The following is a 109,634-nucleotide window of genomic DNA, read 5'->3' as shown; positions in this document are numbered from 1 at the left end:
CTGTATTAAAAGGGGCATAGGTTGGCAGGCGGAGGGAGTTATTCTTCCATTCTACGGAAGTGCTGGTAATGCCCCATCTAGACTATTCTCATCCCTCAAACTGGACATTATTGAATTAGAGAGGGTTTAGTGAAGGGCAATTAAGCTGGTAAAGGGTATGGAAAATCTTAGCTATGAGAAAAGACTGGACAAATTGGGGTTGTTCACGCTAGAGAAGAGGTGTTTGAGGGTTGATATGATAATTATGTATAAATATATAAGGGGACAGGGACGGAACTAGTAGGCAGCAGAGGCACGTGCCTAGGGCGCAAATGTGGAGGGGCCCCAGGCACCGTACCTCTTCTGCGGCTTGCCCCTATTTCGGCCGCCTCTTTCCCCACCTGTAGCAGCAATTGATGTCTTTTCCTAGGCGTGCACGGACGCGCACCCTTCCTAGACACGCACTATTCTGCGCCTGCTCGTGCGCACGATCGGCTTATGCGCTTGATCATGCTTCAAACACGTTTTTTTTTTTGTCTTCCTTAACATAATATGTTACCATTTAACTAAAGGCCACAATATGGCAGCTCCTACCCATATGCATAAATAAGAATCCTGTAAGGAAAACAGGACTTGTAACCTGATCAAGACATTCCCTAGCAGGGACATACCAGAAGTACGTAGCACATTGGTCCAGACAGCAGAACATGATCACTGGGACATTTCTGACACAAGCACATTGTAGCCGACATTCATCCCAGAGAGTTCAGGTATCACTGGTGCTTCTGTTCATAAAAATGTCACATATGGAAAAAAAGTTTTGGCCTGAAGAATGCTCACAATTGGAGCTAAAGTCCTGTGTTGTGCCACACTTTTTTCTGTTTGTGTGTGTCCTAAATTGCATTGAATTACTAATTTGCATATTCAAATGTTAAGAAAATGTCAGAGCTCAGGTAAACTACAAAACCCATCATCCTAAAATAGCCTGGGTTGGTAGGTGTAGTTCAAAGTGACTGAAGTTTGCATGGATGTTATCTGCCATTTCAAGGGAACCGAGACAGCTTTTATATATTCCAAAACAGAGAACTCAGGGCACCTAGTGGTGGTGACTTTACAATGACAGCATCTTACAGAGGCTTCTGGGAGAGAGAATGATCCAGTACTGGCATTTTTAAGGTTACAATTTAGTACAATGTAGGAGGGTGATCGGGAAGGGAGCCCAGACTGGATTATTATTATCAGTACCCTGCAGTGGGATACATTCTTTCTCTGTGTATTTGTTAGGGCCACACAAAGGTCCCCGCAGCCCCTCACTGTTTTTCTGTAGTTTTGAATAATTGAGCTGTGCCCAGTGAAAAATCTCAATTGAGATTCCAGATAAAAAAAAAATTAAAAAAGAAAAGCACAATAATACTGTATATATCTCCTTTCCCTGTAAAGAGACTTTCACTCACTGGAAAGGTTTATGCTTTGGACTCACTAGCCTATAAGCATCACTTTGAAGGGCAAGTTAAAATTAACTTTGTTTTTGATGGATGGACCTATTCTAAGCAATGCTTTAGCTGCTCATTATTTACTCCTCTTCTGCCTGCACTAGACTCTTATACACAGGTGGATTGCTATGAATGCCCATGCGTTCCTCTGCACTGGATCTTTCATATGTTTCACCACAAGGGAACGCAAGAGTTAACTCATTTAATTTTTAGAGGGAACTGCCCAGTTAAAACAGGACACGTATGAACTTTATACTTTCCATGTCTATTTAGCAGTTCGGCAGTTCCATGTCTGTTTAGCATGTCCTTGCTGCAGACTGTGCAGATGTCTGTAGTGTTGTGCACCAGGCAGCTAAATGAAGAGTGTGTGCTGATACACGGCAAGTATGTGTCCTTCCTTGACACTGTTTTTATCAGCACATGCCTGCGTGTCTGCCTATGGCTATGTTGTGTACGTGGCTGTGTTGCTTCTCTTGTGATGTTTCTCTGACGCCAGCAGCTTTGACACACTGACATCTGAGCCTGTGTTTGCTCCTCTATATATAGCACTACTTTTGACTGCACATATCTCCTCTGTTTATGCTTTTGCCAAACAACCTGCCTGGAAATAGGGAGGGAATTTATCAAAGAGTGAAACTAGAACTTCCCATCTGTATTCTTCGTTCTCTATGTTCAGGAGAATAATAATCACAAGTGTCCCTTGTTATTTTTTTAACTGTTAATGTTTTGTTCTACAGCTCTCCAGTTTGGAATTTCAGGGCCTATCTTGTTGCTAGGGTCCTGTATGACCTAGCAAACAGGCAGCAGTTTGGTAGTGTGGGTGGGTTGCACTGTTAATACGCTGAGGTGTACAAACTTTTGACAGCTGTCAAACCCCTTTATTAGTACTTCCAATTCCTGCCAATAAACATAATGTATGAATCTTACACATTTAGTATACTTTTCTAAACTCAGAAAAAACACCCATGCCATGTGTAAGAAGCCTAACCCATTCCTGCCCAATCAACTTGCTCCATGCCCATTCTTGGCCACAATATACCTGTCTTCCTATCAACATCTCTGCTAATTAATTCTCTAGTTCCTTATTTATCCATTATAGTGATTGCTTCATTCCCGTGCATTAGAAGAGATTGTTCCACATTCTGTTCCATTGATACATCATTTATTATTATTTATGTATGTATGTATTTATTAAAGCATACCTTTACCTACCAACATTTTGGAAATAAAAAGAGGGACAAACATTTTTTGACCACGCCCATTTTTGTGCCGCACTCTCTAATTAACATGTTTGTTTTACAAAATTTGGCAGGTTATGCAAGTTTGAACACATTTCTGTGTTTTGTTTTCCGTTATTATAGTTTTGCTAATGAAGTTGAAGTTGAAGCTGTGAGTCTAACTTTTCCCAAGGAACCTCCTTATCTAAATTGTTACAATTACTTATTTGCTTATCTCAAAAATTTTACAAACTATCTTAGCTGCACCTGGTACCTGTTCTGGGCTCTCTGCCAAAACGAAATTAAAGGGCACCTGTTGGGTAAAAATGTTATCCCCAACCAAAGGTGCGGGCTAATAGAGATTGCATTCCGGTTGGGTGAGCAGCCATGTCCGGTAACTCGCATGTGCATAATTAGAAACTTTGTTTCTTTTTCTGGCTGTTCAGTGCAGAGAGAGCCGGGACTTTCCAGTACAAATGCGGGACTGCGGCTTGAGCTGTCAAAAGGGGGACTGTCACGCTGAAAACCGGACTGTTGGGAGGTATGATTAAAGGAGCTATACTAGCTCTAAAGTGGCCCCATACTAGGCTTGCCACCTGTCCGTTAAAATGATGGTTGATCCCAATGTTATTAATAGGGAAAAAAGATAAATTTATAGGAAGGCCGGTATTTTTTTCTAGAAAAGGTGGCAACCCTACCCCACATTTTTTAAATGTTTATAATGTTATAGGCAAAAAAAACATACAGTATTTTGCATTTTTCAGTGGGACAGAAAAAATGGTGTAAAATACAGGAAAATGTAGAATCAGGGAACTGTATTATGCATAATATATAGGTGGGACTAGGGTTGCCACCTGTCCGGTTTTGAACCGGACAGCCCGGTATTTTGAAGGGCTGCCCGGTTCAATGCTTCCTGCCCGGTTTTCCAAATAAGGAAAACCGGGCGGGATTAGCTTGATTGACGCCGCGATCGGCCAATCGGCGATCATGACGTCATAGCTCCGCCCCGTGACGTCACGGGACCGCCCACTGACGTCACGGGAACACCCACTGACGTCACGGGAACGCCCACTGACGTCACGGGACCACCCCCTGTCCGGCTGGAGCCACAGGGAAAGGTGGCAACCCTAGGTGGGACCACAAAACAACATTGTAAAATGAGGGGAAACTTAAAATCAGGAATATAGGTTCCACTGTATATTGCGTTTATATGCATTTGTTAAATGCAGCTAAATGGGCTTTTGTCAGTTAAAATGCAACCCTGTGTTCTATTGGGATCTGAAAATCTGCCAAGCGCAAGAAAATGCTGTGTGCTATGTCTAAACAAACAGGATCAATTGCTAATGGAGTAAAACTCAACTTTGAACGTGAATACATTTAGGTGCTATAAAACCTGCATCTTAAACGCAAGTCAAACTCATAAACAGGGTCGGACTGGGGGGTCCGGGGCCCACCGGGACTGGTGTCCAGGGCCCCCCTCTGGCCCCCGCTACCTACTTGTTAGGCGAATCCCTGCTCGGCGCCCAGGCGGCGCATCGCGCATGCGCAAACGGCGCGCATGCGCAAATGGAAACGGCGCTCGGCGCACATGCGCAAACGGCGCTGCGATGCGCCGAAATTTTTTTTATTTTTTTTAAAACTGTTTGGGAGAGGGGCCGGGCCAGTCCGACACTGCTCATAAAAAAAAGCACATGTGTGAGCCTTCCTCCTGCCCCAGACCTTACTGATACACACTTCTTGTAGTGTCAGGTGCTGTAACTGGAGGACCCACTCCTGTCACTGGGTCATAATAACATGTAGAAAGGAACCAGCAGCACACTATGTTCAAGTTGCAAAAGTGTACCAAAATTTATTAAGCCCACATCATACAATTAGGCAACGTTTCGGGCCCACCTGGCCCTTTATCAAGCCATGTGTTACACCATGTCCATTCCTTTTAAAGTGAGAGCAAGGGGTGTGAGAGTCCATGCCCCGACCTTTCCTCGTGACATCACAGGGACGTTATATACAATCAGTGAGAATTTGTAATAGTCCAGTGAAAAAATACAAAGAATAAAAAAGGAAAAAAAGGAAAAAAGAAAAAAAGTCCATATAAATGTCCCAATTAATGTCCCAAATCAAAAGTTAATCTTGTGAACAAAATTGTATAGTTATATGATCTAGCATACCTGAGGGGCCAGTAAGACTCACTCTGCATACCGTACTCAGCACTTTTCTGAGACACTTAATGATATGTCAGATGCGTTGTCAGCACTCAGGGTGTTCTATGCCGATCTTTAATAACCTTAGATAAAAAAGAGAGTATTTGGTTAAAAGCATTTGATTAGACAAATATTATAACATGCAATATGTAACATCATTGTATTTATATACAGGATCAACGTAATTACCTAAAAAATAAAGCTTGCAGGGGTGTATTCCCTATTCAGACCTCATTTCCAGTTTCTTAAGCATTAGGAGTCTATCCCCCCCTCTCCTTGGTATTTCCACAGAGTCAATTACCTGAAATTTAAGTTGACTAACAGAATGTCGGGCTGTATATAACGTCCCTGTGATGTCACGAGGAAAGGGTGGGGCATGGACTCTCACACCCCTTGCTCTCACTTTAAAAGGAATGGACATGGTGTAACACATGGCTTGATAAAGGGCCAGGTGGGCCCGAAACTTGAACACAGTGTGCTGCTGGTTCCTTTCTATTAGCAAGCCTTCAGACACATATTGGCCCTTTAACCTATGGCATCCACTGCAGACTGCAGCTTGGAACCAACAAATATTCCTTATATATGTGCTAGGGTGGAATGACTTTGGCAGTAATACTGTATACCACATACTCTAGGCGTAACACCATTATATTGCTACTCTTTTTCTCAGCTGAGACTTTGACAAAGTATTTAGAGGATGGGTGATGCAGTTTACCTATAAATCCTAGTACTATGCCTGTGACACAAACTAGGCACCAATGGTTTTTAACCATGAACAGAAGATATATTAAACATCCAAATAAGTAAAACAAGGTACTTCCTTATAACAAAAATGATAAGGCATTTACATCCAGCATTTAGGCTCATAAACCACATAACATAACAAACACAAAGGTGTAGTCACATCAACCATATATGACACCACAGTGACCTGGATACTCAGTGACGTCTCATAAGTGACTTAAAGGGGACCCGTCAGTCGTCACCCAAACAAAATTATCCAAATCCTATTTTATCATATTAGTCAAGCAAAATTAAGGACTTTTATTATACAGATTTTTATGTCTGGGTGACGGGTCCACTTTAAGATGGCCATATATGGGCCAATAAAAGCTGCTGACAGTCAGTAAATTATTGGCCCGAATATGAGGCCCTCCGACAGGCTTCATTGATCAATATCAGGGTTTTTTTCAGCTAGTAGATGTGCTCAGTGCTCTGACCACCTGTATCTCCTTTGTTGTGATCTGATTGTTGGGCTCTAGGGTACAGTTATTGGATCAGCCCGATATTGTCCACCTCAAGGTAGCCAGATTTACTCTAATCTGAGCCCTATAAATTGAAACTCGTGTACTGGAAAGACATCACAGGTGAGGACTAATTACACACTATTTCTTCTCTTCAGAACACCAAACTGCCAAATAGTGTGCTATTATGATTGTAACCTTTCCCTGCCAATAGGTCCAGGCAGGTGGCAGAACCATCACAGGGGCAGAACTATGACATGGCAATCAGAGATTGGTGATTGAGCAGACAGACCTTCCACAAATCAGGCTGTCAAGTTCAAAACTGCACAGGTGGCAACCCTAGGGACTGTACTTTTACTTCTTGGGACACACACTGTTCTCTAATACTGAGATCTTCCTCAAAGTCTTTATCATAGTTTTCTCCTTCTTAGCCTTGAATGTTAGAATTTTAGAATCTCAACCTTCATCAACCTATGGCTCTGAGCATTTGCCTGTGATCAACTATCCTTAATTAGAACATTTGGGCAACCCCTGGCTACTTAAAGATGATGCTCCAAGTTATGATACATTTCAATCCATTCTTTTCTCAAGAGTACTTTAACCACTATAATTATCTTGAAGGTCAGGGAAGAGTTGGATAACCCAAATTGTAATACTGGTAATGCTGATGTTGAAAAGCAAAATTAAGGATTTGTTTATGTTCTGGAGCTACAGGGAGATGAAGGTAGGCAAATTGTAGATTTATGGGTGTTATCCTTGATATTCTTCCATCATAAATCTCATGCTTAAACAGTCTGCATAGATTAAGAATTAGGCAAAGTTGTCCCATTATCTTCTTCACTAAAACATATAAGAACATATCTTTCCTTTTCTGGACAAATAGCCTGTTTTTTTAAGTATCAAGTTATAGTTTATATATAACAAAAGATGGCTGTGGAAACATTCTTTGAAAATCAAATTTAGAAACTCTTTAGATAGAGATAACCCAGACATCAAGAGCAAGTTTTCCTCCCACAGGGAAGTACAGTAGTTGCAAGACACCATCAATGTTTTTTGGGCTGTTTCCTGGAGGAACATGATTCTTTAAGATCTGAAGACGGCAAATTATTCTGAGGAGTCAAAAAAACATTACGTCTGAAGAAGGAAACTGTAACCACCAAAACATTTAGTAATCAAATCATTAAAAATGTGTTTCCAAATTTTTTGCCCTCATAAAAGCACCTTACACCATTTTTTGAGGCTGTATCAGTAAACTAGGATGTCATCCAGAGCACTCTAACTGCTGCAATTGTAAAATCAATAGTATTGCTGACCAGACAGGTAACACTGCGTAATTGTCACTGACATTGCTTCTTTAATTCAAGAGAATATATATAGTTGGCCAGGATAGGAGATAGAAGTAGTAGATCTGCTGGCTGATAAAGTCTGGGAGCAGAAGACTCCATATCATTAGCCATATATTCATCAATGTAATCCTAATCTATCTTTTAGAGGTGCTTGTGACAAGCTTTACTGGGTCTCTCAGAGTCATATTTATCTCTCTGTTCCCTTGGTTTATCAGAACCACTAAAAGAACAAAAGTGAGATATGTATGTATATTAGGTATGAATGAAGGTGACAGTATAACCGCATAATGTGAGTCAGGAATGGGAGGACTTAAAGATTCTGACAATTAGATAATTGTTCAGGTAATTGGGGCCAATAATACTCATCAATGTTTTTCTTGATCATGTTGACAAAGTATGCAGTCAGCATCTCCAGCCCAAGAAAGATTCTTTTGAATATTACCTGTAGGCAGGCCTGGTCTGGTAATCTATGGATTCTGGTAAATGCTAGAGGGGCTGTGATAAGATGCCATAGACCAGGGATCCCCAACCTTTCTTTCTTGTGAGCCACAGTTAAGGTGGCCATGTCGCCAAACGAGCAGATCTTTCCCCGATATGCCACTAAACTGCGTGGCTATATCGGGGGTAATTCGAGCGTTCGGCCGTATGGCCGAACGATCGAATTACGATGCGCCAAGCGGCTCTGACGGGTCGGTCGGGTAAAAATCCAACCTTACCGATCGATATCGTCGCCAGATATCGATCGGGAAGACCCGTCGGAAGCCCCCATACACGGGCAGATAAGCTGTCAAATCGGTCCAAACGACCGATATCGGCAACTTTATCTGCCCGTGTATGGCCACCATTAAATGTAAAATGACTTGGAGAGCAACACAAGCATCATAAAAGTTGACGAGGTGCCAAATAACAGCTATGTTTGGCTAATCGGTAGCCTCTATGCAGACTATCAACTTACAGGAGGCTTTGTTTGGTAGCATATCTTGTTTTTATTCAACAACTACTTGCAGAAACGTAACTAGAGGGGGTGGGCCCTGGCGCGGGACGTGCAGCCACACCCCGCCCCCCTCTGTACGCCCGGAAAGGGGCGCATTTACGGCCACATTTACCTACGAGTAGTTACGCCACTGATTATTTGACACCAAGCCAATTCCAAAAAGAGCACATGCTTTTGGGACACTTGGAGCAAAATCCAAGAGCATCATGTTTCTCACAAGCCACTGATTGTGGACCCCTGCCATAGACAGTCTATTTATTGGGCCTGTGGGGGCTGTTTGAGCCTCTGTGTACCTGAAATGCAAGGCTATTTTGAATCTCAATCTGGACCTGCAATGCTCATCATGTCAAGGCCAGCAAAGGTTTTTTGTATACTAATCACCTGTGGCTCAGAACCAATAAGGGCTAAAATCCACGGGAGATTTTGTAGGAAGTTGTCGGATCGACAAAACACATCCTACAAGTTGGATTTAATCCCATGAGTTAAAATATAATGGTACTGATAGAAAAATGTGATGTGTAAACTATGCTGCTTCTTCATCTGACAAGATAAAAAACGTTTTTTTAATTCTCATTGCAATACATTGACTGTCAGATGTATACGCATGAACAAAGGACTCGAACTTTATCTGCTCCAACATTACGTTACAGCTGTGGGGAATCATATTTCATAGCATCCAACAAATCTCAAGCTGTTGTGTGTTGTTGCGCAGTGTTCCGTGGTGTTGGATGGCAAGATCAGACAAAATCTGACCCAGATCACCTCTGATCAAAATCTCCTGTGGAGTTTAGACCTTAAGGTTCTGTTTACTAATCACCTGTGGCTCAAAAACAGTTACGATTCTTCTGTATACTGGTTACATTCAGACAGTAACTGAGTGCCCTGAAAGGCTCTTTGTATACTTTGGCAGGTGGCACATCAGGCTTCCGGAATGGTTCTTCTGTCGACACAGGCCTGGACTGGGAGTCAAAATAGGCCCTGCCATTCCAAGTCCACAGAGGCCCAAACAGCCCCCTACCAGCCCAAACAGCCCCCTTCCAGCCCACTATATGGTAACTTTCTATGGAACCATACAGCAGCCCCTCTGGCATTTGCCAGAACCAACAGATTGCCAGTCCGGGCCTGTGTCGACAAGTCAGTGCCAGGACAGACACTATGTATACTTTATCAGTGCCAGGACAGACACTCTTATGTATTCTTTATCATTGCCAGGGCAGACACTCTATGTATACTTTTCACCCTAGCCACCAGCCAGCTCAGGGCCTGTTAGAATATGTTGAATGCTTGGCATTATACTTAAATAACTATACTTGTGGTCATATTGTACTTGGAGAGGCATCATTAAATGTAAATGGAGCCCAGTGGAATGTTGAGAAATTGGAAGTTGGTTTTATGGAGTAGTCACCTCACAGTTACACATTAACCCAGTTGGCTATTGCACTGCTATTGCATGTTATCCCTTATACGTGACAGGCATTGCTAACTCGTGACTACAATACACAGTACAAAACACAACAATAATAATTATTACATTGCTATTGCACTAGTCAGATACAAACTACAACTCCCATCAGGCGCCGCGTTATTCGCGCATGATGCAACAAGGCCCCTGCCTTATTTGTTTACGTTCTAGGTTGCTGGGGGCGGAGCCGCAAGGGTTTTTTTGGGCAGGCTAGAGGCGGGGGTAGTTGCCAATCTTTTGCTTTATTGGCGCGGCATTTCGATTATCTACACAATGGGCGGAGCTAACTACAGTTTGTTGTACAGACAGCCGGAATGTTGTTTTGAGGCGTGGTTAACAGCGGACATCGGATGCGGGTTGGTTGGTTTGTGACGGTAGGTGGGCGCGGTGAAAGGAAGGGGCGTGGATAGGCCTGTCCGCTGTGTCCGCTGCTCCGTGTCTTCTCAGTTTAATGGCCGGCTGGGGAGAGTTGGACAGCTTGGTGTGTATAGTGGCGGGTTCCTAAGTGGTACGCTCTGGAGCCTGATGCCCGCGCTGGGCATTCCGTGCCAGTCAGGGGGAACGGGCCGCAGGGCCGGTGGGATGGAGCCGCGGGTGTTCGAACTGTTTGGGCCGGCAGGAGGCAGCGGTGGGACTGGAGCCCGGGGGAAAACGAAAGGGAAGAAAGCGGGGAAGGGCCGAGGGCGGAGCAGCAAGAGCAACAACCCTCCTTACTTACCCCCTGAGGTGAGTTATTCCTCTTCGCCCCTTTCTGTGAGATAATGCCCCTGTGCCCCCTTTTTATAAGCTAATGTGCCCCTCTGCCCCCATTTCTGTGATGTAGTGCCCCTCTACCTCCCCTCTCTGTGAAATAGTGTCCTGCCAATTTGTGTTATTTTCCCTCTGTCTTCCTTTCTGTGAGTTATAAAGACCATCTTTTTCCCTGTTTCTGTGAGATATAAAGTCCCTCTTCTCCCCTTTCTGTGAGATATAAAGTTCCTCTTTCTGTGAGATATAAAATCTCTCTTCTTCCTGTTCTGTGAGATATAAAGTTCCTCTTTTCCTCCTTTCTGTGAGATATAAAGTCCCTCTTGTCCCCCTTTCTGTGAGACATAAAGCCCCTCTTCTCCCCCTTTCTGTGAGACATAAAGCCCCTCTTCTCCCCCTTTCTGTGAGACATAAAGCCCCTCTTCTCCCCTTTCTGTGAGATATAAAGTCCCTCTTCTCCCCTTTCTGTGAGATATAAAGTTCCTCTTTCTGTGAGATATAAAATCTCTCTTCTTCCTGTTCTGTGAGATATAAAGTTCCTCTTTTCCTCCTTTCTGTGAGATATAAAGTCCCTCTTGTCCCCCTTTCTGTGAGATATAAAGCCCCTCTTCTCCCCCTTTCTGTGAGACATAAAGTCCCTCTTCTCTCCCTTTCTGTGAGACATAAAGTCCCTCTTCTCCCCCTTTCTGTGAGACATAAAGCCCCTCTTCTCCCCCTTTCTGTGAGACATAAAGCCCCTCTTCTCCCCCTTTCTGTGAGACACAAAGTCCCTCTTCTCCCCCTTTCTGTGAGACATAAAGTCCCTCTTCTCCCCCTTTCTGTGAGACACAAAGTCCCTCTTCTCCCCCTTTCTGTGAGATATAAAGTCCCTTTTCTCCCCTTTCTGTGAGATATAAAGTCTCTCTTTCCCCCTTTCTGTGAGATATAAAGTCCCTCTTCTCCCCTTTCTGTGAGATATAAAGTCCCTCTTTCCCCCTTTCTGTGAGATATAAAGTCCCTCTTCTTCCCCTTTCTGTGAGATATAAAGTCCCTCTTCTTCCCCGTTCTGTGAGATGTAAAGTCCCTCTTCTTCCCCGTTCTGTGAGATGTAAAGTCCCTCTTCTTCCCCGTTCTGTGAGATGTAAAGTCCCTCTTCTTCCCCGTTCTGTGAGATATAAAGTCCCTCTTTCCCCCTTTCTGTGAGATATCACTGTGAATGCTTTGAGTGCAACAGCCGACAGGCAATACATAGTTACAGCCACACAGGAAATCTGTGAAGAGAGATGTGAGAGTGACAGCAAAACAGGGAATCCACAAGATGTGAACCAATAGGGACAGTCTAACTAAAGCAATGAATAGTGAGTGACCTTATGCACTAGTCACTATAGTCTGGGCTGCTGTGTGGCTGCTACTCACTGCCTGTATAGTGACAGTCACAAACTTGCCCAATGAATAATACAGTCTCACAGTAGTGATCCTGCTTCTCACACTCAACTAGCAGAGGCAGGTCTGGACATGTTCAGTTCAAAGGAGTAAAGGTGGCCATACACGGACCGATAAAAGCTGCCGACAGACTGTGTCGGCAGCTTATTGGCCCGTGTATGGGGGCCCCCGACGGGCTTCCCCGATCGAGATCTGGCCGAAAGTCGGCCAGATCTCGATCGGATGGGGTTAAAAATCCCGTCGGATCGCGGCCGCATCTGTTCGTTGATGCGGTACCGCGATCCGACCGCCCGTTTGCGAGCGCTAGGATCCGATCGTTGGGCCCTAGGGCCCACGATCGGATCAGCCCGATATTGCCCACCTCAAGGTGGGCATATCGGAGGGAGATCCGCTCGTTTGGCAACATCGCCAAACGAGCGGATCTATCCGTGTATGGCCACCTTAACTGTCTCTCTCTCGAGAGAGAGTAACATTAAACTGACACAATGGCAGGGAGAATATGACTTGTGTATATAACTTTGAGCTGAACTCTATAGAAACACCACCACGGGGCCACAGATTAACTCATCCTTATGGGGCCACATTACTTCTTTACAGCAACCTGCTCTTATCCACAAATATCCTGCAACCAGGCACTAACCCCCACCTGTGAATCACTCATTCCCCTCTTGGTAGGGAATCCAATAACTTGACTGACTTTTCAGTAAAGAAATCTCTTAACTAAGCTCATGATGATGATATCTGCTTTCCTCCCCAACAATTTATCCTTCATTCCCCTCTCTTGGTAGCGAATCCCATAACCTGACTGCCCTTATAGAAAAGAAACCCTTCCTATGCTAATTGTGGAATCTCCTTACCTCCCCCCCAACAAATCACTTATCCCCCTTCTCTTGGTAAGAAATTATAAAACCTTACTGCCCTTACAGTAAAGAACACAAAACTTGGATAGCAGGCAGGCATTACTTCGGAACACCCAAGGCTTTTATATTTTATACATAATGTAAAATAAAGACTTTTTTGTATTATTTAAAATTTGAGCTCCTGGATTCTACTGATATTTATGATTTGGGTGTTCAGAAGTAATGCCTGCCTGCAATCCAAGTTTTGTGTGTTTCTACCCTTTGCTGAAGGTCTGGGGCATGAGCACCTAGACCTACTGTGGAAAGCGGTAAGCTTGTCCCATATTCAATGAATTCTTGCTTCCTATGGTTTAGATTTATACAGTAAAGGACCCCTTACTATGCTGTTGGTGAGATCTCCTTTCCTTCCCACCAATGAATTGCTCATTCCCCCTCTATTGATAGGGAATCCCATAACCTGACTGTCCTTACAGTAAAGAAACCCTTCCTATGCTGATTCCTAGTTCCTTTTCCTATGGAAGGGTTTTTATGCAAATTACTTACATCACCCATTCCATTAATCCGGGACTTGGAAACCTGTGTCGTTGGATTCCTGTCACTTTGTGCAATGTAATCTCCATTCTGATAGAAGGCTCTTATGTTAACCCCTGCACTGCTGACTAGTTCCTGTAACAATGTATAGTTAACCCTCTAAAGTGACTTATGCCGTGATACTGTGTGTGATTAAATCCCCTAAACTACCAGTGAGCGGCCTGCCATTCTGTGCAGTTAATCCCTAAATTCCCATTGAGAGGCATGCCACTCTGTTCATTTAACCCTTAAACTCCCAGTGAGAGGCCTGCCATTCTGTGCAGTTAACTCCTAACTTCTCAGTAAGAGGCCTACCACGCTTTGAAGTTAACCCCTAACTTTCCAGTGAGAGGCTGCCACTCTGTTCAGTTAATCCTTAACTTCCCAGTGAGAGGCCTGCCGCTTGGTGCAGTTAACCCCTAAACTCCCAGTGAGAGGCCTGCCACGCTGTGCATTTAACCCTTAATCTCCCAGTGTGAGGCCCGCCACTCTGTGCAGTTAATCCTTAAATTCCCAGTGAGAGGCCCGCCAGTCACTGCAGTTTACTCCTCCCTGTAGTCATTTAGAATGAATGTTCATTTTTAAAAAAATGTAATGAATTTCAATGAATTAAGCAAATATGGAATTATTTATTATATATTGTTTATGGACTTTCTATTCCTACCAAGCATTGTACTGGTTATAAAACTATGGCAACTAGGGGTAAAATCTGACTAATCCCTGTTTCCCTTCAATATTTTTCCTTTGCAGTCTCACATTGGTATACTGAAGTGCTAATATGCTGTTGTGTGCTTTCTTACAGGCCGAGGAAGGGAATATTGAGTATAAGGTGGGTTGAAGATCATTTGGTCTTATTGGTTCTTTTCCCCTTCCTATTGCTCATTCAGTGTCTCCCCTCCCCCTCCTGTTCTCTACCATTCCCTGCTCCTACCCCTCAGGACCTTAACCTCACTCTAAACCCACTCCATCATACCTGCTCCCTTCAGACCCTCTTTCTTTCTATATATAGATACAGGGATTTCTCTCTCACTGAGAGCCTGGGTGTGACTTTGCCTTTATTTGTTCAGTTACTGATCACAGGGCTGTCTCTGTGTTGCCTTTTATCTTGGGTGTCCACACCACATGTCAGCATTCTGTAATGTATTTGTGTAATGTTTACTTGCATCAGTCCAAATATAACCCTGTATTTATATAAGAGTGGGAGCTGCCATTCACATAGCACATTACAGAGCTATTCTGTTCCTCACTCATCTCCCACTTTCCTTGCAGCTGAAACTGGTGAACCCGTCTCAGTATCGTTTTGAGCATTTGGTGACCCAGATGAAATGGAGACTCCAGGAGGGGCGCGGCGAGGCAGTGTACCAAATAGGGGTCGAGGATAACGGTTTGCTAGTAGGGTTGTCGGAGGAGGAGATGAAAGCTTCGCTGCACACCCTACACCGCATGGCAGAGAAGTACGGTTCTACCTGTGTTATACCCACCACTGCTCTTACATCTGCATGTTGCTGTACACATGGCACAGATAGAGCAGCAGTTCTGATGGCACAGAGTTGCCTGTTTGTTCTAGTTAGTATCATACTGTGCACTCATTCTATGGACTTTCTCTTGCAGGGTCGGTGCAGACATCACGGTTCTGCGTGAGCGAGAGGTGGATTATGATAGTGATTCCCCGAGGAAGATAACAGAGGTTCTTATCCGCAAGGTTCCTGACAACCAGCAGGTCAGTGTTATAGGGTCTATCAGTGAATACTGAGGGAGCATTCACCTATGCCAGTGCCTTTCAGAATTATTTCAACACTGCCCTGGAATCCTTACAGTCAGCACCCAGGTGTCGGTTAAATTATAGTGTTGCATACACTGACCACTGTCCTTTGTCTGTTCAGCCATGCCCCCCTTCTATCTTTTTGAAATGGGATTACTTACACAATAGAATCCCTCTGGAAGTTGTGAAAAACCCCATCCAATTGTATTATACCACAACCCTAGGTCCTGTTTGCATTGCTAAATGTGTAGGGGTTAGGGTTGGCACCCGCCCGGTAGAAATGATGGTTGATCCCAATGTTATTAATAGGTAAAAAAGATAAATATATAGGAAGGCCGGTATTTTTTTCTGGAAAAGGTGGCAACCCTAGTAGGGGGTTTCCTGCTTTGGTGCTATTCTCATATCTACCACTAGGTGAGGCTAAGCACTTTTAGCAATGCAAACAAATCCTTCAGCAGTGGTGTCAGGTAGCTACTATCTGGTTAGCTAACCATTGTTCTTTTGAGGGGCTGCTGTGGAGGGAACAATGGGGGTGATATCACACCAACTTGCAATGTGGCAGAAAAGAGTGACTGAAATTGATCAGTCACATGACCTGAGGGCATCTGGGAAACTGACAATATGTCTAGCCTTATGCCTAATTTCAAAATGAAATATGAAAAAATCTATTTGCTCTTTTTAAAAAAACAGATTTCAATGCAGAACTATTAACATGCGTTTTGAAACAGCATGTTTCCCATTACAGGATCCCTATAAGGATAATGTCACCTGGGGTGCTTTTTATATTTCCATATATTGTGCCTATGATCACCTCCTGCAGCTCATAATGAGAACACAGAATCTCCATTAGCATTTACCCCAAAGTGAAAATCTGTGAATTGAATTGGTTATGTGTTTGGCACTATCAAGTCTGCAAGAAATCCTAACCATTGGGGAAACACTGCACATTACATGCAGTTTAGCCAGATTGGCACTGTTGTATGTGTTGCGTGTGCTCCAGTCCTAACAGCTGTAGAACCTGTACTATTCCCTTCCCCACAGTTCCTTGATTTGCGAGTTGCCGTACTGGGGAATGTCGATTCAGGAAAGTCTACTCTGCTGGGGGTGCTAACGCAGGGAGAGTTGGACAATGGGCGGGGGAGGGCCAGACTCAACCTCTTCCGTCACCTCCATGAGATCCAGTCAGGTCGGACTTCCAGCATCAGCTTTGAGATTTTAGGTTTCAATAGCAAAGGGGAGGTATGTAGAATGTCATCATATATCCTTTATCTAATTTTTATTTCTGTTTGTCTTCTCCCTCTTCTGTTAGATTGTCCGCTTTTTGGGATAGAAAATGTGTTTCAACCTTGTTGTGAATTCGCAGAACTTTCTTCTGTGATTTATAACTGACTTCTCTCTGTCTCTGTGTATTTATAACTAGGTTTTCCCTGTCTCTGTGTATTTATAACTGACTTCTCCATGTCTCTGTGAATTTATAACTGGGTTCTCCCTGTCTCTGCCCCCCCCCAGGTGATAAATTACAGTGAATCTCGCACGGCTGAGCAGATCTGCGAGAGCGCTTCCAAGATGATCACTTTCATTGATCTTGCCGGCCACCATAAGTACCTGAAAACCACTATCTTTGGCCTGACAAGCTACTGCCCAGACTTTGCCATGCTGGTTGTAAGCGCCAACACAGGCATTGGTATGTAAGATGTTCTATGTCAGTCCCATAAATTCTCTGACTAAATATGGGGATCACTGGTGCACATTGTGCTGGTGTCGCACTGCTGACTTTCCCTCTCCCTGCAGCTGGCACAACACGGGAGCACCTGGGCCTTGCCATGGCACTGAAGGTACCCTTCTTTCTGGTGGTCAGTAAGGTGGACCTGTGTGCAGCAGCCACAGTAGAGCGCACCCTAAGACAGCTGGAACGCATCCTGAAACAGCCTGGGTGCAATAAGGTGCCATTTATGGTGCGCTCAGAGGATGATGCAGTTACAGCAGCACAGCAGTTTGCACAGTCACCAAAGTAAGGAAGGGGTCGTATTTTGACATAGCAAACCCTTATTCGTGCCAGGGTGCCATCTATGCCCTGGTCTTACAGTTGCTTTTTATTTTTCCAGCATCACCCCAATCTTTGCTATCTCCAGCGTTACTGGGGAGTCATTGGATCTCCTCAAAGTCTTCCTGAATATTCTGCCTCCCCTCACCAACAGCCATGAGCAGGAAGAGCTGATGCAGCAGCTGCCCGAGTTTCAGGTCCATAACAAAGGGCTGGGGAAAAGGGAGAAATAACATTTGGGTGGAAAATGAGGAAAGATGGTTTTGAGGAAGGATGGAGAATCGGGAAAGATTAGTATGGAGGATGTGAGGGAGACTGGGGGCAGGTGAGTTTGAGGAGAGAGGATGGATGCAAAATGGGGAGAGCTGATGAATGGCGAGAAGGGGAATGATAAATTATACTGAAGTTAAGAGAGAGGGGACCAAGATGAATAAGTGGGAGGCTGGCGAATGGGGAGTGATGATGTGTTGTGGCGACTGGAGAATGAGATGTTTGCCTTATGGGACAGTCACAGTCAGATGACCAACAGTGCCATCGCTAGGGTTACTGTTGTTAAAGGGGCTGTTCACCCTCCAAACACTTTTTTCAGTTCAGTTGTTTTCAGATTGTTCCCCAGAAATAAAGACTTTTTTCAACTACTTTCCATTATTTATTTTTTACTGTTTTTCTAAAATTTAAAGTTGAATGTTGTGTCTCTGGAGTTTTAGTCTGGCAGCTCAGTAATGCAGGTGCACTCTAAACTGTTACAATTTTGCAACATTTAGTTAATACATTTCTCAGCAGCATCTCTGTAGTATTAGTAACTATTGTATCAATTCTAACAGCTGCCTTTAATAAAACCCAGGGATTGTGTTCAGCAGGGAAAAAGATAAGAAATGTATCAATTTAGAACAGTTTACAGGGTCGGAGACCCCCCCTCCCAGAGCTGCTTTAGAAGGTGAAAAATGACACTGTTACAATATAAGAAAAACGATGACACATAGAAAGTAATTGGACAAAGTCGTTATTTCTGGTAATCTATTTGAAAACAACTAGTTGTTTGAAGGTGAACAACCCCTTCTTTAATGGTTTCTATTGGTTTTGTTTCTTCTCAGGTGGATGAAATCTACACTGTGCCGGAGGTGGGGACTGTGGTCGGTGGGACATTGTACAGGTAGGTTCCCACTATATGTAACCCTGGTTTAAAGGTATTCTGCTTTACCATCAGTCATAGGCAGCCATTTACTCTTCAATACCTTGGCTGCTATTTGGGCTGCCAAATTAGCACTAAGTAAGCTAAGTGTTAGGGCCTGTGTTCTCAGCCTTTGGCCCTTCGAGTTTCTGCAGTTTGTAGTGTTTTCAGGGGCTTTCTTGGCAATTTGCATTAGTGTTTGTGATAAATTGGGTGAAAGTGTTATATGGGGGGCAGAGTCACCAAGTTTTTGCTAATAATAATTAACATCCCCAGTGAATCAAACCTGTGTGCCTGAATAATGTTTCCCTTTCTCTCCTGTGGCAGTGGGGTTTGCAAGGAAGGGGAGCACTTGGTAGTCGGACCCACAGATGGGGGTGTTTTCTTGCCCCTAAAAGTTTGCAGTATTCAGAGGAACCGATCCACGTGCCGTGTGCTCCGTGCCGGTCAGGCAGCAACGCTGGCACTGGGAGACTTTGAACGCTCGCTGCTCCGGAAGGTAAGTACATGACCCCCTTAAGCTCATTCATACCCTTCTCCCTTAAAGCAGTGAACGTAATTGTGTGCCCTGGAAAAGACTTGCACAATATCACTCCATTTATTCCCTCAGGGGATGGTGTTGGTAAGCCCGGAAATGCTGCCCACAGTGTGCTGGGTGTTTGAGGCAGAGATTGTGCTGCTGTTTCATGCCACGTCCTGTCGGCAAGGGGTGCAAGTCACTGTGCATGTGGGAAATGTCAGACAAACTGCGGTGCTGGATCACATTCATGGCAAGGTTAGTGCCACCATATTCCTACTCTGTCATGCCCTTTCTTCCATCTCCTGCCACCCCAGCATACTATTCATGCAAAGCCCATGCTTCACACCCCTCCACTCCCTTTATAATGCCACACTGGCAATGTCATGTTCCCCAAATCTGCATATTGTCTCTTGGCGCATCCTCAGCTTCTCCCCCTATGTTTGTGCCCCTAGGATGAGCTGCGAACGGGTGAGAAGGCTGTTGTCCGATTTCGCTTCATTAAACACCCTGAGTACCTGAAGCCTGGTACCAAGCTCCTGTTCCGAGCAGGCATGACCAAGGGTATCGGACATGTTTGCAGCCTGCAGGTGATTGCTACTGAGATTGGTGACCCTTGATCTCCTCTAGTTGGACCCATGGGACACTTTGCCCCACATGCACCAAATCAGAAGCCAGGGAAAGATGTGCTGGCCCGAGGAGCCATGCTGATCTCTGAGCATATAGTCACCGGTCCCCAAGCTCACTCATTGGACAAAGCAGCTGATTTATAATTCCCTTCACCCTTGACGCTTTTATGATGAAAAATGACTTTTATATGAGAAAAAGAAACCGTTTTACATGTATTTTTATGACTCCCAGCAAAAACATAACAGCCACTTTGGTGTTGGCATGTTCAGAACTCTAGAGTATCTGGATTTCCAATGGAATATTTTTAGTGCACTTTTACAGGGGAATTTGCAATGCTAGTGCTCAACAAAGTAACTGTCCCTCATTGTTCCCCTTATAACCCACTATCTGTGCTTCTAAATAAGCACCTCAGAGCTGGTTCCTTTAAAGGGTAAGTTAAATTATTAGCCCTTCTGGGAACATGCCCCAGTTTATGGAGTACTTTGCCAGGTACCAACCAGTATGTCCTCCTCCTGGGCTGGTTGGTTTAGCTTTGGCCACTAGAGGGAAAGAGTTCAGTACCTGGGTAAGTACTTGGGGGAGAATGGAATCACTTACCCTGTGGACAAGAATTGGTACTAAGACAAAGTGAAATAGGGGCAGTCTAGATATTGTTTTCTATTTTGTATTTTAAATTCCCAGTAGTCCCATTGATTTAATAAACCACTTTTTAATTTGCCCAGGCCAGTTGCCACTTTGCACTTAGCATGGCCCTGGCCTTCTGCTTTTACCTAAGAGTGTAGAGAAAGCAACCAATGAGAGAAGCCCATAAGGCACAAATAGTAAGACTGGAGGAAACAGATTTCAGCATCATCAGTGCCCAAATGCTCACCTGAAAGGGAATAAAATGCTCCACAACCTGAAAGAAAAAGGGGTCTCTGCTCTTTACAGTTTATGGGGTTGAACCCAGTTCTATTCTTCCACCAAAATATGCTTTTTTTATTTATTTATTGGGACAAGAGGTAAATAAAACCAGGTAACCTCTGGTGCTGAGAGTAGGGGCAGGAATGAGATAATTCATGGGGGTTCAGCAGCCAGAGAATAGCAGAGGTTTGATTGGTAGAGAACCAATTGTTTCATAGCCAATGAGGTAACAACTTGACAACAGTTTATTTTAAGGGTTGTGTGTGTTCCACACTGCAACCTATTCAGGATCAAGGTAAGTGCTTTGAGTTAATCCTGCTCCCTGCTGATGTGCCTTCGGCCTATGGCCCACCTAGTGCCTCTCAGCTGGTAGCCACACTAGCCCTCTATGCCGCCTGTTATTTACCTGAATGGAAACTACCCAGTCACTAGGTGTGCCGAAGGCCTTGCAGGTAGACGATTTGCACAGATTCAGACCTATGCTAAATGCTATAGTGGAGAGTCTCCCCTGTAGATTAGCCCTTGGGGCCAACCACTCTCCATTCTCTCTCTGCCCCCCCCCCACCCCAAACTCTGCTGCTTCTCTTCTTCCTCTTGTGCATCAGGGATGGCTCCTGCATATTGTATTATTGTGCGTCCTTAGATTTCTCTCTCTGAATGTCATGTACAAAATAAAATGTTTTATGAAAGGAGCCATTTTCTGCACATTGGTATTCATTAAGCACACCTTTACCTCACAGGGATGTTAATAAGATGTTTTAGTACAATAATGCCATGTTTGTACAAAATGGAGACCATATCCCCTCTTAAAGGAGAATGTACCAGTGCATTATACTCATTTAGATATAAAAGAATTGTTCTTAAAGTAGACATATAGGATGAAAACCCCTAATTTTGTAGGCAATTATAAGTAATATATGGTGTTGCTTTCACATGGTGCTAAAAATTAGTCCCTTTTTTGGAGCTCCCTATATATGTTCTCTGGTCCCTGTCTGAGTTTCAAATGAGGGGTGGGCGTGTCCTAATGGTCCCTGCCAGAAGCACAGTAGGAGGGGGACAGCCAATCGCAGCCCTGCAGTCACACAAGCACAAACATGCTTCAGTTCCCTACCAGGTCCTGCTAGCTGCTGATTGGTTCCTGTCCTATAGTGCAGTGAGCTGAGAGCCGTCGGTTACCCCGCACAGTATGAGAATTCTGGCAGGGACCATTAGGGCACGCCCACCCTTTATTTGAAACACAGACATTGACCTATAGGGAGCTCTAATAAAGGGGCTATTTTTAAAGCTAATATACATTTTTAGCACCATGTAAAAGCAACATCATATATTACTATATCACTAGCCTTTCCCCATAACTGAGCCCTTCCATTCCCTTTATCAGCTTAGTTGATATACTCTACTTCCATTACGTCCTACAGGCAGCACACCAAGGGTTAACTTCAGTGTCTCTCCTGATAGGACAGGTAGCATAAAAATATTCAATTAGCAGCCTTTAAATCCCCTGACCACCCCTCCCCCTGCATGTTTTTTTCTCTTGCCTAGATTGGGGGGCACAGGCACCATAGGGATGAAGATCCTGTTGCTTGAAGAAAGGACACTAAAAGGTTAAAGTAGCTCCTCCTTCTCCTGCTCTGGGCTTCATCCCCGCCTACCTCCTTAATCCTCAATTTTCTTTTAGTGTCCTCAGAAGGAGGATGGACATTTCTGGCTGGGAGCAGTGGTACAGATTTAAGTATCATGCCACTACTGGGGGTCAGTGTTTCTCTTCCAGAACCCCTCCAGCCAAGGACTTCTGATCTGAAGATGCTCTGTAGTCTTCCCGCTCTACCGAGGCTGCAGGCTGGGGAGCTCCCCCCCACACTACCCTCGGCAACTGGTTCCCACTCTCCGGAGGCTTCACCAGTAGCCACAATGGAGGGTATACCTTTTATTGAGCATTCCTGGCTGACACAAGGAGGTAAGTCAATTCAGGGACTGATCCTCCACCTGAGTTCAGCATGGCTGGCTTTAACGGCATGACACTTGAAGCCCTAATCCTAGCCAGATCAGGAGTTCCAAAAAAGGCCAGACAGACCTTACTAAGGGCCAGAAAGCCAGTCTCCGCACGCATCTACCACAGGGTATGGAGGACATTCATATCCTGGTGTAAATCTAAAGCCAAAGATTCACAGTCTTGGCAGTAGCCTATTGTTATTCCTTCAGGAGGGTTTAGACAAAGGGCTGGCGCTCAGTTCACTGAATGTTCAGGGATCAGCCTTATCTATCCTTTTCAGCAGCAGCTTGCAATGCTGCCCAACATCAAAACCTTCCTCCAGGGAGCATTGAGGATGATACCTCAATACCGTCATACAATCCTTCACTGGGATGTCGATATGGTACTTTCCATATTGTAGGAGCAAACGTTCGAGCCATTGGATTCAATTCCATTACCTGTGCTGACTCTTACGGTAGTTTTTCTATTAGCCATCACTTCGGATGGACGAGTTTGAGAACTAGCAGCTCTATCCTGTCGTCCACCATTTTTGATTTTTCACAAGGACAAGGCGGTGTTAAAACCTACCCTGGATTTTCTTCCTAAGGTGGTGTCAGAATTCCATCTTAACCAGGACCTGGTGGTTCCTTCATTTTGTCCTGAACCAAAGACAAAGTTGGAACAGTTACAGAACATAGATGTGGTTCGTTCTCTCAGAACATATACCAGGGCTACCACAAGCAGAAAGTGGCTGGACAACCTCTTTGTCTTACCAGAAGGACCACGGAAAAGCCTTAAGGCATCTAAGGCCACCATTGCAAGATGGATTAGGTCAACAATCTTGAAGGCCTATGAGGTACGAGGTAAGGCCACACCCTTCCGGGTTCAGCTCATTCTACTTCTTCGCACTTCTTGGGCGGTTCGCCACCAGGCTTCATCAGAACAGGTCTGTAGGGCTGCAGTGTGGTCATACACACACACCTTTTCCAAATTCTACATGGTGCATACATTCGCGTCAGCCGAAGCGAGCTTCGGGAGGAAAGTGTTGCAGGCGGTTATTCCCTGAACACTAGGGGTAAAAAGTCCCGCCCTCATGGGTAGCTTTGGGACGTCCCTATGGTGCCTGTGTCCCCCAATCTAGGCAAGAGAAAAATAGGTTTTTGTACTTACCGTTAAATCCTTTTCTCTTGTCCTACATTGGGGGACACAGGCCTTCCCTCCCTGTATTAGTTCAAGTTAATGTTGATCAGTTAATATCTTATATAATTGTTATTGTTCAAATACCAACAAGTTCAAACAGCAGATACCGTGCTTAGCTTGCATTGGGGAGGTGCTCCTTCTTTTCACATGGGCAATTGGTAGGGCTCGTCATCTCTTCTTCGGTCAGAAATCTGAGGATTGAGGAGGTAGGCGGGGATGAAGCCCGGAGGAGGAGGAGCTACTTTAACCTTTTAGTGTCCTTTCTCCAAGCAACAGGATCTTACAATAAGGCACAATTGTTTTTGCTACTAAGTAGAGCCATTGATTTGTGGCATTCTGGAGTTAATTAACAACTATCAGAATTAATACTGAGGGGCAGGTTTACTAACATTGGAGATAAATATCTGGAGAAATTTCTGGAGATGTTGCCCATGGCAACCAATCAGCAATTAGATTTAAACAGCCACAGCCAAGTTAGAAAACAAAAGCAAAGATCTAATTGGTTGCTATTGGCAACATCTCCAGAAATCTCTCCAGATATTTATCTCCAATGTTAGTAAACATGCCCCTGAGCGTCTTACTATTTGTCTATATATAGACACGAACAAGGGGGCAATTCATGTATACCCCACAATTGACTATACCTGTATAGATAGTGGCTGAATGTATATCAGCTCACTATTTCCCCTATTTGTCCACTTATGTGTTTTTAAGTTGTGTGTATTTTTATGGACATGGTCCAGCTTCATTGAGGAGGATTCCCAATGATGTGTTTTTGTGGTAAAAAATGTTTTAGTGAGACTAATAAAAGTTGAGTTTTAAGTAATTAAATACTACAGCACCTGAACTAGTTAACTGGAGGATTGCAGGAGTGATACAGAAGCTACTATGTATTTCACTCTGTAATTCCTCAATTGATACATTCAAGAGGAGAGGAGACCACACTGAGGTGCGCTCAGACGTCGCGCTGGTGTGACGTCACTTCCGGTTTCACACGTGAGCAGCAGCTATGGCGTGGGAGGATCTGGAGCAGCGTTTTCTACAGACCCTTGTTGCCGGTAAGGGGGGCCTTTAACCGGAGGGGTTTTATCTTTTGTCCTTCTGCCAGGCTGTTGGGAGATAAAATAAACGGACTAAGGTATAGTTATTCCTGCAGGTCAGTTATATTGCCTTAGATGTGTGCAGCTTATTAAGTGCTGTCTGTTTATTTCTTAGATGTCTAAATCTCCTGCTCAATGAACTCAAAAAACCAAACACAGGATTTGTGCTGCATGTGAGCCATTAGCCATTACCTGAAGATTATGCACAGAAGATGTGTGCTCCCTGTATTAAGGCTAATGTGAATGAAAATCAGATAAGGAAATCATGACCAGGGGCAGCTGGGAAATTGACAAAATGTCTAGCCCCATGTTAGATTTAAAAATTGAATACAAGAAAATCTGTTTGCTCTTTTGAGAAATGGATTTCAATGCAGAATTCTGCTGGAGTATCACTATTAACTGATGCGTTTTGAAAAAAACATGTTTTCCGATGACAGGATCCCTTTAAGAAGGTCTTATGTTGCTGCAACTCGAATCGCTAAGCCATCCATAGCAGCAGTGTCCATGTTGGGTAAATAATTTGGAGGAAGACATTGACTCAGGAGTGCCTAGGGATGATCTCTTGGAATCCCTTAAGTATGTAAAATTGGCAACAGATTTTCTTTGCAACACCGCTGTTGAGGCTGTAAAACTTTCAGCCAGGATGATGGCGCTTTCTTCAGTTGGTAGAAGGGCATTATGGATGAAAGCATGGAAGGCAGATTTGTCGTCTAAGAACAGCCTCTGTTCACTGCCCTTTGAAACTGGATCAGTTAATTGAAAGCCTACAAAGCGGGAAAGGTAAAACGCTGCCTCAAAATACTTATAGAGGGCCCAAGAGGTTGTTTTTTCATCAGAGATGCAGAAGTAAGTCACCTAGGGCTAAGCAGCCCAGATATGGACTCAGAAATAGAGAATTTTTCAGAAGAAACAGACAGTTTAGACAAACTGAATCTGACAGAGGATGCAAGAACAAGGATCCAAGAAACCGGAGATTGGATTTCTGATGCCAGGCAGAAGCCCGAAGCTGTGGGTGGCAGGCTGGTTCTATTTTACTGCCATTGGGAAAGGACCACCACAGACAAATGGGTTCTAGACTGTATAAAAGAAGGATATTTGATAGAATTCAGAGCACAACCTTTAGAAAAATTTGTCATTTCAAAACAAAGAGAAAAACTCTTCAAAGAAACAGTATACGATTTCTTTCAAAAGAATGTGTTGGAAGAAGTTCCTTTGACAGAGCAAGGGAAAGGAGTGTATTCAACTATGTTTCTGGTTCCCAAACAAGGGGGGAAAGTGAGGTTGATCATAGACTTGAGATACCTAAACAAATTTATCTACAAAAAGAAATTTCCCATGGAATCTATAAAGTCAGTTCAATGCATCCTCAACAAAGGCGATGTGATGGTCACTATAGACCTGAAGGATGCCTATTTACATGTTTCAATCCATCAAAGCAGCAGGAAATTTCGAAGAGTAGCAGTGTTCTTGGACAACAAGGTACAACATCTACAATTCAAAGCTAGTTTTGGCGGCAGCATTAAGAAAAGAAGGAATTTTCATAATTCCTTATTTGGACGACTGGCTATTAAAAGCCTCCAACAGAGAAGAAATGGAAGATCATTTACAACGTTCTCTAGAATCTTTGGAAGATCATGGCTGGATTGTCAACACAGAAAAATCAAATCTGCATCTATCTACCTCAGTAAGATTTTTTGGGATTGATAATAGATTCTCATCGCATGAAAACATTTTTACCAGAAGAGATGGTGTGTGTTCTGATTCAGAAGATAAGACAGATGCGTCAATGAAAGGCTGGGGAGCTCACCTGGGCAATCAGATGGCACAAGGGTTGTGGTCACGGAAGGAGAGGATGTCATCCTCAAATTACAGAGAATTGAAGGCTGTTTGGAAAGCACTAAAATGTTTCCACAAGCAGATATTCCTGAAGAACGTTGTTATCCAATCGGACAACATATGTGTAGTCTCTTATTTTAATCATCAAGGGGGAACCAGGTCCCAGAGACTGATCAAACTCTGTGCCAAGATAATGGCCTGGATACAAACAAGGGTCCTGCAGATCGGAGCTATTCATATAAGAGTTACAGACAACAGATGGGCAGACCATCTCAGCACACAAATGATTGTGCCGGGGGAGTGGTCACTGGACGAGAACATTTTTCTACAGTTGACCATAATGTGGGGTACCCCACAAATAGATCTGATGGCTACCAGGAAGAATTCCAAGTGCAAGAAATTCTGTTCAATTTACCAGAAAGACAAGCCAACTTACCTAGATGCTTTTTCAGTCAGTTGGGGTTTCCAGCTGGCATACGTGTTCCCACTGATCCAGAGAGTCATCAAGAAAGTGAAACAAGACAGAGCCAAGATAATTGCAATCATACAGAATTGGCCTAGGAGGTCCTGCTACCCGGAATTGTTACGTCTTTCTCAGAACAATTTTTGGATTCTTCCATTGAAAAAGAATGTAATTTCACAGGGGAAAATTTATTTTCCAGACATACAGAGACTCAGATTGACGGCATAGTTGTTGAATGCTAGACATTGTTAAAACAAGGTTTGTCTCATGAAGTGATAGAAACATTACTTTCAGCAAGGAAGGAATCTACATCTAAGGCATATGAGAGAGTCTGGAAAATCTTTGCCAAATGGTGTATTCAAAATTGTCTAGTGCCTTTGGAGGTGAAAATTCCACAAATTTGACAATTTTTACAAGAAGGATTTGAAAAAGGGCTACAACCTAATACTTTAAAGGTTCAGGTTTCAGCATTATCAGCTCATCTGAATTTGAGATTGTCAGCAGATGTTTTAATAAAAAGATTCCTAAAAGCAATTTCCAGGTTAAGACCTAGAGTAAAATCATTTGTTCCTACATGGGATCTTAATTTGGTCCTTAATAAGCTGTGCTCTACACCCTTCGAACCACTAGAAGAGGTTTCTCTTAAGATGCTTACTTTAAAGGCTGTCTTTTTAACTGCTATAACTTCAGCAAGAAGAATTCAAAAGTTTCCATTGCAAGGTGGCTTAAGGAGATTATTAATCTTACCTACAAACTTGAATTTGTGAGAGCTCACTCTACGAGGGGAGTTGCTACCTCATGGGCAGAAAGGTGTTACACGTCTCCTCAAAATATCTGTAAAGCAGCCACTTGGTGAAGTCTGCATACGTTTGCTAAACATTACAAACTAGACATCTTGTCCGCAAAAGATACGGCCTTGGGCAGCAAAGTTCTACAAGCAGGACTTCCTTAGGCTACTCTAACCCACCCTGTTCTGGGAAGCTAGCAAATTCCCCTGGTGTGCTGCCTGTAGTACGTAATGTAAGTAGAAAATTGGTATACTTACCACTGAAATTTTCATTTCCATTAGTCCGTAAGGCAGCACAGATATCCCTCCCAAAATTAAATAAAGTGTTACAGCATTGTTGTAGTGTTGTTCTTGGGAGAGCTATATAAATAACATGCAGGGGGAGGGGTGGTCAGGGGATTTAAAGGCTGCTAATTTAATATTTTTATGCTACCTGTCCTATCAGGAGAGACACTGGAGTTAACCCTTGGTGTGCTGCCTTACGGACTATTGGAAATTAAAATTTCATGGTAAGTATACCAATTTTCTACTTTCTCGATTTCATTAGTCTCCTTATCTATTTATATATAGTGATCATATCCCCCTTAACTGCCTCTTCTCCAGTGTAACCAATCACAACTTGGCTGGTATTTCCCAATAACTGAGCCCTTCCATTCCCTTTATCAGCTTAGTTGCTAATATCTGTATTTTCTCTATTTTATTAATGCCCCTTATATATTTATAAATAGTGATCATATCCCCCCTTTACTGCCTTTTCTCCAGTCTACGCAATCACAACTTGGTGATCCTTTAATCTTAGTAAAGGCTCTTTATTAGCTTTGTTTGTACTCACTTTAATCCTCCTTTATTGTAACACACATCCATCAAGTTCAACCTTTTTACTTTTTTTTAACCTGCCTATCTGCCAGTTGATCCAGAGGAAGGCAAAAAAAAACCTCCAATTTGTCTCAGAGGGGGAAAAATTCCTTCCTGACTCCAAAATGGCAATCGGACTAAATCCCTGGATCAACTTGTGCTCTGAGCTGTCTTCCATAACCCTGTATTCCTTCACTTGCTAAAAAGCCTTCCAACCCCTTCTTAAAGCTATCTAATGTATTGTTAGCCTGTACAACTGGTTCAGGGAGAGAATTCCACATCTTCACAGCTCTCACTGTAAAAAAAACCTTTCGGTATATTAAGGCAGAACCGCTTTTCTTCGGAATGAGTGACCTTTTGTCAGCTGGAAAAACCTACTAGTAAATAAAGCAGAGATTATATGATTCCCTTATATATTTATACATAGTTATCACCCCTTAAGCGCCTACCTTTCACCAGCTTAGTGCCCTTCTCTGTACCCTCTCTAATACAATAATGTCCTGTTTGAGTGATGGAGACCAAAACTCTTTGAGCAATAGCACAAGTAGTCCTAAAATGATTGATCTATTTAAAAACCTCAATGAGGAATGGTAAAACAAACAAACGAAACTCTGGTGGGAATTAATTACATGGGAAAAATATCTGACTAATAAAATACTGCCCAGAGGTCTTAGAATAAAATTAAATCCAGCTGAGCATTTGTGCACCAAAGAATTAAATGATAAATGGAACAATATCTTTACTAAATGCTCTTTGGAATTAATGAACCTCATTAAAGATACTGAGGAAGCTCAACTTGAGCAAACTAACAAACTGGTCGAATCTGATCTTAAATCTGTCCAGTCCTTTAAAGGGCACCAATCATCACTAAAATCATTTCTTAAGTAAATACACTATGTGAAAGTTCAAGAAATCCGATTTTTAAAACAGTTAGAACGGTTTGTATAATGTAAATGATCAGCTCACTATACCTTCTGCAAGATCTCCCCTATCTCCACTGCAGTTCAAGCTGAGGCAGGCATCTTGGATTTCACTGGCTCCTCCTACCTCTATCTTCCCAGCCAACTGCAGCTCTGAAATCTCCCACATGCCCAGTTGAAATTCCTTGCTTGCTTATCAATCCTTCTAAGCTATTTTCAAAACAATATACAATGAAAAAGAAAAAAGTTAACCCTTTAGAGTATCCCCCTCCTGCCGTTCTCTTTCAGTCTCTCAACTGCGTGAAAAAAGTTCCAGAAAAAGTGAAAAAAATATATATATTCCAATTGGAACAATATATATGTTTCCTTGTAGAACAGCGCCTAGAGCAAACGGAGAGAGCAAAAAAACAGGGGCATAATATGGTGTAGTATTTTCAATTTGTTAGAACACCCTGTGGTGAAAAAGTATAAAAATTGAAAAGTGAAAAAATAAAAAGTGAAAAAATAAAAATCAGAAAGGGATTAAAATATGTTATTTTCCCTTTAATACTGATCTTCCTTTCCCAAGATGTGTAGAAGCAAAAATAGTGTTTTCTGAATCCTTCACCGAAATTTAGTAAAATTGCCTACTTACAAGACAGTGGCAGTTTTATCGCATGTAGTTTTGGTTTCCTGTATTCTCCCCTCCTGTCAGTCACCATTGGGCTCCCAGATAGGAATACAAAGGGTACATAGTGCAATAGCGTTTTATTAAAAATTTTTAAAAAACATTAAAAGATTTACACTCACATTTGTTTGCAAGGTTTTGTCACATGTAAGCAAGTTCTTTTTTGGAGATGTCACCAGTTGTAAAACAAAGGAGGATATTGTGCCGGCGTCTCTCTCCCTCGTGGTGTTTGCTCCGTGTTCTGCTTGTGACGTCACTTCCGCCTGACGCGTTTCACCGACCAATCGGCTTCCTCAGAGGCATGAAGTGTCTCTACAGGAGCGCCCTTAAGAGGCGCATCATCCCTCATTACCCTAGGATACTTTCTGGTGTGTTGCACATAGGTCCCGTGCCTCTCCTGTGATGCGCGTTTCTCTTGCGTTCCACATGCGTTCCATTGATTACGCACTTCCGGTTTCCTGCCTTCTGGTTGTCACAGCAACCGCAAATGTATTTACAAGTTCAGCGTCTTTCCTGCTATGAGTTTCTCACTCAATTGAAGCTATTTTCAAATCAGCCAATCCTCTGTTAGCTGCTGTTCAGTAGTGCTGCCACCTGCTGGAAGTTAGTGTGTGTCCTTCATTTGCATAATAACATCACCAGCAGGGGACAAGATAGGGAAATCTCCTGATACTTCTAGTGGAGGAGTTTACTAAAGCAAGGCATTCTGGGTAGAATACTCAAAGCAGTGTTACAATCTGAGCATGCTCCTGAAATTTGCATATTATAGTCTCTGTTATAGTGTCAGTATGGCCTCCCTCAGTGAAAGAACCCATTTGACAAAGTAAGGGATTTTGATTAAATGTGTTTATGTTGTACTGGTCATATTGTTAATATGTGTTTGATTTTGGCTGTGATAGGTGCCCTTTAAGAATGAGGATGCCTTTAAGAAATTAGAAAAAGATTAACAGATAAACTGGCATCTGAACTCAAAATCAGAAAATGGAAGAAATTCAATAGGGACAAAACAGATTTTGATTTTGAGGGATGCACCCATGACTTAAAACAACTGCATCTCAAATTACAATCTAGGCCCCAAATCACACACAATATGTCCTGGAAAGAAAGGCAGGGCCTATCACAACTAGAAAAGAATGAGGACATTGTGATCAAGCCCAGTGATAAACGGGGGAATATTGTGATACAAGAGAGACAATCACATGTACAAGAGTGTATGCGCCAATTAAGGGATACTAGTTGCCACATACAATTAACTGGAGACCCGACACAAAATTTTCAATTGAAGCGGTTGACAATATTACAAAATGCAAAAGATATGCATCTGTTAAATAAAGATTATTTTGATTTCATGAGAGTTAAATCACCAGCCATTCCCACTTTTTACACCATACCAAAGATACACAAGAAATCCACTACACCACCAGGACACCCCATACTGGCGGGCATTGGCAGTCTATCGGAGCCCTGCAGTATCTATGTGGACAAAATACTTCAGCCTTTTGTCACCAACTTACCGTCATTTGTGCAAGATACTATGGATGGCATAAAGAGCAATTTCTGGCTTGCCTAGATGTTGAATCTTTATATACAAGCATCATACATGATATTGGGTTAAAAGCAGTAAAAGATACCCTCAATCAGAGAGGCCAACAATATAGTAAACACAACCTCTTTGTTCTTGAACTTCAGTTCATTTTGAAACACAATTATTTTACCTTCAATGGAAAGTACCACCATCAAATAAGGAGAACCACGATGGGAAGTACCTGTGCTCCCACCTATGCCAATTTATATCTGGGATGGTGGGAACACAATTTTGTTTTCAGAGAAGAACTAGCAGAATACACACAGTACATCGTCTTGTGGCTACACTACATAGATGATGTAGTGTTGATATGGACCGGAACAACTACTAAGTTCAATGAATTTGTTACGAAACTGAACACAAACACAATTAATCTACAAGTTACCTCAGAAATTAACCATGAAGCAGTAAACTTTCTGGACATTCATATCTTTCGGGATAAAGACAACAATCTTCAGACTTCAGTCTACAGGAAGACCTAAGCCACTAATAATTTATTACAGGCTAATAGCCAACATCCAAATAATTTGATTAAAGGTATTACCCACTGGTCAATATCTCCAGATAAAGAGATAGTACCCTGGATGACTAAAATAGAAGCCAAGAAACTATATAACAGGTTTAAACAGAGGGGCTATAGCCATAATTGCCTCAAGAGAGCATATAAAAGAGCCCTAGAATCTGATCGGAACAATCTATTAATTCCTATGAAACAACAAAAGACGCTAGAAAGGGGAGAAAATAAAAATAAATTAATTAGACTCATTGGAGACTACAGCTCACAACACAAAGAGATCTTGCATATCCTACAAAAACATTGGCATATCCTAAAACAGGATGCAGACCTCAGAGAAGTTGTAGGAAATCGTCCTCAAATAAGTTTCAGACTAAGTAAGAATTTACAGGATAGACTCATACAAAGTCATTATACAAACCCGATGAAAAGTACCTGGCTAACTACTATGATAAGTAGGGATGCACTGAATCCACTATTTGGGATTCGGCCGAATCCCCGGTGAAAGATTCCGAACACCGAACAAATCCTAATTTACATATGTAAATTAGGGACAGGAAAGGAAAAAGTGGAAAAAAAATCTTCTTTTGTGATGAAAAGTCATGTGATTTGTCTACCCACCCCTAATTTACATATGCAAATTAGGATTCGGATTGGCCAGGCACAAGGATTCGGCCGAATCCGTATCCTGCTGAAAAAGGCCGAAACCTGGATTCGGTGCATCCCCAATGATAAGGTACAATGATTAAATTTTTTACAATTATATTAATAACTATACTTTGGGTCAAAATATGCAGACCCCTCTTCATCATTGCCCAAAAATACTGAATGACTTCATTCCCAAGTATGTAACTAATACAGACCACGTATCATCTAATTTTAGTGTTATAATCATTTTAGATACACATTTGCGCAGGATCGCACCTCCAAGGAGATCCAAGAGCAAGTGAAAGTGCATAAGACTAGGCGTAAGTAAGCACTGGCGGATCTCAGCGCATGCACATTATCATATTTCCAACATGATCCTTGAGTAAGCAGAGGTGCACAAGAATAGCCCGGCACATATGCGGAAGTAATTGATGGCAACAATCGGCAAGTAACCGGAGCTCTATTTAAAACTGCTCAAGACACACGCAACTCACTTATGCCCCTGAAGAAGCCAGGTAACTGGTGAAACGCGTTGGGTGGCATAGGTGGACGGTGGGGGACCAGCTCCCATGCGCTCCTACGTAGCTAGCTAAAAAAACTGGGAACGAACGGATCGGAGGTTTTGGGTTGGCATGGAGTACCTTTTGAGGTTTTGTATGTTGTTTTTTTGCCAATTTGCAAGTGGCACGATAATTCAGTAATATTACTCACACTGAGTGTCAGTCTTGCCTCAAGGCTATAATTTTGAAACTTGGAGTAAAAGGGTGTACTATATACAATACTGAAATAGACACATAAAGAGCGGAATTAACCCACACCTGATCGTTACGATCCTTAAAACACTGTGACTGAGAATTATCAGTTCACAACTCCTCCACTGTTCCATCCTATGTGCTTTTAATCTTTTTGTATTTTATGGACAGGTCCAGCATCACTGTGGTTAATTTTTAGTGATGGGTTTTGTTTTTTTGTCAGCATGATTTTCTTTTTTAATGTATTCAATAAAGGTTGAGTTTTAATATTATTCTAATAACTTTAGCACCTGAACTAGTTAACTGGAGAATGACATAGTGGATACATAAATTACTAGGTATCCCTCTCTGTGATTGCTCAATTTCTATACGTTTGATTTATTTAAAGATTATTAACTTTATTGCTACTCTACAAGTCAGTGAGACCAAAACTGTACGGCATATTTTAGATGGGGCCTTACCAGTGCTCTATAAAGTAGAACAGTGCTGTCCAACTTCTATGGTACCGAGGACCGAATTTTTTATAATCTACATGGTGGAGGGCCGATAACGGAAGCCAGTGTTAGCCACTCCCTGTTTTTAGACCACACCCACTTTAAACCAGAGTAGGCGGCTGTCTAGGGCGCCATCATTGAGGGGCGCACTTTTAAGGGGATTTTTTTCATTCTTTAATTTTTTCAAGCGTTTATTTAATACTTTGTTTCAGTAATCATGGTCACCCAGTTGGGTGGAATCCATCGCCTTCATCTTCCCACTCTTGCCAGCAAGTAATAGCTCCTTTTGTGCCGTGCAGCGTGACGTGCGTACACATGTCAATGATGTCACTGATGTGGTTGGGTGGCAGAGAGAGGCAGAGAGCTGGGGGGCTGCTGGTGTGACTCTCGCTGCTCTCAGCCTTGCACAGTTGCACTGAATTGAAGACATTCTTTCTATTACTGTAAAGTGTGAAGCTTCCTGCTGGCACAGCCACGTACAGATTGGGCCGGGGCCATATGTTTGCTGTTGCTGCTGGGCTGGGCTGGGCACTGGCACAGGTACATAAATACTTGGGGACAATATGATGTGATCAGATTTATTTTTGGCTGCTGCGGACACAGGTAAAGATTGGGGGCAATATGATGGCTGCAGGAGGGCTGTATGATGGATGGCTGCTGAGCTTGCTGGTACAGGGGCAGTAATATAAATGAAAAAGTGTTGCACACTTACTTGATCTCTTTATTTAAAAACCATCATGGTAAGAAGGGAAATGGTAATGCAGGACAGGGGGGCACTGAGTGAAGCTCTTGCCTAGGTGCCAAACTACCTTGTGCATGCCCTGGCAAGGATGTCACTCATATGTGAAAAAAGTTAAGTCATATGAGACATACCTATAAATCCATATGCCTCCTCCTCCCCTGTGTATAATACAGTACCCCAGCATATGATTAAACACTTTAGGGGCCACTAACAATAATTTTCAAATGCTAACAAACCCCCAGAACAAATACCAAAGTCTGGCACACACAGGGAGGGAAGGCAGAACAGAGCAGGAGACAGGAATCAGGACCAGTCTAATATTTACTATATACAGTGACACAGTGCTGGTGCCCCATTAACATTTTGTATAAAGTGTGAACAGATGAACAATGTGGCAGTTTCAGTCTGGGTCTCAGGTGTGAACAGTACAGGTCTTTAGGGGAGTGAACAATACAGGTGTCACAAGTGTGAACAATACAGGGGGATCACAGGTGTGAACAATACAGGGTGAATTTGAGGTTTAAACAATGCAGGGACAAGTCAATCTCTGTAGTGATACCTTTTAAAGTTTACATATGGTAATCAGACACAGAAGGCAGACTTTGATGTGGAGGGCCATATAAAGGGGGTCGGCCCGCGGGCCACCAGTTGGACAGCCCTGAAGTAGAAGAATGACCTCCTTGTCCCGTGACTCTATACCCCTTTTAATACAGCTCAAGACCTTATTTGCCCTTGATGCTGCTGACTGGCATTGCTTGCTACAGCCAAGTTTATCAAGGTCCTTTTCCATAATGGATTTGCCTAGTGCAGTCCCATTAAGGGTATAAGTGGCTTGGATATTTTTAAATATTTGAAACCAAAACTTACTAGTCTATAAAGGAAAGTTTTGAAAATATATATATATATATAGTAGCATTAGACTGCCAGACTTGTTATCTGCTAATACTGCTCAGTGTTCTTCTTTTCCATTAAGAGTATAAATATGTACCTAACCTAAAATACACAAACTTTTATCTGTAGAAAAAAGAATCCAAACGAATGTGTATACTTCCAGGGAAATATATACAAAGGGATCAGCGCCTGTGGCAACAGAAATTAGGAACCAACATAGCGTAATATGTTCACTCAAAATGAGGGGTATCACAAAGTGCTTTAAGATGACTTACTTTGGAAGTGCTCCCCTTTCTCTAATATGCATCTGGTTAGAGAGAACAAACACTATAGGGGTGCAAATAAAGAATGAAGATTGATCTCCAGTGCGGCAGTTGGTTACGTGTTTCAAATCTGGAACACCTCCACCGTTTAGAAAAAATGGCTACTTACAAACCACTCTCGTGGTCAAGCGTGTCTATTAAATCCTCCTGTGCGATCCTAGTTTGACCTCGCACCCTCTATGGACTCCAGAGCAAGGATAAAAGCCGGAAATAGTATAATATCGTTTTATTTAAAATGACTTCTTAAAAACATCAATAAATACACTCACATTTCTTTCCCTTAGTATGATCACAATTTCTGTAGTTACAAAGTCCCAGAGGATAGTGGTTACCAGCCGGATTCAGACCTCCTCGTGGTGCTTGTACTGGACCGATGTGCGTTCTCCTTTATCTAACGCGTTTCGCTGTTGTTCACAGCCTCATCAGAGGCTTAATTACTAAAATCCATGTCACCCTTTTTAAAAACCTATTCCGGTCGGTTGTCTCGGTAACTGTTCGTATTCCTAATTTCCGCGTTCCAGTGCGCTCGCTTCCTGTTTTGCGTAACTTCCATGCAGGTCTTTCTCTGTTACATGGGTTGCCTTGGAGATCTCGACCACAGCTGGAAGCTTCCTCCAATCATTGTGGCTAATCGATTCTCCCTTTTTGACTATGGTGGGCCTGATTGGTTAATTAAAACCAGTTCTGCATCGCTATACACAATATGCAAGGGGTAGTTATACGTTAGAAAAATAGGATGGCACTCATTTGCATTTGCAAACGTGCTTGAATTAAACTGCTTTTATTGTGATGTGCAAGGGTTAGTTACATACATTCATGAGAGTTATAGTTCACCTATCGGATCCAAATTTTCAAATACACACTTTACAGATGGTGGTTACATACAATCGTGAGAGTTATAGTTCACCTATGGGATCAAAATTTCAAATACATGGTGCTATTTGGAATATTTTGTGATTTAGAACACTTGTTTCCTCTATAGATCTATATTTCCTATGCTTTTATTTTTAAATTATATTTCACCCAATTGCAATAGTGCTTGTGTAAGCGAATGAATCATTAACTTTACTTTCTCCGTGTGTTCAGTTATCTATTATTATTTATATTTCTTTTTTATATTGTTCTGTGCTTTAAAATTTTTCATTTTACTATTAAAAATGATATCTGCGTTTCATTCCTACTATTCGTTCCAACCTCATTAGTGCTACCATCTTTAACTAAACTATAGCGTATGTTTATTTTATACTTTTTTATTGGTCCAATAGGCCTTGATTGAGTTTTATAAAAATGCTCTCAGATTTATATCTATATTTAACCCCTGTGGAGTAAAGGTTTGCAATTTGTGGATCCACTTAGCCACCCAGATTGCCACATTATCCAGATCCCACATCATGGATGCTACAAATGTCTGGAAAGGTTAAAAGTGGCCTTCTAAATGGCCTGGCTAAGGCTGTACTAAGCTCTGTACACATGGTCCCTTAGCAGTTACTGCCACAATTTTTTTTCTGCAAATCTTTACTCCTACAGTGAAAGGCCCCAGACACTGCTTGCTATTGTTTATACAAAGAAAAATCCATCAATGTTTCTTTGGTTTATTTTGGTAACATTTCAACAATTCCCATCTTGGTGATTCAACCGTTGATCAGGGCCCCACATTGAGGAAAACACTGTTGTTTCAGCCATAGTTCCAAGATTATGTGGACAGCAAAAAGTCTTTGCTTCTCTATCTCACCACAACATCCATTCAAGCTGGGTTTTCAGACCAATCTATTTGGGGGTGACTGGTCTTAATCTGTTTAATCTTGAAATCTGTCTCACTAGTGGCCCCAGATCCCAGGATCTTCTAGCAACACATTGCCATTTAGTGTATAACTTGAATTTATATTATTTTTGCCAAAGTGCATAACCTGCATTTATCAACATTGAACCTCATTTTCCAGTTTGCTGCCCAGTTTCCCAATTTAAACAAATCACTCTGCAAAGTGGCAGCATCCTGCATGGAACCTATAGTTCTGCACAATTTAGTATCATCTGCAAAAATAGAAACAGTACTTTCAATGCCCACCTCCAGGTCATTAATAAACAAGTTGAAAAGCAAGGGACCTAGTACAGAGCCCCGCGGTACTCCACTAACAACACTGGTCCAATTAGAAAATGTTCCATTTACCACCACTCTTTGAAGTCTATCTTTTAGCCAGTTCTCTATCCAGGTACAAATACGATGTTCCAGGCCAACATTCCTTAATTTAACCAGTAACCTTTTGTGTGGCAAATGCTTTAGCAAAGTCTAAGTAAATCACATCCACTGCCATCCCAGAATCGAGGTCTCTACTTACCTTCTCATAAAAAGAAATTAAGTTAGTCTGGCAAGATCTATTATGCATAAAACCATGCTGGCACAAACTCATAGTATTATGATTTGCTATGAAGTCCAGTATCTTATCCTTTATTAACCCTTCGAAAAGCTTTCCTACCACTGACGTCAGACTAACTGGCCTATAGTTTTGAGGCTGAGAACGGGATCCTTTTTTGAATAGAGGCACCACATTAGCAATTCGCCAGTCTCTCGGCACTATGCTAGATCTCAATGAATCCTGAAAAATTAAGTAAAGATGTTTGGCAATCACAGAGCTAAGCTCGCTAAGTACCCTGGGATGAACACCATCTGGCCCCAGACCTTTGTTAATCTTAACATGTTCTAGTCTCTTTTGAATTTCCTCATGTGTGAACCATGCATCATTAGTTGTATTACTGTATTGGGACGATTAAGAAGGAAACCTTCACTTACTGGTTCCTCATTTATGTATGTAGACAGATGAAAAATGTGAGTTCAGAATCTGCACTTTTATTTTGTTTTCATCAACCGGCTGACCCCCTCTGATAGTAAGGGCCCCACCCCTTCCTGCTTCATTTTTTTACTATTAACATATTTAAAAAATAATTTTGGATTTTTTTACTGCTTGCTGCAATATCCTTTTCTATATCAATTTTAGCTTGCCTTATAGCTTCTTTGCATGATTTATTGGCCTCCTTGTGCCTTATAAATGATTTGGCTGTCCCAGCTAACTTGAAAGCCTTAAAAGCACATCTTTTCTTACCCACCTCAACACCAACGCTTCTATTTAACCAAAAAGGTTTTGCTTTGCAACAACTATCCTTGTTTACAAGTGGAATATACTGACAAGTATATTTATTAAGCAGCATTTTAAAGACTTCCCTTTTTTGTTCTGTGTTTAACCTTGTGAAACGCATTTCCCACTTAATATGTTGCAGAGATGCCTTTATACTGTCAAAGTTTGCACGTCTGAAATTTAGTGTTTTAGTTACTCCCTTATAGAATTGCTTCTGCAACAGAATCTCAAAGGAGACCATGTTATGATCACTATTCCCTAAATGCTCACCCACACAAATGTTAGAGATGAGTTCAGCATTATTAGTTATTACAAGGTCCAAAAGAGAGTTATTCCTAGTAGGTTCTTGAACGAGCTGGAATAAAAAGTTGTCATTCAGCATATTTACAAACCTACTAGCTTTTTCTGTCTTGGCAACCCCATTACCCCAGTCAATGTCTGGATAATTGAAGTCACCCATAGCAACAACTTGACCCAGCTGTGAAGCCGCTTGTATCGTCAAGAGTAGCTGGGCTTCATACTCGACAGTGGCGGAACTACTGACGGCTACTCCGTGGCACCAGCATAAAAATACCTGTCCCTGCAGACATCTCCTCCCCCACTAACTATCTGCTGGCTTCAGGGTCCGGGGGCCCACTAGGGCTTCTGCCTCAGGGCCCCCCTCAATATGCCGGGAGATGCTGCCTCACTAGCTCCCGTCCGGTAACCCATGTACGCAAGCGTGCGTTCGCGCATGCGAGTTAGCAGGTGTACACTTGCGCATGCGCATTAGCTTTTTTGCTGCAGAGTGCGGTTCCGGGCCTACAGGGCCCACTGGAGCCGGCCCAGGCCAGTCTGACCCTGGCTGATATACAGACCCGGTATATATAAATATAGTGGCAGAGTGGGGGGGGGGTTTGAGGCAGTGGGGGTGGTTTTGAGAGAGTGGGGGGGTTTGAGAGAGTGGGTTTTTTTGTTTGTTTTTTTAAAGAGTGGGGGTTTTTTTTGAGAGAGTTGGGGGGGTTTGAGAGAGAGTGGGGGGGTTTGAGAGTGGGGTTTTTTGAGAGAGTGGGGGGTTTTGAGAGAGTGGGGGGAGGTTTTGAGAGAGTGGGGGGGTTTTGAGAGAGTGGGGGGGTTTTGAGAGAGTGGGGGGGTTTTGAGAGAGTGGGGGGGTTTTGAGAGAGTGCAGGGGGGTTTGAGAGAATGGAGGGGGGTTTGAGAGAATGGAGGGGTTGAGAGTGTGCAGGGGGGGTTGAAAATGTGCAGGGGGGTTTGAGAGAATGGAGGGGTTGAGAGTGTGTGGGTGGTTGAGAGAGAGTGTGCAGGGGGAGTTGAGAGAGTGTGTGCAGGGGGGGTTGAGAGAGTGTGTGCAGGGGGGGGGGGGTTGAGAGAGTGTGCAGGCAGGATAAATGACTGCCAAATTCAACAGGGGAAAAGGGCACTAGTATTAGTTCAAATTGTCCAGGACTCTAACAGGCAGGATGAATGGGGAGAGTGGGGGGGTTTGAGAGAGTGGGTTTTTTTGTTTGTTTTTTAAAGAGTGGGGTTTTTTTTTGAGAGAGTTGGGGGGGGTTTGAGAGAGAGTGGGGGGGGTTTGAGAGAGAGTGGGGGGGGTTTGAGAGTGGGGGGTTTTGAGAGAGTGGGGGTTTTTTGAGAGAGTGGGGGGGTTTTGAGAGAGTGGGGGGGTTTTGAGAGAGTGGGGGGGTTTGAGAGAGTGGGGGGGGTTTGAGAGAATGGAGGGGGGTTTGAGAGAATGGAGGGGTTGAGTGTGTGCAGGGGGGGTTGAAAATGTGCAGGGGGGTTTGAGAGAATGGAGGGGTTGAGAGTGTGTGGGTGGTTGAGAGAGAGTGTGCAGGGGGAGTTGAGAGAGAGTGTGCAGGGGGGGTTGAGAGAGTGTGTGCAGGGGGGGGGTTGAGAGAGTGTGCAGGCAGGATAAATGACTGCCAAATTCAACAGGGGAAAAGGGCACTAGTATTAGTTCAAATTGTCCAGGACTCTAACAGGCAGGATGAATGGGGGAGAGTGGGGGGGTTTGAGAGAGTGGGTTTTTTTGTTTGTTTTTTAAAGAGTGGGGTTTTTTTTTGAGAGAGTGGGGGGGGTTTGAGAGAGAGTGGGGGGGGTTTGAGAGTGGGGGTTTTTTGAGAGAGTGGGGGGTTTTGAGAGAGTGGGGGTTTTTTGAGAGAGTGGGGGTTTTTTGAGAGAGTGGGGGGGTTTTGAGAGAGTGGGGGGGTTTTGAGAGAGTGGGGGGTTTTGAGAGAGTGGGGGGGGGTTTGAGAGAATGGAGGGGGGTTTGAGAGAATGGAGGGGTTGAGAGTGTGCAGGGGGGGTTGAAAATGTGCAGGGGGTTTGAGAGAATGGAGGGGTTGAGAGTGTGTGGGTGGTTGAGAGAGAGTGTGCAGGGGGAGTTGAGAGAGAGTGTGCAGGGGGGGGTTGAGAGAGTGTGTGCAGGGGGGGGGTTGAGAGGGGAAAAATGGCACTAGTATTAGTTCAAATTGTCCAGGACTCTAACAGGCAGGATGAATGGATGGCAGACAGTGGCGCTGCTGCTGCAGGTTCCTCCTCTCCACCCATCCCCAAGACTAACAGTGAAGAAAGAAAGAAGGCAGGCTGGTAAGGATACAAATCACATTTATTACACTGCATTGTGGTTTTAACCCTTTCCTTAATTTCAATAGCAAAAATTTCATTTCTGTCCTCCTATTATAAAATTTAGGGTATCTGTACATGGAATTGACAGTGTGCTACCTTATGTGATTTCTGGGGTTATTTATTCATGGAATTGCCACTGTATCATCCTACTATGAGTTCTGGGGGTATTAAAAATGAAATTCTTACTGTGTTCTGTGCTATTATACATGGAACTGCAACTGTGTTTATTCTGCTTAATGTTTTAATAATTAAATTGCATCAGTGTCTTTTATCTCAGAATGATGAGATTTGTGCTTTAGGTACAGCTAAAAGAAATGTTTAGCTATCACTATATTTAATATTTCTACCATAGTGGGCATGGTCTAAATTTAGCAGGAAGTTTTCAGTGAAGCGGAGTGCACTGCATGACAAAGGGGGTCACCCCGAAATGTTGCAGTACACTCCGCTTCAATTAATCACTGAAAACTTCATGCAGACCTGTGTGCCGTGAGGTTCTTTCTACATTACTGCTTTGGGGGGTTGCCGAGCCTCCACCCACGTGCACCAGGCACATCTTCACTTATCGACAAGGTGGGTGTGCTAATCTACACTACATTGCCTAAATTCAGCAGGAACAGCCCCTAAGTTTGCTCATAGTCTGTACAGAGAGATCCCATAAAACTATGGCAGCATAGGTATTCCCCTGTACTAAGCACAATGGTCACAGAACCCCTCAGTGACTTCTAATATCCTTATTTACAGTAGGAGGTACATTATCCCTTATAATACACAAGTGATACTCAGAGTTCCGTTGTATAACTCAGCCTGCAGCCTTGTGTCTTTATATGGTCACAGAACAACCCCTCAGTGACTTCTAATATCCTTATAATTTACAGAAGGGGGTACATTATCCTGTATATCATAATAATACAGTGAAAGCTCAATTTTACGTGTTCTTTTTAAGTGTAACTTTTACATTTACTGTTGTTGCTACTTTTTAATGACTCATTTATGTATTCATATCTCTTTTTCATATTTCAGTCTCTTATTCAAATCAGGGCATGGTTGCAAGGGGAATTTGGACCCTAGCAACCAGAGAGCTGCTGAATAAAAAGCTAAATAACCACAAATAAAATAAAATGAAAAACAATTGCAAATAGTCTCAGAATATCACTCTCTGCATCATACTAAAAGTTAACTCCTAGGTGAACAATCCCTTTGGGGGGGGCAGTTGTAAATTTCTGTACCAGGGCCCTTGGGGGTCTAGTTACGCCACTGATACTCGACACTTACACGAGGTGGTTTATAGCATACACCAATGATAATTCTTTTTGTAACCTTTTGCCCAGTCAAAATCTCTACCCAGAGGGATTCTACACCCTCACCAGTGCTAGCTATGGTTATTTCTTTAGCGCATGGCTTTAATTCAGGCTTGCAATGTAATTCTCCTACCGCACACCTGTAGTTCACCAATCCTGCAATTGGTGGTGCGTTCCTTCCGTTGACCCGGCCGGGTCCCTTAGCAACCAATGTATATAAGAAACGGATCCACACACACGCTGATTAATGCAGTCGGGGAATATCCCCTTTTATTCAGCCACCAAACATTAACGTTTCGGGGGGGGGGCACACACCCCACCCTTCATAAATAAAAATAATATATATTTATATATAGGTGCCAAATAGAAATGTTTTTAAAAAAAATTGGTGGCCAAGCCCCCCCTCTTACAAGTAAAACAAAAGCATTGGTGGTCACAGGCCCCCATAGAAGATTAAAAAACAAAAAACATTGGTGGTCAGTGGCCCCATGTAAAATTTAAAAAAAATAAATAAATAAAAAAAAAAAATAAAAAACACATTGGTGGCCAGGTATTTAAAAAAAAAAAAAAAAAAAAAGAAACCCATTTGGACTCAGTGGAACTTACCGTAGGTTCTTCCTTGTCCTCGGCGATGGCAGATTCTTCGGCCTTGTTCTAAAGCATTCGGCTACTTTCGGGCTTCAGGTCTTTCTATGACTTCGGTTCTTGCCGCCGCTTCATTTCTTTCTGCCACATCTCCCTTCACCACTTCAGGGCGCAGTCCGTACACACTTAAGGGTGCCCCAGGTTTTTGAAGAGTGCCCCGCCCCATCACCTTAGATTTGGCCGGGCCTGGGACAACTGTCCCCACTGTGCCCCCCTGATGTGTACATATGCTAATGTGCCCCCCCCTCAGTTCGATTAGCCCTGTATGGGCACAGATACAGCCAGCTATGTACCCGATTACCTGATTGGCTCAGCCTGTGACTTCTCTACAGTGGGTGTTTATATTAATGCACCCCTTAAACAAAGCCACACCACATACACACCTAGTTAGCTGTATAGCATCACCTCTGATTTTATTTAACGATACATGTTTTGGGTTACACAACAGACTGACACGAGACCGCTATGTGGCCCCTTCAAGTGGGGTTTGACCCTTCGTACAGTCGCTGCCAAACATACAGGGATATTTTAGGACAACGGAAACCCCCATTATCTGGCTGGGAAGAATGAGGTTTTTGTGTGTAATTCCCAGCATAAGCTTTAGTCAATATCCAAAGATACATTGTCACTTCAGAAAAAAGGACCATGCTCATCCCATATGGGTCTATCCTCAGCATTGCTACCACGAGTAAGAAGAGCCCCACACAGAGCTGAATTTTCTCTTGGATTCAAAGGCCTCCTGGCTTTGTATCTTGGCTCTTATTTTGGTAGTATGTCTGCCTGCAGCATTGTTCCATTATAAATTTATCATGGCTGTCAGTTTGGCGATGTGTAGATGGTATGACTATGCCAGGTGGAGCACTAGATAGAAACTGTGGAGTTTTCTGCAGAAAGTTCAGTCACAATAGACCCATCAGGAATTCAAGGTTCTGGCCCAGAGCTAAATACTATTAGAATACAGGAGACTGTAGCCTGTGAGCTCCTTGCTCTATAGAATTATTCAGTCCATCTGCGTTGCATCCAGCTCGTCCAAGAATCGGCGGCATTTCCCCATCAGAACCTTGATGGCCTCACTCACCAGGATATCTGGGGGCAGGATTCCTGTGGATTCTACAGAGACTGTAGAGAGTAAGAGAGATTTTAGCACATCTGGTAGAATTGCAGCTGATACAAATCAGGAATGTGTAATGTGACATTTGTATTTTAAGGACCACTTCTACAGACTGAAACATGGCTGTGCAATGGGTTCTCCAGTAAGTCCAATTGTGACAAACTTGTAAACAGATGAAGTGGAAAGGAGGACCTTACATACATTCAAGGGAACTACACCAAGTCACTGGTTCGGGTATATAGATGACACTTGGATCAAAATCAGAGCTCATGAAATTGTGGTCCTTACAGAACACATTAACATCAAGTTCACAAGGGAGGATGTCCATGTGAACAAATTTGCCTTTTTGGACTGTTTGATATCCATCCAAGAGGAGGGGGGGGGGGTTTAACTTGAAAACAGAAACATACAGAAAACCCACTCATACGATCAATATCTGATGTTTGATTCCCACCACCCACTGGAACACAAGCTAGATGCCTGATAAGAGTTTAAAGACAAGGAGAACAAACAAGCATTGAAAGTGCATGGCTACCCAGGCTGGGCCTTTGTCAAAACAGTAACAAAACAGCCCAACAAGAACAGGAAAATAAATAACTGCCCCCGAGACACAGAGTAAGCTCAATATGTGTAGCCCCCGAGACACAGAGTAAGCTCAATATGTGTAGCCGGAGTGTCCGAGAAATTCAGAGGGACTTTCAACAAACATCACATCCCTGTGTTAATCAAACCTAGCAACACACAGACAAAAACAGGTACACCCAAAGGAGCCAAAACCAAAACAAAGCAATGTGGTATACACAGTCCAGTGTAGCGAGGAGTGCACAAATCTATACATTGGGGAGACAAAACAACTGCTCCCAAAGCGGACGGCCCAACATAGGAGGGTGAACTCTACATAGGAGGGTGTCTTTCTACACCTAAAAGACAAGGGATTCTCCTTTGAAGATAATGTTCACATTTTGGACAGAGGGGCCCACTGGTTTGAACGAGGTGCAAAAAGAGTCCTTTGACACCACCTGACTGCTACATACAATGTTGTTCTAACATCTTTACCTCCATTCATGCAACTCTCACAAGTAACACCTGTCTCAGTTGTATGGCACATTGGCAATTCTAACTACAGTAACTACTAGGGATGCACCGAATCCACTATTTTGGATTCGGCCGAACCCCTGAATCCTTCAGGACATATTCGGACGAATACCGAATTCTAATGGGTGGGAAGGGGAAAACATTTTTTACTTCCTTGTTTTGTGACAAAGTCACACAATTTCCCTCCCCACTTCTAATTTACATGTGCAAATTAGGATTTGTTCGGCAGGGGAAAAGAAGGATTCGGCAGAATCCTGGCCGAATCCCAGATTCGGTGCATCCCTAGTAACTACACAGTATTCACAACCTCTGTGAGTTTCACTTGTCACCTCTCTGGATAGCAACACTGCACCACTGTGATTGGTTATTGGAATTGTTTATATGATGAGTATTTTCTGTACCAGTAAGTAGAACTGAAGAAGCTGCTCGGATGAGTAGTGAAACGTCTTCAATGATTAATCAGCAAATCCAGCTGCTCTAGATTTACTTCTACTAGATATGTATTGTAAGTTATTTGAAATAACTGTGAATTCTATTAATCCAGATCTAATAGAGATGATTCCCCACACCAGATACTGTGTCTTCACCTTAATGTTAGCACTGTCGGAGTACCTGCTACTAATGTACAACTGGTAGCTTCTGAGAGCTTGCCTATTTGCCCTGAAATACAAAGACTGCCTCTAGGTCACTCTTTCAGACACTAAGCAGTCACCATGGGAGGCAGGTGTGGGTGCATGGCCGAATGAAAGATTCTCAAGAAACAGGGAAGAAGAACTGTGATGGGAAAAGGTCTGGTAGCACAAGATCAGTGGCCCAGTATTAGCTGGTGGAACAGATAAAGTCACAGCTGAATGGGTGCCACACAAGGAAGTGACTACTAGTGCACATGCTTTAGCTCATGTCTCTGCTCAGAAACCTCAGAAGGACAAGACTCCTACAGAATGGAAAAGCTACAGAAAGGAAACAAAGTTTGAGAAGTTTATATGTTTGTCAGAGAATGAGACAGCAAGATGGTTTGAGGATGTTTTGCTGACTCTTGAAGGACCAGCAACATCAAAAAAAAAAAAAAAAAAAAAAAAAAGTTTAAAAATTCGTTAGTGCACAACGAAAAATAAACACCAAGACAAATGAAACTTTTAAATAGCAAAGCCTTTATTAAGAAATAACTTTCAGAATGTCCACTTCTGCTCCTCTTCAGAAAAGGCGACCATCCATACTGCAGCAATCGATTTCTCCTCCCTGGCTATTCACTGACAGGCATCACCTTTATCCTCCTCCCGGTGTCCAGCAGCAGCAATGTCACGGGCTCTCCTCTCCTGCAGTTTCACGGCACCTGGTGTGACAGCAGCGTCAAGTTTGTTCCTGTGCTGGCGGCGCTCAACTAGCAGCAGTGGGTCCTCTCGCTTCCCTTCCACTGGCCTGGCCGTCTAGAGTCTCCAGACGCACATTTGTTCCTGCTACTGTTGTGCGAGGGAAACAAGCTAAGCCTCCCAGCCTTTCACTGTGCATCAGCTTCCCTCTCCTCTCCTACTGTGTCACAGAAGCACGGGAGTCTGGCTCAGACGAGCTATACGGTGTTTCCCGAGCGCTGCTCTCAGCCAGGAAACTGAGGGAACTTCTCTGCCCTCTACAAGTCAAATGTAAACAGGACTTTAACGAGCTCTCTGCCTCTATTAGTAGAAGACATAAAAATGCATGTGTTCTCCACTCCATGCCCACCCTGTGCCCGGGATTAGCAGAAACAAGCAATCAGCCACACTGAGAATTGTTCCAGTGCTAAAGTGCCTGGATTCGGGAAAAAATTTGATGTTTAAACTGGTGTCTCTTTTCCTGGTTCGTTTGCAGGATTATTAGAAATAATTAGAGAAGCCATGTGCAGCAGGCTCAATTTAAATCAGATTTGCTCCCAGATGATTCTGTGATCCCGGCTGATTTATTTCAATATCAAAATTTCTATTTTCTCGCAGGAAGTTTTAGGGAGGGGAGACTGAGAGGGAGGCGAGGAGAGCGGAGGAGGGAAGCCGATGCACAGTGGGAGGCTTAGCTTGTTTCCCTCGCACAACAGTAGCAGGAACAAGTGTGCGTCGGGAGACTCTAGCCGGCCAGGCCAGTGGAAAAGAAGCGAGAGGAGCCAGGAAATCGCAGGAGAGGAGAGCCCGTGACATTGTTGCTGCTGGACTCCGGGAGGTGGATGAAGGTGATGCCTGTCAGTGAATAGCCAGGGAGGAGAAATCGATCGCTGCAGAAAGGATGGTCGCCTTTTCTGAAGAGGAGCGGAAGTGTACATTCTGTAAGTTATTTCTTAATAAAGGCTTTGCTGTTTAAAAGTTTCATTTGTCTTGGTGTTTATTTTTCGTTGTGCACTAAGATAGTTAAATTGGGTTGAAAAAAAGACAAAAGTCCATCAAGTTCAACCCCTCCAAATGAAAACCCAGCAAACATACACACACCCCTCCCTACTTTTAATTAAATTCTATATACCCATAACTATACTAACTATAGAGCTTAGTATCACAATAGCCTTTGATATTATGTCTGTCCAAAAAATCATCCAAGCCATTCTTAAAGGCATTAACAGAATCAGCCATCACAACATCACCCGGCAGTGCATTCCACAACCTCACTGTCCTGACTGTGAAGAACCCCCTACGTTGCTTCAAATGAAAAGTTCTTTTCTTCTAGTCTAAAGGGGTGGCCTCTGGTACGGTGATCCACTTTATGGGTAAAAAGGTCCCCTGCTATTTGTCTATAATGTCCTCTAATGTACTTGTAAAGTGTAATCATGTCCCCTCGCAAGCGCCTTTTTTCCAGAGAAAACCACCCCAACCTTGACAGTCTCCCTTCATAATTTAAGTCTTCCGTCCCTCTAACCAATTTAGTTGCACTTAGTCTCTGCATTCTCTCCAGCTCATTTATATCCCTCTTAAGGACTGGAGTCCAAAACTGCACTGCATACTCCAGATGAGGCATAATTATGTTTTCATCCCTTGAGTGAATGCCCTTTTTTATGCAAGACAGAACTTTATTTGCTTTAGTAGCCACAGAATGACTTTACCCAGAATTAGACAACGTGTTATCTACAAAGACCCCAAGATCCTTCTCATTTAAGGAAACTCCCAGCACACTGCCATTTAGTGTATAACTTGCATTTATATTATTTTTGACAAAGTGCATAACGAATTTTTAAACATTTTTTTTGATGGTCCTTTAAATGGCCCTTTCCATTCCCTAATTTTACATTGTTGTAGTGGTCCCACCTATATATTATGCATAATACATTTCCCTAATTTTACATTTTCCTGGATTTTACACCATTTTTTACTGGTCCCCTGAAATACATAAAATGAGGGTTCTACTGTAATTGGAATGTAAAGCTCGAGGTGAAACAATACCATCCCAGAGTTTTGCACTTACAGATGTAATGGTCTCGGACACGCGCCATTCGCACAAGGTTCTTCAGATCATCGTGGCGGAAGATTTCCCGGCTGCAGGTGTCCATCCGTGCATTTTCTACCCTGGCGACTCTTTTTCCTAGAAGAAACAAGTGGATGCAATAGAAAGGAGCAATAAAGATCCAATCCCACATAGAAAATCTAAAGCTCTGACTAACCCTCTCCAATAAAGAACACTTACCGTTCACCTCATCCACACTAATGACTCCAGGAGAGAAGCAGCCTTGCAATTTGTCTGCCAGCTCCCCCTCTATGGAGGACAACAGAGTGACCTCAGGAAGGAGCCGGTAACTGGCAGTGGCCACAGGAGAGAATTTGGCATGGTCTTTACCTGCCGAAGAAAAGAGAAGTTTTACTTAACAGAACCAACCCCAATCTCCTAGGCACCAACTGTACAGCAAGGAAAACGTCAACTGAATTAGGCCAGGTTTCATGCCAAGCAGATATGCAGATAAGCAGATATCCATGGACCTCTCACTCACCGATGCCCTTCACACAGTGCATGATAACATTAATCTCTTGACCAGGGCGCAGCTGAGCAATCAGAATGTCTTTATGGACAGGCCGAGGTGGGTCCGTCTCAGGGAACAGGTCGACCTGGTTGCCTTGTGGGAGCCATTTCATGTGACCGGTGTAGACTACGAGACAGAGAGAGAGGGGCCAGTGGTTATGGAATAAGGACACCCAATGAGATTCTGGGATCCAAGATCATACGACAGGATGATCACCTTTATGGTTCAAGTAGAGCTCATTGGGGTCGGAGCAGTCTTTAGATGCTCTGGGGTTTCTAGTGCACTTGACATTCAATTCAAACTGCAGGGTATCTATTTCCGTTCCCTCAGCATCATCTGATGGGAAGGGGCAAAAAAAATAAAATAAAAAGTTTGGGCAAATACAATGGCAACATGCTGCACTCTTACATGCACTCTGCCTCTTCCCTCACCTGCACTGCGGTACTCAAACAGGCGCGGATCTGCCCGGATGGGAATAAGACCCAGCCGATGTGCCAGAATCTCATCCTGAATGATAGATGTGTTGTTATAAACATAAACCTTCTCCACAGCAACCGTCGGCACCTGACCAATAAGACAAAGTACATGAGGGGTAGCGGAATGGGAATGAGGGGTAGAAGAACTAATGGGTTATTTGCAAATCGTTTATACAATCTAGTGCCCAGCACTTGCCATGTGTGCAGTTACCATGTATACTACAGGTGCACAGAACTAACAATGCATAGTCTCAGTCAGCCCCCTCGCTCCATGCACATAGGTAGAAAGGTACCTCCGATAGGAGAATTCGTCTGAATGCATTTGCTATGGAAGCGTCAATTCCGACCATGTCGAATTCCAGGATGTCGTCTTCCATCTTCACTATGTCTATTCGAAAATTCTAAAGGCAGAGGAAGAGAAATCAGGACACTGGGTTCTACAAAGAGTGGTACAAGGGGGTTGCCGTTCAAAATGATCATGAGCACACGGAGGGTACATAAGGGCTGGCAGTGATACAAGTAATGGGGATAAGGGAAAGCTGAATCAAACTCACTTTCTCAAATCTCCCTTGGTTCCATGTGTCGTCGTAGCCCATGTAATTGCCAGGGAAGTCTGTGGTGTGAACCTGCAGGATACACAAAATGGTTAAATTATGGGCCCTTCAGCCTCAAACAGATTCCAGAGTGACAGGGTGAACGTGCTGCTGTGTGGATAGCCGGTGCACAATACCACTGAACAGTTTATAACCCAGCAAGGGAATCCAGTATTGGCACCAGATATTAAACATCATTTCCTAATCACAAGATGGGGATTATTTTCTTTCCCAGACTACCAGGCAGCAGCTGTGATTGGTGTCTGTGCGTCTTTACAAGCATATGTTGCTATTCAGTGTAGAGCCAGGTGGTGACCCATTGCAAACTAACCGGCCACTTCGGACACCATAGCAGCAGCGCGCAAAGCACAGAGGCTCATTTATCAACACTAGGCAAATTTGCCCATGTGCAGTTACCTATAGCAACCAATCAGTGATTAGCTTTTTAAAGCCAGCTGCAAGTAGAACAATGAATGCAGCAATTTGGTTGCCATGGGTTACTGCCCATGGGCAAATTTGCCCAGTGTTGATAAATGACCCCCTTTGACTTTAGAGATCGCAGTGCGCACCCACTTTAAACTGAGATAACACTTGCCCGACAAAAGGTAGGCTGTATATGAGAAACGTGCCTGGTGCCCCCTAAGCTTTGCGTCCTAGGCACGTGTCCCTTCCGACTACCCATAGTTCAGGCACTGCTGGTCTCCCTTCCCCCGGATACATCTAAACGATGAGAGATTAACACAGCTATTCAGCACTCACATTGCGGAGCCCGAACTCCCCGAGCACCACTCGCTCCCGAATTAACTGCACCGAACCCGGAGTCGCCATGCTATTCACTCCGCCACACGTGCAAACAGAGCATGCGTAGTTCACCGCTAACTCGAGTGCGGAAGTCTAAAATCTGCGCATGAGTGTTCTTTTGACCTCGTTTCCTTAGTTACCGAAGGCGCCATATTGCTTGTGGCATCAGTCGAAAGACTAATATCGCGTATGACAAGTGACGCAGAGCGAATTTGTCTCGCGAGATTTGGCTTCTCACCACGTCTTCGTTTAGTGTTTACTTCCTGGAGGCAGCAGTGGAGGGGGTAGAGGCAGAAATTTTGGATCAGTCGGGTTAATAGGCGTTTTGTGGCTGGCTGCCAGTGCGTCCTGGGGTGAACTACTCTCGTCCTGGTGTAGTGAAGGCGGGGCAGTTGCCAGAGACATTAAGATTAAGTGGCAAGCAGTGAGGGAGGGGCAGGATTTGGGGGCAGGATGGCCAACTCATCTGGGTCAAGTAGAAACCTGACAGCTGCTGATTGGGGCGGATTTGATGACAACATGCAGGTAAGTCAATACCATTATCTGCCTCCCCATGTACTAGCCCTATGTACACTGTATTAGAGGGGGTTTCTGGCATGTAGAGCTTACAATCTAGTTCTTAGGCACAACAAGAGTACATACACACATGCACCACAACAAAAAAAAAGTCACAAGAGTTAACTCATCGGGTGAGCTGTCTGAACCTGCTGTTTATGGAGCGGATCCAAACTGTATACGTGATTGAGCGGCACTCAAGAACCAATCCCCCACACAGACATAAACAAAACCAGTATTTTATTTGGTATCCATGCATAGCCTTATGCGTTTTTTATCTCGACAGACACTTAATCATAAGCCTTTAATTAAGTGTCTGTGAATATACAAAACGCATAAGGCTATGGCATAGATACCAAATAGAATACTGTTTTTTTTTTTTTACATGTCTGTGTGGAGGATTGGTCCTTGAGTGCCGCTCAATCACGTATACGGTTTACATACAATCACACACATTATTAAATGGGGGATATTTCTGCACTGTTGTAACCCTAACCCAATATTATCGTGTGGAATGTTGCTGCTACTTTGCCCCCATTTAGATGCCATGTTAGTATTACATATTGTGCATTATAGCACATGGTATAGAAGAGCCCAAGGATGCCTGTGAGTTGGCCACATCATATAATAATCATCCTGTTGAGTCAGAGTCCATTTACCCCCTTATCTACCTCTTCCCCCCCCCCCCCAGAGCTCTCCCTGGTTATTTCCATACCTGTCAGTACAATCTCTCCTTTCTGCCACTGCGTGATATTAACACCATGAAATTGGCTTGTGATTTCCCTTTCTATCCCCATATATAATAATTCCCTGCCCCTGTGTGAGTGCCTTCCTACTCATTATTGTAAGTGTGGCACTCTCCTGTTCTCGCTGATGTGCACACCAGGCTGTGTGTTTATTGGATCTCACAAGTCTGTTTCATTGGGCAGACTGGGACACCAGGATGAGAACATTGGTTGGTAGTACTTTGTCCTGAGGTGTCTCAAAGTCACTGTTCTTGAGTAAACTGTGGTGACCTGGCACGTGCCTGTCTGTCCAACCACCAGCCCCTAATGCCTTGTCTTTCACAGTCTGGTGGGGGGGCTGCAGTAATTGACATGGAGAACATGGATGACACATCTGGTTCAAGCTTTGAAGACATGGGGGAAATACACCAGCATATGAAGGAGGAGGAAGAGGAAGTGGAAGGTGAAGGAGTGCCAGAGGATGGGGAGGAGGATGGGGCCTTCCTTGGCATGAAAGGCGTCCAGGGGCAGTTGGGGCGACAAGTGGCTGATGAGGTGAGAATGATCTCTGCTTCCTTGTTGTTAATGCAATTCTTCTTTCCTTCCTAAGCCAGACATACTGTATTCTCCTCTCTCTCTATCCCTGTCACAGTCTCCCTGTCCCTGCAAACTCTAAGCCTGTAATTTTCCACTCATGAAGGCATCTGAATACATCCCACAGAAACATGTTCTAGGTTCTACTAGATAATGTATATTGCTATATTTAAAAAACAAATGCAGGTTTTAGGGAGCACCATCCATCACAAATGAGAGACAGTAAGGTGGTGTGCAGGGTAAAACAGTAATGTAAAGAAAAAGAAAAATAGAAAGTTAACCCTCCGTAGTGCACCTCCCCACCATTGGATCCGATGGCTCACAGAACGAATCGAAACTTAAAACTTAAAACTTAACTTTTATTGGTAATTCACATAAAATTAAAAGTCCAGGAAAACATTAAAAAGTTGTTAAGGTCAGGGGGAAAAACTGGACTAAAGTAGAAATGAGCGATATATGCGGGCAGTGAGGTAGAAGATAGACCAATGGATAGGTCTTGGGATGACCACGGGGTAGGAATGAGGATAGTTTAACAATTAAACTGAGAGGCAGAGGGTAGAATGCCCAATCCGTATTGAGTAACTGCCTCAGTTACCCAACCACCCCTCCAATCCCAACTCAACCCTCCCAAAAAAAAAAAGCGCTTTTTAGTTTAGTTAGGCAGGGGGTTTAAAAAACCAATACGGCTTGTTACAGGCCTTTGATCTGCAAACGATACCGGGAGGGACGTCTTGTGGGTGAAGGGGAGGGCGAACAACGGAGCTTTGTGGGGGTAGAATTGGGAAGGACTCAAGAATATCACAACGTGTCTGTAACTAATACACTGTGGGTCAACCTTTGATGCCACTTTGTTTTGTCATCTCCCTCATTGTAGTGGGGGGGGTGTGTCTGTGAGGCGAACCTGTTTTTGTTGGCTGCGAAGTGTGCAGCAGGGTGGCTTTAAATGTGGGTCTGTGACCTTGATTAACGCTCGTACACTCAGTGACACAGTTCTCACCTGTCTCCCCTTCCAGTGAACTGGGAGGGTTGAATTGGGATTGGAGGGGTGGTTGGGTAACTGAGGCAGTTACTCAATACGGATTGGGCATTCTACCTACCCACTGCCTCTCAGTTTAATTGTTAAACTATCCTCATTCCTACCCCGTGGTCATCCCAAGACCTATCCATTGGTCTATCTTCTACCTCACTGCCCGCATATATCGCTCATTTCTACTTTAGTCCAGTTTTTCCCCCTGACCTTAACAACTTTTTAATGTTTTCCTGGACTTTTAATTTTATGTGAATTACCAATAAAAGTTAAGTTTCGATTCGTTCTGTGAGCCATCGGATCCAATGGTGGGGAGGTGCACTACGGAGGGTTAACTTTCTATTTTTCTTTTTCTTTATATTTAAAAAACAACTATTTTTTCTGTAACCTTAATGTAATACATATCTGAATGAAAAGCATGAAATAGGAGGGTGATTTACAGTGCCGGGCCAAGTCGGCCGGGTGCCCTAGGCAACGCCCCCCACTGTTTGTGAATGTGCAGAAGCGTTCAAGCGCCGAGAACGCACACACTCACATGAGGGAAAAACTGCTGCCTCAGCTTCTGGAACTAGGGGAAGGCGTCAGAAGAGATACATGCCTGGTGCCCCTCTACCTTTTCTCCCTAGGCACGTACCTCATCTGCCTACCCCTAGTTCTGGCCCTGGTGATTTAGACAAGCTGTTTGATAAACGTGTCTTAAGATCTACTGATCACCAGCTAAAGGTCTACTGGTAGATCCTGATCTACCTTTTGGACACCCCTGATTTAAGGGATGTATCAGGTTCAGGATTTGTCTGTTTCTGAGGACTGAGTTTGATTCAGCCCAGTTTTTAGCATTTTGCAGAATTGAACCTAAACCCTAATGAGAGAAAGGAAGGATATGAATAAAATCTCTGGTTCCTCAGCACCCATGGTAATGTCTTTCTTGATCACACAAAGGCAGCAGAAGGCAAGGTTTACTTTCCTTGACATTTTCACATACCTTCTAGGTTTATCTTAATGGGGTTGTTCACCTTCCAAACACCTTTTTCAGTTGTTTTCAGATTGTTCCCCAGAAATAAAGACTTTTTTTATTTTACTTTACATTCATCCAAAATCTAATTTTAAAGTTGAGTGTTCCTTTCTCTAATGTTTCAGTCTGGCAGGTCAGAAATTCAGGTGCAGACTCTAAACTGTTACAATTAGCTACATTTAGTTGAAACATTAGTTGATACATTTCTCAGCAGCATCTCTGGAGTATTAGAAACTATTATATCAATTCTAACAGCTGCCTGTAATGAGACTCAGAGATTCTGCTCAGCAGGGACAAAGATAAGAAATGTATCAACTAAATGTATCAATTTAGAACAGTTTACAGGGTTGGCGTCCCCCCCCCCGAGCTGCTTTAGAAGGTGAAAAATGACACTTTACACTTACACTTAAATTAGAATACAATTCTACAATATTAGAAAAACGGTCACAAATAGATATAGTAGTTGAAAAAAGTCTTTATTTCTGGTGAACTATCTGAAAACAACTAGTTGTTTGAAGGTGAACAACCCCTTTAACTAAACATAGAGATGTTCAGGTATCACTAAATTTGTCTGTAGCTAAGCCTCCTTGGAGTTCACATTCTCTTTCCTCTCTTGCTCCTCAATTCTAGATGTGGCAGGCTGGCAAGAGACAGGCCTCAAAAGCCTTCAACCTTTATGCCAATATAGACATCCTGCGGCCATACTTCGATGTGGAGCCCATACAGGTCCGACACCGGTGAGTTCAGTTCCAGTCTATTACAAGGCTCTGTTAGAATGATAAGGCCATGACAATATTTAAAGGAGAAGGAAAGGAAAATCTTACACACTGTCCCACTCAGTAGTCCTCATACAGTACTCTGTAATAACAATAAGAGAATTTGACTATGTCACGTCACCCAGCTCTGGGACTCGAATTGTGCAGGCAGTGCATTTACAATGGAATGAAACCAGGGACACAGGATTTGCTCCCTCGGTAGGTGCTTACACAGAATGCTTTTCTTTTCAGGCAAAGTGTTTATTTTGTCCTTTAAAGGAATGAATGTCCGATAATGTTTAATAATATACAGTATAATAAAATAATCAAGTTTTTCTGTAGAAAATAGGCCAACATGGGCATTATGTTCTGTGGCATGCTAGTGTTTATTCATATGCACCCTTTTCTTTACCACAGGCTGCTGGAATCCATGATCCCAGTGAAAATGATCAGCTTCCCCCAGGTGTGTATAGCTTTAAATAACAGATTGAGTCATCAGATGCTGGCCTACAACTCCCATCACCCCAACAAGCTGTAGATTATGAGGAGGGCTGAGAAATAAAGAACAACAACATCTCATTCATCATAAAACTTTTATGCCAACCAATACAATAAATCCTACTTTATGCTTTTATATACAAGTATTATACAAGTATTTATATACTAGTATTATACAGATGGGATGGAGAAGGATCTAGAACAGTAATGAAAAAAAAGTTGAGAAAGCTGTTCTTTCACCTACAGAAAATTGCTGGAGAGCTGTACGGACCCCTCATGCTGGTGTTCACCATGGTGGCCATTCTCTTGCACGGGATGAAATCATCAGGAACTATTATTGTAAGTGAGACTGGACAGGGGTATGGGAATTGTGGGGAACTGGGATACAGGGGTGGCAGAAAGTAGGGGGTGTCTGATCAGACAAGTAAATATATAGTAGATCATAGATGGTAATCTACAAAATAAATTCTCAAGGTTCAGAACAGTGCAACGCACTCCGCTTTAAAATAAAAATTTGAAGATTTCCTGCAGTCCTGTGTGCCATCGGATTTTTTCTTGCAGAATCTACAAAATAAAGTCATAGAGTGAACCAGGAAGGGAAAGAACTCGCTGTGGAACAAAAAGTAAAATGAGGGAAGGGAAGGATATTGTCAACGCGCTGCCCCCCATTCCTTATTTCCAGCTTTGCTCCTCTACTGCTACCTCCCCTCTCTGTCCCTTCCTCTCCAAATATCTTTGCCTACATACTCTGCTTTTTTTCTGCTGCCTCCACCACTAACCTTTCTTCTGCTGTCGCCTCCCTTCCTATAGTGTCAGTGTGTAGCATATGAGTAGAGACGAGTAGAAGGGTTCAGGCAGGTAGGGATGGAGGGAGCAGAAGATGGGAAGAGAGAGTAAAGAGTGATGTACTGTAAGTTGGTTGGAGTCTTTAAATACATTCATGATGATGATGATGAAGCTGTTGGTTTCTCTGGATAAGGTGACTTAATCCATGTATTATCTACACACAGCGAGAGGGCACTCTCATGGGTACTGCAATTGGCACCTGCTTTGGCTACTGGCTGGGAGTCTCTTCTTTTATTTACTTTTTGGCATACTTGTGCAACGCTCAGATCACCATGTTACAGACACTGTCCCTGCTTGTAAGTATTTGTCACCCAAAATCATTATAAGATTCTAAATGAACAATGAACAGTAAAGCTTTGCCCTGAGAATTCCACTCTGTGCTCTTTCTGTAACAATGGCCCACTGCTGGGGTTTTGTAGCAACTAGCGATAGAGCGAAACTTTTTCGCAAAGTTTTGTTGCGCATCAAAAATGTGTTAATCAATATGTTGTGCATCAAAAAAAATGTTGTCACCCATAGACTTCAATGCATTTCAGCAAATCACTAGTACCATCACTAGTAACAACCCTTTCCTGCATGCTTTCTCGCACCATTCCCAACGTGCTTCTCCTGTTTTGACTCTCTCATGTGCCTGTGTGGCACAGCAATGTCTATTGAACTGCATGTTCCTTCTGTTGCACCAATCCCTGCTCCCCCATATTAACTACCACCTATTCTGGCCCGTGCTATCCATTATATTAATGCTATTGCCCCAATCCCTGTTCCACAATGCACTCACATTCTTCTGTACCACTCCCTCTTCTCTTGTGTGCTCCTTTTATTGCACAACCTACCTTCCCTGATTCCATCTTCCATTAATGATCCCAACTCACCAGAGTCTGACTCTTCCAGCAGCCATTCTTTTCTGAGTTCCCTCACTCATACTGATCCCTTCTGCCCCCGAACCCTTCTCTCCTGTACTTACCCTTAAGCTGTGCTCTGTTTCACATAGGCTTAACCTTGCTTTCCTCACTTCTCTCTGCCCAAGCCTTCTCCTTGGCTGATCCCTTTGCTTTCCTGTATTTGTATATGTGTTCCTGCTACACAGATCACTCCGTTATTGGGGTAACATCAGATTCAATTAGAATTATCCTATAAAGCAGTGGTCCCCAACCACTGGCTGGTGAGCAAAATGTTGCTCACTAACCCCTTGGATGTTGCTCCCAGTGGCCTCAAAACAGGTGCTTATTTTTGAATTCCCTACTTGGAGGCAAGTTTTACAGAGCCTCCTGTAGGCTGCCAGTCTGCATAGGGACTACCAATAGCCAATCACAGCCCTTATTTTTCATTCCCATGAATTTTTTGCATACTTTTGTTGCTCCCCAACTTTTATTTACATCTGAATGTGGCTTACAAGTAAAAAAAATAGGTTGGGGGTCCCTGCTATAAAGGGTGAAAGGTTCCTGTTTTAAGAGAAATCTGCAGAAAAGCCATTATTAATCCTCGTCTCCTCTCTCTCTCTCAGGGATATGGGCTGTTTGGACACTGCATCGTGCTCTTCATCACCTATAACATCCACTTCCACTCACTCTTCTACATATTCTGGCTGTGCATCGGAGGGCTGTCCACTCTACGCATGGTGAGGAGCAAAACCGCCTCCCAGCGGGGGCAGTTGGATTGATAAAGTAATAGAAAAAAAGAGGCGGCTGAAAGGGTTTATAATGAAATGCTACTTTACAGATAGGGGAATAGATACAGGGAAAAGCCTCCCCTCAGGGGTGATGGTACTAATTCAGAATGGGCAATTACACACAGGGAGATTGTCGTTCACAGTAAAAAAAATGCTTTACTGCATCGACAAATCTTCCAAAATTCCTTGCCATTGACTAAAATTGTGATTGTCAAGAATAAAACATATTGCTTGCAGCAATCTAGCTTAATTGTGGGAAAATGCCTCCCTTCATATTTTCCTGTGTTTAAGACAGATCGCCACAAGTAATTGTGATTGATGTAAGTAAAATATATTTTAGGCAATGGCAAGGTATTTTTCAGAGATTTGTTGCCTACAGTAGCACATTTTTAATGGAGCTGCAAATCTCTCCATGTGTCACTGCCCTAAAGGAATAGGAGGGGGAGGCTGAAAGTGAACATATGCAGGGCTGTGGAGTCGGTACAGAAATGGCACAGGTCACATAGTAGATAACAGATAAAACAACATTGTATTGTTTTCTCCTTTTTTCCAGTGGCTACACATCAGATTGTTTCTATAAACTAAAGTAGTCTTTTTGAAGCAAACACACCAGTTTTACTAGTGCAGGGTAACCGTATATATATTAATTACTTTAAAACACTTTAAGTACAAAACATACATGGCATTTTATCACTGCCAAAGTATAAAAATATAAACCACATCCTTTGGTAATTATAAAACACAATCAAGTTAAACTACATAAACCAATTACAATTGGAAAACATAAAACAACTTAAAGGCGACATTTTGTGTAAAAAATAAGAATGTACCAGTTCATTATACTCATTTAGCTATAGAAGAATTGTGCTATAAAAAGTAGTGTTTTATTGAATATTTCTGCAAAAACCCTAATAATCCCTCCTTTCCACTTCTTGCTCCCTGAATTCCCAGGCTCTCAGCTCACTGCACTGTAGGACAGGAACAATCAGCAGCTAGCAGGACCTGATAGGGAACTGAAGCCTGTCTGTGTTGTGTGACTGCAGGGCTTTGATTGGTTGTCCCCCTCCTACTGTGCTTCTGGCAGGGACTGTTAGCACACGCCCACCCCTCATTTGAAACACATCTATAAGGAGCTCCTATAAAGGGGCTATTTTTAAACATAATATACATTTTTAGCACCATGTAAAAGCAACACCATATATTATATAGCACTAATGAAAAAACCCTAATTTTGTAGGCAATTATGTCTCCTTTAAATATTAATTGAACCTGGCATATAAATGTAGATTAGCTGTTAAACACAATGCAAAACTAACTTAAGTATTGTTTTTAGAAACAGAATTGCTTCTGCCAGATCCTCCTTCATAGAAGCTCTTAAATCTGATTATTTTCAGTGCTCCTAAAGTTATTAGGAGTCAGAGTCTGTACATTTTTGGTTACACTGACTCCAGATACGCAAAAAAGAAAATGTTACTTTACAGAAAGGGGGATATACACAGGGAACGTTGAAATAAAAAAAAATAACAAATTATAATGAACTACAGTATCCCAACATTATATCTCTCCTTTAACTGGAGATTTATTGTTCCTATAGGTGGCAGTACTGCTGTCTCGCACTGTAGGACACACTCAAAGGCTGATCGTGTGCGGTACTATGGCCGCCCTACATATGCTTTTCCTGCTGTACCTGCACTTTGCTTATCACAAAGTAGTGGAAGGTGAGAACTTTTTAGTAGGATTTTTTGTGACTGCTGAGACCCCACTGTTCCTCTCTTCTTTCTGTCCCTAACTTTACACTGTCCACTGACACTATTGCCCCTCACTCAGCTTTCTACTTTCTCTTACCACTTAATTTTCCCCTCATTCTGTCTAGTTTCCCTGCTTCCCTCTCTCACCTGCTTCTCTAGAGCCTCCCATCCCCTTTTTCCTCACTTTCTACTCCAGGTACTCATATCCCCTTTCTCTCTCTAACTTCCTTCTCCAGGAACTCCTATTGCCCTCTGTCTCTTCCTTCTCAACTCTCATTTTCTCTCGCTCTCTTGGCCTGACTCATTTGCTGCCTCTTCCCATTTCTAGGTATTTTGGATACATTGGATGGACAGAATGTTCCACTACCTATTCAGAGAGTTGCTCGGGATTTGCCTGTGGGGCCCAATACTGTGCTGAATGCCACCGTACAGGTTCTGTTGGCCCACTCCCGCTGACCCTGAACACAAAGACAACCGTACTACAAATGACTGTCATTCTCTTAACCCTCCAGTGGGGCAAATACTGTCTTTTTGCCCCTTTCTGGCTGAATCTCCACAGCTAAGAGGAAGAGCTGCTGTAAATATGGGGAACCCCCTTGTGCTGTCCTTTAACCCTTTATTGACAAGGGGACATTAAACCATTTCTGATAGTAAAGAGTCAAGTTTTTCCTTCTGTTTTAGTGTTTATGTATTGTTTTGATCCTGCGACAATTGTTCCACCATCTTAAACATTTCTGTACCAGAGAGTAGTGTGGGATCTGATCAAAACTGGAACTGTTAGACTTTGGGATACCGGCTACTGAACAAAGGGCGCTGCATGGAATGGAGGCAGACCCACTGAGGACATTACATGGACTGTGTTTATGCCCCATTGCCCCCTTCCTCTCTCCCCCCACAAACACAAGGGGTCCTACACCTGTTAACTGGAGCCCCAGCTACTTGCCACCCAGCTCTATAACCAGGTATTAGACTTCCACCTAGAGCTGCCCTGAGCCAGTGTCACAGCTCTCTGTTCTCTGAGAGATCTGCACTCTCCTAACAGCCCTCTGTGCACCTGTTACTCCAGTGTGGAACCCCTCAGCCCAGGACTCTGTTCTGATGTATGCAGGTAGCCCCCCGCTGCTGTCACAAGGGCCCCAGAATCCTCTACTTCTCTTCTGTAATAAGCTTGTTACTTGAGTGACATGCTCGTTATCATTCTGTTTTAACTCTGTGTCTCTGTAGTAAAGGGGGCACAATTATTAAAATGAAAAGGGTTTATTGGTACCCAAAAGCCTTGAAACAATGTGCAGTAAAGTGATGTATTGCTGTATGAACGATAATCATTGTCTTGCTAAGTACGATGTTATTTCTTGTAAATTGGCAGCCTGGTAGAGTGAAGCTGAGAGCTGCAGTTCTTCAGAATCTGAAGTGTAAAGATATCATGTGACCAAAGCTACACACAATGTGTTTTGGGGGTATTCGAGGATATGATGAACAAGTCTCACAGTATATTCCTGGGGGACAGCTCTCCTGAAACATTGATCAAATTACTAATTACTTTGTAGTAATCGTATGAATTCAAGAAAGTGCTTGTGCTATAATTTAACCGGTTAAGATCCCAATTGATTATGAATTAATTAAATAAATGTGATACAATTCATTCTGTTATATATAAAGGGGTTAAAAAATTGTACTAATATACCCTTAGCTATAATCAATTCTATTTCACAATAGTTTATATCCTTTTGCAACAAGGTGTATTAGTCTAAAAGTTAATAATAACCCCCTCCAATCACTTTGAGTTAAAAAAACTTTAAAGTGCAAGTGCTTAAACAACTAATGAAGACTGGTAATCAACATAAATTCATCTGGACTTAACAATAATTCATAGAATTTAAAGTGCTTAATAGTGCTTTGCAATAAATTATAGTTGAGGTAATTAATTAAATAGAGACCGCAATAAATAGGATAAATATTAAAAAACACACGATGCTCTGGTTCAGGAATTAAGTCAGAAAAGTCTTTTCCATTTCTGACTTAATTCCTGAACCAGAGCATTGTGTTTTTTTTAATATTTATCCTATTTATTGCCGTCTCTATTTAACTAATTAGCGTAGTGGTAACGTTTTTGCGCCTGGCGAAGAAAAGTGTTTCAGACTGCTCGCTGGCGAAAAGTCACCCTTTAGTGAATTTGACCCCAAGTGTATTAAATATAGAGAGAGGGAGGGTATTACAGGGGCACACAGGGCATAAGAGACAGGGAAGACTGGGCCTATCAGGGTTGGGAGCGGGTCGTCGGGCCCACAGTCCGGGCGGATACAGGTGAATTACGTCGGAGGGTAAATATGGCAGGGGCGCCTGTGACAGGTTATTAAGAGAAGCGTGCATGGGCGTGGCTAGGCAGTGACGCTCGGTTGCCATAGAAACAGAACGGCATCACCGGGAAAGGGCCGTAGTGAGACAGCGGAGCCCCGACTGCCATGTTGCAGCATCTATACCAGCGTTAGAGGCAGATGTCTGTCAGTGCAGTCGCTGTCCCATTCATTCCTTATTAGCCCTCACCCGCCTGTCCCTGGGTGTCTGCCCCAGACTTGGGCACTTGGGGACGTTCCCTATAGCCCCTCAGAGCTCGTCTGTGAATATTTGCCCTCAGCGGTGCATTATATTATCCCAACGCAGAGTTTTTAGGAGAGGGAGCTGCCATTGACACTGGACTGCTTTGCTCCTCCCCTCACCCGAGAAGCTCACAATCTTTCTGACCCTGGGGAAGTTCGCCCCCTATTCGAAATATTCATTTTAATTCCCTGAGGGACAAATAGGACAGAATGTGCCAGTGACCCCGAGTCTGTAGCTGAAGGTTTATTAGTGGATAGGCTTTATTTACCCCATCGGCCCCAAGTGGGGCCACTAACAGCAAAACATCCTCCTGCCACACAGTTTTGGACTCCAGTCACTATAGGTACCGCCCCCTGCCCCTGTGTTTGCCCCACTAGCCAACATGTTGCCTGGCAGTATCCAGATGTCGGGGGAGATGCTGTCGGGTGCTGAGGTTAAAGGGGTGTGTGAGGGGCTGATGGAGGGCACCGTGCGCCTTCTTTCCTTGCGAGGGTGTCACTTATCTGATAGAGACTTTGCCCGTCTCTGCCAGGGTGTCTCTCAGTCCCCTTCACTGGTGCAGCTGAATCTTAACCTTGGGGTTGTATCCAGTGCGACCCGGGTCCAGCAGCTGGCACACTCTCTACATGCCAACCGCTCGCTGCAGTCTCTCTTGTGAGTATCTGTGCTGCTGTGTGTCTGGAGTGTCCAGTCTGTAACATATCAGTTGTGTTTAGAACTGCAGTTCAGTTGTGGCACCCCTGGGTACCCTGGAACAATGGTTCCTACATATCCTTATGTTCTCTCTCAGTATCACTAACCTTTTTTCTATTCCCCCTTGCCAGCCTCCATGGCAACCCCCTGATGGACACGGGATTGGCCCTCCTTAATCCTGCACTGGCCAGGCACCCATCACTGATGTCTCTGGATCTCGGGGACTGCTTGCTTGGAGATGAGGGAATTAGTCTGATCTGTGGTCTCCTGCCTCCTGATGGGGCCAAACCAGGTGCGTCATCTCTTATGTTCCCTAGGGTGCCCTATAATTGTATCATAATTACCCGACTGTATCACAATTACCCTACTGTATCATAATTACCCTACTGTAACATAATTACCCTACTGTATCATAATAACCCTATTGTAACAAACCCATCAGCCTGTGTTCTACTGGGAATACCAAGTCCACATATATATATATATATATATAGTTTATTATTCCAACGTTTCGGGTCTTCCTTCAGACCCTTGTCAAGGTGACCCACAGCATGATGGAACCTCCACCAAATTTGACAGTAGGTAGCAGGTGTTTTTCTTGGAATGCGGTGTTCTTCTTCTGCCTTGCAAAGCGCTTTTAGTTATGACCAATTAACTACATTTTTGTCTCATCAGTCCAAAGCACTTTGTTCCAAAATTATTGTGGCTTGTCTAAATGAGCTTTTGCATACAACAAGCAACTCTGTTTGTGGCATGAGTGCAGAAAGGGCTTCTTTCTCATCACCTTGCCATACAGATGTTCTTTGTGCAAATTGCGCTAAATTGTAGAACAATGTATAGATACACCATCTGCAGCAAGATGTTCTTGCAGGTCTTTGGAGGTGATCTTTGGGTTGTCTGTAACCATTCTCACAATCCTCCGCATATGCCACTCCTGTATTTTTCTTGGCCTGCCAGACCTGGGTGTTACAGCAACTGTGCCTGTGGCCTTCCATTTCCTAATTACATTCCTTACAGTTGAAACTGACAGTTTCAACCTCTGAGATAGCTTTTTGTAGCCTTTCCCTAAACCATGATACTGAACAATCTTTGTTTTCAGATCTTTTGAGAGTTGCATTGAGGATCCCAGGCTGTCACTCTTCAGAGGAGAGTCAAACAGAAGTACAACTTGTAATTGGCCACCTTAAATACCTTTTCTCATGATTGGACACACCTGCCTATGAAGTTCAAGGCTTAACGAGCTAATCCAACCAATCAGTATTGAGCAGTTACATGTATTCAAATTCGCAAAATTACAAGGGTACCCAAATTTTTGCACATTTAATTTAATTCCATACAACTGAATACTGCTTCACTAAAAATCTTTGTTCAGAAAAAACCCCAGTACTCAGATGTTCCTGGGAAATGAAAGACATACCACTGTTATCTTTTCTGCTGAAAGTGGAGTAAATTATTATACAGGCTGAGAGGTGTTCCCAAACTTTTTCATATGACTGCATATCTAATTTGTACCCCAAAGTGGCCCCTGTGATGTTGGAGGCCAAGGACACATGCTATGCTGCCCTGAAATGACCCAAAGGAAGCAGCATAAGGGTCCAACTTACCACCAGTCAGTTGTGACTATTGACACAACCAGCAAACAGAACCCTGGTCATTGTTTCTTTATTATGGTTTTTTCTTTTGAGAATACTCTCTGGTATTGGAGGTCGCTGACCCCTGATAAAAGATCACCCCGTGTCTATGGTAGCTGCACGTTTCACTTTCAGTGCATGAGTCAGGTAACATAGACAGCAGTGCACGACTGTGAGACTATCTGTATGTCTGTACAGGGCTACGAGAACTCACTCTCTCTGCTAATCCGGCTATCACCTGCCTGGGCTGGGCACGCTTGGCTATTGCAGTGGCCCACAGTTCCCAAGTGCGCACTCTGAACATGGATTATAATCCATTGGGTAAGTGACACCACCCCCTTCCAGTCTGTCATTGTGTCTGTGTGTCTCTATGTGTCTGTGGATGTGTGTCACCAGGGAATCACACTTTGTCTGTGTTAGCTGTGTGTTTGTGTCACTGCCAGTGTCACCAGGGGATCACACTTTGTCTGTGTTAGCTGTGTGTTTGTGTCACTGCCAGTGTCACCAGGGGATCACACTGTTTCTGTTAGTTGTGTGTTTCACTGTTTGTGCTTCGTGTCTCCCCAGGGGATCACATTGCATCTATGTTAGCTGTGTGTGTGGCTTCCAGTCGAACTTTGGAGGTCCTGGATTTGGAAGGGACGGGACTGACCAATAAATCTGCTCAGGTACGTACCTGCTCATTGTTTGTCCCCACGCAGCTATGTTACACATTTATCTAAACCAGTATGGCAGTTAAGGGGATACTCCTGCACGGGCACAAGGTCCATACACAAGTAGGGGGGGGGGCAGGCTGAGTTTATCGAATCACTACTCTCATTATCTGTTGTGTTGTTAAATATGAATACAGGATCCTCCAGTCAGCACAGTGCCTTTGCTTCTCTGCTGAGCCTTGCATGGGTTAAATGGCCTTGCCCTTGCGCTAATTCCACATGGAGAAATCACCAGTAGTAACCAAATCTGGTCTCTGGCTTCTTTACTGTGAATACAGGGCAATTCTGGTCTAAAAAACTGCACATTTTTGAGCCAAACTCAAACCCGTTTGCACAGTGGAATCGGATTCAGGTGATATTAGAATTCTCGCCAACCCCAACCTGCAGCTACTCCTGCATCTCTATAACTCCTCCTACTATAGCTCTGTATAACTCTCCCTACAGCTCCTCCTACTGCTCCATATAACCCACCCTACAGCTTCACCTTCTGCTCCATATAACCCACCCTACAGCTCCTCCTACTGCTCCATATAACCTTCCCTACAGTTCCTCCTACAGCTTCGTATAACCCTTCCTACAGCTCCATATAACCCTCCCTACAGCCCCTCCTTCTACTCTTTATAAACTCACTACATCTCCTCCTACTGCCCAAATAACCTTTCCTACGGCTCCTACTGCTCCATAAAACCTGTTCTACTGCTCTGTATAACCCTCCCCACATTGTTCAGTATAGCTTTGCCTCTAGCTTGTCCTATTGCTCATTCAGCTTCAGCTGGGCATACACATAAAGATCCACTTGTTTGGAAAGCTTATTTGGGGATACTTGACCCAATTTTGCTGCCTATGTGCTGTGCCCAATTGGGCTGATCTGATCATTTGGTCCTCGTGCCAGCAGTCAGTCTATAATAGAGGCCAATACAAGCGCATCAGGAGAGGGCCACATTAATGTGCTAATTTAATGTTCGCCCTATGGGATTTTCAAACCTGCTTGTGATCTGCCCAATTTTCTCCTTGATATCTGCTGGGCACATACACAGTTGAAGTGGTCAAATCTACAACAATCTGCCTGCATGTGGCCAGCTATAGGGTTGTGCCCTCCCTCTGTGATGTTGCCACGCATGCACAAATCACGCATTCACCACTCAGGGGAGGAGCTGAGGTGGAACCTGGATAGGACTGTAGAGCTCCTGCATGAGTGTACGCCAGCTCCTCACTGACTGGACAGTCAGGAAGAGAACCCTCTGGTAGACTTTATTGATATCTATGTTCCTGTCAATTCAGATTCTACTTGACATGGTGCAGAATTATCCGACCCCTCTGAAATCCCTTGTTCTGTCAGAGAATGACATCAGCTTGGACCTGCAGCAGCAAATTGCTGACCTGCTCGCTGAAGGGGAGGAAGAGGAAGAGTACCATGGGCAAGTTCTAGAACAGCCAGTGAGGGAAAAGGGACTCAGGCACTCTCAAGGTACAGTACAAAATAATTTGGACATTACCTATAAAATACCTATCCTATAATAACCATTTGTAGTGACTTGTGCCTCTCATCTCTCTCAGGTTCTGCTCCTCACAGGGTTCTCCTGAGCTCAGGCCTAGGTGACAGCCTGCTTGCAGAGACAGAGATGTGATCCATGCAGCAGAATAAAGGCACACTGATGCACGTAGCACTAAGGCTTCCACGTTCCCACAGAACTCGCCAATAGCACAAGTCTGTACCAAGCACAGCTAGGGAGATGCCACAGCAACGGGAAGTCACTCTCCCTTTGCTCAATGCTAAACAACACATAATATTCCCAGATACAAAAAATGCACAAAAGGCAGCATTCTTCCCCAAAATGTTTCTATACCAGTCAGCAAGTTACAAATCCACTGAAATGACAAGTAGATTGCACGTGATCAAGTGGCACTTAGCGACCACGGATGACCCATTGTGGTACCAACTTGGACAGTGGATCCACTCACCGATCCCACTTGATAATCCAATATGTGAATTATATGAGGAAGAGGAAGGTCCTTGATCTTTCTGTGATTTTACCAAAGTCTTGTATCTCTTATAACCCTGTATGGGGGCTCTGAATGCTCAGCACCCACACCAAGGGCAAAATGCAATGTTTTTATTACCAGAGAATTATAACAAAAAATAGAGATTTTAACTCAAGATTTTATTTCACCCACTAAGTGCTCCATGGCTGTTGGTTCCACCCAGCAGATACAGGGAGGGCAGATAAGAGCCTGCCCATTGGCTTCTATGTGTGTAGAGGGACAGCACAGGGTAGCCCTTTGCACAGACAGATGATTTGGAGATCTGATGTATTGTAAAAGCACAAGCATGGCAATAAAGTTTATTGCAAATCAGACTGCTCCATGTGGCATGTGTGAATGATTTGGGGAGTGGAGCTCACAGCAGTTTCAGCGTTTCGCAGCAACTGCCGCAGTCTGTAAGGTCTCTGTGTCACAAGATCAGCTCTTCAATTCCTCTGTCAGGTTCTTACTCATTATCTAAAGCCACGACAAACCAAACACATTCCTCCACTCACGTTCAGCATTCAGGGGCTCACCGCAATGAGCTTCATCTAGAGTCTTTCTAGTCTTTGTGAAGGGAAAAAGATTTTGGATGGTCAAGCAGAGTATGATTCCCAAGACCCTAATTTTACATTCACCTGCGAACAAAAAAAAAGTTTGCTGCAGCCTCATCAGATTCTTTCCCACGTCATAAGGTCTTACACTAAAGCTTAAAAGAAGAATGGAGTCAGCCAGAGAGAACAATGTCTCCTTTGACTGAAGACAGTAAGACACATTTATCCCCAAGACTGATGTAGCCATAGCCAGGGTTGCTTTCACTGATGGTCTTGAAAGACTCAATGAATGAGCATGAAGATGAAATTCCAAGGAGAATTCATTTAGTGATCGGAGCTACAGCTCAATTCCGGGAACATTTATATTGAGAGGCCTCTGATATTATATATATTGATACCAAAATTATTGTTGCAGCATTACATTAAATTTTTACCCAACAAAGGCTTCAGTGGAGTCTGCATAAAACTGGCATCTAAATCCATGGTGCTTTCTGTGTCTGGCAGAAGATGTCAGCAGCTTCATCAGTGGCTGATGCTCCAAACACTTATTTACTGTATGCTACACATTGAAGGTGAATGTTTGATTCCATCATTGACTAGGAAGAGAACATACCTTCCAAAAGAGAGAAGGGAAAGCTGGCGCTTATTTTCTACCAGATAAATCATCTGTCTGCAATTCTATTGAATATAACCTTGTCTATCTTATCACACATCAGCAGCCCGGAAAGGAGGGCAGAGCCAGCTATACTGGGTCAATAAGAATGTTGAAACTCAGACAAGATGAGTCCCGCAGGATTTTGAGCAAATTGTTCAACAAGATCCAGATTTCTATCTTCAAAAACACCAATAATCTGACGAAGTCAGCCTCAAGAAACATCTGGAAAGTGCTTGTTTAGAACAAAGTCACAGAAGTCATCCCAGGGAACATCAGTGCTAGTTGGTGTACTTGCCCCTATTTTTGGTCATAACATTTTCATTAAATATCAGATTCTGGACCTCAGATTCCTGTAGTCATTAATATTTGTAAAGACATTTTACACAGGATCATGGAGAACTTTTATGCCAGAATTTCAGGAAGGGGATTTAGATGAGAACGATTGATCCAAAACGTGTTCTGCTCATCAGAAATTTCTGAGGTTCTCTATTCTGTCAACTCATTTTCAACACTTCCCTTTATTAAGGCTAGAGGGAATTCAAATCAGTGCCTACCTAGACAGTATCCTTCCGATGGATCAAAACCCACTAAAACAGATCCATCACTCCTTGAGAACCTTCACAGATTATCAACTGAGAGAAAACTCAGCTACAAACAGTCTGATCATAAAAATCCCTAGGTGTTTAAGACAAAACAGAGGCAATGTGCCAAGCTCTGCAGAGGAAAAAACCTGGGAGATCCTTGTATTAGAAGATAATATGGAAATTATCATCAAACCTGGATGCAGTTAAATGCGCATGGAGAAATGTCAAGAAGGTTGGTGTGCAATCTTGGGCCATCTATCGATTCAAGGGAAATGGTCAGAACAGCATACTCAAACCTCAAGGACTTAAAAGCAGTTTACCTAACTTTCCTTCATTTGTCGTACAAGGAGAAAAGTAGTATTAGAAACTCTGATTACAGAGAAACGGCCTCCCACAAATTGATTGTGACAAAGTAAAGACAGATTCCGAAATTGAAAGTTTTCTTCCATGGTGGCCTAAGAGGTTATGGTTTGACCAACTGAGGACCAAGGCTGTGGATTATTCAGTCAAGTGTCCAGTAGTCTTCAGGCCTTTATAACAGCCTCCTGTAGCACCCAGACTCTTTCAGAATGAATGTAAGGATCTGTAGGTTGAGTGGGCATTGATACAATCTCAGGCACTATCTGAAAAAGTGACATTTACAATGTCAACTTCCCAAGAATAAAATACAGATGCCTTGCTCCAGAAGGTACAAAGCTGGGCATAGACTCTCAGATCCTCTCATTTGACTTAGGTTGCCAAACAACAAGATCTACCCAAACTGGCCACCAATGCAGTGGCCCATGGGATAAAATGATCATTAGATTATAATCCCTATACACAGGACAATAAACTGTCATCTTGGTCTGGAGGGGTTGTCAGCAGCTTTTATCACCCTGTTTATGGGCACATAAACGGTGGGTGCCCTGACATGTAAAATTATTAGTGGCAAGATAGATTTAATAATAGAGTCCTATGAAAAGAAGCCAGTGGCTCATTCTACTTGAGCTCTAGTAGCATATTGTCCATGTTGTGGTCAAGCTTCAGCCAAACAAATCAGTAAAGCTGCTATCAAACATTACAATCTTGCTTATTCTTGGGTAGACTTTGGCTATGCATGTTACGGTAGGTGGCAATTAAAAGCACTGAGAGAGGCGTTTAATAATACTGTGCCACTTCACTAAATATCTACGCTGCTTCCTTAAAACCAACTCTCACACAAAGTTGGTCAGTGCTGCAGTGTTACGGTAGGTACTTTAGGTGTCAACAATCCAAAAAGACAGGAAATGGGAAAACTCACAATATTTATTGGAATTTCTCTTCCCCAGAGTATAACTGGCCTGTTAATTGACATTGGGAGTAAGATACTTAAATACAAATCACAATACTAATGTACCAGCATTCGAACAAATCTATTTGCCTTCTATGAGGAGGTGAGCAGAAACTTAGACAGTGGGATGGCAGTGGATGTGATTTATTTTGATTTTGCTAAAGAATTTGATACAGTACCATACAGATGTTTACTGGTTAAATGAAGGAATATCGGCCTTGAGCAGTATTTGTACTTGGATAAAGAACTGACTGAAGGATACAGAGTGGGGATAAATGGAGCATTTTCTAATTGTACCAGTATTGTTAAAGGAGAAGGGGGGGGGGGTTTGCACCCAGGGGGCTTCCTTCTCCTTTAAAGGGAGTGCCATAAGGGTCAGTTCTTGTCCATTTGCATTTGTTTGTTTGTTAATTACCTGGATGAGGGCACTAGAAGTGTGGTTTCTATTTTTGCTAATGATATTAAATTGTGCAAAACTATGTTTCATGCAGGATGCGGCCACTTTGCAGAGCGAATTTACTAAATTGGAAAACTGGGCATCAAACCAGCAAATGTGGTTCAACGAATGTTGGGGAGTAGCCTTAACTGAGAAGGATCTGGGGACATTTGTGAATAACAGACTGTGCAACACTAGGTAGTGCTATTCAGGGTCTACTAAAGCAACTATTTGCTACTAAAGCAAATAAACTATTGTCTTGAATAAAAAGGGCATTAGCCTTTAGGGATGAAAACATAATTCTGCCTTTATAGTTCTCTGGTAAGGACTCACAGAAATGTACAACTGAACTGGTAAAGGGGATGGAGCAATGAAACTATGAGGAAAGGCGGTCAAAGTTGTGGTTTTTATTTTCACCAGCGTGACGTCATTTCGATACTTCGTGCTGGCGTAAATTCGCTAGCAAAGTGGACCTACTCTAGCACTACTTCACACCCTTACGCCAGGCGAAGTTTTGATATGGCAAAGGGACGTAACTACGCTAATCCACTAACTTGCAGATTTTACTGAATGTTACCTCTTGCTCCAGACTTGCCTTCGCCACCTCAGACCAGGCAAAGTGCAATAGAGTAAATAAGGCTTGCTTCAAAAAAACTTTAAATTTTTTCTAAGTCCCAAAAAACACTGGAGTCTTACTTTTTTAAGGGTGATGGGCTGAAAAAGATTTTTTGGGGGGTACCCTCCTACATTTCCTAACATATGGCACCTAAACTATAAAGTGGGCACATGTAAAATAACAACTCTATTTTATTTTATGAAGCTTTCCCAGGCTTGTGTAGTGTAATGTATTTGCTGCTACATATACGTATATCCATTGTACTTTAACTTGGCGCCGTATGCCAATTAGGCATCGCTAGCGTAACTTAGTTTTACGAATTAAAGCTAGCACAACTTCGCTACCTTTCGCCTCCCTAAGCGCAACTTCAGATTTTAGTGAATTAGCGCCGCCCTGGTGAAAATTCGGCTGGCAGAGTGCGGCGAGGCCAACGCTGGCGCAATTTCGAAGGTAAGTAAATTTGCCCCCAGGACTCAACAGTTTTGGTCTGAGAACAAAAAAAGAATGGTATTGCCTTGGGGGCAGAAAGGATTTAACTGCTGGCTAATTCTCATAGGAAGTTGGCCAGTGCCATGTTCAAGTCCAGTAAGCATGATGAGAATTCTCCTTTTTTGTCCCCCCCAATAGACGTCATTTACTTTTGGGGCTTACATCTCTATAGGGGAAAAGTCAACTTAACCTTGAGCTGATTTTTCAAAACCTTGGCAGAAATAATTCCTGGTAAAACTAACTACTTCCGATATACAGAGCTGCCATTCACTCTATATTATGCCAGCAGGTTGGTATTTGCCCACTGTTCAGATGGGTGTGGGGCTTCATCATCGTAAGTTCTGGTTGGGTTATGATCTTTCTAGTGGTTACACAAACACTGCAACCTAATAGTACCGATACGGCTGAGAATACATTTTTATTAATCAGAGTGGCTCGTATTTCTTTGGTATTGATTTTTAGAAGATTTCGATTGTGCTAATAAATCAGTTAGTTTCGTTGCATGTATATTAACTGATAAAGGGATATACTAGCTCCCCTCTTGATCAAGCCATTACGGCCAATGGCAGATGGCCCAATTTGGCACTGCATTGCCTAATTGAGTCTCCCATATCTACAGCCAAATTGTACATGTAGATTGTATAGTGTATGCATTCTACAATTTGTATGTGAAAGTCCCAGTCTGTGCAGACCATGAATATCTAAGGGCAACAAGTTGTGTTTTGGCCCAGATTTAACATGTAAATGAAATCAGCAACTACTATTCATGTTTATGGGATATCGTTCTCTGGGATAAGAGAGAAGTGCTCTCCACTGGCCAATGTGTTTAGATTGGCACCAAAACATCTTCTGAAATAGAAAATGTGGTCCCCCAGAGCAATGTATTGGGGCTTTCACAATATATACCTGGCCTCATCTCTATTGTGCCAGCTAAAATAATTCAATTGGTCAAGGAACCTGATTGAGCCTTGATGCGGTTCTCTCCCAGCAGAGATCACTAGGACCATATAATGATCTGACTGGGTGCCAGACAATCACGTCATTCCTATTTGGTGCACATTGGTGGGAAAATTGAGGAAAGATCCGAAGGTGAAGCTTTATACGGACAATGACGAGACTAAATGTTGAAGGCCAATGCTGTCCTGAGAGGATGGAGAAACAGGAATGAAAGTAATGGACAATGTTTGTGGTTGTGCTTCTGTGCCAGCCTGGGGGCCTGAGGGGACGTTAGTGACGCATGAACTGCTTATGTTTCCCTTCCCACCAATAAAAAGGAAATAAATACGGTATTTTAAAATAGTTTTATTTCTCCTTGGAAAATAGACAGATCTGAAAAACTCTGGAAAATAATACTAAATGCAATTAACAGTCTGAGATCTGTAGGATGGGGGTGGGACAATGATTATAGCAGGTAATACTGCCCTGGTACAAGTCTGGATGGAACACTGAGCCGATGCACAAAGTCAAACACACAAAAGCAGCTCGGGGGGGGGGGGGGATACACACAGGAAATAAAAATGAGAAGATTCAAGCTCTTAGGAAGAGCAACCAAACAATGATCAGTGGTTCCCAACACTGGACCTGCAGAACTCTTTCCAACGATCCTGTAGATAAGTTGCTGTTAGTTTTAAGGCCTTGTAACCTAAAGCAACCCAATTCCTGGACTATTGCAGATAGAAGACATAACACATCTGGTTGCTATAAGATTCTAAGCCAGGAGCCCAATTGCTACTATATTAGTCACTATATGTGACTATATTTGTAGCTACTATAAAGAGCTAATTGTTTAGTTTTAGTCGGATCTAAGGGCACAGAGTGGGTGCAAGGGTCCATATAGTTGTGCAGCTGGGAGCGAGTTCTGATACCACTGGACAGGTTAGAGAACATGTGTCCCACAGGAGGGGTAAGGACACCACAATGTTTATTTCAAAATTCAAACTAAAGCCAAAAACAAAGGAAAATAACCAGACAAGACCCCCTGCAGCATACTGCAACCCCTGTACAGGGAAAAGAAGCACCGCAGGGGTGAAAAGACCAATGAAAGACTCAAAATTCAGTTAAAAAACATGAAATATTGCAAACGGGAAATGGTGGAACTGTTGCGACTTGATTGGGCAGAGCTTGACCAAAGACCTGGACTATTTCCCCCATGAAACTCTCATTCACCTGTTACCCCCATGCAGAAGCACATTTGGAAGATCCCAGGAGGTGATTTAACCCTTACATTCACATGGAAAAGCTGGATCTTAGGAATGGCTGAAGGCCTGGTACCCTTCCCGGACCACAGGTTAGTGTAAGCGGCACCACAGTGTGCTGAGTTACCCAAGGAACGGAGCCCTGAGCTGCTGTTAGATACTGCTGCAAGGAAGTAATACTTGGTGCAGATCCGGTTGCGCTACCGTGTGCCTGACAGAACCAGCTGACTTTGGCGCTGGTACCTCTATGGCACCACAGACACAATATAAAGGGATTTAGAGGAAGAGACTCCACTGCCAGCTGCACTGCAGCTCCCTTATATTACTATGTTGCAGAATTTAATGCAGTCGTGCTCCACTAGTGTTTAGAAATGCATATTATGATTGTGATGGGTTAGCAGCCAACGGCCTCCGGGCACACACTTCTGGAGTGTCATTGTTATAAGAAGTAATTAAGAACCCCTTAAATACTCCCCTAATTGAGCAGGTTCCCCTGCTCCTGAGCACGTGTCAGGCTGTCCTTTCTGTGAAGGTGATGAACACCCATCCTTTTTGGGCTGCGGTGCGGGCGTGCACTCGGGCGATTCTCCATAAATAGCCCATCATCTCCCTCTACCAGAGTCTTTTGAACGACATCTTCTTCTATTATTCTCTCCTCCTCCATTATTCTCTCCTCCTCTTCTGCTTCCTCTGAAGGCACCAGATGTTCTTCTGGCTCCTCCTCTTCCTCCTCCACTGTTCCAGAGAGCAAGTCCTGGGCCTCTTCCTGGGAGAACTCCTTCCCATACTCATTGGGCAAGTGCCCTCTGCGGTTTCCCATGCTATCTGCTTCAAAGCTGGACTCTCTGCTTCCTGCCCAGCTAAGACCAAAGCTTTCGCGGTCAGAAAAAGCCTGTGCTGCGATACTGAGTTCCTGCATGGAGCTACTGAACCTCTTCTGGAGCTCCACTGCCGTGTCCCTGCTGTATGATGTACGGTGGGCCATAGACCCCTCTGTGCTGGGTGCAGCCCTTTCAACAAACATTCGTTGCCAATTGGCCAACATGTCCTCCTCCGAGCTTGCCGAGCTGGGAGCGGCACTGCTCAGGGGAGAACGGGCAGGGTTATCTGCGCTGCGTGCCCTCTGTGGGTAGCTAGCTGTGGATGCTGGGCTGTTGGGTACAGTACGATGTCGGTCTGGGCTGCCATCCTCCCCTTGCACTAAGCTGAGAGAAATGGCTTGGCGGGTTGCATAGGTGCAGTTGGGCAGTGGGCTGTTTTTTGGGATCCTCACCTTCTCATCGGAGAACTCAATGACTTTGCGTCCAGGGTACATTGGGTGAGGCGGAGGAGGGGTAGGATATGGGTTGAGTTTTTCAAAGGTGGGTGGATCTTCTGAAGTACTATCTACACTGCCCTGGTGCTGGAGACTCCCATTCTGCTGCTGCCGGCCCTCTCTCGATCTCTCTCCACAACCGCTCATGTCCACGTGCACAAAGACATCCTCTGCCGTCGGGCCGCTGCCACTACTGGAGGTGGCAGAGTTTAGAATTAAGGACTCTGGCTTTTCCAGCACTCGTGCAATGACGGAGGTGGGCACCACATCGGACTGTGAAAGGCCTGATGGGCTATCCTGCCCAGAGCCCGGCGAAGTGACAGAAATTTGCATATGTTTGGAGACGAGGTCCTGAAGCTTGTAGGGAAGCTGTAGAACAGAACAAGCACTCAGGTTATACTGTACATAGAGCAAACACTCAACCAGGTGATCTTGCACAGTAGTCTCACACTTGCATTGTCTCACACTAAGACCCTTAGTTTATACTCTACTCCCACTGTCTCACACTCAGCCCCTCAGCATATACTTACATAGGTACGCATTAAGCCCCTCAACATTATACTCACATCGGCAAACTTGTGGTTCCGGAAGTGCGACTTGTTACATTTCAAGAGCTGCACAGCAAGGTTACAGTCTTGCCGATACCGGTCCTGCAATGAGTGGCCACAAGTGTTACCAAAGAAACCATGCTCCACCCTATAATCTACTGTCCTATTCCATCTGCCTGATATACAATTACCCCCTAATGTTCTACTTCACCATGTGTCTCACCCACTGCCACTGTCTCACTGCCTGATAGCTTGTGTTACAGCAAGCAGCCCCTCCACCCTTGCCCCCCCCCCCCCGATATGCTCTGAGAGCCTGTATTACAGCTAGGGTTGCCACCTTTTCTGGAAAAAAACACGGGCTTCCTATTTATTTATCTATTTTCCCTATTAATAACATTGGGATCGGCCATCAATTTTACCGGCCAGACAGGTAAAATACCAGCCAGATGGAAACCCTAACTACAGCCTACAGTCCTAGCAGTCCCAGCCTTATCCCCAGACTTACATTCAGCTCTTCCAGTTTGTTGATAGTGGTTTTTGCATCCAGCAGTTTGTTGGTGAGCTCCACAATCTCCCAGTCCAAGGTTTTCCTGTCCATCTCGGCTTTCTTTATCTGTGAGGGACAAAAGGAACAGTGAAGGAGACATGAAAATTAAAGTGAATTCTGGGGTGGTGCACACAGGTAGATTGGAGAAACGCTTCCCCAATAAGATCACCGGACAGGACAGAAGGCAAGAAGGGATTCCAGAAATCTGAGGGAATAATACAAATAATAATAATAAACCTTCATGTGGGACTTAGGTCTAACATTTAGTGGGTGTGAGTAAGGGGCAACAAGGAGAGGACTGGAGGCCCAGACACTATGAGATGGAAATCAAACACAGGAGCAACCAAACCCTCCTCCAATCTACCAAACGCAACTGAATAGATCCAACTCTGGCTCAGCGAGGCCTGGATGGAAGAGTGACAGCATGAGGCAGAGAGAGAGAAAGAAGAAAGAGACAAGTGAATTTGAACTTAATAATATTTGGCTCTCATACCTCTAGCCCTAATCTATGCAACAGCACCCATGGCTCCCATACCATGCTACTGTGCTAAACTATATACAGCCCACATGGCTCTCTAATGTCGCTAATGTTAAGCTCTGTACATTTTGCCTGGTTGGCTAAGGACCTTAAAGGGGCCTACAACCATATAGAACATGCCCATGCACCTATAGATTTACTCTCTTTAGTCAGGCTATGAGCAAAACTAGGGAGTTGCCTATTGTATGAAGCAAGTTTGACTGACGTTGTCCTTGCTCCCCGGGCAAATATAGTGAGATGGGGTTCTCTATGCATTGTAAAAACTACAGTGCTGGCTTTTAACATGGAAGAACCCAAAGAAACACAGCAGAATGAAGAACACCAAAATGGTTAAAGTAAATGAAAAGTCAGTAACATGCGCAATGTAGTATAACCCAGTTAAAGGCTGAAAGGGTTAATGTCAGGTTAAGACTGGAATTGTGGGTAATACCAGAGTATGCAGCTTCTCCTCCAGGTCCTGATTGGCTCTCTGGGAGGCGGTGTAGCTGTTCTGTAGCCTGTGGAGCACAGACAACAGGCACCACTTAACACAATGAGATACAAAAGACGGGGGCACTGATGCATCAGAGGTAGACAATTGTGATATGGTGAAAGAACTGTTCATGACATGACATGGTATTAACCTGCAATTATCTTTATTGTAATTTTTTATAATTGTGACCATCACAATAAAGGTGATTGCAGGTTAAAGGACCAGTAACATCAAAAAAAAATCGTTAGTATACATCGAAAAATAAACACCAACACAAATTAAACTTTTAAATTGCAAAGCCTTTATTAAAAAATAACTTACTGCAACTCCACTTGCCCTCCTCTTCAGAAAAGGTGACCATCCATTCTGCAGCAGTTGTTTTCTCCTCCCTGGCTATCTCTCCTGGCCACCCTATGTCTGGCGTGCTCTGCCGGCAAGATTGGGGCAGCTAAACCCATTGCCTCTCCAGCCTGAACCCTCCTCCTGCTATAGCCGTGCAGCCCAGAGACTAGGGAAGGACCACCACATCCACACTGAGGGGAGGGGGGCAGCCCCTGACACCGGCGCAGAGTGTGTTTGCTGATACAGGAGTCTCCAGGAAGGAATTAGCACTAGTTTTTCGCTCTGCCTGTTTCAGTATTACCAATAAAACCGAGAAAATGGCTGTGTGTGTGCAAAGCTTAGAGAAGAAGCTGCCTGTCTCTGCCGTGGTACTGGCCGCTGCTGGGAGCCGTTTCCTTGGATTTGCACTCAAGTTTTCCCCGGGGAGCTAATGGTTGTGTACTGTCCCCCCGACTGGGCGCTGGAAGTGCGGCTGGAACTGTGCCCCCCTCCACTGAGTGTGGTGGTCCTTCCCTGGTCTCTGGGCTGCGAGGCTATAGCAGGAGGAGGGTTCAGGCTGGAGAGGCGACTGGTCCTTTAAGACCATGTCATGTCAACATTTCTTTTACCATATGTATTTGGATTCAGAGGACGGTGGATTGCAGAGTAATGTGACCAAGTTATTCAGGTACAGGTAAGAAGTGGGTGGCACGTACCTCTTCTATCTGCCAACCTCTACTCCAGGCCCTTATCCCCCCACCGTCTGCACATTGAGACCCTTCCCCTGCCTGCATGCTGGTGCCCATAATCTTCACCTGTGCCCTGATGCCACTAAGTGGAAGTCCCAGGAATCCCCTGCCGAGTTATTGGGACTGGCCACAACCTACCTTCGGAATTTGTCCTTAAGTTTTTCCAGTTCCTCTCTGTTGCGGTTAAGTTCCATCTCTAAGTACTGACCCCGAGCATCCACTTCATGTTCCATGGCTTCCATTTTGGTGGTGGCATAGGCCAGGCGGCGACCCAACTCATCATTTTGGTGCTGCAGAAACCTGAGACAAAGTAGCAAAGGGTAAGTCATCGAAGACAGGAAGGAAGTCATCTTTAATTTCACATAAATTTCATAAACTAGCTCTCCACTGACTGTCCATTGGCTCAGGATATAAAGCTCTCCTACCAACTCCCCATTGGCCCAGAATAAAGACCTCTTCTACCGACTCCCCATTGGCTCAGAATATAAAGTTCTCCCACCAACTGTCCATTGGCTCTAGTACTAAAGCTCTTCCACCAACTCCCCATTGGATCAGGATATAAAGCTCTCCCACCAACTCCCCATTGGCTCAGGTACTAAAGCTCTCCAACCAACTCCCCATTGGCTCAGGAAATAAAGCTCTCCCCAATGATTCCCTCAATGGCTCAGGATATAAAGCTCTCCCACCAACTCCCCATTGGCTCAGGTAATAAAGCTCTCCCCACAATGGCTGAAAATATAAAGATCTCCCCACCAACTCCCCATTGGCTCAGGATATAACGCTCTCCCCAATGATCCCCACATTGGCTCAGGAAGGCTCTCCCACTAACTCCCCGTTTGCTCGGAATACGAAGCTCTACCACTGCCCTCAACTGACTCAGTATATAAAGTTCCCCCACCAACTCCCCATTGGCTTAGGATAAAGCTCTCCCCACTGATCCCTACATTGGTTTAGGATATAAAGCTCTTCCATTGACTGCCCAATCAGCTGAAAATACAACACACTTAGATATAAAGGTCAGAGAGAGCCTCCTGTTGCAGCCAGTAAATATTCAGCACTGGATGACATAAGAAAGAACCACCCAGGGTGCTGATGGAGCTGCTCGCTATACAGTCACATGCTGTCCTGACAGGGATTTAATTGACTGGCCAACTGGTACTATTGATCCTGCCGTGACGCTGGTACATGAATCTAACAATGAATGAAGCATCACTAACAGCAGTAAGGCAATCCCAGCACCCAGCACTAACCTCTACTAGCCCCAAAATTATTTCCTGATGTTGTAAAATATGGTGCAAACGTAGGGGGGAAAATGAACATCTACCCCCATTATGAGACAGATTTCTGTTCCAAAGAGAGTTATCTTCTATGAATGACAAGCACGGGTAAATATAAGGATAGGGGAAAGAAACCCCCTATTACTCAGCTTGGAATTGTCCAGCATAGGGCTCCTAATGGAGAGTCTGCCCTCTGACGTACATAAATACTCTCATCAATAGGGAGCACAGAGGTCAGACCATATTGACTTCTAAATCAATAGTGTTAATAAAGGGTAACAAAATTTCCCTTCAGCCCCTGGATGTCCCCAATAAGGTGCAATGGATCAAATGCCCCCATGGCTGCCAATCAGAGTGAGCTTCAGGGTTAATACAAGTCTCAAGTGATGAATACAAAGGGTCGGGGCTCATCAAAAAATAGGGGGAGGGTCCAGAGTTTGATGTTTTTTATGTAATTTGCCCTAAACCCCTAAGCTTAGCCTCTCAGCAGCATCCCAGAGCCACCGACTCACAAAAGATTCCTAACATTATTACTATCTTATAGGGTTGCTGAACATATGGGCTGGTACAGTACATAAAATTCACAATTTCTAGCCAGTCTTTTTTTAGGCTTTACATCATCCATTGTCTTAAGTTGTTTTACCTCTGGCATGGCATGTTCTACAGACATCCCCAAACCCAGAGGCAGCCCATGTGACTGTGAGAAGGAAAGTTGAGGGGCAGATTTATTAAGCAGGTTATTCCAATGACCCAATACTTACTGGATACGCTCCCCTTCTGTCTGCGGCTCCTGGGGAGAAGGAGAAATAGAATCAGTTACATGACCCTGCGCATTCACACACACGGACACCACCATGCCAAGGGGCAGAAGCTCTGACAATGCCCAGCACTACATCAGATCCAGGAGCAGAAAAACCCCAAATATAGGTATGGGACCTGTTATCCAGAATGCTCAGGACCTGGTGTTTTCCGGATAACAAGTTATGAAGATCCAAATTACGAAAGATTTAAGTCTACTAGAAAATCATGTAAACATTAAATAAACCCAATAGGCTGGTGCTTCCAATAAGGATTAATTATATCTTAGTTTGTGTCAAGTACAATATTCTGTTTTATTATTACAGAGAAAAAGGAAATAATTTTTAAACATTTGGTTTATTTGGATAAAATTGAGTCTATGTGAGACGGCCTTTCCATAATTTCTGGATACCGGGTTTCCGGATAACGTATCCCATACCTGTACACAGATAACTGAATTAGACATTATGTAGGTTCATGTAGGGCACATCATTAAGCATCAAGAGACTGTAAATCTCTATATAGAGAGTACTTTATGTGCCTGGAGAACAGCTCGATGTGCCATTACGATAATGTTATTAAACGGATGGTTCACCTTCAAGTTAACTTTTAGTATGTTATAGACTGGTTAATCGATACTGCTTTACAATTGGCCTTTATTTTTTCTTTGTTTATAGTTTTTGAATTGTCTTCTTCAGACTCTTTCTAACTTTCAAATGCTCTGTAAGTCTACCAACGAATTGTTATTGCTACTTTTTTACTCATCTTTCTATGCAGGACCTCATTTTAATTTCCCAGTCTCTTATTTACATTAGTGCATGGTTGCTAGGGTAATTTGGACCCTAGCCACCAGTTTGCTGAAATCGCAAATTGAAGATCTGCTGAATAAAAAGTTAAATAAAACAATAAATAAGCAAACTGTATAAGAATATCTACATCAGCAATCCACAACCAGTAGCTCTTGAGCAACATGTTGCTCTCCAACCCCTGGGATGTTACTCTCAGTGGCCTCAAAGCAGGTGCTTATTTTTGAATTCCTAACTTGGACACATGTTTTGGTTGCTTAAAAACCAGATGTACTGCCAACCAGAGCCTTCTGAAGGTTGCCAGTACACATAGGGGCCAATAGCCAATCACAGCCCTTATTTGGCAGCACCCAGGAACATTTTTCATGCTTGTGCTGCTCCCCAACTCTTTTTACATCTGAATGTTGCTCACGGGTGAAAGAGGTTGGGGACCCCTGCTCTACATCATACTAAAAGTTCAAGGTGAACAACCCCTTTCAATAGGAGGTAGCCAATAGCATGTTGCATAGCCTGAATTGTCCTTCAACACACACACCCTGCTATTTGGAAGGCTGGATTACAGAGCAACAGAGGGAAGTCCAACAGTTTCTACATTTCCTGTACTCAATTATTTAAGGAAGAAGAAAAAACTCCCAGCAGACCAGATGCCAATTCAGATTTTATGTATCACAATGCCTGTCAAGGTCTGATACTGCTGAAAAGTCTGAGAGTCAGATAACCCACAACCCCTTTATGAATATTAAAGGGATTCGCATGCTGTCCAGATCATGGAGTTGTTGGTTCATGGTTCCCTGCAATACTGTGGGCAAACAAGGCAGCAGTGTGTAGCTGCTTTCAATACAATCTCATAATGTCTAGCATCAGGCAAAGGCTTCTTGGTATCGTAGTCTGGACCACGGACTCACTTCAGCAACTCGGCGATATGGACCAGGGCTGGAGAGTATAGTGCAAGGGAGTGAGAGAAATAAACAGACTGAGGGGTAAAGAAGTGACTTAGAGGGGGAAAGTAAAAGGCAGGAGAGAGAATGGAGAAAGAAAATTGCTGGATAAGGACAAAAGGGCAAATATGAAAAGAAGCAGGATATTACATACACTTGTGAACAATTACCCTCCTATTATGAGACATGATTTCTGTTCCAAAGAGGTTTATCTTTTAATAATAACAGACAGGGGTAAATATATGGATGGATAAATATAGTTAGAATCAGATTTATGCTGCTGGGAGGTACTTTCTGTGGAAACCAATGGGAGAGAAAATTAGGCCAATGAGAGAACACTGAATAATGAATTAATAATTCAAGGAAATGATTTCAATAAGCTTCAGATTAAACCCTGGCACAGCCTTTGCACTACTAAAAAAATATAAATATTTCAGGAACCAATAGTATTGTTTTGCCACCAAGATTTTGTGTTTAATTGCCATGAAGTAAGGTATACAGTGTGTAGACTGAAGCTTTTTGGATACTAGGTTTCCAGATAGCAGATGGTAAGAGTGGGGATAGTGTAAAAAGGGAGCTGGTGGTAAAAATGTGGGGCTGGAGGGTTACATGTGGTAGGGGATAAGACAGGATGAGAGAGAAGCATAGGCGAAGGCTGAAATAAAGGAGGAAGCTGGAAGGTCACATGTACAAGTAGATAAGAAAGCAGTAAAGCAGTTATTGATGAGAAAGGCAGAAGTGGGCACTTACCTTACTGTGACTGCCAGTTAGTGAGGAGGAAACCCTAGGGGAGGGGCTTCTAGCCTCTGGGCTCAGGTGGGAGACTGAGGAGAGGGAATCTGTGTCCACGTAACTCAGCTCAGATGAGATTTGAGGCTTTCCCATTCTGGCCACTGAAGGCTTCTTTTGTCTAGTACCCTCCCTCAACCCTGACTCCTGATGCTGAAACTCTAATGCCACTGCCTCAGCCTGGCCAATAGTCCTCTCATTCCTCTCTGTGATTTTTGTATTGTCCGCTGAGCGCCCTGGAGACTTCGACCTCCTGCGCCCTGACCTGCTTGAGGTGTCTACAAGGTCCAGAGACCTCCGGGCCCCAGATCCTTCTACCCACTGATCAGAGGTGGGGGATTCTTCATCAGTACTGCGCCCAGAAGCCTTTGGCCTGCACCCCGGCATATTTGTGGGGCTCAACACCCTGAAAGTTATCTCATCCAAGAACTGGGAGAAGCGAGCCTTGTCCTCTTGGCTCTTGTTGTCTGGGGACGGGGTGCGGAATCTCCTCAAATCTCTAAGAGACGGTGAGGGGGCCACGGGAGAGTTCAGCCTCTCCGTCAATCTCCATGCTGAATTGCCCTGTGCTTCCGAGGTGAGACTGAGGGTGCCAGGGTGTTTCAGGATGCTCTTGAGTGGTTGCGCACAGGGAGACTGTTGCTGGCCTTTCCTGGGTGCCAGCACCTCAGCAGTTTCCTTGAATGCCAGGCTGCGCTCCAGGCTTCGGCTCTTCCCCTCCCGCTGCTGCCCTGTTGCCACTGCAATGTTTTCTTCACTGCGGCTAAGGAACTTCCGCAACCCCCTTAGCCTGGAACCCCTGCTCTGTTTTCCCTTGGCTTGCAATGACCTTACCCTGCGGAGCAATGCGTTGGCTCTGCCCCTGCGTACCCCCTGCCCCTCGCCATCTTTATCATTGCTGGATGCTAAAGACCAAGTAGAAGAGCAGCTGAAATTGCTGGCATCGGAGCCATCTTTTAGTTCCGCTACCTGTGCCCGCTTATAGCAGGTGCCCTGCTGGTGCAGTGGTATCTGTTTTGCTTTTACCTGACTCACTTTCTCCGGCACATCCTCTCGAGGCCCTGGTGGCTCATGCCGTGTCTCCCGGTGCTGCGGCGGAGCTTTACGGTAAGGCTTCTTGGTGGAGGCAGTGCTGGTCATTCTTTTTGCTCCTGCCAGAAAGGAAAGCAGAGGGCATCAGGGGCATAGAGGAGCCTGTAATGTCTTGGCAGAGGCAGAAGGTAATTGAGAACGCAGAACAACTGCAGGGAAGCCTTGTCTGCTTGCGTACCACTGACTTCACTCCACACACACACATATATAGGAGCAGCCACAGGCTCCATATTGATCCATGCAATGGGCGTGCAATTCAGCAGGGAAATGGCTATTGACCCAGCAGAAACAGCAGTGCACGGGGGAGGGGCAGCAGTGCAGAACAGCGCAAAGGGGCTCAAAATAAGGAAGGAAAAGGCGAAAATTCTTTAGAATGGTAAAAATTGTTGCAAAATCAGATGCAAAGAGAAGGTGGCTTCTCTTAGCACAACTGCACCACATGCAGGAAAGCAGCTATACCCGTGAGCTTACAGTTAATTCATGAGGATTCTGAAAAAAGAAGGGTACAGTGGCATGCACAGTCACAGGGCAGAAGGGCAACCAATCAAACAGAATGTCCATTCTAACCCACAACCAGGCAGCACTAATGGCACAAACTTCTCTATTCTATCCCTGCACCCGGGCACACGCACAAGCACCTGCTTTGAGGTCCCTGAGAGCACTAGTTGGAGATACAGCAATAAGCTACATCCTCATACTGTACTGTCTAAGGGAAACAATATGGGACCTCACCTTCCATATGTATAAATAGAGATATCCAGAGAGGGAATGTTCTGGGCACACAATAAGCTATACCCTCATACTGTACTGTCTAAGGACACCTCCTGCCCATATGTACAAATACAAGTTATAATGAATCAAAAAGAAAGGAGAGCCCTGGAGCTAAAAGTGCAGGGGTTGCATGACAAGGGACCCGAATGACCAGCAACACAATTACACTGGTTTATGTTCAGAGATTGAAAGAATCCGATGTAATTGTGACTAGGTGAGAAGGAATGAGTTAAAGGGGTTGATCACAATTAAATTAACTTTTAGTATGATGGATAGAGTCATATTCTGAGACAAATTGCCTGTGGTTTTCATTTTTTGTAATTTGTGGTTTTTGAGTTATTTAGCCTTTTATTCAGTGGCTCTCCAGTTTGCAAGTTCAGCAATCTAGTTGCTATGGTCCAAATTACCCTAGCAACCATACATTGATTTGAATAAGAGACTGGAATATGAATAGGAAAAGGCCTGAATAGAAAGCAGAGTTATACAAAGTAGATATAACAACACATTTGTAGCCTTACAGAGCATTCGTATTTTTTAATGGGGTCAATGACCACCATTTTAAAGCTGGAAAGAGTCAGAAGAAGGCAACTATTTAAAAACGATAAAAAAGAAAAAATTAAAACGGATTGAAAAGTTGCTTAGAATTGTCCATTCTATAATACTAAAAGTTAACTTAAAAATGAACCACCCCTTAAAGGACCAGTAACATCAAAAAATGAAATTGTTTTAAAGTAATAAAAATATAAATGCAGTATTGCCCTGCACTGGTAAAACTGCTGTGTTTGCTTCAGAAACACTACTATTGTTTATATAAATAAGCTGTTGTGTAGCAATGGGGGCAGCCAATCAAATGAGAAAAGGCTCAGGTTACACAGTAGATAGCAGATAAGCTCTGTAGAACATAATATTATCTGTTATCCACCATTTAACCTGTGCCATATAGCCTTTTTTCAATTTCCGCCACTGCTACTCAACAGCTTGTTTATATGAACTATAGTAGTGTTTCTGAAGCAAACACACCAGTTTTACCAGTGCAGGGCAACAGTACATGATATTTTCATTACCTTAAAACACTTTAATTTTTTGGTGTTACTGTTACTTTAAGGCAGGAGAAAGCTGGATCAGGGGTGGAGAAAGAGAGGGATGTGATGTCATGGGAAGAAGAAGTTTACCTCTTTTTCTTCTGTGCAAGAAGAAGTAAATCATTGTTACATTATTTGATCCTACAAGTCAAGAGCCATCAAATCCACAACCCAAGAGAAGTAGAATAATGGTTTGTACCTACCAGTAAGAGCCCTTGGATCTGAAGAGTAAATTAGAAGTGTCCGAGTGAGGACCCCTGCAGGCACATACAACAAATATTTTAATCAAACTGTGACTCAAATCTCTAACCACCTCCTAGAAATCTCTGAATGGTTGAACCAATCCCATGTGAACCGGAAATCCAACACTGAGCCGATCATCTTCCCACCTAAGCCAGAAGTCCGACTAATATATTCATTTCCTAGCACAAAATGCAGACAAACTAGGCCATAGCTGGAGAATTGACTATAAACAACACACATTATATATTATGGTAGGTATATATATATATATAATCCAAAGAGGTAAGGTGCACACTGGGATCCTTTGTAGCTTTTTTAAAAAAGATAAATTTTATTCAATACATGTTAAAAGGAGGTCAACGTTTCGGTCTGTTCCTAAGACCTTTATCAAGACCAAAGGTCTTAGGAACAGACCGAAACGTTGACCTCCTTTTAACATGTATTGAATAAAATTTATCTTTTTTAAAAAAGCTACAAAGGATCCCAGTACCTCTTTGGATTCTGTATGCAGCCGCAATTGGTAGCACCTGGGTCAATTGCTCCAGTGGTGTGTGTATGTGTATGTATATATATATATATATATATATATATACATATATATATATATATATATATATATATATATATATATATATATATATATATATGTGACCCTATACAGGTCTTTTATACAGGTCATGGAACTCCATGGTGCCAGAGTGCAGGAGGGGGGGGGAGTCACAGTGAGGGGGTAAGTACAGGGGCGGAACTACCGGGGGAGCAGGGGGTGCGAGCGGGCCAGGGGGGGGAGGCACAGTGAGGAGGTAAGTACCAGAGTGCAGGAGGGGGAGTCACAGTGAGGGGGTAAGTACCAGAGTGCAGAAGGGGGGGAGTCACAGTGAGTGGGTAAGTACCAGAGTGCAGGCGGGGGGGAGTCACAGTGAGGGGGTAAGTACCAGAGTGCAGATGGGGGGGAGTCACAGTGAAGGGGTAAGTACCAAAGTGCAAGAGGGTGAGTCGCAGTGAGTGGGTAAGTACCAGAGTGCAGGAGAGGGAGTCACAGTGAGGGGGTAAGTACCAGAGTGCAGGAGGGGGAGTCACAGTGAGGGGGTAAGTAGCAGAGTGCAAAAGGGGGAGTCACAGTGAGTGGGTAAGTACCAGAGTGCAGGAGGGGGGAGAGTCACAGTGAGGGGGTAAGTACCAGAGTGCAGATGGGGGGGAAGTCACAGTGAAGGGGTAAGTACCAAAGTGCAAGAGGGTGAGTCGCAGTGAGTGGGTAAGTACCAGAGTGCAGGAGGGGGGGAGTCACAGTGAGGGGTAAGTACCAGAGTGCAGGGGGGGGGGAGTCACAGTGAGGGGGTAAGTACCAGAGTGCAAGAGGGTGAGTCGCAGTCAGTGGGTAAGTACCAGAGTTCAGGAAGGGGGGGGAGTCACAGTGAAGGGGTAAGTGAGGGGGTAAGTACCAGAGTGCAAGAGGGGGAGCCACAGTGAAGGGGTAAGTACCAGAGTGCAGGAGCCCCCCCTCCTGCACTCTGGTACTTACCCCTTCACTGTGACTGGTCACAGTGAGGGGGTACGTACCAGAGTGGAAGAGGGGGAGTCACGGTGAAGGGGTAAGTACCAGAGTGCAAGAGGGGGAGGGTAGTTAGTAAGATACTCACAGTGCCACCTGGTCAGGACTCCTTGTTGTTATCACACATGTTCCCTGCTGCTCTTTTTCCTCTTTCCCTCGATCCTTTGTCTTTATCTCCCAGGCAGTTAAGTGTAACCTAACCCTGCAGGCTGTTCTTGCTGCCACTGAAACAAGAGGAGAAATATTCGTCAGCAACCCTATTATTCTAACCATCTCCTCTGCTGCCACATTCTGTCGCCCTGGCAAACGCTGGCCTTTCTCCCCCCCCCCCACTTCCAGTATCCTGTGGTTCTAAAGGCCAACTACACCTAAACACTGTGCTGAATTTATAAAGTAGTTTTTATGTAACTATTTTTCAATCCTATCCCCCTCTCCAACATTCTTATAACTCCTCATCAGTCAGAACCACCAACTCGGTTCCACAAAGTCTCTCTCCAGACAGAACTAACCCATTCAGTTCCAGGAGTCTCTCTCCAGACAGAACTAACCTATTCAGTTCTGAGTCTCTCTCCAGACAGAACTAACCTATTCAGTTCTGAGTCTCTCTCCAGACAGAACTAACCTATTCAGTTCTGAGTCTCTCTCCAGACAGAACTAACCTATTCAGTTCCATGAGTCTCTCTCCAGACAGAACTAGCCTATTCAGTTTCACCGGGTCTCTTAGCTGATACAAGCCATATGCTTTTGGTGCACCAATTGTGTATTTCCTCTGACAGCCAGCAGAGGGAGCTGTGCACATCTTCCACTCCATTACTACTTGTTATATCTAGGAGCAGCCAGCAGGAGGAGTTGTGTGCAAATTTGGTTTCTAGACCAGTTTTGTGATGTATATTCAGTATTCAATATACATGCAGCCTGGATATGTAGTACCGACAGGTCCAACTGGCCTTACATAGCACATGCACTCTGGGTCTACAAAAAAAAAAAAATAATAATAATAATTTACCCTGTGGCACGTAAGGGCTGGTGGCATGGGCACTAAATGGGATGGGTATTAGTTTATACAAAGAATCTATTGGCAGGAGTTCAAAGTTAGTGACCATTAAGTAAATTCTGTTTTCCTAAATGACCTAGGAAGCCGGCACAGTTACAATGAGATAAATTAACAGAGACCAATTTCTCCCTTCTCCCCCCCCCCCACCCACACGCCTGCTGCTTCCCTGCCCTTGAGCCCCCAGGTGTGGCCAGGTACAGACACGCGCAGCTCTGCCACTCCTATTACTTGTCTTTCTTATAACTCCATGCCCCGGGGCCACAAACAGCGTGCCTCGCTGACTTGTATGGGGAAGAATGTAGATGGGGTTTGTGAGCCAGGAATATACACACACACTCGCAGGGAAAGGGGGGCCCAGAGACAAAACATCAGCCACCCACGTCCAGACAAGACCCAGCAGGGCTGGAAACCTGAGCAAACTCTGGAATGAATGTGATAGAGGGAACCTGGCCTTACACTGTGCAGATATCTGTGCCCTGTCGGACCCCCAGCCTGCTTAACTGCATTTGCAACTTGGCTAGGGACTTAAAGGAACAATCAGAAGAAGAAGGCAAATATTTAAAAACGATAAAAAAGAAAAAATGAAGACGAATTGAAAAGTTGCTTAGAATTGTCCATTCTATAATACTAAAAGTTAACCTAAAGGGAACCACCCCTTAAAGGACCAGTAACATCAAAAAATTAAAAGTGTTTTAAAGTAATACAAAACTAATGCAGTGTTGCCCAGCACTGGCAAAATTGCTGTGTTTGCTTCAGAAACACTACTATTGTTTCTATAAATAAGCTGCTGTGTAACCATGGGGGCAGCCATTCAAATGAGAAAAAGGCTCAGGTTAAACAGCAGATAAGCTCTGTAGAACATACTGCTGTTATCTGTTATCCACTATTTAACCTGTGCTACATAGCCTTTTTTCAATTTCTGCCACTGCTACACAGCAGCTTGTTTATATGAACTATAGTAGTGTCTCTGAAGCAAACAGATCAGTTTTACCAGTGCAGGGCAACACTACATTATATTTTCATAACTAACACACAATTTTTTGGTGTTGCTGTTCCTTTAAAGGCAGGTCTGCCACTAGAGACAACTGTCATAGGACCCCCCACATGTAGGCAAGAAGAGTCAGAAGAGTAGGAGAAGAGAGGGGCAGTTGGTGCCAGCATAGTGAGTAATATGGTGCAAAGATGGTGGCGACCACTGGACAAGGGGCCACAGAACTTCACATCCTGTGGCCCATCAATAGTTTCTTTTGCCTGGAGTCCACCAATAAAAGATGGACTTGGGTCCTATAATAATGCCAGAGAGGGGCCCTAGTATCCAATCTAATGAGAGGAGAGATAAGGGTTAAAGGAACAGTAACACCAAAAAATGTTTTACAGAAATGACAATATAATGTACTGTTGCACTGTACTGGAAAAACGGGTGTATTTGCTTCAGAAACTCTACTATAGTTTATATAAACAAGATGTTGTGTAGCAATGGGGGCAGCCCACAGGATACATAGTAGAGAACAGATAAATTCTGAATAATCCCATTGTATACTACAGAGCATATCTGTTATCTGCTGTGTATCCTGTACCTTTTCTACTTTTCCAGCTTTGAATGGCTGCCTCCATGGCCACACACAAGATTGTTTATATAAACTGTTGTAGAGTATCTGAAGCAAACACACCAGTTTTGCCAGCACAACAGTACATTATATTTTCATTACTTTGGGACACTTTAATTTTTTGGTGTTACTGTTTCTTTAAGGAGTTCTTCTCGTCGGTTGGGCAAGGCTTGGACTGACTGGCAGCACAGAGTTGTGAAGGGCAACAAGTGCCACATTATTATGATGATCCTATGCCTCTAATTTGGGCCCTGGCCAATGAAGACATTCCGCTGCATTGTTTCGGTGCCAGGGCCAGCAGGTGGCTCTCAGCACAGAAACAATATCTCTGCTTGGTCTGAAAATGTCAAGTGGGGGTGGATAGAGTGAGAACCCTGGATGTATGCTGAGAGAGGGGTGCCCACTTATCTCACTGACCACTGCCCTACAGATGCCAGGCTCTTGTAGGATTTGATGTCAGGCTCCAGGAAACCCAAGCTGCCAGCTCAGATGTCACCCCCCCCCCACCCAAACAAGGGATGGAAGTGTTGGGTATCAGAGACAACAGGATAAGGTTACAGGTTTGGGACAGAGACACTATAGCTGCGATCAGACACAGCTCACCCTCACCAAGAGCAATGAGGGGTCCTAGCATAGGGCCAATGTATGGGGAGACAAAATAAATGCAGCTTATAGACAATGGCCCCGTTATCCACACACACCTTATCCGCTCCCAATGCAAGAAGCAAGTGGCCGCACCTACTTCAGGGCAGCAAAAGGGAGCAACGAAAGTGCAACGACCAATCACATAGCTGCTACATTTCAGTCTTACTGCTCACAGAATGTATATACTGAGCACCAGGGGGCACTATTGCGTTACAGACTTGATTTTTATCCTTACAGAGAAAAGCCAGCATGGCAGCTCCACTCATAAAAACATAGACACAGACAGATGGATTGAGTCTGGGTGCAAAGATAGAGCACATCAGTGAGCAGAGACTTGACTACCCCCCTTCCCCTATGGAGAGATGGGCAGTAATAAGTACAAGACAAACAAGATGTCACATGACTGAGGTACAGGGAGTTGTCCTATTATAAATTCTGAGTGGACTCAATACAAACACACCATTCTATTCTTAAAGCAGCAATCCATTCCCCCTGCTGGCAAATATTTCCCTTTAATAGGGACGTTAACTCCTCATGGCTGGTGACTTAGTAAATGAAGAATGGTTTGTTTAACTGAATGAAGAGGTTCCCCAATGTAAGACACATACCGGACGGAGGTTCTGTCTCCTGCTGCTCAGCGTTGCCCCCTCCTACTCCCACTTAGCGGCTGCTCATAGGAAACCTTCCAGGCACTAAAGTCCCTCTGCAGCTTACGTGAGTGAGGCACTAAGTCCAGCCGGCCTGCAAGGGAAGACTGGGGTCAAACTCCACAGATCATATGTGCAGAGCGAAGAGCAACTTGTTCTTAAAGTCAGATAAGGCACCAGAGCGTGTATTTAACAGTCTCTCTGCTGGAGTCTAATAATGACAGAGACTACTGAGCTTCACATACATAAAGCGTCTCGCATGAATGTATTAATGGCATGAGTAATGATGGGACAAATCGTAATATATTTACTTTGCTCCTTAACCAAATGTTTCCTTACATATAGTCAATGTGTACATTCTATTCACTGCTCCTATACAGACCAATGGGGAGCAGTGCAGCATGATCCTATCTGATCCCCATTGTAAGCAGCAGTCCTGTCCTGCTTTATGGCTGAGAATCTAGCTATCTGTATAACAGAGCATTCTGTCCTAGTGGCACAAATCCTTTCTGATCCCCATAGTAAGCAGCAGTCCTGCCCTACTTAGTTATCTGTATAAAAGAGCATTCTGTCACATCGGCACAGGTCCTATTTTATCCCCATTGTAAGCAGCAGTACTGCCCTGCTTTATGGCATGCTTTCACCCCCCCCCCCACTCAAATTGTGCATCCCAGTGTGGTGTAATCCCAACGCTAACTGTGCACCCAGTGCAACCCCAACATTAATGGCACACACCTGGGTAGCCTCACCCCAACGGTGAAATCAAAATTGTCTGCACTAGTATCACCCCAGCTACCCACAACTTAATGGGGTGACAATTATTACCTGGACAATCTCACAGATTCTGCAACGAATTATTCGCTGTATTCCCGCACCCCAATAAATAGGTTGAGGAGCTCCCACCCCAGTCGCTTTCTACCAAGTTGGCGCCCCCTTCAACCACCTCACTCTTCCTCACAAAGAAAGCTGCACCGCTACAGTCTGAACACCCGAAGTAATAGACACTCTCAGCAACACCCCCAAAGTACCTCAACTTCTCCCTACGCCCCATCACTTCCCCCTGCAAATGAGCAGCTGCCTCCACACTATAAAGTTACCGCTTCCCCCGACCGACACAAGGTCCCTCTCTCCCTCCCGTCACTCCCATAGTCCGTCTTCTGCAGCCTTCTACTCCTGTCTCACCTCCGGGCCGCCATCTTGCCATAGGGCATGCCGGGTAACACTCTGGAATCCCCCACGTTCAGCGTCTGACGTCGCCATGTCTGTCACGTGATCAGACGGCATAGCGACACTGGCGGTGAGATAAGGTACTTCGGCACAGTGGAGCCTCCTGCACATCCCAAGGGGCTAAACGGGTTAATTAAACTGCACGTTGCACAACCCTGGACCTCGGGACTGTTGCAGAACTGTCAGACAGAGCCGCCATTAGAAATCACGGGGCCCCATACAAAAAAAAAAAAAAAAAACCCCACTCCCATGCCACACCCCTGATCCAACCCAGCCAATGCCAAATTTGTCAAAACCCCACATACTCCCTGGCAAGCCCCGCCCCCTGGAACCCACAAACACCTTAAGATAAACCTGAAACCACAGTGTGCTCCTCCTTTGAACTGTAAGATAAACCCAAAATCTAGACTGTGAGAACCTACAGACACTGGTGCCACTGAGCCTGCAACTCCTCTCTTATCCTTGCACTGCTCATGTGATAATGAACTAAAAGGGATACTGTCATGGGAAAAAAAACATTTTTTCAGAATGAATCAGTTAATAGTGCTGCTCCAGCAGAATTCTGCACTGAAATCCATTTCTCAAAAGAGCAAACAGATTTTTTTATATTCAATTTTGAAATCTGACATGGGGCTAGACATATTGTCAATTTCCCAGCTGCCCCTGGTCATGTGACTTGTGCCTGTACTTCAGGAGAGAAATGCTTTCTGGCAGGCTGCTGTTTTTCCTTCTCAATGTAACTGAATGTGTCTCAGTGGGACATGGGTTTTTACTATTGAGTGTTGTTCTTAGATCTACCTGGCAGCTGTTATCTTGTGTTAGGGAGCTGCTATCTGGTTACCTTCCCATTGTTCTTTTATTTGGCTGCTGGGGGGGGGGGAGGGAGGGGTGATAATCACTCCAACTTGCAGTACAGCAGTAAAGAGTGATTGAAGTTTATCAAAGCACAAGTCACATGACATGGGGCAGCTGGGAAATTGACAAAATGTCTAGCCCCATGTCAGATTTCAAAATTGAATATAAAAAATTCTGTTTGCTCTTTTGAGAAATGGATTTCAGTGCAGAATTCTGCTGGAGCAGCACTATTAACTAATTCATTTTGAAAAAAATATTTTTTCCCATGACAGTGTCCCTTTAATGAAAGTTATATGCTACCCAGATGTGGACTGTTCCCACCATGGGGGGCCCACCGGGACTGCTGCTGCCTTGTTGCGGCACCTGCGCTGCATGCTCCCTTGCTGCGCAGACGGCACAGCTCGCCGGTTTTTTTGGAGGAAGGAGGGAAGGGGCGAGACTGTTGGCTGGGGTATAGGGACAGTTCCCAGGAGAAAGGCGGGTGGTGCAGCCAATGAGTGGTCGGCAGCGCGTAGGCATAGCCAATAGACTTGGATGTAGAGTGGGAAGGGGCGGGGTGTAGTGCTGAGGGAGGTAGTGCGCGCCATTGGGGACAGGCCAGACGGGAGTGCTCCGGGCCCGGGAAAATCACTCTTCTTTAAGGGGGGCCCGGCTCTTTTAAAAAGGCCCCCCTTTAGGCCCGGTACACTTGTCCCCCCCTCATGGCGGCCCTGCTGTCAGATCCAGCATTTGGTTACAACTATCCCTTGGTTCCAGATAGAATCACTGTCTAACTGCACATTGATAGCCCAATGTTATTAATGTCATTTTACAAATAGGATCTCCAGGGCTGAAATTTAAAGGAGACATTTTGTGTAAAAAATAAGAATGTACCAGTGCGTTATACTCATTTAGATACAGAAGAATTGTGCTATAAAAAGTAGTGTTTAAGGCTGATTTATTGAATATTTCTGCAAAAACCATAATAATCCCTTCCTTCTCTTCCACTTCCTGCTCCCTGAATTCCCAGGCTGTGCAGGGGAGCCAGCAGCACTCAGCTGGGCCCCCTTAGTTCATAACAAGGTTACAGATATAAACATTGGGGTAACAGTCACCCTGCTATAGTTCCAGGGGTACCCAGGGCACAAATAAGCACTCACCCCAAATCTCCCCCTAACTGGCCTTCGGCAGGGCCCCCTTAGCTATAATAAGGTTACAGATATATAGAAAGTTTGGGGGTGACAGTCACTCTACAACTATTCCAGGGGTACCCAGGCCTATCGAGGGACCGAATAACTAAGTGACGCTGGCATGGGTTCCTGGTTGCTAAGGGCCACTAATCATAGCAACCAGATGGCTTTTAGAATGAGGCAAATAGTCAAACCCCTCCAAAATTATCTCAGATTATTCTGCAATGTTTAATGTGAGCTGAGCTTCCCCTTTAAAAATAACTATGAGATAGGGGACAGTGCTATTGGGGGCTCTGTACCAGTTGGAATGCCCAGTATAGGATTCTTATTGCTGTCGGTGCCCACACAGTCTTGCACTACTCATTCCAGTGGGTTGTGCCCCCCAGCCTGGGGCCGAATAAAGGGAAGTTGTGTATTTATTTTACATAAAACTGCAGTGTTTGGCTGTGACTAATCAGGGCATGTTCCTACTGAGCCCCTAATTACTGCAGTGAATTCCATGCCCTAGGGGCACATATTCCTTAGCTTTATACAATGTCAACCGCATGTACAGGGACCAGTGCCAACCCAGCCTCACAGGTAAACACTCATAGTGCCAGGTTCTGCCATAGACTTGTATCACATTAACTCATTGAACACAAAAGGGATATTGAGAGGTCAGCACCCAAATAAACAGCATTGACTGAAACTTGCCTCTACCTGAGCTTGTCCCTGATACTGCGCAAACAAGGCAAAGTTGTGCTCACCACTAATTTTTAAAACCTTTAGGCTGAGGAGCAATGAGGTTGTGACCACAAATAACATACGTGTATATACAAATACAAGAGTCCTCTGCACTCAACCCATTATCAATATATTTAAGGCATTGAGACATTCTGTGCATACATCAACTAAGAATGCCTAACAAAACAGGGATTGTTTGTCCATATATTGCAATATATTTAAGCTGGCCAACTACGTCAAAGTCATCCCATATCTGGCCAGTCCTACACTGGTTCCACTACATTAGATACAAACCTGAACTGTCCTGATACTGTGTATCTGTTGGTTCCCCTACATTAAATACAATCCTGAGCCTGTCCTGATACTGTGCATCCATTGGTTCCCCTACATTAGATACAAACCTGAACCTTTCATTGGTTCCACTACATTAGATAAAAAACCTGAGCCTGTCCTGATACTGTGCAACCACTGGTTCCCCTACATTAGATAAAACCTGAGCCTGTCCTGATACTGTGCATCCATTGGTTCCACTACATTAGATACAAACCTGAGCCTGTCTTGATACTGTGCATCCATTGGTTCCACTACATTAGATACAAACCTGAGCCTGTCCTGATACTGTGCATCCATTGGTTACCCTACATTAGATAAAATCTGAGCCTGTCCTGATACTGTGCATCCATTGGTTCCACTACATTAGATACAAACCTGAGCCTGTCCTGATACTGTGCATCCATTGGTTACCCTACATTAGATAAAACCTGAGCCTGTCCTGATACTGTGCATCCATTGGTTCCACTACATTAGATACAAACCTGAGCCTGTCTTGATACTGTGCATCCATTGGTTCCACTACATTAGATACAAACCTGAGCCTGTCCTGATACTGTGCATCCATTGGTTACTTTACATTAGATAAAACCTGAGCCTGTCCTGATACTGTGCATCCATTGGTTGCACTACATTAGATACAAACCTGAGACTGCCCTGATACTGTGCATCCATTGGTTGCACTACATTAGATACAAACCTGAGACTGCCCTGATACTGTGCATCCATTGGTTCCCCTACATTAGATACTAACCTGAGCCTGTCTTGATACTGTGCATCCATTGGTTCCACAACATTAGATAAAAATCTGAGCCTGTCCTGATACTGTGCAACCATTGGTTCCCCTACATTAGATACAAACCTGAGTCTGTCCCTTATACTTTGCAACCATTGGTTCCACTACATTAGATGCAAACCTGAGCTGTCCTGACACTGTGCATCCATTGGTTTCCCTACATAAGATACAAACCTGAGCCTGTCCTGATACTGTGCATCCATTGGTTCCACTACATTAGATACAAACCCGAGCCTTTCCTGATACTGTGCAGTCATTGGTTCCCCTACAATAGATACAATCCTGCACCTGCCTGAGCCTGTCCTTGATAATGTGGATCCATTGTTCCCTTTGTACATAATCCATGAGGATAGTTGTGGAAATCAATTAAAAGCGACAATTGAATAGGAGGCTCTTTAGCTACTCATCAGCACCATAGGGCAGGGCTGTTATGTGAAGGTGCAGGTTCTGTGTATTGGATAATGGTGGGCTCTGAGTCTCCATGTGGGGGGGACACGTGCGCTGCACTAATTCAGTGTTGTGTCTGGTATTTTGCACTTTTTCTCACCTTACAGTGCCCAGATCAATGCCCATCAGTCTCCTCACAGAGCTTTAAAGGAAAACTATACCCCCCAAACAATGTAGGTCTCTATTAAAAGATACTGAGTAAAACAGCTCATGTGTAAAACCCTGCTTCATGTAAATGAACCATTATCATAATAATATACTTTTTTAGTAGTATGTGCCATTGGGTAATCATAAATAGAAAATTGCCATTTTAAAAAATAAGGGCCGCCCCCTGAGATCGTAAGATTCACTGTGTACACATACAAACCACATGTAAGGTCACATGAGCCAATTAACAGACAGAGTTCTGCCTTTTGCTTCCTCACTTCTTCCTGTTACAGTTAGTGTTGTAGTATTTCTGGTCAGGTGATCTCTGAGGCAGCACAGATAGAGTCCCGAAATGGTGGTTCAAGGCAAGAGATGTAAAAGGGCAATATTTATGTAAATATAATACACAAAAGCCATGAATATCCTGTAAATTATATCCTTATAAACGGTGAGTTCTGATGTCATCAGTTATAAACAGTGAGTTCTGATGTCATTTCTGTCACATGACTCACTGAAGTTTGTGTATTATAATAAATAAAGTACCCCCAGTTGTAAAATATGAGGATATTAGAAGTTACCTCGGAGTTCCATGACCTGTATAAAAACACTCGGCCTTCGGCCTCGTGTTTTTATATGGTCATGAGACTCCTCGGTAACTTATAATATCCTTATATTTTACAAGAGGGGGTACTTTATTCACTATATATATTCCAGTTTGGTAAGATTCTTTAATATGTCATTCAATTTGATATAAACTATCTGTTGCTTAAGTATTCATTTTGGGGGTATAGTTTTCCTTTAAGGAGGCCATACATGGTCAGACCTGGTATGATCTCCACACGATTGACTCATGCAAATTGGACAAAGGCTGTAGGAGAAGCCAAGTTTTATGCAATGGCATGAACTATGGGAAGAGCAGGAAGTGCTGAGGCTTCCTCCACATCTCATACACCAGGAGTCAGCCCATGTGGCCCTTAGGCACAACCCATGTGGAGATAACTTTGCCAAAGTGGACATTGGGTGCCAGTACTTCATTAGGGCACTTATTTCTCAATAAATTCCATTGGGTCAGTGCAGCTACCCGGGCAACTCCAGCAGCAATAGGTCCCCTGATACTGTTACAAAGACTGGCCAGTTGCCGCAGCTGTAGGAATGTTCTGGACCACAGAGATAGTGAGGTTGTTACCATTTCCCCAAAGTTTTTGCTGTGGGTGGTTCTTCTCTCTGCTACTTCTAAGGAATTTGAATGTTCTTACATTGGACTTACATTCTGCAGCTGAACATTTAGGACCCAAAAGGGCACTGGTGAAGCTGGTCAATATTCCTGAACTGTCTCACTCTGAGGCCTCTCAGCTCCTGACGGCCATTCCTGCTCAAGACATTACACACAGTCTGGCACTGGGAGATTTGTTGACAGTTCGGTCGGTACGGATCAGACGCAACCTTTTCATCTTGGAGTAATGCCTTGTAGCTGCAGCTCAAGTTGGTAGAGGCTGTGACCCATATTAGGCTACTGGGAAAGACTTGGCCATGTGGAAGTTCTTGAGGACACATACTTTATTAACTAATTTTGGCAAGCCACAGAGGCTCTCAATGGTCCAACATATTTTGGTGCAGTAAAGAGTCATGGGTGCTGATAGTACAGGAAAGCACTAGATGGCACTCAGTCATGGGTAACTGTATGCAGCAGTTTTGTCCCAAGACTTGTTTGTCCAGTCATATTTCTGGGGGGCAGTTCTACTGACTCTCCCATCTATTTCAGATAATAAGAAATGCAACAAGAATGTTCCAGACAAATGCACTATGGGACTAAAGCTATAGGAGCAACAAGAGTAAACATTGTAGGCAATGGCAGTCACTTATCAGTTGGGGGGTTGCCAGTCACTATGGGTGGCTGTAAACCAATGTTGGCCAGAACAAGTATTTGGAGAAACAGTGATGGTTCGGTGGATAGCCCTTTACATGCAACCTGTGCAAAGAAGATCAGCTGTGATACCCCTAGGGGCACATATTTTTTGGCTTTGTACAATGCCAACCATCCAGCCTCACAGGTAAACACTCATAGTGCCAGGTCCTGCCATAGACTTGTATCACATTAACTCATTAAACACAAGATGGATATTGATAGGTCAGCAACCAAATAAACAGCACTGACTGTACTGCCTGATATAAACTTACCCCTGACTGAGCCTGTCCCTGATACTGTGCAACCATTGGTTCCCCTGCATTAGATACAAACCTGAGCCTGTCCTAGCACTGTGCAGTCATTGGTTCCCCTACATTAGATAAAAACCTACCCCTGCCTAAACCTGTCCCTGATACTGTGCAACCATTGGTTCCCCTACATTAGAAACAAACCTGCTATCCGTATAACAGAACATTCTGTCACAGTGATACAGATCCTGTCTGATTCCCATTGTAAGCAGCAGTACTGCGCTGCTTTATGTCCGAGATTCTAGCTATCTGTATAACAGAGCATTCTGTCCCAGTGGCACAGAGATCCTAAATCTGTGGAATTGAAGGTGGTGGGAGGGAGGAACTCCCATTTTCATGGAAGGACTTTGCCAGAACTGGGTTTATTGGGAGGGAATTATGGACAGAGGAAGGACTCTGAGAGGGTTGGTGCATGGAGGTAGGAGGAATTTCTGAGCAAAGCCTGGGATTGATGGACTTTTTATTTGCCTACCGGTGGTGAATAGTCTCAAAATGGTTCGATTTTGAGCTAATGATTAATATTGTAAATTGATAAGTTTTTACTAAATAAAAAAATCTATATCTGACCCCATTGTAAGCAGCAGCCCTGGCCTGTTTTATGGCTGAGATTCAAGCTATCTATATAACAGAGCATTCTGTCCTAGTGGCTGCACAGTTCCTATCTGATCCCTATTGTAAGCAGCAGTCCTGTCCTATGGATCTGGGCCAGTGTTTTGACATCAGACCTGACAGTGACACAAGCTTAGCTCCTGCTGCTACAAGTAAAATATATAAAGAACTTTCTATGTTATGAAAAGGACACTGGGAAAAAGTGTAATTTGGGAACACTGTTGATTAATTCATTAGGCTCTCGCTGGCGTACAGTGTCCACAGCTCTCCCTGCCCATCAATTATAAAAGGCTTGTGCCTGCTTGACGAGGCCATTGAATAATCTCCCACCTGTGCAGGGCTGGTCTCTCCTTACACCCCTCCCCCCACCCCAACTCCATCAATGTTTCACGAAGAGCACAGAGCAGCTGCCATTGTCTTCCAGCCATGAGCTCACCTTCACAAGGGGCAAAAAATACCAGAAGCAGACCCTGTGAGACTGATATGCAGACTCAGGCCCAGACTGGCAATCTGTGGATTCTGGCAAATGCCAGATGGGTTGCTGTAAAATGCCATAGTCACTATTACTGGGCTAGTGGGGCTGTTTTTGGGCCTCTTTGTAGAAACCCCATGGCCTAATTTGAATCCTTGTGCAGATTCAATAGATATTTATAAAATGTCTTTTTAACCAAAGTTTGCCATAGGGCCCAGTAACAATATGTTCTAAACATACCCTCTATTTTCTGGCCTCTTCTTCACTCTCCTTTTTTGTCCCTCCTTTCCTTTCTATTCTCCCCATCCACCCTCTTCTCTCCCCTCTATATTTCTCTTTTCCATTTGTCTCTCTACTCTCTAACCCCCTTTTCCTCCCCTCTCTCTTTTTGACTCTCATCCCCCTTTCCATTTCTGTTCTCCCAACTGTTTTGCCTTACTCTTCCTCATCCTCCCTCTTCTTTCCCCTTCTGAATTCCCCATTTGTCTCTCAACTGCCTAACCCCCTTTTCCTATTCCTCTCTCTTTTGGTCTCTCGACCTCTACTTGTCTTTCCTATTGTTCCCAACTCTCTTCTTTACTTCTTCCTTTTGTTTGAGTATTTTTTGTTGTGCATCCAGAGCTAGATTTACATAGCGGGTGCCCCTAGGCCTGCTGCCATTCGTCACCACTGTCCTCTCCACTTCATTTGGGCACCTCCACAAATTTTCATCATTAGGTCAGGAGCACTAGTGATTGGCGCATGCAAAATTTAAAAAACTATTGCCCCAGAGCTTCAGAACCACTGTGGGTGTGGTTGGGGTTCATGGCATCCCTAAAATCCTGCCGCCCTAGGCCTGGGCCTTGGTGGCCTTTCCACAAATCCGGGCCTGCGTGCATCAGACAGAATGTGTTTTTTCTAATATCATTGTGATTGGTCACTAGCCAAGATTGGGCATTTTGGCCACAACTGTTTTCACCTGGATGGCAGTTGCGGTGAAGACACTCTGTGTGTTATAAGCCTTAGGGCAAGAGTCATTGCTTGTAATGCTGCCAAAAAGTTACGTAGCATGTATGGCCATGCTAGTTATGTTGTCATTGAATAATAGTCTACTGGAAATGTAGACGCACCTTCCGAATTTGATGTTTGCCTTTACCGCCCTTGTATTTTGGAAGGCAGTGCATTTTAGGGGATATTGGAGGATGTTTTTAGGAGTCATGAGACCTTTGTCTCCCCTTCTCACCGGTGTACAGTTAACATTGTAAAACAGGCAGACGGCTCTTAGATGCATTCTTTCCATGCTTTATATGGATTCCAGTCATTCAAGTGTTTCACCCAAGTGCTACAGAGATAGTAGTCATAGAACCCCCCTTCACAGATACTTACCAGCACCCTTTATCCTCTGTGATCTTGTGAGGGGCTCATAATGTGTGTGGCTTTTTTGTGGATGAGCAACTGTTCCAGGGGGCTATTTATAAAGTGTAAAATTGAATACTATTTTTGTGAATTTCAACTATTGGGGGGGATTAAAAAAAACTTTATTAATACTGAAAAGGTATTGAATATCAATAGTAAGTGAAACCAAACCCCAATCTGGCATTGAAACTCATTCAAAAGAAAATTACTGGCAAAATCCCATTATTATTCCATGGCTCTGCCTCTCATGTATTTTGTTTAAAAAAATCCAATTTAGAATAAATTTTATGAAATTCTTTAAGTAAATTCCAGAACCATGTGTACCACAAATAAAACAAAAATATAACATTGTGTGCCAATTAGATGCACCCCATAAAACCCCCAACAAATTATCAGACAACTGACCTTAATATAAAAAAAAATCTGAAAAGATAAATTGGTCCTTTTTAGAGAGTCATGGTACCATGCATCATGTGCAGAGACACCATGGAACCAAAACAATCAAAATAGCATCTCTGAAAACAGAATGAAAACAGGAATTGATTGATGTTCCAAAGAGATTAGGACAATGCGGAATAGAGACATGGCTTGTGGTCAGTGTATGCAGGAAATTAAAAAAGTCCTGGATAGCAGGTAGGAAGTTTTTTTGTGGGCAGAGCACAGCAACATGCCTGAAGTGTAGCCTATCTGGTTGTGGATACTAGGAATTGTAGGGTGTAGGTTAGTTGTTGGTTGGTGCTCACAATTGTAGACCAGAATTGAAATGGGAGTCTGGGGCTGTTACCTTAGTGATGTCCCATTATGATCTACAGCCATAAAAGCATTGATAACATTATGTTCCATGGAAAATATTACTTAAATATTGATTTATGAGAAAATGTATCTTGCTACATTTAACAAACAACTATTTCATACGTAGCTGTAACATAAAAAATATCTGAATGAAAAGCATGAAACAGGAGGGTGATTTAGTCAAGTTGTTTGTTGTCAAGTATCTTGAGATCTACTGATCATCAGCTAAAGGTCTACTGGTAGATCACAATCTACCTTTTGGGCACTCCTGCTATGGTTTATCTGGGGTTGGTGCTAGGAATTGTAGCTTGTGGGTTAGCTGGTGGTTGGTGCTCACAATTATAGGCTGGAGGTTAGCTGAGGATGGATGCTTAGAATTGTAGGTGGTGGATTAGCTAGTGGTGGGTGCTAGGAATTGTTGGTTAGCAGGTGGTGGGTGATAAAAAACTGTAAATAGTGTGGGCACCAGTCTAAACAAATGTGGACACCCCCAGTAAAGCCATTAATCTTCATGCAACTGGATAACATTAAGTGAGGATCCTTCAGTTTAATTGTAAGAATTCTCAGTCAGACAGAGGTGTGATGCACAGACACAATGCAGTCATACTGTGCCCCCACTAATTGCCAAGGGGAACCTGAAGTAAAGCTTTAACCAAAGTGTTTCTCTATAGCACAGCACACCTCCTGACATTCCCAGGCCAACATATATATAATAAGTATAAAAGCTTTATTAAAGGTGTGGGTAGGTGTCTGGGACCCAAATCTTCCTGCACCCCTGTCTTGTCTTCAGTAGACTTCAAAGCACATTCCCGCCCCCCACCCCATCTCCATGGGATACCTGCTCAGTGCATTATATTAAAGCAAATATTGAGTTTGTGCCAATGACAAATACAACGTGCAGGATTGAGAGAAAACAAGCCCAGGCACTTCTGCTGCTCACTTAACCCCTATTGGGCTGTCTGCATAACTGTGTGCACGGGAGGGCAGGGCTAAATCTCTCATGGCTATAAAAGTGTTAAACTACATGTATTTTCAGTTCCTTTCTTTTGTTAGAATGTAAGCTTTCTGGGCAGGGCCCAGTATCATTATTAGAAACCATTGGGCCCCACCACAAAAATCTTTGGAGGGGCCTAGCACACACTGTGCCTCCTGAGGGCAACCCCCCATCCACGGCCTGCTTGTGCCTGTACTCCATTCCTAATTTGCTGAGAATGTAGAAAGTGGCTGGGGAGAACTACAATATTTGCACTAGTTTGTGTGTGTCTGGCTGGGGCTGGGATACTCTGCATCCAAAAGCATTTTGCATTAAAAGCATTTTGAGTGGCGAGACCCTCTCTTCAACTGCATGCAAAGCAGAGGGAGTCCTGGGTATGAATAATATGAAGAGTCAGTTAGGAGGAAATCCCATGTTCTCTCATTGTTATCAGATCCTCTGAGCTCTGCCACGTGTCCCCACCAATTAGTCACGCTTCTAATGATTACACATGGGCTTTTTCCCCTTTGTTAGTTTAGCTGTTGTGGCCCCTCAACTTTGTCAGTGGAGGAAGTTCTGAAGGTCGAAAAAAGCCTGATGTATAGACAATTAATGGGCCCTTGTTCAAGGGTCACTATCCAGTATCTCACATATGTTTGAAGACCCCAAAAAGCAGCAGTGTATTAAGGAAAAGGGACATTAGGTATTCTGGGAAGGATAGTGAACACAGGGCAATATGGATACCATAGGGCAAGATAGAGACAGGAAGACAAGATGGAGACAGTAGGGCAAGATAGAGACAGAAAGACAAGATGGAGACAGAAGGGCAAGATAGAGACAGAAGAACAAGATAGAAACAGTACAGCAAGATGGAGACAGTAGGGCAATACAGAGACAGTAAGGCAAGATGGAGACAGTAGGGCAAGATAGAGACAGTACGGCAAGGTAGAGACAGTAGGGAAAGATGGAGACAGTAGGACAACATAGAGACAGAAAGACAAGATGGAGACAGTAGGACAAGATGGAGACAGTAGGACAACATAGAGACAGAAAGACAAGATGGAGACAGTAGGACAAGATGGAGACAGTAGGACAAGATAGAGACAGTAGGGCAAGATAGAGACAGTAGGACAAGATAGAGACAGTAGGGCAAGATGGAGACAGTAGGGCAAGATGGAGACAGTAAGACAAGATAGAGACAGCAGGGCAACATAGAGACAATAGGGCAAGATAGAGATGGTTGGCCAAGATGGAGACAGTAGGGCAAGATAGGGACAGTAGGACAAGATCAAGACAGTAGGGCAAGATGAAGGACAAGACAGACAGTAGGGCCAGATGGAAACAGTTGAACAAAATGGAAAAAGTCTGGCAATTTGGAGACATTAGAATATGATGGAGACAGCAGGACAAGACAAAGACAGTAGGGCAGGATGGGGACAGTAGGACAAAATAGATACTGTAGGGCAAGTTGGGGAAAGTAGGAGAAACTGTAAATAGTAGGGTAAGACAGAGACTGTAGGGCAAGATGGGGGCAGTAGGACATTATTAAGACAGTGGGGCAAGATGGAGACAGTGGGAAAATATGGAGACAATAGGACAAGATAAAGACAGTAGCATAAAAATTGAGGTAGTAGGACGGGACGAGATTATGACAGTAGGATAGAGATAGTAGGAAAATTTGAAGACAGTAGTGCAAGAGAGACAGCAGAGCAAGTTGGAGACAGTAGGACAGGACTGAGGCAGTAGGGTTAGATGAAGACAGCAGGACACGTGTAAGTAGTGCAATGTAGTGTTGCATAATGTTAACATGGGTAGTGCGAAGTAGTATGAGTAGTGCCAGGTAGTTTTGAGTGGCGTAAGTAGTGCCAAGTGAAGTTTGGTTGTGCTGGGTAGTATAAGTAGTGTTGGGTAATGCTGGGTAGTGTCAATAGTGCTGGGGAGTGCACAGGAATTACAATGGCCCCTTATAAAGAGTTAACAGTACAAGAGTACATGCCATTTGGAAGAACCAACTGCATGGCTATGGGTTCTGAATATGGTGTGGGGGCCATGTTTAGAACACACAAATCCATCATGGTGCTGCATGTCCTGCTGAGCTGTGTAGGGATCTGGTGTCTCTGTCCATCTGTTGTTCTGTGGGGACAATTAGTTGCCCTCTCTCTATATTTAGATCATTTGAAGTTTCTGATGGTGCAGTATTTCGGGAGAGTGCCCCCCACCCCAGTTGCACTGATTGTTTATTGTTCCATAAGCACTTTGTGCATTCCTTTTAAAATTCCTCCCAATGTATTGTCCGGGGGGGATTTCTCCCTTGTTACGCTGGTGCCACACTGCATCACAAACCCATTATCTTGCCATGTTTGCTATAATTAACTAAAGGCTGCGCTCATCACCCTGAAATAGTACTCTTTTTATTAATGTGCTGTCTGCAGCCCACCTGCCCCCTCTTGTTAGACTCCCAGAACCTTTCTTAGCAAATCAGTATGGCAGCTCCATGCAATACGTATAAATACAAATATACAGAGAAGGAATGTTCTGGGCACACAATAAGTTATACCCTCATACTGTACTGTCTAATGGAAACAATATAGCACCTCCCTTCCATATGTTTATATAAAATTATACATACAGTTGAGCTTGAAATGTTTTCTATATTTTTATATGAATGTGACCTAAAACATCATCTAATTTTCAAACAAATCCTAAAAGTAGATGAAGAAAACCTAGTTGAATAAATGAAACAAAAATTGTGAATGTACACGTCTCGAACAAAGGAGTTGACTGAGGACCTCAGAAAAAAAGTTGTTGATGCCCATAAAGCTGGAAAAGTTTACAATACTATCTCTAAATAGTTTGGACTCCACCAATCAACAGTCAGTTATTGTACAAATAGAGGAGAGTGGTTGACCATTAAAGGGGAACGATCGCGAAAATGAAAATTTAATATAAGCTTCAGCATACTGAAATAAGAAATTTTGTAAATACAATCAATTAAATATTCTGCATTATTTCCGAAATAATCAGGTTTATGTTCACTATTCCTCTCAGCATCTGTTTCTCTTCATTCTCTTCATGCAGCAGTTGGGTGTCAGATAGTCATTGACAGTTAGATCCAATATATCTTATAGGGGGGCTAGGGGGGCTCCTTTTGCCTAGAAGATGTATTAGAGCTCACTCTATTAAAATCACCAGAAATCGTGTCTCTCTACATGCAGAATTTGTGCAAAAGGCAGTTATTTTGTACTGGAATCAGTTATTTCAGTGAGCTCTAATTCATCTGCTAGGAAAGGGAGCCCCCCTATAAGAGATATTGGATGTGACTGTCAGTGAATATCTGACACCCAACTGCTGCATGAAGACACAATGAAGAGAAACCGATGCCGAGAGAGGGATAGTGAAGATAAAATGTATTATTTCAGAAACAATGCAGAATATTTAATTGATTGTATTTAGAAAGTTTCTTATTTAAGTATGAGGAAGCTTATATTAAATTTTCTTTTTTTGCGATAGTTCCCCTTTAAAGGAGAAGGAAAGCTACGGAGGCATTTTATTGCCAATAGATTAGCTTCAATAGTGCAAGCTAGAATGCTATATTTATTCTGTAGAATGTTTTACCATACCTGAGTGAAAAGCTCTAGAAACTCTCTGTTTGTTTAGGATAGGAGCTGCAGTATTAACGTGGTGTGGCATCACTTCCTGCCTGAGTCTCTCCCTGCT

At 43.7% G+C, this 109,634-nt stretch overlaps 5 protein-coding genes across 13 annotated transcripts; 3 read left to right on the top strand and 2 right to left on the bottom strand.

The window, feature by feature from the left end:
- Window positions 1-10,312: 10,312 nt before the first annotated feature.
- Window positions 10,313-21,254, top strand: gtpbp2.L (GTP binding protein 2 L homeolog). The gene is made up of 12 exons (XM_041562603.1): window positions 10,313-10,662; window positions 14,338-14,364; window positions 14,805-14,989; window positions 15,147-15,255; window positions 16,339-16,536; window positions 16,807-16,981; window positions 17,089-17,308; window positions 17,403-17,538; window positions 18,436-18,494; window positions 18,840-19,011; window positions 19,123-19,287; window positions 19,485-21,254. Exons 1-12 carry the CDS (start codon window positions 10,462-10,464, stop codon window positions 19,647-19,649), a joined length of 1,812 nt encoding a protein of 603 aa, XP_041418537.1. The 5' UTR covers window positions 10,313-10,461; the 3' UTR covers window positions 19,650-21,254.
- Window positions 21,255-44,400: 23,146 nt separating this feature from the next.
- On the bottom strand, window positions 44,401-52,152 carry polr1c.L (RNA polymerase I and III subunit C L homeolog). 2 transcript variants are annotated; one of them, NM_001091768.1, is given in 9 exon segments: window positions 44,401-45,132; window positions 49,634-49,750; window positions 49,853-50,002; window positions 50,154-50,309; window positions 50,400-50,519; window positions 50,615-50,747; window positions 50,953-51,060; window positions 51,214-51,285; window positions 52,012-52,152. In NM_001091768.1, coding segments are annotated over 9 exon segments (1,044 nt in total). In that variant the 5' UTR covers window positions 52,081-52,152; the 3' UTR covers window positions 44,401-45,013.
- A 135-nt stretch (window positions 52,153-52,287) lies between these two features.
- On the top strand, window positions 52,288-62,764 carry yipf3.L (Yip1 domain family member 3 L homeolog). 2 transcript variants are annotated; one of them, NM_001095649.1, is made up of 9 exons: window positions 52,345-52,578; window positions 53,679-53,888; window positions 56,597-56,703; window positions 57,139-57,184; window positions 57,466-57,558; window positions 58,230-58,361; window positions 59,570-59,683; window positions 61,329-61,452; window positions 61,811-62,132. In NM_001095649.1, exons 1-9 carry the CDS (start codon window positions 52,507-52,509, stop codon window positions 61,936-61,938), a joined length of 1,026 nt encoding a protein of 341 aa, NP_001089118.1. In that variant the 5' UTR covers window positions 52,345-52,506; the 3' UTR covers window positions 61,939-62,132. The 2 variants fall into 2 exon arrangements, with proteins under 2 accessions (XP_041418244.1, NP_001089118.1); XM_041562310.1 differs by lacking the exon at window positions 58,230-58,361 and having other exon boundaries at window positions 52,288-52,578; window positions 61,811-62,764.
- A 1,039-nt stretch (window positions 62,765-63,803) lies between these two features.
- On the top strand, window positions 63,804-69,474 carry lrrc73.L (leucine rich repeat containing 73 L homeolog). The gene is made up of 6 exons (XM_018262727.2): window positions 63,804-64,734; window positions 64,905-65,065; window positions 66,603-66,725; window positions 66,972-67,072; window positions 68,399-68,585; window positions 68,675-69,474. The coding sequence occupies exons 1-6, from the start codon at window positions 64,463-64,465 to the stop codon at window positions 68,743-68,745; spliced, it is 915 nt and encodes a 304-aa protein (XP_018118216.1). The 5' UTR covers window positions 63,804-64,462; the 3' UTR covers window positions 68,746-69,474.
- A 5,595-nt stretch (window positions 69,475-75,069) lies between these two features.
- On the bottom strand, window positions 75,070-95,084 carry tjap1.L (tight junction associated protein 1 (peripheral) L homeolog). Of its 7 annotated transcripts, none has more exons than XM_018262150.2 (11): window positions 94,951-95,084; window positions 93,730-93,862; window positions 89,904-90,039; window positions 88,224-88,277; window positions 86,102-86,226; window positions 82,506-82,534; window positions 80,606-80,767; window positions 79,356-79,422; window positions 78,346-78,453; window positions 77,859-77,942; window positions 75,070-77,661 (listed from the first exon to the last, which is right to left on the bottom strand). In XM_018262150.2, the coding sequence occupies exons 5-11, from the start codon at window positions 86,213-86,215 to the stop codon at window positions 76,453-76,455; spliced, it is 1,773 nt and encodes a 590-aa protein (XP_018117639.1). In that variant the 5' UTR covers window positions 86,216-86,226; window positions 88,224-88,277; window positions 89,904-90,039; window positions 93,730-93,862; window positions 94,951-95,084; the 3' UTR covers window positions 75,070-76,452.
- Window positions 95,085-109,634: the final 14,550 nt, after the last annotated feature.

Source organism: Xenopus laevis, chromosome 5L (genome assembly GCF_017654675.1).
Source record: "Xenopus laevis strain J_2021 chromosome 5L, Xenopus_laevis_v10.1, whole genome shotgun sequence".
Taxonomy (NCBI): domain Eukaryota; kingdom Metazoa; phylum Chordata; class Amphibia; order Anura; family Pipidae; genus Xenopus; species Xenopus laevis.
The sequence above is the reverse complement of the archived record's forward strand: the minus strand, read 5'-3'. Positions and strand labels throughout refer to the sequence as shown.

Bases quoted from the DNA above. Each gene is read 5' to 3' on its own strand.
- gtpbp2.L (XM_041562603.1), top strand. From the start codon at position 10,462: ATGCCCGCGCTGGGCATTCCGTGCCAGTCAGGGGGAACGGGCCGCAGG. The intron at 14,990-15,146 runs GTACGGTTCTAC...TTTCTCTTGCAG, and splicing joins CTACACCGCATGGCAGAGAA to GGTCGGTGCAGACATCACGG. The intron at 17,539-18,435 runs GTCCATAACAAA...GTTTCTTCTCAG, and splicing joins AGCAGCTGCCCGAGTTTCAG to GTGGATGAAATCTACACTGT.
- polr1c.L (XM_041562180.1), bottom strand. From the start codon at position 52,080: ATGGCGACTCCGGGTTCGGTGCAGTTAATTCGGGAGCGAGTGGTGCTC. The intron at 51,061-51,213 runs GTGAGTTTGATT...CTCTGCCTTTAG, and splicing joins ACCAAGGGAGATTTGAGAAA to AATTTTCGAATAGACATAGT. The intron at 45,133-49,633 runs GTAAGTGCAAAA...TACTCTCTACAG, and splicing joins TGTCCGAGACCATTACATCT to TCTCTGTAGAATCCACAGGA.
- yipf3.L (NM_001095649.1), top strand. From the start codon at position 52,507: ATGGCCAACTCATCTGGGTCAAGTAGAAACCTGACAGCTGCTGATTGG. The intron at 52,579-53,678 runs GTAAGTCAATAC...TGTCTTTCACAG, and splicing joins GATTTGATGACAACATGCAG to TCTGGTGGGGGGGCTGCAGT. The intron at 57,559-58,229 runs GTAAGTGAGACT...ATCTACACACAG, and splicing joins AATCATCAGGAACTATTATT to CGAGAGGGCACTCTCATGGG.
- lrrc73.L (XM_018262727.2), top strand. From the start codon at position 64,463: ATGTTGCCTGGCAGTATCCAGATGTCGGGGGAGATGCTGTCGGGTGCT. The intron at 65,066-66,602 runs GTGCGTCATCTC...ATGTCTGTACAG, and splicing joins TCCTGATGGGGCCAAACCAG to GGCTACGAGAACTCACTCTC. The intron at 68,586-68,674 runs GTACAGTACAAA...CATCTCTCTCAG, and splicing joins GGGACTCAGGCACTCTCAAG to GTTCTGCTCCTCACAGGGTT.
- tjap1.L (XM_018262150.2), bottom strand. From the start codon at position 86,215: ATGACCAGCACTGCCTCCACCAAGAAGCCTTACCGTAAAGCTCCGCCG. The intron at 80,768-82,505 runs GTAAGTATTGGG...ACTTTGTCTCAG, and splicing joins ACAGAAGGGGAGCGTATCCA to GTTTCTGCAGCACCAAAATG. The intron at 77,943-78,345 runs GTAAGTCTGGGG...CACTCATTGCAG, and splicing joins ACAAACTGGAAGAGCTGAAT to GACCGGTATCGGCAAGACTG.